General features: G+C 41.0%; 1 protein-coding gene across 7 annotated transcripts; it reads right to left on the bottom strand.

Moving 5' to 3' along the window:
• Window positions 1–56934: 56934 nt before the first annotated feature.
• ARHGAP12 (Rho GTPase activating protein 12) lies at window positions 56935–132854 on the bottom strand. Of its 7 annotated transcripts, none has more exons than XM_066315213.1 (19): window positions 132772–132854; window positions 125914–126665; window positions 99996–100259; window positions 94841–94981; window positions 93188–93268; window positions 84888–85013; window positions 81567–81641; window positions 78713–78774; window positions 77034–77115; window positions 74837–74959; window positions 70470–70574; window positions 70012–70110; window positions 67344–67446; window positions 66249–66368; window positions 63282–63380; window positions 61161–61238; window positions 60243–60377; window positions 59880–59982; window positions 56935–59456 (listed from the first exon to the last, which is right to left on the bottom strand). In XM_066315213.1, exons 2-19 carry the CDS (start codon window positions 126580–126582, stop codon window positions 59282–59284), a joined length of 2640 nt encoding a protein of 879 aa, XP_066171310.1. In that variant the 5' UTR covers window positions 126583–126665; window positions 132772–132854; the 3' UTR covers window positions 56935–59281. The 7 variants fall into 7 exon arrangements, with proteins under 7 accessions (XP_066171310.1, XP_066171317.1, XP_066171326.1 ...); XM_066315220.1 differs by having other exon boundaries at window positions 66249–66365; XM_066315229.1 differs by lacking the exon at window positions 74837–74959.
• Between the last annotated feature and the right edge of the window lie 4344 nt (window positions 132855–137198).

Raw genomic sequence — 137198 nt, 5'->3', positions numbered from 1 at the left:
AGGGGCAGGCCAACCAGGCAGAGAGTTGAGAGACATGGGCCTCTGCAGCCCAGACCAGGGTTCCTGATGGACATGGTGTCCAGTTTCTCTGATTAACCCTGTGGTGCCTGCACATGGTCATCCTCCAGTTCATGCTGGAAATTGAGACTGTCCACATGCAGGATAGGAAGGGTATCTTCTGCCTTTTGCTTTGTGTTTTTTAATGCAATTAGCTCAATATTTATTTGTTATAAGTACAAATCTTAAATTCCAAATGTTATGAGACAAAACACTATGGAGAATGAGTTCAATATGTATTCCACATGCTTGTTACCACAGTCAGGTGAGAAGGCTTGATGTGCATGTAGACTGCAGACCTAAAAGGCTTTTGTTCTTTGTAACCAACCTTCTCTGAGACAAAATGAGCTAAGGAAAACATTACAGCCAGATAAAACTGGATGCAGTCATACTTGGACATTATTTAAGCCTGTTGTGCAATACTTCACAGTAAAACCACCAGTCATAATGCAGCAAAATTATTTACCTTCATTTCAAGGAAGAAAATCTCCCTTGGAATCAATTTGGTGTTTCACTTTTTTTCTTCTGGTGTTTCCCAGCGAGCTAATGCTGGACAACTTGTTCTCGAGACAGGAAACTCTGTCTGGACATGATGGAGGATGCTTACAACTGTCTCAGCAAAGCGGTGTCAGGCTTTGTGCAGCTGTTTCCTCAGCTTGCTCACCAAGAATTATTTTCACTCCTTTTACTCTTACAGCCTTTTACTTTTTGGTTGTGGTAATCATGATTCCAAACTGAAAACCTTTCCCACTCGTAGTAGTGTGCTCCCAGGAAGAGCTGCCACTAAAACCTGTGTGTTGGGCAGGCAGGTCACAGGATTATCTTGGTGACCTGTGGCAATGCCACCACTCCTCACCTCCAGTGCTGGGTGTTGTTCTATTTATCCAGCAGTGTTTCCCTCACTCTGTTTCCAAGAGGGAGAAAAATACAGCGATAATAAGGATATTTTAGACTGATAACTACAAAGACCCAAATGAGAATAAAGTGTCCAGAATCTTGCACAAGAAATGGAGACAAAGGGTACCTGAAAACCTGGAAGCTGCCCACTTTTGCTTCAGAGATCTCTGCCAGCAGCCTACATCTGTGCACCATATGAGCAAGTGTCTTTGAGAAGGGTGTAATGTTGGTCCTGTGTCAATAATGGACCTAGTCCAAGGTACTGAAGCATCTGCTCTATATTTCAGTATATTATTTCTTACACTTGTAAGGATATTTGAGAAGGTGAGTATCCACACCAAAAAGACTGCCTTTGAAAGGAAAGCTAAGACGTGGTCACCACCAGCCAAAATGTTTGCTATGCTAGGAGGTACTTTGGACTCTCCTTCAGGCTACATGTCAGCATTGGAATCAAATGATCACCATATGTAGGTCTGTAAAGCTCCGAAATTAGCTGTGTGGAGAGCAGCTCTGGGATGGTTACTGCTGGGTGGTTAACTGCCAGTGCAGGAGAATTAAATTATTATTGGCTCCCAGTGTGACTCCTATATGCTGTTAATTCATTACCTGCAGCTCAATTGCCAGCTGAGTAGAGCAAGTCTCTTCCTTGTCTCAGGGAGTATCACCAAAAGAGGTTTGTCAGTGAAGGCCAATCAGAGAGGCCCACAGGCCATCCTAGATGTGAGGGAAGTGCATGTGAGAAGTGGGGTTTGGAAAGCAGCAATTTAATCCATATCCTGTACACTCACAGAAAATATGGACTTCTACCATATGTGACATGGGAAGGGAATGAATCACAGCAACAGTTTTTCCACCCTTTTCTCTTCTGCAGCCTCTCACCGACCCAACAACAGGAATTTTCTTTTTCTACATTTACAACATGATTTGCTGTGCCTTGGGAGGGGTGAGATGCTCTTTTGTGTTGGGGTGTTCTCCCCAGCAGCACGAGCAGAAGGCAATTACGATGCTGGTGATATGCTCTCCTTCCCCGAGGAGTTAATGAATTCCATCCTCCTATTGTTGCAGAGTTTCCCCAGGACCTGCAGCAGGGCAGGATCCTCCACGCTCTGCAAAGGGTTTGCTTCCTGGTAACAGAGCAATCCATTAGCTCTTGAAGCTGTTGTTCTTGAACTGAAAGCTCTGTGCTCTAAAGCCCAGCAGGAAGAGATAATTAGCACTAAATTGTGTATTCTGGGCAAAATCCATCCACTTCTGCCAAGATTTCAAGGCCTCAAATACAGTGGAAATACGTGTGGGGTGGATGCTTTTTGCATAAATGTGGAAGGAAGTGTGCATGATTGCACTCTTGGTCAGCACAGCCCAGAAACAGGATCTGGGGTTGATGCAGGTCTGTGCCAGCTCCACACCCTGGGTGAGCTGCAGGTTTGGTGGGGACAGCTCCAGCAGGGTCAGGCGGCAGTGCCTGCAGGGACAAGTGGCTGCAGTAACATGGGGGGAAAATAGCCCCTATCCCAGCCATTCCCCTTGTTCTGTTTCCTTCCTTGGCTTTCTTTTGTGCACCCTGCTGTCAGCCCTGTGCTTGGTCCTTCAACAAGGTGGCCTTGTGGATGCCTTCAGTTTGGGAGTCTCTGTTGTGTGATAGACAGAAACCCCAGATCCTGCACAGCACTGTCATTGCAGCATGATGTAATTCTTTATCCATGCACTGGGAACCCCTGTATATGTGCTTTAATAAACACTGCTGTTCCAATTCTTCTTCCTCTGCTTCACAGCACGCACAGTTCAGATGCTTGGCCACAGGCTTATGGCAATTTTCCCCTAGGAAGTGCCACCTGAGTCCAGCTGCTGGTCCAGGAAGGTGTAGGTCTTCTGTAGGTCCTGTGTCACTCCCAGCAGCCCTGGCAGGTGCATACTGAAGATGCCTATGTTGGAAATAGCTCCAACACTGTGTGTCCAGGCTGTGTCTCCAAGGGCCACAGTCACTCCTCAGACTGGTGCTGTGACTAAGAACCATTGTGTTCTTAGTGAGCTTGTCTCAGCTTCATTGCAGCATTTCAGGGCTAAACCATGCAATATCCCAGACAACTGGGTATGTTCAAAAGCAATTTGTTGTGTAGAACACTGGCTACAAAACTGAATCCTGAGGCAAGTCTTGCAGGACTTTGATCTGAGGAAGCTCTGGCTCAGACAGATAAAAGGTCTGAAAATGCTCTAACAGGTGGTCTAAATTTGAACAATCCTGCTGTACCAAACCTTACCAAACAAAAGCAGAGAGAGGAAGATATCACACTTCACGTCACCAGTTTATAATGGGTAGAAAAGGGTCAGGTTTCTGCCAGACAGCTAAGTTTTATTCATCTTCCCATTTCCACACAAAAAATGCCCAATTCATCAGCCTTTTGTCTTGGATTGCATCTTCTAAACTTTTGGGCTTTCATATGAGAATCTCTGAACCTTGACCATCCATTTTCTTTAACCCATGATGCTGAGAACTGGACAACAAACTATGCAGAGAGTGCATCAGTGCCAGTTAGAGCACAGTAATTTCTTCCATGTTTTACATGAAACACACTCACAGGTGTGTGTGTCCCAGGATGGCATTGCCTTCCCTTTTGTTCTGGGCAGACAATACCAAACATCCAAACGTTTGCTGGATCTCTAAAGACTGTGGGTATGTTTCTGCATAGTCTGCACTGCCTGGCAGGTCATTCTTCATGAGGGTCACAGGTTGGGCTTCTTCACTGGGGACTTTTGCATTTGACATTTCCCTCTTAAGTGTTTTTTACTGACATCTATTTGATTTCTGGCCATACCTCAGGGGTTTTCAGAATCAATTTGGATTCAAACCTTGTCTTCCTGTGGGAAACGGTATAGATGACTTGTGTTCAAGATGATCATTTATCTTAGTTTGGGTACTAAGAGAGTAGTGAATCTTGGCTACATGGACTTGTGCTTGACAGGCTGGAGAATTAGTTTACTCAAAAGGCTTTAACACTTCAGATCAATTACTATTGGTTTCCCTTCTTTATTAGATGTCATAATGATATGGATATTTAGACTTAAAAATTTGGACATTGTTCACTGCTTTGTGAGCTGCTCCCACCAGTTACTCCAGAACTGCTTTTATTCTGCCCCTGCTGAGGACTGGCTGTGATGTGGCCTGGAAGCTCAGTTCTGTGCTAGGTTTTCCATTCAGGCTGCTGGGGCAGTATGGGAGGTGTGAGCACTGCCAAGACACAGTGGGATCTGTAGGAGCACCCAGCACTGAGAAGTTCGCTTCTCATTGTGCCCAAAATGCTCAAAATGGCAAAGGGGACGTTTGGCCTGGTGGGCAATCTCCTACAGCTCAGCAGATTCTCACACAGCCAGATGGGCACAGCCTGGTTCAACACCACAGCATCGAGGCTGAGTGTCCAGGCCAGGCCTGGGCAGGGTCACTCTGCTGTTTGGATTCTCCATCAGGCCATTGAGCAACCGGCAAAGAACACTCTGGCATCCAGAAGAACACAGAAGAACACAGCTGTCAAAGGTATCATGATTAGATCAAAGTGTGCTGTGAGGTTGCTTGTTTTCTTAGGTGATGCATGATGTTAAATGCTGGCTATGGCTTTCATAATAGCTTTGGACCACTGCCTTTGCCTAGTCTGTGCCAGATCTGTGACAAACCTTGTCTGAATGTTATTTAATCCTCCAGATACAACAATGAAATATTGACCTTTTTTTTAAAAACAGTCTGTTTTCCAACTAGTTTTATATCTTTCTTGGTATTAAATCTAGATTTTTTTTCCACTAGTTTCCATGCAAGTATGTTTTCAGGAAGTGTGTTTTCCTTCTCATTGAGGAAAATGAATTAAATTAAAGAGGATGTACAAACAGGAGTATCCAGCAAATGGTTGATGCTTCTATCCCAGCAGGGCTGTGTGTATAACATTGCTGCAAAGTTAGACATTGAGTTTATTATGGAACTAGGAGGGTTTTTTATTGGGGGTGGGGGGTGGTGGTGGGGTTTTTTTTGGTGGTTTTTTCCCTATTGAAAGCAAAAAAATGAAGTTATAGGAGATTTGCTTTGGAAAAGCAGTAAGAAAGAAGGAAAGAAGCTTGGCAGCAGACGTGTCAGGTGCTGTAAGTCCAGGGAGTGCTATTAGTTCAAAGAACCTGAGTGTTACAAAATAGATGGTCTTCCAGCACGGTAAGAGGCAACACAGATCTTCAGGGCTATTACTGTGGCAATGTTGCCGTTGACTTCAAAGGTAGTGACTGGACTTGCAAAGGGTTATCAAGGCTTTCTGTGCAGCATCAGATATGGGATTACTCTTGAATTTGTAAGGACTAGAAACCTCACATCCCTTTGAACATAAGATGCCAAGTGCATCTCTCATCATTACTAAATAGATCTCTTTCCAGTTACTGATTGCTTACAGTGCTGAGTGGCTCTGGATGCCTCAGAAATGTGCTAAATTTTTACTAAGATTTTTTTATTAATTTCTATACCTATATGCAGCTTCTCTTCCCCCTCCATTTCCTAAAATAATTTCTGTGGGATTAACAGCCCCCATGTGCTGGATTTGCAGCACCTGCTCTCAGCTGGACTGTGAGTGTGTTGCACAACATAAGCAATTCTGCTGCAGAAAGAAAAGACGAGAAAAGTGGCTTAACTGGGTCCTTCATGGCTTCTAAAAACACCTCAGTCTTTGGATAATAATCCACAAATGAAGCAGGTGCTATTGGTATGACAAGTAAGACCTTCTGCTGGTGGCAAGATTTGTCATCATTCAAATGACAAATCCTCATGAATGAATGTATGAATAAGGAGTCTGGCAGGTCACTTTAACACCCCATCAGTGTCCTGATTTCTGTGAGAAAAAGATGCTGCTCTTTGCCTGGATCCCTGGGCTGTGTTGCTGGACAGGCTGAGCTGTCCCCACAAGGGAGCCTGCCCAAGAAGAACAGATTATGATGTAGCTGTGCACAGCAGCAGCTTCAGCATGTCAACAAACCTTCCCTCAAAGCCCACAGTGATCTGCAGAGATCCACACTCACATACACCGCTGGTTATTTGTGCAGTTGAGGTGTGTCTCATTCCTTCCTAGAGCTGAGCTCCCAGGAGCAACTCTGGCTACTGGATTCTGGCTGAAAAACGCCCCCCTCTGCCCCTTCCATCCTCCTCCCTCCATCAGCTTCTTTCCAGCCATGCTGGCGTTTGGAGCTCTTGGAAGGAGTGGTACTTTGTTTTACCTTCATAACCTTTTCTGCCTGAAAATTTAAAAAGAAGGAAAATAATTTAATGTTTTGAGAAAACATGTGAAACTGTTTTGAACCCCAAAGCTAAGCTGTGTCTCAAAATTAATTATATTTCTCTATAAAGAAATGCAGTAGGTCAAAGGACACGGTGAAGTAATACATTACGGGGAAGCTGACAGAAGAACAGTAAGTTTGGACTTAAGTGAAAAATTTTTTGCTTTGCTGGCTCTTGGTATGGAGCCAATAACAACAGAGCAGAAGCTGTCTTGAAATGACCATGGAGAGCAGGTGTCCTGCAGACAGTGTTGGAACTACTGAAAATAATACTCTGAGTTACAGCACTTCTGTTCAATGTCTAATAATAGCAATAATAATGATGATGATGATGATAATAATAATAATAATAATAGCCCTTTGTGGGATGCATGAGCACTAAAATACTGTTTCATTAACAATCACTTTGCCTCCCTGGGAAGAGTCATATGGGACCCCTCCACACCACATTGAAACAAGGAAGTGTCGTTTGTTTTAATGCAAGTTTCGGGGTTTACAATATGCAGTCTGTTGAAGAATCAGGAGCTCAAATCCATCAGAATTAGGAGATTTTCCTCTCTCCAGAGAGCCACATAGGCATCTGCTACCTACCAGCCCTTCTGACAGCAGCCTTTTTTTATCCTCATTTTACACGCTGTTTCACTGCAGCAAGTTGAGAAGTAACACTACATTCCCAGAGCCAGTTGTGTCCTCAATTTCCAGGGGAACAGGTACTGCTGTTACGACCCCCACTCAATGCTGCCAGGAAGCAGGAAATCCAGGAAAATCACGTTATTGGACTCAAAGCCCTTTCACTGTCCTGCCAGTCAGTGAAGATCTTTTCATTAAGTAAAAGCCCTGTGTACAGATCCTGAAGGGAGATGAGCACCTGGAGGCCTCTTGAAGCCAACAGAAGTTGCTTGCAATGGCTGAAGACTTCTGAGGATTTCACTGTGAGGGCTTAACAATCCACCCTCTGACATGCTTTTTATTTCCCCCCAGTGTGTATTATTTTAGACCCTGTATTTTCTGCAGCATGTGTTTCTCCTCCAGAGTCATGGCATACAAAACTGCTTTGATTCCTGATAGAGCTTCAGCTGGCCCCCCACACCACGCTGCTGAAAGATGAACCAGAAATGGTTTCTCTGTGCTGCAGGCATGGCAGAGTGCACCTGGCTCACCCCCAGCCCACTCTGGGCAGGCAAAAGGAGTGGATGAAAGACAGACAGCACCAGAAACTGCAGGGGCAAGGGAAAGCTTTCCGCTCAGATTAGGCTTCAGACACTTTTTGCAACAGTCAGACCAAAAACATTAAGTCCTTGTGCTGCTAACAGTGAGATTTGTACCTGTATGTATGCCAGGGACTGTAACACTACACGAGAGGAAAGCTTTCTCCCTAAGTACATAACCTCACTGCTGGGTAGAAGCAGGAAAAAAATTACCTTATTTCAAGTAAGTGAAGCTTAGACATTCCTCTGAAATGTTGAAAACCGAATATTGCTGGAGAAGAACCCCTGGCCTGGGTTGTTTTTCATGAATGGTGTGGCAAACCATTATTTCTGAAGAAAAAAAGGGCTTACACAAGCAGATGTGCTGCATTTAACTGAGGTTATATAGTATCAGGTGACTGAGGGGAAAAGATGGATTGATATCTTGGTGGTTAGTGTTATGGGGGGTTGGTAAATTTTATTGAATGGCAATTTTTCTCTGAAGACTAGATTATTAAATAAGTATGGTGATAATTGCATGACAGCATTGTATTAGTCATAACAAGATCCTCTGCAACATTTTTAAGTGCTCTTCCAGATGAGATCACAAATATGCAGAGAAAAACACAAAAAGTTATTCAATTTCATGTCACCTCTGTTTTTTTTTTACTGGAAAGGGAAGCACTATAATAGAAACTTATGAAGACACATAATTTTTGCTAAGAAATTAACTAAAATGATCTGCTAATGTGGGGGTAAGGGGGATAGCATGGCAGGAGAGAAATAAAAAGGTAAGAAGGGATCCTACATAGGATAAATAATAAGCCCAGAGAGACATATTGGAAGAATAATTACATCAAAGCCAGCCGAGTCCAAGTGCGTGTCACTGCTGAGGGCAGGGCAGGACGCAGGTGGGGTGCTCGTTTCCCAGGCAATAGATTCATCTGTGACAACATCACTGAAATCTGCCAAGACCAGAGCATTGTTGGAACTAAAAAGTCACAAGCTTCCCCAATTCTTCTAATCTAATATGCCTTTGAGCATAAGATGCAAGAGGGAGGGGAAAAAATGGGAGAAGTTCTTTGAGTGGCAAGTGCAGAGACAGATGGAAAAGCCCAAGCTAGAGAAAGGTTTCTGAAAAGTGGAAAAAAAATTCCTGAGGAAATAAAATCAATTAGGACCAAGAAGAGAGCTGAACTACTGCCTCTCAAGGTAAAGTGAAAAATCAAATCAGGCCATGTTAGCACACAAAATCTGTGATGGAGTGAGGGACAATGGAGGGAAAAGAAAAAAAAAAAAACAACCCTGACACAAGGAAGAGCAGGTGGGGATTGAGGATAAGCTCCTTTCCCTTGTTTCCTGCCACCTTTGTGTGTGTCTGATCTGAGTCAAAGAGCAACAGCAGGATTCAAAATGTGTGTGTCAGGTATGGGGTGATGCTGAGCAGGTGCAGGGGCAGTCAGAGCACAGCACTGAGAGGTGATGGTGCAGGTGATGCTGTTACTGCCAAACCACATACAGCCCATGGAGGATGTCCCAGGGGAAGGAATGGTTGGTGACTGGTCAAGAATATCAGAAGCCAGAGGCAAAGAGGACAGCTGGAGGGAGAGGGAAAGAGAGGCAGTCAGGAAGGAAAGCCTATTCTGCTAGGGCAATTGTCCATGGGGAAGGCAATAGAGGGGTTCTTCACAGGTCAGACTAAGCAGATTCTTTCCATCTGCTCATAGAGGAGGAATATCCAAAGCTCCACTTTGCTTTGGGTCCTCTTGAATCTAATGCTGTTTCCAGGCAGCAGGAGGTTTCTGTGAAGCAAATTCAAATGCAGGGAGGCAGTGGTGGAACTGGACTCAGTTGTGGGAGGTCATCAGGAGACACAAGAGGGAAGACACAGCAAAAGCTGGGCAGAGATAATGGGCAAGGAGCAAATCAGCTCAGAGGCAGAAAGTGCCATTTCCCTGGGGGAACAAAAATTTGGGTAGGAGACAAAGGAAAAGTGGAGAGACTGTGGAAAAGACACCTATGGTAGGCCACAGATAGCAAGAGAGATCTACAGGAGATAGAAAAGAACAAACAGACTGTGAAGGAAAACTGGGGAAAAAAACCAGTCCTGTTCCAGAGCAGGCTGAGGCCAGCAGGGAGAGGGGCTGGGAAGGCCTTTGATCAAGAGCTTTAGGCTGAGGGTTTGGGCTGAAGAAGCTGTGAAATCCAGCAGATGTTGTGCCCTGATGTTCTGCTTGTACTAATGGGTTCACTGGCTGGGCAGGAAAAGGCTGCTTGCAGCCAGCACTGTGCCACAGGCTTTCACTCTTTGTTGCCCTACTAAAGCTTTTACAAAGTACCTGTAGGCATGGAACTGTATCTGCTTCTTGCAGAGCCACTTACTGAACACCAAAGGAGAGTGGCTTTAATTCCACCCCTTTTTGTCATCAGCCATAATATCTGCAATATCAGAATGGCCTTAAATAGGTGTTTTGGTAATATTTGAAATGGCAGATGAGACTTAAATAGGTGGTTTGTGTAGAGCAACCTTTTATCTTAGCAGTTTGTGCAGATTGGTGAGCAAGTTTCATTTCTGCTTTCTGCCACTTGTAAATGTATGAATTCTAGATTTGGGCCTCTGGCAGGCTGTGTAGAAAGAGCACTGCTCTCAGATGTCTGTGGGCAGCTCTTATGAGAATGAAATTATACCCCTTTTGTGTGACACTGCCCCATAATTTAAAATTCCCTGTAACATGTTTTAACTTATCATAGGTTAAAACCCAACAGGAGACATAGTCCTGAATTTTCAATTAAATCTCTTTTCCAATGAAAAATAACCTGAAAAATCCAGGGGCAGATTAAAACTTTTCTGAAGTTGTACACTTCTGCACAGTTCAAAGGTTGCTGAATAAATTCCCCAGGAGCATCCCTCCACCTTCCATCCATCACAGTCACTTGACTGAGTGGTAGGAGGAAGAGCTGGGGAGGACAGGCTGCTGAGAAACATACAGCAAAAGCAATGGGAGAGGAGCCAGAGGGGATGGAGCAGAGCCCTCTTGTGCAGGGCTGAGCATTTCTTTTTGCTGGAGAAGCAGGAAATGCCTCAGCTTCTGCAGTGGGACTGCTGTTCCTTGGAGTATTTCCAGCCCAGTCCCATGGCTGGTTCCTCTTTCATGGCTGATGGTCATCCTCATGGACATGGTTCTTCTGCGCTGCCCAGGGCCCGGCTGCTGGCCCTGGTGGCCGTGGTCACCCTGCACCTCCTCCTCCAAGAGAGGGAGTGGCAGAACCTGGGCCTGGAAACAGAGCCAGAAATAGGGAAGGCGAGTATCTGAATCACAGTGTCCCAGTTTAGCCTCTCGTGGTCACATGCCGTCTGCTCCCTGACAGCCCCGCGCTAATGTTACAGACATCACAGAGCGCTGCTCCAGCGCCGTGCTTCCCAGTCACAAGTGGAGTCATGAGCTGGAAAAAAACCAAATACAAGCTAAAACTGCAACTTCTTGAGGCAAAGATGAAGAAAAAGAAAAAAAAAAAACAAAAAAACAAACAGCCAACACCTGATGGGGATGGCAATAACGCTCTGCATCATCTTACATAAAAGCTCTTTCTCAGCTGTCCCAGTTTGAAAGTGTGAGTGAGGGTTTAGTCATGTTAAAAATGGCATCTCCGAGGCTGCTGTTGTTTGTCACATTGCTAAAATCAGTTTAAGTGATAATGGGAAGGATACTCATAATTATTTGGGTCCAGATAATCAGAGAAAAAGAGAAAATATTGCTGTCAGAAACAGCAGAGGCCCAGGCAACAACTATAACAAATGTATCAAACTGGATGTTTGCATTACAATATATCTTATTGAAGGCAAATATGTTCTGCAGCACCATTTCTTGCTTCTTTCTTTCTAGGGTGTCTGCATTTTGGTCAGCATGCTCTAAGCCCAGTGCTGGTGCCACACATGCCAGGGCACTGACTCTATTCTGGCAGTGAAGCTGAGGCTGGACACCAGAGGTCTGCTACCATCCAGTTCCCGGGCTGGGTCTTACACAGCACCAATGGCAGACTGACCCCACCAAGCTTCCCAGCATCCCAATCCCTTGGGACTCACCCTCCATGTGCCCTGGCCATGGGCCATGCCTCCAGGATTCCCAGAGGGAAGCTCTGGTGCACAGAAAAGGGCAGCCATCACATGCTCGTGGGACCATCGATGACCAGGATGGGACACGTCAGTCAGCTCACAGTGAGTCTTGCGTAAGTCCCTGCTGGCACCAGGGAAGGGGACAAGAGACAGAGAGTGTGTCCCAAGACACAGAGAAGAGCTCAGCGAGGGATGACAGCAACCCACTGCCAGTCTCAAACACCCAAAAAGGAGTGGAGCGCGATGTGTAAGAACTGCACCATAATTACTCTGGGACAGGTCAGGATCAGGCTTCTCTCAGGAATCTGTGCAACAATTTTCCCCCATTTCTACTGTAATCCTGCAATTCCACTGTTCTGCTTGTAATCTCCTCACAAAAGGGATTCCAAGCAAAGCTACGGTGTATGTCCCCAAGGCAAAGTTTTCCATATAGATCTCTTAATCAATCTTTCCTGAAAATTGTATGTTATAATGCAATGAAACATTTAGAAGTGAAGAGGCACCTAAAACATAAAGCATAAAAAAGGTTTTAGGTGTAGTGACCAAATTACTATGATTGCAAGGACATGGGCCTGAGATCTTAAGGCAAACCAACATGCAATATATCTTCTTTTTAAAAAAAAGCAAAGGTAAGAAAGGCAAAGAAAGGGGCCCCTGGAAGGAATACTTTTTGCATTAAGAGATTATAAGTAATAACAACCAGCTGGAGAATGAAAGATCTCAAATTTATGTAGAGATTGTCGAGCTACTCAGACTTAGCATGCCAAGAAGATAAACCTCTCTCTTCCAGGTCAAGTTACTGCCAGGTAAATTATGTCTAAGCTCTATTTGTAAGAAGCAATAGTGACCTCACATGGCTTTCTAAATTATTCCAGCAGATTGTGATCCCAGATCTTGTTATTACCTTGATGAAATAATCTAAATTCAAATCAGGCAGCCGGGTCTGAATGCCAGGGCACTCCTGTTCTCCTGGAAATGAAACTTCATTACATGATGGGAAAGTTGGTGATATGGGGTAGGAGATGGGAAACACTGTTCAGCCCTTTGAAGGATCCTGACAGACAATGGACAGAGACTGATCCAAGTATCTGATACCTATTTTGTATCTAATATTTTCAGTACCAGTTATCTCCTTGAAGCTGACTTAGGGTGGTGAAGGAGGGATACCCCAGCTTTGATGTTTCCCTGCTGACAATTTTTGGACAGCACTTTCAGGCAGCAGTGTCTGTTTGAGAGAAAATTTTTATTTTCACAGCTCTTTTGATATGACAGACATTTGATTTCTCAGACATCAGTAACTGTTCAGTGTAGGCACCAAATACAAGAGTTCATGGACAAACTCCCTCTCTGTTCTCCATGGCCCTATTACAAAGCCCTTACAGGGCCTGGGCCAGGATCCTTACAAATGGAAAACAGCACTGACCCATAGCAAAGTCAGTAGCATTTTTCTGTGGGACATGCAAGGTCAAATTTCCTGCTAATGTCATACAGCAGTACTAGGGCCCTGGGGGCAGAGGCTTGCTGGGCATCCAAGGTCAAGAAGTATCAATGCAGCTTCCCCTGCCTGTGTTCCCAGATTGAGAAAGAAGCATTTTAACAGCTGCAAAGTAGATGGCTCTCCAGTAAAATCAGACCTCACAGAGTGGGTTATTATCACCAACTGCACTGATGGTGACAACGTGGACAGTACTTAAACTTCCAGGCAGGAAGCTCCTGAGCATGGGGTATTTCAGTTCAGTACCAGTGTGATAACAGCCATCCCCTGGTTAGCAATAAACCTTGTTCCAGCTTTGCTTTGGACCAGGAGTTACAGATTCAGGGTGTGTTTGTACATGGGACACTCCCAAATCAGCCCATGTCACATATTTGACATGAGCTCCGGGCAGTCTGCAGCAAAGTGGGGAATAAAATCTCAGGAAGGATTTGTGGATGCTCAGGTCTGTTCACAGCCCTTTGGCAAAGTTGGAACACACACTGGAGCCACAAATCCACTCCGAGCAGGGTGCCTGCCTGAGAAACTGCCTGCCAAATAGCTGGAGCTGCTCACATGGTAGTAAGTGTGCATAGGGTTTAGTTTATAAGGGACCTGTGCATGTCTGCCTGTGGAGGAAGAGGAGAGGGCCTGAGGTCACCCTTTACTCAGAAAGGAAGATGTTGAAGAAAGTCGGTGCTGCATGTGCAGCTTTCCACCACCTCTGAAAAGCATTCCTGAAAGCTGACACTGCCAGTAATTTTTTGTTTTGTTCCAAGGTGCTCATACTTCAGATGGCGACATCTTGACATTCACATCCATTATGTGAACGGATTGCGGAAATAACTCAGCTCTTACTCTCTCTGTGATATTAATCCCCAGCTGCTGGCTGCAGCACAGAGCTGCCTTGGACCTCAGGCACCCCAACAGCCCACCAGCTCCCTAGCCCCTGCTGTGCTTGGCTGCAAGGAAGGCAGAGGAGCATTTCCTAAATCAGCCTTTCTCTGCTTCAAAATCTGAATCCAAGTTGGCACATTAGAGCTTTCCTCCTTGCTGTGCAGCCACAGGTGCTTGGGGTGAAATATAAGGCCTTTAACATGAGCATTGTGATAATATAATTTCCCATCATGGGAACCAGACGGGCTTCATTAAACAACGGCTCAAAATTGTACAAATGAGAAAGGAGCCTGCAAATTAGGATACACAGCTCTTGTTCACATGGCAAAACATCATTAGCTTTGAGGTGGGAGACTCTGTTACCTTTTACACCCTGTTGACTTTTAATGCTGGTGTTTTTAATACACACTCTGCAAGCTGGTTTGGAAAATACAAACTGTGGTAATTGCTCCAAGCTCAGTTCATCATTCCTTGGAACAGATGTCAGTGGGGAAGGAACCTGCTGAAGGAGAAGGAGAGGAGTGATCTAAAGGGCTGAGGAGTAGAAAAGCAGAGTAATTTTGTGTGAGCGAAATGGGTTACCCATCTGGACACAAAGACAGGGCTGGCAGTGCTCAGGGCTCTGCTACGGTGCCTGGTACTTGATTTTACCACTGGGCACTTGCACATTCAACAGTGTTTAGGAGAAATCTCTCAGATGAGAGATACATCAAAGGCTGAAAAACAAATAGTCCCTTTGCTTAAGTGTTGCCTCAGCTTAAACCTTGCCTAGCTCCAAAAAGCAAAGGTGATGCATTTTCTTTCTTTCTGTCTTTCTTTAAAGATGGAAGGAAAAAAGAAGGGAGGAAGGCTTTTAGTGGAAAAACAAAACCAAACAAAAAAAGCCTCCATGGACCTGTATGTGTGAATGCTGCCGAGAGCAAAGACACGCTGACAAAACAAGCCAGGAATGCTGAGGCCCGAGTTCTGAAACACATACGGTTTATGTTGTTCTTACCACAAACCAAAAATATGTTCCCATTTGAAATGGTTGAATCCACAGCTGTTTTAAAATCCCTTGGTACTTCTGAGACAAATGATCCAAGTCAGACTGTGCTAACAGGGTCAGTTTTAGAGCCAGGCAAGAGCTGTGACTGATGCAGAATCACTGCAGCTCCATCCTTTTCCACATCAATCATAGCTCAATGAAAATCCTGTGGGGCTGTCGGGCTCTCTTACAATATTGTTTACATTACAAGATGATGTAAAGCTCCTCCAGCAAAACTGCACTGCTGGATTATGATCTTCACTAACAGCAAAAGAGCTTAAGTTGCAGCTGCAGGACAGCACACAGAGATGCAGGCACATACCCCCGAATTTACATCTCCAAAAGCAGTCATTAATGTTTCATAAAATACACCCATTGATTCATCTCTGCAGGCAAATTCTCTCCCTTTAAACCAATGATTATAAAGCACCTTGGGGCGACTCTACATCCTAGATGCTCTATAAAGTAACCAGCTTGTATTGTCATAAAAGCCGAAATGGCTTTAATCCATTTCCTCACAATAGCCGTTTTAATTCACTCCAAGAGGGCTGGCTGTCAAGAAAATAGTATTTTTCTCAGATTCACACCTGAGGTCAAAACCTTGCCCTCTATGCCAAAGCTAATAAATCACATTTCTTTTTTCCTGTTCCTTTTGAACAGTGAGGACAGTCTTTTGCAGAAAGACAAAAAAAAAAAAAAAAAGGGTCTTTGCAAGAGCGTGTGCAGCATCGTGGGGGAGGGATGTGGAAAAAGTCCCAGCAGCATCCCATAATCATGTAGCAGGGAGGGCAGGCTTGCAGCTGTGCCTGGCCTTGAAAAGAAAGGCTCAGCACCTGTTTACTCTTGACTGAAAGGTCTCAAGTTATGGCTGTAATGCTCTAATACACCCCATTAAATATTTGCATATTAAACATACAGAAAATAAAACCTTTTTGAAGTGACAGTGGGTGAATAGCATTGCAGTCTCTCCCACTCTCCATGGGTCCCTCTAATTGGTCCCTCTCATCCTGACACTTGATTGCTCTGGAGACAGGGTGGGTTTTAAGGCAGAAATTCCCCAGGCATTCCAGTGGTGCACAGCAGTAGCTGCTCACAGACAAAGCCCTGGCAGTTGCCATCACAGGAACTGGGAGCTGGCAGCCTTTCCCTCAGCTGAGGAGACTAGACTGTGTCTCATGCAGCGCCAACAGGAGCAACCACAGCAGGTCATGACCTCTCTTCAGTCCAGCTTTCCCACCATCAACATCCCTTTCCCAAATCAAGGCGAAGTCTGAAATCCAGAAATACTTCTTTCTTACCTGCAGACTCTGCCTGCATCCCCTACGCCCCTGTGAAAGGTCCTCCTAAGTACCACAGCTGCTGCTGTAACTAAAGCCAGATTAAAAACCTTCTTTGGGCTGTTCAACAAAATGCCAAGGTGCCCACAGAGCCAGCTGCCCTCAGCCACCCAACAGCTCAGCATACCACGATGTTTTGGAACCACCCTGCCCACCCACAAATGCCCTGCACTGATGTCAGCAGATGGAATTTGCTCTTGCTGCACTTCCCAGCTCAGTGTTTGAGCACTTGGACAAACTGCCAGGGAGCAGCCATGGGGCTGGGGGGCACTGGCAGCACTGGGAACCCTCATACCAAAATTCCAGAGGCTGGTCCATCCCCTGGCCAGAGCTGTGAGGATGAATGCTCTGCTTCACAGCACTGCAGAGCCTGGGCCTGGGGACAACAGGAAATGTGACCACACCAGCCATTTTGCCATGCACATTCGGCAGACTCAGCTGAAGTCAGACTTGCATGTGGTTTCAGAGGTAGTCAATGTCTGGTTTGATATTCTGTTGACACGGTTTGTTTTCAGTTGTGGTTTTAAGCACCAGCCTCACAAGTGCTCCAGCCTGTACAGAGTTCTTTTCATTTGAGAAAAGTGGCAGCAGGGGCCCCCTCAGCTCACAAGCTGGGTTTGGACCAGCACCAGAAGAACATTTAAGAAATGGCATCTCTGCCTGGGGTATGAACACTTGTTTCGGGCTTTCCAGCTTTCCAGCTTGCATGTGAACCACAACCTCAGCCTTTGTAGGGTGCAGGAGAAGAGATTACTAACTCCTGGTGTCCTGGCCATGTCTGGCATCCTTGCCAAAGGTCCCAGGACAGCCTGGTTGCACTAGAGCAGTGGATACCAGCCACCTCATGCTTTCAGAGACAACTCTGCAGAATCCTCATCTTTGCACCCCCAAGCTCCCTCACAAAGCGGTGAGATGGCCACCCTGGCACAGCTGGCCCATGGCCTGGGGGCATAGGCAGGTGCAGGAGAAAACCCCTTTTGGTGGCCTGTCTCTTTGCAATCAATGCTTCTGTGTCCTCTGCAGCATCAGAGAAAGATGCCTCATGCTGGGAAGGGATGCTTGATGCTGGCCTGTCTCTAGGGGTGTTCCTTCCACTGCCACACACTGGAAATGCTCTGCTCCTGGCACAAAGAGACTTTATTCTTATGGCAGAGACTTTTATTGTGCCAACGGAACTTGTTCAATACAACAGTCCCCTTTGTATGGCTGCTTCACCCATGAGCCATATGCAGTCCCAAGGCAAGGCCTGAATGCTGTGGAAGGCATTACATGATCTCTGTACACAGAGATACATTCAGCTCAAACAGTGTTATTTTTGTCTTACTTCTTGGTGACTGCCAGGGGAGACTGAGATGAAGACAACGGCAGGGAAAGTGTGCATGAGCCCTGCAGACACTTTATGTCTTTTCACTTACAAACATGTAGAGAGAGGAAAAAAAACTCACTGAGTTCCTGATGTGCCTAATTGCCCAGCAGCAGCAGAAAGTGAATTGGCAGTGTCTGCCTCAACCCACACCGGCTGGTTCCTCGCCTCACCATATGTCTGCTCAGACACTCACGACTCCCCTGAACAAACCACATGGCAGCTTGGACACTCCATAAGGGCTGTGCATGCTCTTCTAGAGGAGTAATCAAAAATAATTCCAAATGTTCACTGTTTCTGTCCTTGCCAGAGGCTAGAACTGGGCTGTTATGGTGCCATTCTATTCTGTAGTTCATTATAAGCGTTACAGATGTTGGGAATGTAACCTTGCCCTCTTACCAGTCAATTTTTAAAACAAATTATTTAATTAAATAACCAACTAGGCTAGCATTTCCTATTGCTCTTTACTGACGGGATAATTTTTCAGTCAAAAAACATCTTTAACCACAAGTTAACCTGTAAGAAGTGCCCCCTCTGTCAGGTGCTACTGCTAAATGACCTTAAGCTAGAATGGTCACAGGCTCTCAGAGGTCTGGAAGGTTCAGCTAGTCCTGCTGCTCACCTGCAGGGTGGGTTTCTGGAGCAACACAGCCTTCTTTTCCAGCTGGCTCCTGCCTCCATCACACCAGCAGAAGGCAACACACTGCTGGGTGTTACAGCAATTGCCCCGTCCACCAAACCAACATTTTTCAGAATTACATTCTACCCTACTCTGAGCACCTATCTCATTGCACAGAAGTACCTCCTTACTGGGGTATGCACAAGCAACATGGCAGTCTCAGCTTCTTGTTTCCGGAGGAAGGAGAATGCCTGCAAAATCTTTGTCACTAGCACTGTCATCAGCTCATCAATGTTAGATGCTTCCATGTGATGGAGGGTGTTTTGGGCTAACACACTCCTAGCAGTGGAAGGAGCTAATAAAACTCTTGCTGTGAGGATTGCATGAAGCTCTGTCTCAGCATTTAGCTTCCAGCAGCAAAAAGCAGACAAGTACATTTCTCTAAATCTGCTGCCCTGTTACAGGCTCAATCAGCCAAAAATCTTCATTCCCTTCTTGTGGCAATGAAACAAAAAACTTTACCAACAAATAAGACCACGTATACAAACCGAGGAATTCATTACCCACTGGAGGCTCTACATTTTTCCTTCTCAGCTGGTTTTATACCCCATGGCAGTCAGATATGCGAGCTCCTTTCTTGAATTACCTTCAGTGGGTGAACACTGTGTAGAGGCAGGGAGAGAGCTCTACCAGCTCTAAAGGCACTGGGAAGAGCTTGGATCTGGCCATGAAGTCACGCAGCCTGGGGCATGCCCGAGGGAGACGGGGCGTGCGGAGCAGTGTCACACTCCCGGGCCGTGCTCCTCTCCTCCAGCAGCTGTGTGCAGAAACGCAGATGGAAATGTTTTCCAAGCAGGCACTTTGCAAACCCTCACCCAGGGGGCAGGCAGCACAAATCCTCAAACAAACAGCTACCAGCTGAGGAAAAGTGAGCAGCGTGGCTGTTGTCATAGCTTTGGGCCCACCACTACCGCTGTGCCTGGCACCTTGGCCTCCCTTCCACCTCTAATCCCTCGCCGCTATCTGCCTCAGTGCAAGGCTGGCCTTGGCTGGGCCCCGGGTTTTTTTTTTTTTAATCTTTTCAGGCTGCCAAAACCCAAGCTGTCAAATACAAGTTAACAGACCGAAAACACAGATGTCCGCTCTTGACTGAGTTTCCCATGCAGACTGGACGTGCTCAGAGCAGCTCTTAGGGCCAAGCCCCAGTCCCTTTCCCCAGGCCCGGCTCCCGGCACCCAGCCCCTCACTCCCACACGCGCATCTCTGTGGGCCCCAGCTTTGACAAAGCCTGGCCGCATACGTGGCTACAATTTATTAGCGACAAAAGCAAGGACTTCATGACCCACACACACTTTGTGTGATAGAGTGCGCTGGGGATCAAAGATTTCTCAGTTGCAGCTCCTGAGAGTGGCCTGAGGCAGGGGGATTCGAAGTGTGCGGGAAGTCTGTCTAAATGCCCTTCTTACTCACCTGGGAACAGGGATGCTCTGCTTGCTCACAGGCCTGAAGAGGCTTGACCTGCACAAAGATATGGCATATATGTATTGTTTGGGTGCTGCACATAAAGAACACAGCACTGGAGACCTCTAGGGTTTGCCAAGAGCCTCTATTTGGCACCCAAGGCTGGGTACTCAGCACCTTCTTCATCAGGAGGCCTCGGATCTTCTCAAGAAGGCTGGGCTGCGATCATCGCTCAGCTTCCATTTCTGCCACTGAAACCTGTTTTGCTCCTGACACCTCCAATAAAACCACATACTCAATGAGCAGACCAGATCTGTCATTGTACCAGTGTGGGAGAATCCTGTTAATTTTCTCCTGATGAGTGTAGAAGTCTGCCCTCCACCTTCCGTGCTAGCTTACCTATTCCATGCACTTGCCACAGATCCTGTTTAGGACAGTAAAGCTTTTGAAAGCAGCGAGTGTCAAAACTGAGACAGGCTTGTGCATGGGCCACCACAGTGGGTCCTGGACTGGGTAACCTGATGAAGCCTTAACACAGAGCAAAGTACAATAATAAAAGAAGAACCTAGTTGTTGGAATCAAACAATTCTTGCCGACGCCACCCAAGCTGGTGACTTCAGGGGCTTTTGAGCTGTAAGTGAAAGGCAGTTTTTGTGTGTCAAACTGCCAGAGTGAAATCTGATTTCTGAGACACTCACCCACAAAATTATCCCCAAGAAGCCACAGCTCATTTTCAGCAGTGTCAGGGATACTCAGAACTGCATAAATATTAAAATAAGATCTCTCCTAAAGAAATTATCAATAAAATGAAGAAAAATAAAATGAATACAATCATTCCCTGCAATACTGTATTAAGGTATTTTGTTCTCTGTTACTCTAGTCCCAGCTACTTTGAGATGCGGTAGTAAGTATGAGTTAAGTATTTGGGATGCATTTCCAGACAGGTGCATTGTTTTTTAAATTGTTTTTTTTCTTTTGTCTGAAGCATAAAGAATGGGCCACTGCCAGAGGCAGGGTACCAGGCTTGACAGACCAGTGGTCTGATCAAGTCTGGCATATCCTTTGTTCTTCTGTTCCAATTTAATGCCTGCTGGGAGTGAATTCCAGTCATGTGGGGATGTTTTTGCCAATGAATATTTACCAACATCTTGACTACCCGGGAAGTACAGTTAAAAACTAACTGCCAGGGAAGTGAACACGTACTAGAATAAACACTTAAAGATAAGCCATGAGCTTTTTTTCTGTAACACTGAAGGGAACAACATTTGGTTAAATTCCCGTATACATTTAAAACTAAACAAACACAAAGGCACATACTCGATGTGTCATTGTTACTACACCTGGATTTTTAGGCCATTTATAAGCATGTGGATCATGTTTAAAGAATATATTATTTTAGCAACCCACTGCATCCTTACAGTCCAGGAGATAAATAGGGTAGTGGTTATGTAATTTCATTAACTTCAGAGAAAGTAACTTGTTAAAGACAGAGGGTTTGTGCAGATAGCCCCAAAAATTCTAATCCCTGACTAGTACCAGGAACTCCTCCATCGTGTTGAGTCTGTGGATATCTCTGTACTTCTCATCTTTATCAACTGCTGTCCCAGTTATGCTTTGAGGATCAGTTGGTACTTCTCCATGAGAACTGGTTGATGATGCAATGTTTGTTCTACCTTCTTTCTAATGGCTAAGCTCCATTAAAACAGGCAAGAAATCAATTATACTCTTCCCTGGTGTCACATGGAAGAGCAGGAAATTGCAGCAGCTATGGGAATGGCATGCCAGTAGTTGAAGAAGATGACGTGGGTTCTGTGACTATATGAAGTGATGGAGAATGTTGCCACTGGATGATCTCTGCTTCAAAAGTTGATGAATTTCAGCCATTTCAACCACCAACCATTTTTTTCATCTCTTGAAAAAGCATCAAAGGTAGGTAAATGTGAACTCTTCCTGGCCCCAAACACCTCAAGTCAAGCCCGTGAGAACATGCATCGAACGTCTTCTTCCTTGCATGAAGTTCACAAGAAACACACCTGGAGAGGATCTTTGTAGCACAGCTCTGCTAACACAGTGGCTGGAGAGAACTCCAGAGGTACAGAGCTGCCCTGGCTTGTGTAGTGTTCAACAGAGTAGTGTTGGCAGCCTCAACATTCAGCCTGTCTGCCTGCTTAAAATTACAAGATTTTACAGTAGCCCCCAACAAAGATAAGAAACCTTTGAATTTTAAGTCTGTTACATGGCATTTGCTCATCTTTCCTGGCATTTCTCTGTAAGAAGGGGTAGAAAGTTGCTAGGGATTTTTGTATATATTTTAGTTTGTTTTATGCTAAAAACATCCTGTAAACCCTTGTTGCAGAGCCTATGGCTTCAAGAAAAAAGAAATCAAAGCCTCCCCATGAAAGCTATGGTGCTGGCAGCACAAATGCTCTGTTCTGCTCTGTGATGTTGACCTGGTGTCGTGCACACAAATCCCCAGTCTCCAGAGGGGAGAGGGTTTCACCTTCCTGCTTTCATGTGCAAAATGATGACAGGGTCAGGATTTTCTCAGATGGAAGCTGTTTTGGGCAGAGAGGGATCTAGTGTTGCCAGTTTCACCTTGACCCATAGCACTTTGGAGCTCTAATAAAACCCAGGCTCTTGGAAGAGCGTGCCGGTTCCCATGTGTGCCTTTGCTGGCACTGACCTCCTCCCTGCCCACGCAAGGCCTCACCACAGGTATGGAAAAAGGAGCAGCTCTGAGGACCTTCTTCTTCTTCCTCGTGCCTTATTTGGGCCTCACATGCTCCACTAGTGAATATCTGCATCTCATCAGTGAGAGCAAATGGGCAGCAAAAGGGAGTTGTTAGAGAGCAGCCTGACATGGGAATGCACATTTGTACCTCCTCTGGTCCTGGATAATTTGGGGTGATGAGGAACTGATTGCACTGGAAGGAGTGAGGCAGAACTCCAATATTTATACAGGTCACTATATAAGAACAAGAAAAGTAGGACAGATAATTTTGCATTAACCTGTAATGTTAAGTACTTAATCAACAACTTAAATATTCTTCAAAGTCCCAGCTTGACTGACGGCATCTGAATAGCTTTCTGCAAATTAAGTGGGCTTAAATTTAAGCACATTAGTGCTCTCTAGTTAGTATTGACAGTCATAACCAGGGCTTCAGCTATGCATATTTATGCTACAACACAGATAGGGTGTTCAGTCTAGATTTGGAGGATTTAGGAATTTTTAGAGTTCCAAAAATAAATGTAATGAAACAAAGTATCAGAAATATGACATCTGCTCTAGTGCATGATTTGCAAGATACTGTAGGTCTGTTCCTTTGAGAGCATTATCATTGCCAGAAAATACTAAGTCCTAAAAAAGTGTCAACTATAATTTGCAAATACTAAGCCACATTCCTCAGTCATTCCTTTCCAGGGCAGCCTGTCTACTCTGTATCCGTTCAGGATGCTTCTCTCCTGCTAGTGCCAGAGAGTCTCTGAGTATTAAATGTACATATCTTCGTCATCCTTGCAGGGCAGCAAAGTGCTGTCACCAGCCTTTAAAAGATGGGGAACATGAGCCTTTGGCTTGCTCACAGTCTCTGAGGTAAAGCAAGGAACAGAAAGACTGTTTTCAAATTCTGGTTTCCCTTTCATCTTTCCTACTGGGTGGCTCGGCTGTTTAGGCAGCAGCTTTTAATGTGTAGGTCTGCTGGTGAGAAGTGCAATGAAAGCAGTGGTTCCCCTTCAGCCACAGCAGTCTGGTTTTGTGCAACTGGCTAAAAAACCAAAGTCCTTAGGCTTGTCAACCTCTCTATTTTTTCACAGTGCTCAGCAAATAATAGGCAATTTGCGAACAATTAATATTTTATACCACTTTTTCCAAACTTTGCCTGTCATTTCCTCAGGTGCCCTGAGTGTAACTGCTATTTTATCATTTTCAAAGTGATGAAATCAGAAGTCCTGTTTACATGGATACAGCTTTTTGGCACGTCTTCCATGCCTTTAAGAACAAGTCTCATAACTACCAGCAGAAAGGAGCTGCACAAGGGCTTTATAGAGCTTGTGAAGGCTGATTTTAGTGCCTCTTATTCAGTTCCAACTTGCCAGGAGATACAGTTCTGACTTAAAAACTTACATGATTAAATGCTGCCTCCACAGTGATTTTGAAAGTTTATTTTTTTAGCATGGATTAAACAGAACCTTGATTATAAGCAGTTGCTTAATCTTTCTGTCTTCCCCCTACCCCAAAATTGCATAAATATTTGATATTTACTATATCTCAGAGCCTAAACCTTGCCATATGGGACATGTAGACCGAGAGATTCTGAAAAGACATGTATGAATAATGATTTTTTTTTTATCTGGCAGCCAAAACTGTTACAAAAGAATGAACTCACAAATACTTTCCTCAGGTCAGAGATAAAGGTGGGAGGTTTTTGGTTCTTTTCTGAATTATCTGCCCTTCCCATTATGATTAGCATAATTCAAGGTTAAATAAAAATCAGAAGCATTGACTTCAAAAATACATAAATGAATAATCTAGAAGTTTCAAAGTTTCCTTCCTGTTTTAGGGCAGCCTGTTAGGGTCCAGCCCAGGTGGTTCACGGTTCACACTTCCTAACAGATTTGATTGTCCTGCAAATTTCTGGACCATGCAGCTTGGCAAAGGCAGCTGCTGCAGCCTGGGCTGAACAACACTGCTCAGATAAAGGCTCTGCTTATTGAACCACCTGCATGGCAGTAGCTGTTTTCTCCTGCAGCAGTTCCTTGGAAGTCTAGCAGGGCAAGTTGCCTTTTAGGCCAAAGTTACGTGCTAAAAAAAGCAACATATTTTATTATTGTATTTAATTAATACATTTATTAAACACATTTATGATTATATGGAAACAAATATAAAGCAATCCTTAAACATAAAGTCATGTAATCAATCTCTGTATTCAGTATGTCACTGAGAAAATGTAAGACTTAAGGTACAGACCTATTAGGCACTTTGAATAAATACGATTTTGTGTTTTCAGAAGCGCCCAGTAACACACTCTGTCAGCATCTCTGAAAATTCAAATGGTGTCTTTTTTTGTCTTTTTATATATATATATATTTAAAATTAAAAGAGCACATCCCTTATCCCAATCATGCTTGCTCAGAGCAAAGAGTTCTGCAAGATCTGCCTTGGAGGGGACAGTTTTGGTAGAGAAAAAGGACAATTACTAATGTAGCTGTTAGCTGCCATTAGCAGGAAACCAGGTGTAGACTGTGTGAATATTTTAAGTCTAATTTAATTTGGTGCTGGGATTAGGTGCATGCTATTTATAAGCAAGCAATGCCAAGTGGTTCCTCAGGTCTTGCAGCAGGTGGGAGCCTATTTAGTGTGAGGTCAGGGAGCACTGTGCACACTGCAGGGTGAAGCTGGAGGTCTCTGTGGCTGGCACTGCCAAAACCCAGCACACAGAGAGGAGATTTACGTTTTCTAACCAGCGGAGTGGTGATTAACAGGCAGAGCATGTGTGTCCCCTCGGCTTTGTAATCGCATCCCTGAGAAACTGCGCAACCTTTTGTGCTGAATAATAACATTTGCATGAGGTGAGGACAAGTGGTTTGTTCTTGCTTTATGGCTCTCCCTGGTACAGGAGAGGTTTGGTGTCTTCCTCTGGACACAAAGAGCCATTCCCAGCCACCCTGGCAGAAGGCTATGGCCCTGAGCTGTGCAGCACCAGCAGTGCTGGTGAGTGGAGGTCAGGCTCGGTGTGTTCTGCACACAGTTTGCTTCACTATCTAGATACTGAATTTTATTGGAAACACGGCCCTAAAAAAGTTTCCAGAGCAGTAAAACATTGTCAGAGATAGGAACAGGACATTTAACCTATCAGATCTGGACCAGCTGCAACTTTTTCAGTGGGGCCGCAGTTGGTCCCAGCAAAACCCCTCAAAATCCAGATTAAAAGAGCTATAGGGAATGGCTGGAATCAGGGGGAACAGTCAGCTCAGTTAGTGATTCTTGTTTCCCATGTCACTTTATTGGGGCATGGAAAAAATTTCATAGTGCAGTCTGATGGCAAAGAAATTGATAAAAAATATATAATGTCATTTTGTCTCCTGCTTACTGTACTAATATTACATTATTGCAAAAATAAATCCTTCAGATGGAGCAGACACATTCCCTAGACATTCAGTCAAGGCAGCCTTACACTTCTGTCTGTCTGAAACATGACAGGCACCCAGAAAGGCCGTCTGCTAGTGGCAGGAAGTTTGTCCTGGCTGTCCCAGCACTGCCAGGTGCTGTGACCATACCCACTGCTGACTCACAGGAGGTCTGTGCATGGCTGCTGCTATGTTGTTGTGGAGAGAAGACCTCAAACATGGTTTGTCTGGGGTTTGGATGCACACTGTCCCACTAACTCCTTTCTTATTCTGTTTTCCATTGTTTGCAGGGGGTACTGAAATGGGGAGAAATGGATAATTTATGTGCTGGAGGGCAGAGCTGCTGCACTTCAGGGCTTAACTGAACAACCTGGAGAATAAACTGAGAAGAATCTCATGAAACTCAAAAAAGACAAACACAGAGTCCTGTACGTAGGATAAAACAACCCCACATGGCAGGATGGGGTGGGGATGAAGCAAACAGACAATGGTTTGGCAGAAAAGGATCTGGGAATCCTTGTGGACCAAATATGGGACATGAAGCAGCAGTGTGCCCTTGCAGCAAAGGCAGCCAGCTCCATGCTGAGCTGTGGGAGCATGAAGCAGAGCAGCAGGCTGAGAGATATGAGAGTGTATCTGGAGCACTCTGTCCACTTTTGGACTCCACAGTACATCAACAAACAGGATTGAGTCCAGAGGAGGCCACAGAGATGGTGAGGGGGTTGGAGCAGCTGATGTATGGGGAGAGGTTGAGAACTGGGTTTATTCAGCATGAAGAAGGGAAAGCCTCAGGAAGAGCAGAACAAAAGGGCAGATGGAGTCAGACTCCTCAGTGGTACACAGTGATGGGCAATAGACACCAGCTGGAACATGGGAAATCCAAATTAGGCAGTGGGAAAACCTGATTTATCAGCAGGGCAGAGGAAGGTTCTGACCCTGCAACAACTTTCCCAGGGAGGTTGTAGAGTCTCCATCCTTGTAGATGTTCAAAACCCAGCTTGTCAAAACCCAGAGCAAAGTGCTGAAGTTGACCCTCTTCTAAGCAGCCAGGTGACAAGATAATCTTCAGAGATCCCTTCCAACCTAAATTAGTCTGTGGTTCTAAGGCACTATCCAGGCTAGCTGGTGAATTGGTCTCTTCAAGCATGTGCTCCAGAGCACAGCTACAGGTTAGGTTCTTTGAACTGACCTCTAAGAAGCTTTTTTACTCTTTATTGAGACCTTAGAGAGATCACATGGGTAAATAAATGTGCAATATTGGATTGTGGGAATATGCTCCTTAATTATCTGTAAACCTGATGGCATAAATAGGGGTGTGAATGCCTAATTCTACTGAAATTGCTAGGTCCTTCTTTTTCTGGAAATCACAACCTGATTTCTGAATCTTTTTATTTCTTAAAAAATTATTATATCCTTATTTTTTCAGCCTTCCAAGAACCTCAGATAAATTCTATTAGTACTGCAAAACATTTAAACACATGCCCAGCTTAATGATTACAGACATTATTGGTGAGATCGAAGCACTTGTATCACATCCCCTCTTCAGATAGAAGTCAGAAGTTTGATATACTATATTTTTCACTGGGATTTTCTGTTCACTGCTTGTTTTCACTGTCCCAGTTGTTTGCTGTTTGCAGAACTACATGATGAGATGTGCTGGTTTCAAAACTGCAGAAAAAAAACACCAAATTCTGGCATGACGAGCAGTTTAGGATTTCCTAGCATTCTTTTATCTTTTAACTATCTTTTAACTTATCTTTTAGCTTATTCTTTTAACTATCTCAGTATCTTCTCCTAGGTATTTTTAGTCACTTGCCACGAAACTACTAATGCATCAGTGCATAAGCTATCTGCAGGCCAGTCCACCCTGCTAATTTAGATGGATATTAGGCCAGGAGCTTTCTTATCCTGTGTTAATTTATATTTCAGCCCCTAGAACTGGGTTATAGAGTGACCTCCCACTATGATCTAGAGCTTTCTCTAGCCCCAGAGTTACTGGCCTGTGAACTTCTTAAAAAAGATTGAATTTTTCCCTTAAGAGCCATTTAATTGAGAGTAGTTTTCCTTCCTGTTGAAGAGATGAGTCAAAGTTTAGAAGTTTCAAGTACCTGAAGCTACTAGGAGCTTAAAAAAACTTCTGACAAGTTCCTGTGACTCCTTGTATATGATTTTATGGTGTGGAGCTGTAAAACAAATACATTTTACAGTCTTATCCTTGCACTGCCCTGCATGAGAATATCTCAGTCAGTCATGACAGTGTCTTGAGAACTCTGCTTTTCAGTACATACCTGCAAGCTCAGGCCACAAAGCCATACAAATCCCTTTTCTGCACACATTCAGCTTGGTCTGAAATTAATAGAGGTTATCAGATTGTACCCAAAAATGGGAATCCAGCCTCCTTCTGGGTTATTGGTATATGCAGACATTCATAGCTGTAGTGAGATTATGAAACTGAAAGAAGGTTTCATCTCCAAAAGCAACCTGTGTACCTGGTTATGTCCTAGCTCTGATTGTCTTGAAAAGCAGAAAATTACCTCCCTTTTCCACTCTCTTTCAAACAGCAAGGATTGCTTTTGAGTATTGAGGCACCTTACACGCTAAGGAGGTTCTTAGTGCTTTCATTAGGCCAGAATTAAATTAGAAAATTATGGACCAGAAAGATCTGTTAGATCTTTCTACCATTTCCCAGCAATAAAAGTTACAGAATGAAGTAAAATAACAGCAGCACATTTCACCTCTTTGTTTTAGATAGGATTGATGGTAGCACAGAAAGTTTCTGCTCAAGGTTATTGAACAGGAAAATGCTGGCTGTACAGGAAGTGGAAGGACTTGTCAACTCTTCAGAGGCACCTTCTTTGTAAAGGTGAACTCTTTACCAGAGTATTTGACACACGCAGAGAAGAAGGTGTTAATCTGTTCACATCCAAGGCACAGTCTGCAGGCTGCTGGTAATTGCTGCCCCATAAATGTGCCTGTCATGCCTCTTTAGTCTTTAAATATCCAAACTCAAAATAGATGTCTGTTCAACATGTTGATCCCAGCACTATTGTTTTGTGAGGCAGTATTATTCATTTAGCTTCAGCCAGCTGCTCTCTATATTCAGCCTGAAGGAACAGACTGGAATTTGTAACCAGACAGGCAGGCTGGGAAGCTATAACTTATTCCCTGGGCTGATAAACCAGTGCATCGAAAGTACAGTAAACAAACGCCCACTGGAAACCCATTCCAGTGCTCTGTCCCCTCCTTTCCCCCACCACAAATAGCAGTGATCACAAGGGAACCTGCCTTCATAAACAAATACCCTAGACCTTAATTCTAGTATCAGCTGCATGACATAGTGTTGCTGGTATGTTAAACACGGCACATAACAGCAGGATACACTATTAGGTCACACATGGCAACATAAAACACTAGGTAAGGTCTATGCCTTCTGCTGGGTGGGGACCTGGAGCAGGTCGGTTGTTTGTAACCACATTGCCCTCTACTGACAGATGCCCAAAGAGGTTGACACCCTAATTCTGCTGAACTTCACTCCAGGAGAGGCTGGCCTGCCATGCGTGGTGAGGCAAAAGCAAGAGGTGGTGTCATGGCTCAGCTTGGCAGGAGATACCAGCATTCATCTCCTTCGGCAGAGATGCCATGTATTCTAGTCCCAAAGATGGGTACTTGGCTGTACCCATGTTGATGCTCTCCACTAAGAGAGTCTCCTTCTTTTCCTTTTTTGAAAACAAATAAACAATTGTCTGAGCTGTTTTCTCTGCATTCTTCAACCTTTTGTGGACACTGGAAGCAACCATGTGCCTAATCCAGCTGCAGGCAAACCACTGTTGTGAGTGGGAGTGCCTCCAGCCCTTCTGCAGGACCCTGCAGCTGTGTGGAGCCTCAGCATAAGCACATCCTCTGGCAGCTGTTACTGCTGCTTGAGGAACAGGAATCTTCCTTCACAGGGATAAACTGGGAGGTCTGTCTCCGTATGTTCCTACAAGAAATAATAAAGCAATGGGTGACTTCTCCTCGGCCAACAGCTCTCAGTCGATGGCTGTGACTCTGTGCTTGCTTGTGGGAGTTGCCAAGGCTGTCAGAGCACTGGGCTGAGCAGGCACAGCCTTGACTTCATCTGTGCATCACAGGCTCTCAGTTGGATTGTGTCTGGCCTTCAGCAGAAGCTGTGCTGTCTGCTGCTTGTAACAGGCTCTCACTCCCCATATGTCTTTGAACCGCCTCCAGCAGCATGTGGGCTGCAGAGGAGATGGCACTCATCTGTGAGGCCGCAGTTTGAAAGGCTGAGAGCTGGCACACCAGATTAAAAGCCCATGAACTCCTGTTCTGGGGCAATGGTGTGTTTTACTGAGGTACTTCACTTTCTCGGGCCTTTATTTACTTGAGGTGGCAGCAAAGTTTTAAAGAAGGCAAATGCAATTCTACAGGTATGATAGCATTGTACCTTCTCAATTAAGCAATTCATACAATCATGACTCATTTATATATGTTCCTTAACGTAGGGAGAAATCTTAGATGCCATGTATTTTCCCAAGGGAAATTTCCACTACTGCTTTTGCCATAAAAATTCAAATAGTACAAACTTCTTTTTGGTGCTGTGCAATTTTTCCTGTCTCTGAAGACACTGTTTCATGCCAAGAGAAACCAGTGGAAGAAATATATTATCTTAATGAGAAAACATGTATACATGCACATGTCTGAAAAGAGTGTGTAAAGTATATGCATGTGTGTGTCCCCCTCTCTATAGCAGGATTCATATTATTAAAATCAGCACACTTACTTCAGGAATGAATTATTTTCATTCAGTCACTGGCGGATTTGAAATGTTTTCAAAGATCCCATGAAAACAAGTGGGAACATCTGTGAAACCAACGGACTGTGGTGTTTGTGGGACCGGGTGAGTTCAGAGGAAGGAAACCAGCCATTGATCAGCTCACCATCAGGTGTCATCTCCATGGCTGGAAATGCTGGCAAGGAGGGAAGCTGGACACGGGAAGGAACTGAGCAGCAAACAAGCCGTGCATGAAGCCCTGGAATAAAAAGTGCAAAAACAATGAAGCTTAGGTAATGGGAGAACTCCTGCCATGTAGGAAGAGGAACAGGCTGCAAGTCATTCCAGCCCAATCACTCCAGGACAAGCATGTAAATCATCCGAGGGTGCACACAGGATGCTATTTATAGCTGTTAGTTGAAGTGCATCTTATTTATTGTTGTGTTTATGCAGAAGGAAACCCACGAGTACAGGAAAGATGCTTCTCCAAGTCTCCAGTGTTTCCTGTAAATTTTATATATATGCTTTAGCCCAGCTTTATTTATCTTCATGTTCTTTATTTTGAAAAGCATATGGATTAATGGTGCAGTGCTGATAAATGTTTATTGATGCCAGTGTGGTCCCCTCGCAGGGATCCTTCCAAAGGTGGTGTGGGGGACCCCTGGGCTGATGAGTGTGTGCATCTCCTGCCAGGCCTTCCATTATCTCCTCCCTCAAGGGCACAAAAGGCTGAAACATGAAACGCCCCAGGCTCATCTTTCCAAGATAAATAAATAAGCAGCAGGCAGAGGGCTCGGTGGGCTCCGGGCTGCTGGAGGAGGAGGTGGCAGGTGAGCAAGAGGGCATGGTGAAGGTCACCCCGGCTTTCCTCTGGGGACTTTGTACAGCTCAGTTGTTCTCCACTAAATGCTCCAGGGTGGCAAAACGCTTCAGTCCAGAAGTGCCAGGGGCCTGCCTGAGGAGAGCAGCCCTGCAGCATGCTTCCCCCAGGGCTGCTTCCCCTCTGCCACCACTGCCTTGCTGGGAGCACTGGTGTGGGGGGAAAGCAGGAACCCCAGGCAGCACCCCTCTGGCCCAGGAAAACGCCTCAGGCATGCCTGTGTCCTGTCCCCAGGGGCTGGGAAGGCTAACGATGCATCCCTGAATTGCCAGCACTAAAATGCTGGCAGGTCTGCTGAGCTCCCAGACATTTTTCTTCTGCCCTTTCTGTCAGTGGGAACCACCCAGCTGATAATGACCATGCAGAAAGAGGAGTGTTTGTGGGGCAGATCCATTTACACTATCGCTTCTCATGGAATGAGACATGAGACTGGGTGGTGGTTCCCACTTCTCCTGTGCCAGCTGGCTCCCCAGGGGCTCATTTCTGTCCTGCCTGTCTGGTGCAGCTTTCAGGGCCTTTATCTGGTGGGCTGGAGATCTCCTGTCCGGCAAGGAGCTGGCGTATTTTGGGTAACATTGTCTTGATTTGGTAAGACGGAAGCAGAGGCAGTGAGATAGTGCCCAGCTGTAGGAATTGTCCTCCCTATTTGCATGCCTGTGTAATCCCATTTCACTGCTAGTCCTATTGTAGCCATCCAGCTCTCCTTTACTGAGGATCTCTGTTTAACCCTTTCCTGAAACGTCAGCTTCACTTCTGTCCTTCCAGAAAGCAATTCACAGATCTGTTATTGACTGAAGGTGTCAGAAGTCCCCACTAGCATCAATGAGGAAATACCATTCGGTTCCTTGCTAAACAAACATCTAATACACTTAAAAAAAACCCCACAGTAAGTACTATTTAAAATACCAGTGCTTTAGTTTTAGACAAAACCCACTGAAGCAGTAAATCCATTTACTTTTCTCATACAAAATTTCCCCTTTGTTACCACTACACATACTTGTAGTGAAAGGTCACCTCACAGTATTTGCACTTCTGTACTTCAGTATGCACATAGAAACACAGTCCTCTCCAAAAGTCTTTCAGAGGTAATTTTCCCATCTTCATAGGATAACTACGATTTGCAGTCAAGACCTGAATTTCTTAGAACTGGAAAAGAAGAGTGTCATCTTACTTGTTACCCAAACACTTCAAAACCCCTTCAGCAAGCAATCTGGGTATCTTCACAGCCAGCAATATTTTCCTGTTATGATTTGACCAGCCTCTTCAGCTGCAGTGATACTCCTCTGGAGTTCTGCTTTTGCACCTACACTAATACAAACTCATTTAGCCAATTAGTGCACACACCTAAATTAAATTTCTAAATTTATAACGTCCCTCCAGGCAGACACCTGTCTGTCTCAGCAGAGTCATAGTCAATGAAGAGCAGACACATTCACCTGGTAAGTTTTTTTGAGTTGGGTGAACTTTTTTAGAAGTTAGAAATTGAAGACTTTTTCATTATGCCCTTCTGGAAGAATTGTCCTGGACACCATACAGTAAAATAAAAAATGCATCATTGTTTTCATATGATTCCTTTCCCTTGCTTTTGCATTTCCCATCACAACTGAAGTGTGAAGAAGGTGGATTGTTCCTCCAGTTTTAGCATTGCTGAATGATGTAATTTGGAAGTAACCTTGGGAGATCTCACCCAAACTCCATTCAAAGCAGAAAACATTCAACTTAGTAGCTAAGTGGAATTTTCCAGGTTCCAGATTGTGTTCATTGCCTTTTGTTGTGCACCTCCTAAAAGTGACTGGCTCCCTCTTTCTTATTCCCTACCCTCCAGTAGCTGTAGACAGCAGCAAGAGCCCTGACAGCCATCCATCTCCAGGCTGGGCAGGCCCCTTCAACCTCTCCTCATCCACATGCACCAGCCTCTAACCATCTTGGTGGCCTCCCTGAGCATAGCTCAGTGTATCAAGGTCTGTCTTGTTCTGGGCAGTCCAAAAGTGGACATGGTACTCCCAGTGTACATAATTCTGAATAAAGGGTAATCATGGCTTTCCTCAAAACATGAAAATTTGCCTCAAATATTGGGAGTCATTGCTGTGCTTCTGGGAACGGGGTCATCATAAATAAGAATTTTCCAATCAAAGCAATCTCTTCTCTTCCTGTCTTCAGCTGAGGCTTTAAGCTGAGCATCTGGGAGCTTCTCTTCAGTAGGAGAAATCTGCTTGGAAGCCACCTTTTCATGCCCAATGTTTCCTTTAAACATTTCAGAATAGGATTCATTACAAAGGGCAGAGGAAATCAGCAGCTCTTAACTTTCATTTGTATACTTTATTTGTCCACAAAACCCAAAGCAAGACTCTTTTTTAGTGTTTTGGCAGCAAGGAAGAGGAAACATTTAGCCCAGACGCTGTATTCTGTGTACATTATTTTATATCACTTGCATTAATAATGTCATTATAATAAAGTGCAAAGAAGAAATTTGATCTGCTTTGCTCTCCCCTGAAGGGAATGCATTTCTTTCTCTGCTGAATGAACCTCCCAGCTTCTCACAAACATATGGTCTCTTAGGTGTAAGTGATGCTCACCTGCTTTATTGTCTTTAGCAGGAAGGAACTAAATACATAACAGATGCTCAAGTGCCTTAAAATGAATGTATTGTGCAAACAGAACTGTCATCACAGCCCTTGCAGTCACATTTTTCACCTGTTGTATGCTTGTTTATCTGCAGTTTGTTTTGACAATGTGTAAAATGTTTTTGTAAAAGCTTGGAAAACCACCAGTTTCAGAGATGGGCTAGTGTCTTATGTCTTCGTGGGTGGCACCTTTGTATCTAGACTATTTAATATCTGTTTAAAACTCAAGTAAATGTATTTCACTCCCCCTGCCTCTCCTTTTTTTAAAAAATATATTTTTTTAATTGTGCTAAATTCCTGCTTGGTAATAGGCAGTTTGGCAGAAAAAAAGGTGTTCAATCTTTTGACAGCAGAAGAATTTTATTTTTTTTATTTTTTTTCCTTCCCCTTGGAATGGATCCATATATGGAATCTGGACCTGAATTTGAATTCCTTGCAGTTCAGAGGTTTTCAGATCAGACTTCAGATTTAGACCATCACAAAACACAAACCAAAATATACATTTTGGCTCCTGACTCAGTTTTTTCTTTATTTTCTCCCCATCACTTTTACCAAGCAGAGTTTGGATGAGGATTTTTCCTGCCCCCATGTTCCTCTTCACTGAACTAGATCTGTGTCATGTCAGCAAGTGAGCCAGGTCCTCAGCCCAGGGCCTTCAACAGATCTTGCATGTAATCAATTTTCCTGGTTTAATTAAATTTTATTAAATGTCTAATCTTTATAACCGAGAAAGAGGAAGGTTTGCCCTGGCCTTTAGGGCCATGGCTTTTACACTTCTGTCTTTAGGTGATTTGTACTACAACTGTTTTTGCACTGAAAAGCAAGAAATTGGTGCTTGCATCCTCCTGAGCTCCTCTTCCCAAGGTCTCCACCACTGCTGGTATTTCAGTGTGAGAACAGCACCCATCCTCTCCTCTCCCCCTTTGTTTCTCAGTTGCCTCATGTTCATGGCTGTCAGTCATGCTGCACACAATGTATGACATGTACTACAGAGTTTACCTGCCCCAGAGCTTTTCTTGTGGAATCCAAGAGAAAGGAGGTTTGTTTTCTCTCCATATTTATAAAGATGTGATGGAAATTGTGGGTTGGTGGACACTCTGCTTGGTTTGAGGGTTGTGCTTGTTGCACTGTTGAATTTGAGCACAAGGATGCAAACAGGCACATAGCAAAACTGTGGCTGCGTGATGAACTCCTGCTAAGCATCCTGGGAATGTGGCTGGTGGGCTGTTGGGCTGCTCCACAGCTCACATGTAGGGCAAGATCTCTGTCCAGATGCCCAGTGTAAACTGAGTGAAGGCAGAAAAGATTTGCTGATATTCAAGCAGTTTTAGCCTTTATTGTCTCCATAGAATGTTTGAAAGCCTCTCTCCCAACTGCAGCCAAATCAGAAGGACCATTTGAGGCACCTTATTGTCATGATTAAATGGATAGAAGAGAGGAGCTCAGTGCAATCTGCCACAGAGCTGCTGTACCTGACTTGCTGAGTGAGTTTTCTGTCTCTGATCCACTCAGGCTCCAGTTCTCCAGCCTTGTCCTGTATTGTGAGGCTAAAGAAATGGCTTCTGCTGCGGGAGCTGGAAGAGCCATCCTGCCCTCAGCTCAGACCCTTGCTACAAGAGCACCTGGGGCTGGCAGGGGCATTCCTGAAGCTACCACATTCAGAGAGAGCTGTACCTCTGCCTCCTACCTCATCAGGCAATGTGCCATTGCAGGATTTATAAAAGGCTGCAGACAGCTCTGCCTGAGGGATATGGGCTCTGTTGCTCCAAGGGTGTCAAACTCAGATGAAAATAAGCCACTGCTCTTCCTGCAGGACTTCTATGTTTTCTAGGTACATGGGCCAGTGCAGAAGACAGATCTGAGTCTTTCCTAATTGCTGTGCAGGGTGATTCTTTACCCTGCAGCTTGGTTTTCATCACTCCTTTTTCAGAGGTGCTTGACTCCCGGCAGTCATACAGTGTGCTTTAGGGACATAACTCAGGGCCATGACTCCTACTTGGCAAATAAGGTCTTAAAGTACTTCATGTAGAACATATCTAAGAAAAATTCACCTTAACAAAACTGTTATGATATACCACTGTTGTGGGTAGTTAAGCTTCAGCCTAACTAAGACCTTAAGCTTCAGCCTTTTTTGGGCATCTTGCCTTGAGAGATGCACACCAGGTGTGTGGTGTTAGCAGAGGGTCACTCCTCATGCTCACACACCCCTGACCCATAGCTGGCTGGCACTCTGCACCAACACAAGCTGGGCTCATTTTTAAGCTCTACAGCAATATTTTGAGAGTTGTTCAAAGGCTTCAGTCTGACTCTGGGACGTGACTCCTAGGCAGCTGTGTTAGCTGACTTGCCTCCTCTTGTATGCTGTGGTTGGGGCACTTAGTCCTTAGCAGAAAAGGAGGTGCCCTAGCCCCTTCCTGTCCAGCTCACAGGGGAAATGGCACCTCACCTCCTTCTCCAGGCACCCACCAGCTCCACCAGCTCCGGAAATGCTACAAAAGCAGCTCTGCACCTGCAGGAGCACTGAAGCAGCACTCAGAGTGGCTGGGTTGGAAGGGGGGAAAGGCTTTCTAACATTAGCACACTCACAGTCCAACGTCCTTCTCTTTAGCTGCTCCAGTATCTGCTCTGCTTCAGTAGGACTACCTGGAAAGCCGAAGTGAGCAGAGCCTGGCTTTTGAGAGTCAAAACAGAGTGTAGGTTTTTTCAGCCCAGGCTTTCCTCTTCTTTGCTGTGCTCGTCTGTATGTCACCTAATTCCTGGTACCAAACTATGGCAATCTCATTTTAGAAGCAGCAGCTTCCAGGATCAGTCCCTGTTGCCCCTCTCATGAGTGATGAGGTGTATGGAAGGCTCAGAGGTGCAGGTCCTCAGACTGCACAAGCAGAGTTTTCAGGGATAAAGTGGAAATTGTGTCCCTGAAGGCCCCTGATACATGGGTCCCTGTGGTCAGGCAGGCCTGGGTGTCTGGTGAGGTCCTCTAAAAAGTGGGCAAAGAGCCTAAATTTTAATTTGATATGAGACAAACAAATCACAACTTAGATACTGGATGTTTCTCTGTTTAAACAAAAAAGAGTCTGTCTTATTAATTTATTTATTCTTTTTTCACAGTTTAATAATACCTAGAAGCAACATGATGGCTGTCCAAATCCTCATGCCTTGAAATACTTTTAGGATGAGATACTACAGAGAGTCTTGTACTGGTAATAGAATATTTTAGAAGCCAGAAAGTCTTTGGAAGGTAAATGAGAATATTCTGTGTGTTTGTTTACTTCATGTAGAACATATCTAAGAAAAAATTCACCTTAACAAAACTGTTATGATATACCACTGTTGTGGGTAGTTAAGCTTCAGCCTATTTTTTTCAATTCTGCAACTTCCAGGCATGCACTAGGGATCAGAAATTCCCACCTGTCTTGGCACCTGTAGTTCAGCTATTACAAGTGGCATCTCTCATGGATTTTTTGTTTACAGCTTCATTAAAGGTAAGGCACTCTGAACCTCGCTTGATTTTGAAGAACATGTGACATCTTGCTGCAGTGACGTCTCCAGCATTGGAGATGTTCGCTTGCTCGCTCTAAGATCAAAACTGTAGAAAATTGGAAATATTTGCAAACCACATTAGGCTCTGGCTGAATACAATTTCAGTGTGTATTCATAAATTCAAGTATCAATAACCTAAGTTAATTTGACCCTCATTCTCATCTACAATATCCTGCATTTTTCCAAATGTAGGTTTTTGTGGCTATTGTTTAAACTAAGGCCAACACTGGTCAACAAAGGTTTGAATACCAGCCGAAATATCACTAACTACAGCTCTCTGCTAATTCTGAGCAGCTACACCTTGCAGGTTCTTTACGAAGGTGGCCTGCTGTGATCTCCTGGCCTGAGAACAATTCCATGAACAAGGAGTGAGTCTGCTGTTAGCACCAGGGAGGGTTTGGTAGCGGAGCTTGGCCACTGCAGTGTGCAGCACCCTCTCGTGGGAGCTGGGCCTGCTCCTCTGCTCCCTTCATTCTGATGCAATCATCCTTTTCATTGCAAACCTGGAGGCTGATTCTTCAACGATAGCGTGTCTAATTTCCAAAATCCATTATGGTGCACCTGCAGATGTCAGTATAGCCTAAAAAATATATACTTTAATAGAGGGCTTCTAATTAGTGAAGGCTAAGCCATTCACACAAAGCTCATGACCTTACTCAAGACTTGGGGCTTCTGTAAGGGAAAAGGCTCCTCAGTAAATGTCCATATGCTTCAGTACATAAAATCAAGATAACTGAAAGGAGACAAAAGGAGCAGAGGCTGGAGAAAGTGGCTTGCACTGCACAGGTAGGAATGGGTTGGGTTTTCTAATTTGTGCAGCAGAGGGTGTGGCTCTGGGAAAGCATATGCTTGACTTTGCTTGGAGGTGAAGCAGTTGTCCCTCAGTGCACCTAGAATTTATCTTTAGGCCATACTTCTAAAAGGAACACATGCTGAAATAGTGTTTCAGGACACATTGCTTGCTTTTAGAACCTATGCCCATCTCTTTCAGCCTGGGCTGTTAGCCCAATATAACATTTGCAGACAAAATATGGGCATTTTGCATCATCTTTGTGTATTTGCAGGAGGTTAAAAGCGTGCCTTGGGGTCAGAGGCTGGAGCCTTTTTATTACATGTGATTTCTGCCTTGGAGAAAAAGGTAATTACAGAGGTCAGATTTCCTGCTACGTTCTGAATTTTTTAGACTAATAATGATGATGGGATGGTTATTCTTCAATTGTCACTCAGGAAGTTAATCCTCTATGCTCAAGGACACTGCCTGCCTTGTGAGCTGATGTCTGTGTATAAATTCAATCCCAGTAGAGGTATTTGCTTGAAGGTTGAACTTGGTGGTCCCCTCTAATTCAAAATATTCTGTGATTCTGTGAACACAGTAGTCAGTCTTTCTGCTGCCTGGGAGGACAGAGCACTTTGCAGGAGGGTTGTGGAGGCACTTGCTGCCTTTCTCCTGCAGGCTCTGAGGTGGGTGGAGCTGAGTTAGCTCAGTAATGTAAAGCTGTAGGTATTTGCATCATGATTTTGCAGCCTATTTGAGGTAACCTTCCTTGGAACTGAGCAGCAGATGAATGCCAAATAGCTTTCCTATAAGGGACTTCACGCTAAGCCTTTTAAGAGCCTGGCTTATGGCAAATACCATGAGGATGTAACACAGCAGCAAACAGCCTGTGCAAAGAGCTGGCACTACTCAAGCATGGTGTCTCTGGAGATTACTCAGAGGAAAAGCAGTGTATCTGGCTGAGCCCATGCCTGAGCAAGAAGTTGCCTATATGTGCATAGGTCACTTTTTCTCTTTCCCCCAAAACCAAGGGGGATTTTTTTATTGGGTTTTTTTGGGTTTTTTGTTGTTTAAAGGTTGGAGGGTTACAAAATGCAGTGTCAGCTAGTGCCTCAATGCTGCCAGCAGTCTGCACACCAGAACATGGCCTTTGTGCCCATGGAAATAAGTGCAGGGGTGTCTGCTAAAGGTTTGCCTCCTGCATTAATTCCATCCTGTGCCAATCATCTGGTTTTGGCTAAATAGGACCATAAAAACGTGTGACTAACCAATGCCTGCATGTCCTATATAGAGGGCTTTGTTTCATGGGCCCTGGACTGAGCTCGCCTGAGGCTTTTTCCAGGACAGAGACTGCAAGTACTTGGTCAGGGTCTAAAATCATGCCAGGAGATCTCTAGGCAGGTGCAGACACAGAACAAATGGACCCACACAGGCCTAGAAGAAGAGTTCAGGAGCAGAGAATATGGGTGTGATTTCTCAGCCAGGTGTGTGCTGTGGTGTTGCCCGTGGTGTGATGCCCTGACAGAGGCATGCCCAGGGAGGAGTGTTGCTCCCAGGCTGTGGATGCTCTGCTGGCAGCTTGCACAGCACCACCATCTGCCCCAGCCTAGTGGAGCTCCATGCCTGTTTGTTGATTACTTTATCCCCTCAATCTGTATGTTTTAATCCAATAAACCAATGAATGCAGCAGCCAAGTACAGCAGAGGAATGAACCAAAAGCTGTTTATTCTACCCAAAACAGTCACCCCAAGCAGTTTAAAGCTGACAGCACAACAGTAAAACCAGTTTCTTTGGCTCTGAGAGTTTGCCCTAAGCCAAACAGAGTTAACAGAAGTCTTCCAAGACTGCAGTTGTTTTCTGCTTTGGTCATCACTTATTCACACGATAGAGAGAAAAACTTTGCTCTTTGCTGTTCCTCCTGCTAATGTGGGAGGAGGAACCTCTCTCCTCTAATGTGGGAGGATACCAGCCCTTGCTACCCTCAGACTGAGTTGAAAAAATAAGAAATTACTGGAGAAATGAAAATCTGAATGAGTATGACTTGTCTTGCTTGTCTTGTCTTGATCTAATTCAGATCTTCTGGATTTGTATATAAATAATCTTGAGGAATACACCAGACTCAGGATATAGTTCAAGCCTTAGGTTTAAACAGAAAAGCACCCCCCCTCCTTTTTTTTTTTCTTTCCCCTAGGACCCATTTCATCACTAACTGCCCTTGTCAAGAGTTACTGAGGTTGTGACAAACTGGAGACCCACAGGATCTTTGTGCCTGGGACTGGGGCAGCAGAGGATGTTGGGGCAGGCAGAAACACCAGCTGCATGATGCTCCAGAAGTGTCATTTTCCTTCTCCGAGCCCCAGTGAAGCATCCAAGGCTGCACCTGCAACAGAAGCAACAGCTTTTCAGGAGCTATCTCAAATTTATCCCTTAGGATAAGCTGTGTCTGAGTTGCCCAGTGACCTGTGGGTGGTGGCCAGTAGTACATGCTGAGAGGAATGTGTTGGATCTGTCTATACTGTAAATGTTTCTGATTAATTTCTACCTGTTTTTCTCTGTATTTGGAATCTTCCTTGATGACCTCAGTGACAGACCCTGAAATAACCTTTTTTCCTGCCAAACAACATAATTGAATAGCAGTGGTGCTTAAATGTCAGGTTTTACCACAAATGCAACAAATTAAAGGCAAAACGGTGCTAAGTTGTGTGGCCTTGTGTTCCTAGGAAGGCTGTGTAATGCTGAGCTGCCTCACTCCCTCTGCTCTCTGGTGGCTCAGCTCCTGTCTGAACCTCTGGCAGTTTTAGATTCTACAGCTCTTGAAGGTAAAACCTTCAACCACCAGTGTTGTAGGCAGGCAAGAGTGAGAGTCCCAGCGGAGCACTTCCCAGCATGGGAAAGACCCACCAAAGAGAAAGTTCTTACTGCAGTGCTTCCCTCCTATTAGGTTTTCAAATAACAGATGTTTCACTCTGACATTTCACAAAAACTTCTCTGTGAGGTTTTCACTGCTTTCCAGACACTTTCCAGTTTAAAGAAACTTATAAAATTGCCTACTGTTTAACACCTGTTTAATATCAAGACGAGTGGAAACTCACGAAGCCTGTGCTAGCACTAAAGGGCCACTCTCTAAACGTGTCACTTCCAGTTTCAGCTCCTGCCGTGCTGAGAACCAGGACATGGTGGTATCTTTGATCTCAGAGGGATGTGGGGAGCATAGGGATGTGTGCAAATATGGAGCCTTGCAGGAGCACGAGTTTGCTGTAGTGAGTATTCCAGCTGTGCCCTTATGCACCTGTACCAACAGTAAGTCAGAAGTTTTGGAGAAATTTCATAGCAGGTAACTATGGAATAACTTTACCAAGTCTTGTCACTCAAAACATGTTTATGTCTTGAATATATCAATTTAAGTACCATAAATGAAGCGGCCTCTTACCTCTTTAATGATATAAATACACAGCATGTTGACTTGAAGGTTTTTGGCACAGCAAGCCTGCAAGTTTGTGGGTTATGCTGCAGGGAACAGAAAAGCACCATGTTTTTAACAAAGTACAGTACTGGCATAAGAGCAGAATGATGCTGTAGTTGCTGTAGTCTGCTTTGTGCTCCATTCATGCTTATTGACCTTTCCCAGCTCCCTTTGGCTTCTATCTTTTCCCTTCTTTGTAACCAGCTCTTGCCCATCGTGATCTCCTTCTATTGCTGCATCATAAGTACTATTTGCTAAAGCAAAACATCTCAAAGCCTTTCTTTAAAAACCTGTGCCTGAAGAGAATTCTTTTGCACCAAGATAGTTTCAAAAAGCACCAGAATGCAGGAGGAGATTAAACTGTTCTTTAAACACCCCTTTTCTCTGGACCCGTTCATTTTCTTTTTAAGTTGTTAAATCCATAGCCCTATTACACACATTCTCGCTCTTGCCCAATTCAATATTCCTTCCCAAGTGTGGGTTTTCTGTATGCTTAGTAGGCAGTTTGTGGTGTCAAACCATAGTCAATGCAGATTTTCGTATTTTTGTCTTGCCCTTACGCTGACTCTTAACTGTCTTTCTTTTATAAATTGTCTAACAAGTGGTAGGATGCTCTGTGGGGGTCTCTTTAGTGAGCCATTCTCTTTCAAAACTCCTGGAAGGAGCAGCAAGACAGTAACAAAAGTCCCATGGCTCTCTGTATAAAACCTGTAGTGCTGGGGATTTTGCAAATTCACCCCATGCCTAAATACATCGGGAGAAACACAGGCTTAGAGTCCAACCAGGCTTTGCTGAGGTTCCCAGTGAACTCCAGTCTGCAAGCACTAGTGACATCTTGCCCAGCTGGGAGCTGAAAAACTTGATCTGCTGCATGCTCCCAAGGCTCTTGGAGAGTTCTCTGACAACCTGCCATATCTAAACACCGTAACGGGAGCTAAGGACAGCTAAGGGTAAACTTCCATTTCTCTCTTCCCTTATTTGGACTTACAGCACAGTCTTGACTTTGTAAATGGATTTCTTTGTCTTGGCAGATTGCTGTGAAATGCACCATGCCAGGATGATATTTTAATATTATTCTCAGTGAAAGACCAATTTAGGGCTTCATGTGTTTTCTGAGATGTTCCTGACATCTGTTAACAATTTGGGCATGAATTTTCATTTTTACTTTGTCTATGGGTGGAGCCACTATTCCAATAGTCAGTAAAATAGTGATAGGAAGGGAAGCGGCTGGAGACTAATTGCCTGCCAGCCACCAAAGAAGCCGTGGCAGAGTGGGTTTTATCCCCTTCTGCTCCTGCTTCTTCACAAGAACCTAAAGCCTAAGTGTTCCAAATATTTTAGGAAGTGCAAGGCTTCCTCTGAAAATGAGAAAACACTTTTTCACTGTGAAGGTGACCAAGCAGTGGCACAGGAATGTGGTGGAGTCTCCATCACTGGAGCTATTTAAAAGCCATTTGGACATGGTGCTAGGTGGCCTCCTCTAGGCATCCCTGGCTGACCTCCAGAAGCTCCCTCCAACCTTATCTCTACAGTGATTCTGTTTCCATCAGAGCAAAGTTCCAGAGAGCCTATAGCCGTGGATGACGGGAGTGACTTCCCACAAGGCTCCTGTAGTTCTTCTGTGGCTCTTCAGCAACCTGCTGCTGGAGTTATAGCTCTGGCAGGAAAACCTGTGATGGCCACTGACAAGGCTGGCATTTCCAGAGCAGCTCGAGTTACATGTGCCAGACCAGGGTCAGGCGCAGGGCGGATGCTCAGGAATGTCCTTCTTGGTGCAGCCTGTAATTTTTGTTTCTTTCTAATTTTTGTAACATGAAGAAGCAAACACGGAAAATCTTGTTTCAATGCCCAGTTTGTTGTAAAAGATCAGGAATGTCAAGGCTGTGTGGCTGCAGTTGTTTGGAGAGCTGTTAACAGCCTGGAGAAATCTATGCAGGGTTAAAGTTTGCTTGCCTCCTTTTTAAAGCTTTTTCCTTCTGCTCACAGCTGGAATTAAATAAAGAAAAATAGGACAGGAGCTTTATTAACAAGAAACTCTACAGGGTATTTTTTCCTTTGTAGACTTTCTATAAGCAACTTTATGTCAGTTGTATGACATTTCTTCCTGTGGCTCACGGGCATTCCTTCGCCTGGCCCGGATGTCTCCCTCTGGCACCTGGAGACTGCGGCTCCACCACCCGTCTTCTGCTGGCTCCACTCAGTGTGCACATGCCTGACAATTCAGAGTGGCTTTGGCAGAGTGTTGTATCTTCTGACCCCTTGGTGCATGCCAGTTTCTGCAGCAGCCATGCTCTCAGTGAGCTCTAAGAACAACACAGCGTCCTCCCCCACAGGGGTGAGCTGTGGCTGCACTGACAGTCCATGCAATCCTCCATCCTCCCATCACCAGTGCGTGAGTTGCAGGATGGAGAGTCTAGGGATTTTTTACCAAGTTCTCTTATCTGCAGAAAAATTCCCTGACTTGCTCTTTCATCCTGCCTTGGAGATGCATTTGTTTCTTGGTGTGGGTTTTTTGTCTTAATTTTTTTATTGCCCTGTTATTTTTGCTCCTTGCTTCACTTTTACTTTTGCTGAGCTTGGTTTCCTGACAGCTTGAGGGTAGAAACTCTTGCAGATGCTGTCTCTGACCCTTCTCAGCATTCCCCACCCCAAGCTTTAGCCTGATGGGCTTATCTCCTTTCTACCCTGTGTCCTGGCAATGTAATATTACAGACAATCCATGACAGAGCCCAGCCAAGATGAGCTTATGCCAGTTACACAAGCCTTTTCTGTAAAGAAATAATTTTGCTCTTTCAAGCAACTGTGTTATTTGAGCTAGTGTGTAAATCTTGGCAATGCAGTGTGCAGTAAAAAATAATTAAACAATTCTTTTGACCGACAATAGAGACATACCTTTGACATTTTTGGTTCTATGAACATGTTTCTTGTAAAATCTTTATTTTGCATACTTAAAATACAGAAAATATTAATTTCTCCAATGGCTCTGTTACAGTGGAAGTCTTCATCTTGGAGTCATTGAACCAAGTAATTAATTAAAGGGACCTCTAAAATTAAGGTTTCTGAAATAACTTTAATTTGGCCCTTTGCCCCCCAGTGTTTGTGCCCCACAAGGGGAGGTTTGGAAAGCTCATCTGGCATCTCATGGCCCCTCAGTGGGAGCATGTACAGCACAAAGATATTTTAGCTGGCAAACTCCAGGCTGGAATTTATTGCCCATGTGCAGTCTGTTTTCACAGACTCAAAAATTGGCCAAATTTGGTCAAGCTGCATGGAAGTTACAGAATCCCATCACTAACATGAGACCTCTCAGCAAGTTCCTAAATTTCTGCCTTGAACAGTAGATGTGCTAATGCTTCTCACTAAAGGTCTATCACCTCAGAGTCTTCCTCTGAGCTCCCTCTGAGGTTTCTCTGAGCAGGTTTTGTGACCGTGCCTCTCAAACACTACAAACCAAAGTGGAAATCCCACGCAGCAACCCTTGTCAAACTCTTCTGCTTTTAATGGGTTTATAATCCACTGGAAAATGCTCTTATATTAAAGAACTTTGGACTGCCTACAGTGTTCATAATTATAAATGCTGAAATGCCTTGGGAAGGGGTGGAGGGAGGTGAGTGATTCATGCTGAATGATAGGAAACATAAAATGTAAGGTGAAGAAAAAGAAATGGAAGAAGATAGAGAAAAGAGAGAATTATTAAAAGGATCCAGAGGTAAAGGCAATTGCAACCTTTACAAAGGAGGAGAAAACCCCAGAAGAGTCCCAATGAGCTGGGATGAGACACACCTAAGCACCTTGCTGATCATGTCCTGCTCCAAGGTCATGGAAACTCACAGTTGGTGCCAGGTACTGTGACCTTAAAGCAGCATTTACTTCCTCTGGAGCAAAGTCTTTTTTTAAGCCTTGTGTGTAAGCAGAAGCTGCTTTCAAACACCTTCTAACCAGAGAGCTGCTCTTTGGTCCAAGCTGGATTCTTCCTCTGTGATGCTGAGCTGGGTTGCAGAAAAGATTCCCTGTGGGTAAGACTTGAACCCACTTCATAAGCATGGTCTGTGCCTCCTTTACACTACTTTTTCTTCCTTGCTCACTTGGCTTATCATTTTCAACAGCACATAGGTCTCATTTCCTCTTCTTCCACTCCCTGCAAACTGCTATATTTTTGGTATGTCATCAAATACAAATGTGAGGACTGGTGGAAGATGGTGGTGCAGTGCTGACTGGAACAGAAGGAGCTACACAAAAAAAGTATTTTCTGCCTGAAAAAGTCTGACCAGCACTAGTGAAGCGAGTGCTTGTCCCTGTCCCACACAGAAAATTCCTCTGCTTGGCTCTGTGCAGGGTCTGGGTGTCACCAGAGACCTCTGTTAAGGATTAAGAGGACCAGGAGCTCATGGCAGCTGCAGGGAGAGGCAGTGTGAGCCTCAAGTGATCCTTTTGGGATGTGATGCAGCATCTAACTGAGATGCTCTCCTGTGTGAACCACTTCGTAGTGCTGATCTGTGCTGACTCACAGAGCTGAGACTGTACCTTATTTCAAACTGCTCTGCTCTCTTAGGCTGTCTTTCAAATATCTTTCCTGCAAAGATGAAAGATGCTAAGAAGTAAGTCCTATAGCTGCCTCTCAGACTCCTCTCTCTCTTATATATTAATCCAATAACATGTAAAATGTTCGTTTTAAAACAAACAAAACCAGTCCCGTTTTCAAAATAAAACTCTTATAAGTCACAGCACCTCTGTCCCCAGTACCAGAAGGCCTAACTTTGGGGGAGGTTTAAGACCAAATAGTGTTTAAAACCGGAGGTTAGAGGGGCACAATGTAGATCCAGACTGCATGGCCACCTGGGCCCAGGGTCCAGGCTTGGGAGGGATGGAAATCTCAGAAACAGGCAGCTGCACAGATTTCATGAGCATGAAGATGCTTATTTTCTGACTTTTGAGGTCTGTAAAGTATACAAGGATTTTTAAATAGTGCTTTGGAGTCAACACACCATTTTATTAGCTAACCAACTGGGATGAGCAGCAGTTGTTTACGACCTTAATGAATCTGTATCTCAAGACAGGAGGACTGCATGTGAAGTTTAAGATTTGCAGAGTACTTTCTGCTCCCACTCACCCCCAAGCTGCTGGTACAACATTGGAGGGAGGTTGAGGCCTCACTGCTGAGCACAGATGGTGGAGGTGCAGAGGGCAGCACTCATCTGGGAGCAGCATCAGCAGCAAAAACCCACTCAAAATCAACCCTTTGGGGCTGTAAATGTGTTAACATCAGCACCAAAGCTGTGGACAAGGTAGCCAGTCAAACATAAACCTTTTGGCACCAGCCAAAGGCAACTTCTGAAAAAGACAGTATTGTCTGCACACTATTTTATGCACTCACACATGTTCCATCATCATGTTCCAAAAGGAGAAAGGGGAGAATTTTTAAAACATTCTTTACTTTCTGTGTTTGCTCTGGGAATAGATAAATATTTCACATTAACTATGTTCGTCTGCCAATTTTTGTCGTGAGAGCACTATCTCCGAATTGTAGAGCCTGTGAATTATAGTGGTAAACGCTGTATTGCTTTGACCTTTTGAAATGTCTCCAGCATGACTGGCTGCCTGTCCTCCCCTTCCCCCAGAGGTCAGGCAGGTTGTAAATATAGGCGAAATGGAATAGCCAGATAATCAAATTGAACCCATTTCACTGCAGTGCGGTGCAATCACAGCACAGCGAAATTCCATCAGCGTCGGAGGCTGCATTCGAGTGCCACGGAAATCGCTTTGTAACTGTCCACGCAGCCCAAGGAGCAGGGCTTGTCATCTGCCACACTGTGGGCTCTGCATTTTTAAGCCTTCTTTAGCAATGAAAAAAAGAAATCCCAAAGCCGCACAAAAAAAGGGTAAGGAATAGGCTGACATTTAAAAAACCACATCATCTGAAAAAAATTACCTTGACTTATAGGATGATTGATAAGTTATATTTGCCTTGTTGGTTGGTTGCTTTTTTTTTCTTTTCTTTTAAAGACTCTAAAATGATTCCTCTGCTCCAGAGCAGATAACAGAATTGCTTGCTGCATCACCTGAGTATGCCTTCTTCAAAGAATAAGTACTTTAGTCATTATATTAGCAACAGCATTGAAGTACAGCGCATAAGCAGTGATACAAAGAGCACTATAACTCTCGTTATTCATGAGTATGGAATTTAGGAGCAATGTGCTTTGACCAAGCAAGACAAAAACCTGGAAGTTGAAATCCATATAGATTTTTTTTTAGTAGTCAGAGCCAAGCACAGCACTGTGATTCTGTTTCTTGTGAGCCCAGAGATGTTAGCAGTGGGGTACCAGGGCATAATTGATGTTTACTTACAATCAGCATCTTTCTGTGCCAGCAATCATGGCAGACTGAAACTAAGCAGGGGAACCAGAAACCCTGCTGCTTTCAGCTGTCTGGAACAATAATTACACAGTGCCATGGCACCTCTGGGAGTCTGGCACCATTTATCCTCCCGACTCTCGGCGTTGGTTACCTGCCACAGAGCAATCCCCAAAGCAACCAATCCTCAACATCATCTTCATACAAAAGGTGGAGAGAATGATAATGGCTATGCTATTACTCTGCCTTCAGAAACCCGGGCTGATGGCTTAATTGAGGTTAAAATAAGCTCCAATCAGAGAGGTAAAAACTTAACAGGGCTACTTAATCTTATATAAATACAAGAGAGATACAAGTGCATGAGGAGAGAATAATAACTGACTCTGGTGAGGTTTCTATGGAGAATAATCATTAGCCAAGCAGTGAACAGATTGGACTGGGAACAGGCTATTTAGCATTCATGCCCTGGTGGTAAAGGCTTTGAGCTGGAGGCCAATTTGAATTTTAGGGTTGGGAAAGGAAAGGAAAGGAAAGGAAAGGAAGGAAAGGAAAGGAAAGGAAAGGAAAGGAAAGGAAAGGAAAGGAAAGGAAAGGAAAGGAAAGGAAAGGAAAGGAAGGAAAGGAAAGGAAAGGAAAAGGAAAGGAAAGGAAAGGAAAGGAAAGGAAAGGAAAGGAAAGGAAAGGAAAGGAAAGGAAAGGAAAGGAAAGGAAAGGAAAGGAAAGGAAAGGAAAGGAAAGGAAAGGAAAGGAAAGGAAAGGAAAGGAAAGGAAAGGAAAGGAAAGGAAAGGAAAGGAAAGGAAAGGAAAGGAAAGGAAAGGAAAGGAAAGGAAAGGAAAGGAAAGGAAAGGAAAGGAAAAGGAAAGGAAAGGAAAGGAAAGGAAAGGAAAGGAAAGGAAAGGAAAGGAAAGGAAAGGAAAGGAAAGGAAAGGAAAGGAAAGGAAAGGAAAGGAAAGGAGAAAAAAAGACCGAAGTCTGGAGCAAACATCAATCTAATTTTTGTCCTAAACTATGACAAAAAAATTCGACTGACTTTTACTATGTCACTTAAGTGCAGATTGTCTAACACAAGAGAGAAGTAATTGCAGGGCACAAAGTCATTCAGTTGTCTCAAGAGCAGGGATTTGCCCTGCCCAGGGCAGTGTCCTCAGCCCTGTTTGGATCTCCTCCCTCTCCCCACACTCTGTGTAAGGCTGAGCAGGCAGCCCAGCCTGCCTGCCCTTCAGCAGCAGCAATGGGAATGCTACCAGGAAAATAAATGAAAAGAGAGTTTGTTTTTTGCTGTACACTTTCATTCTCAGAAATAGTTCCCTTTTCAGAGCATGAAATTAAAGTACTTATGCTTTTGCAAATCACTGGAAAGGTTAGGCAAAACTCAGTTTTTATTTATTTTTCAGGCTTGCAGATTGTTGCTTATCTGTTCTGTTAAGTTAAATTAGATGTTAGATTTCAGAAGTATTTGAAAACACTTCTTCCATGTAATAGCCCTTCAAATAGGAGCTATAATTTGAATCCTTTTCTGCTCTGGTGTTTTTGGCCTTTTTTTTTTTTTTTTTTTTTTTTTTTTTTTTTTTTTTTTTAACCAGCTGCTTGCAAGAATGCTTTCTGTTACTTTCTTTTAAACAAACTATGTGAAAAAATGCAATAACTAGCTGAATATGTGCAGATCCTGCCAAAGTACAGTTTCTGGGCTCTGTTTTCCTTAGTATGTATCCCAGAGATGAAGTGATGTCTTTCCCAACCAGCAGCTCAGCTGACACAGTCCCATACCAGTTGCAGCTGAATCTGTCCTCTAGAGCTGTAGCTGGAGTCAGAAAAAGTTAGAAGAAAGTATGCTACTGCTGATTCTATTTGAGTTTATTTATTTTAATGTTACTTGAGATCCAGTCTCTCCGTAACTTTTAACTTAGTATTTAGTAGAGCATATCTTGTTATCATACAATTTCAAAATCATGTTGCATGCACTGTGATAGAATCTGGGGTTTGCTAGGGGCTTCTTTCATGTACTTACTAGCTTTGCTTATACATCCTCATTTTCCTGATCTTAGCTGGAAGTCCTTCAGCTTATGCCCATCAAGAGACAAAAATAAACTGTAGGCTGCAGCTCAGTGTAGCTGGATGTTCCATTACTGTTGCAAAGTACAGGAGTCCTCAGGAAAGCAATGAAAAATTACCCCTCTCCAGACAGTGAAAAATGTCAGAAGCCTCATGGTCTCTGAGGCCTGAGCAGAGAATAATTATGCTGTGAACAGATTTCTCCATGCCAGAGACCTCGCTGCGCTCTCAAAGGGAAGACTATGAGATTCCTTTAAAAGGGAGATCAGAGCCCTCTCATGGCACTTTTTGGGAGAAAGCAGGCAACAGTAAAAACACCATATTCCCAGAACAGCTGCCTTCATTGAGGTGAGTGGCCCTGTGCCTTCCAGGACTACTCACAACCAGGAAAATAAAGGATAAATATGATCCAACAGATAATTGGGTGAGGTTTTTTAGCAAACTGAGCTGTGACCTTCATTCTGCTGGCAGCCAACCACTGGACAGTAAAACAAACAGAAATGGAGTGTGAGGTCTCAGGCAAGGAGAGAACTTGGCCTGGAAATTTTCATGGAATACCCACTTGCCCCTGTGCCTGTAAGCATTGCCTGTCCTCTCCAGGGCACTCTTCAGTCAGAGGATCCAGCCCACCTGGCCCGGGCTGTGCCTCCTGCTCATGCCCAGCATGGTAAGGGCCAGCCCAGAACTTTGCCCTGGTTGTTGTGCCTGGATCTGGGGGCTCCTTCCCACGGGGAATTACATCCAGTGTCCAACTCAAGGAGCAGGATGAGGAGAGGGGATTTTTTTCAGCCTGGTAGCATTCACAAGTGTGCTCTGCAGAGGAGACGTAATGAGGATGATGACCAGGACCGAGGATGACCGACGTGATCAGGTCAAGGCAATTCTGAAGTAATTTGTGCTTGATGGTAACAGGGGCCAGAAATTGTTAGATATTTCACCTTCCTAGGAAAGGGTCTGTCAGAGCCAAGTTCATTATCCTTGGGGAAAGGTGACAGTGATGTTCTGCCAGATTGAACAGGAGCAGGGTTAGGGTTGCGAAAAGAGTTCTAGAGTCCTCCTAATTGTGTCTTCCCTCTATTTTCAGTGCTTTAATTATAAAATGTGTTTGTTCAAGACTGTGAGATGCTGCTGGGCAGCTTGGTGGGGAGCAGAGCTTTGGGGGTGGGCAACAACTTTGCCCAGGGTTTGTTTGCAGGGCAGGTGGGAGGGAGCCCATATGGTGGGATCAAAGGAGCAGTAACTCGCTCACTTTGACTTGTGCCATCTGCTCTGCCCTGGGTTATAATTTCCAGCTCTTTCAACTTCACCCGGGATTTTGTGACTTGTTTGGGGACCACTTTATGTGAAATAAAAGGGAAATGAAGGCTTTGCTTCACAGACCTTGAATTTCTGTCAGGAAAGGGATTTGCTATATCTTCCACATAGCAATATACTGTGGGGAAATCATTACTAGACCCCAAACTACCACTGAATGGCTTTACAGGGTTTAAATTAAAGGCTTTTCATGGGTTCCAGTAAATGACAGGAAGTTCAGCTTTGCCATGCTCTTCCTGGCGTTGCACATGTAGTGCTGATCACCAGCTTGTGTAAAATAGTAATAAATAGCACCTCTGCTTGTTCTTTTAATTTGTCAGCCAAATCTGTTAGACTAAGCCAAATGTGCTAGTACCTTATTTTTATTTTTATCTTGGTTCTGAATGTTCAGAGCCTTCATTTTTTGTACGTAATTGTAAGATGCTGAGATCCATTACAAAGTTAAAGAGTTCATTGCCACAACAAGATTTGTCTTCAGAATAACAATCAAGCTAAAAATGTTTGGTGTTTCTGTGTCCAAAACTTCTTCCAGCTGCCAAGGTACAAGGTAGCTAACAGCACGGTCCTTCAGTGTTGACTTTCATGCCATGAGCAGAAAGGTAATTTCAACTTTTCCTTGTCTGTCCAGTGCACAGCTGGTGGGGCAGCTCTTGCCCAGATGACCTACAGGAAGCCTCATGGGAGCTACAGGGCAGGGCAACGTGGGAGCTGTCATGGTACTGACAGGAGGGAGGAAGGGGAACCACAGGATCTTCCCCATTCTGTGGCCCTGTCCCAGTCCAGGGTGCTCTAGGGAGACAACAGCAGGTTGTGCCAGGGCTGCTGCTTTGGGGACAGCTCCTGAGGGTGATTCTTCTTCTTCTTCCCTCTATAGGAAGTCTGTTTTTGGGGGTCAGTGCAGTCCCTTTGTAGTGCTCTGGCAGGCAGTTTGCAGTGCTGCTTCAGGCTCCCTCACCCTTGCACACAGCCCAGCCCATGGAGCAGCACTTTCTACCAGTGCCCTGGTCCCTGGCGCTTAGAAAAGCTTTTGTTCACAAGGATAACAAGAGTTGCAGTTACCTACCTGAGTGTTGACCTCACCTTAACTTGTTGTTCTGGAAAGGAGTCAGAATAAACAGCTCCTCTGCCCAGAATCAGTGCAGCTGCCATGGTTTTCACTTTCCTCCCTCATAATTAATGCCAGTTCTCCTTGCCAACACTTCTAAGTAGATGCGTAAATTTTGGAGCACTTTGATATATCAGCTGTTAATGTGAGCTTTTGCTCCTCCCAAGGACATGTCCCTACCGATGTCAAGCAGAGTGATTTGCACACCAGCAGGGCTGTGAGTGCTGCCATGGGTGATGAGGCTTAACTGAGCAGTGTTTCTTTAGGACAAAAATGGGAAGGAAGCCTTTAGCCAGAAGAAGTTCTTTCATTTGATACAGACCACGAAGGAACAAGGAAAGCGATGGCTAAACGGCAGGCTACTGCCAATTCCATTCATAGATTCTCTAAAACCTGGGAGGACTGCTACAATGATGATGTCTGGCCTACAACATGCCATGAGCCTTAGATCACAACCCAGCAAATGAGAAAGGCAGCAGGAGGGAAAGGCTCTAGTCCTCAGCCTCTGCCTTGTACAACGTGGGCAGCACTTCTGCTATCTGAGACTGATGCTGGCAGAGTGGAATTTGCTGTGCCACCAATAGCAGCACTCAACGTTTCATTGTGTTGCACCCCACCCTCACATGCTCAGGCTTTTTTTTTTTTTCATCTCAGGGATGCAAAGAAAGCCCAGAACACATTAGGACAACCACCTGGGGAGTTAGTTATGATTTTTTAAAGCTAATGATGCCGCCCACTGTTCAATGTTTATAATAAACTGTCTTCTCCCCCTCTTAACTAAATTGTGTATATACCGGGTAAGAAGCTGTACCCAAGGGCCCTGAGCACTTGGCTTGCTGCACAGAGCTGCTGTACTCCATAAATAGGAAAGGTGGACAGAAAGTTATTAATTTTCATGCATTTGAATGGGACAGGCTGGGGAGCTCAGGAAAAAAAGCAACAAGCAGGATCCTGGGCTACAGCTGCAGCGTTTTAATGCAGACCTGAAGATTCTGCTGTCCTCTTTGCAGCTGGCTCACAGCTCAGCCTACACAAGTGATGCAGACAGGGATTCAAAGGCTGCATGGAAACACATTGCTTTCCTTCAGCCCTGTGCCAAGTGTAATACCCAATTGCTCAGCTTACGTACATCTCTGCAATACTGGAGAAGAACAGGCACTCTGCGACACGGAGCAGTACACAGCCTGCTTTAACTATTACCTGGAAAGGAACATTTTTCTAATTCTCTAGCCCATGCTTTTATGCTGATGACAGCTTTGTGATGAAGTGTTCTATGGCTCAGTGGCCTGTGCCTCAGCCTCTGCCAGGGAAGCAGTGCTCTGGGCAGAGCACAGCACATTCCAGCCCCCAGGCTCCAGACTCTTGTACAAATAAGGAAGCAAAAGGTCCGAGCTGGATTAGAGCAGGACTAGTATATCTGTGAGAACAGTACTTCAGCTCTGAAGCAGCTTTTTCATAGCAGGAAATACGATTGCATCCTTCAACCTGCCAGAGCAGAGGCATTACCTTTTGCACAACCATGTCTCAGTTTTTCTTCACAGAAGAAAGCTGTGAAGTTGAGCGGGTCACACGTGGGTGCTGGCAGAGGCCTTGGCATGGCCAGCACCCACAGAAGATGCACTCTGTCCCTCAGTGCTGCGGGAGAACATCCCTGCAGCAGGCAGATGAACTTGGTGACAGCACTGTGCAGGTCAAGGGCCTCCAGCCCAAGCACCGCCCAGCCCAGACTGCAGGACAGCTTTTCTTGTAAAGAGGTGATTTTTCGGTTCTGTTTCTAGGTTAGTAATCTTCTTTACTGTAACAACTACCTAGTTAGGACACTTGCATGCAGGAAGCCACCAAGCCACCACCAGCTCAGCATCAACCTCTTTGTAAAAGCAGAGAGCACTGGCACATCAGTGGCCAAGAAACACTGCCAGTGGTTTGATTCTAGTTATTTGGCCACGGTACTTGATGAACTAGACAGGCTGACCAATGTTTAACATGTATGTTCCAACGCCTGATATAAGAAATTACCGGTTTTAATTACTGTAATTAATTTTTTAGAGGACAGCTGTTTCTTTCACACTATGAATTAATAAGCTGTTCTGAAAAGATTTGTACTGCGCATGCAGATCTAAACTAGTTGTGAAGAGAGTTTAGCTTGGAGATTTATTTTTTTGGCATACTCCCACTTTTGAGCTTCATGTATTGGTTTCTTCTGGTGTGCTGAGGTTGTAACAGACAGAAACACCTGTGCTTCTCAGGATCTGGTGCCACAAGGGTTGGATCTTGGATGGGGCCCTCGGTGCCACCAGAACAACACTGCCAAATTGAGAACAAGTTTATTTTTTTGTATTACACAGATGCTAGTTGAAGGGAGGTAGTTCTTGACTCCCATTAGGACTCAGGTATTTGTGTCCAGGGAAGCCAGACACAAGTGCATCCCAGAGGAGCAGACACATAGGGGCCACTCCAGAAAAGATGGAGAAAGGCAGGTAGTGCTGCTTTGCAATGTTACTTAACTCCACCTATTTGCAGAGCAAATTACCCTTAAAAAACATAACCTGGCCTTCATCCTTGCTGCAAGACGTGCAAAGGAAGAAAAAGAGAAAATAAAAAGTGACTCCAGCCCACACTCTTGGCAGCCTGGCTCTCTCCCAGTTATCTGGCCTGAATTCCTGCAGTTCTGAGTGAATGTTTCTTTGCCATCTTGCTTGTCCATCACACCTGCTTTGTCTGCTGCCTTCAGTGTTCTGCATTTACTTATTCCCACACTCAGGATCTCTCTCCCCTTCCTCAGCCCACTATATATTTTAGCGTTATAACAGCTGTAAGATGAGATTCTATGAGAAATAAAACCAAAGCTACACCTGCTTGTTCCACTTTGCAGTCGTGAGTTTGCTGAACCCAATACAGATTCTTTTTATTTTTTTTAAAGTAGCAGCTGAGTACCTTAAACTAGAATCTGTTTGGGGAAGTTGTAGGAAACTAATATTAGAGCTGCCATTTAATTCTCAGGGCAATAAAAAGGACTGAGAGGCCAAGTCGCCTATGAATGTCTTTCATGTTGGTTTGTTACACAGTGTGAGCTTGTTTTACAAGTGCTCTGTTTACAAGAATGCTGGGGGAGCTGGAGAGGGGGGCAATGTTCATTTAAGTCCCACATTCACATAGGGCTACTTTTGTAAAAGCCTGATCCAGTCCTACCAGCTGCTTGGCCACAAAACTTCACAATTGTGCAGGCTAATTAAGATTCTTCAGAGGAGCCCTCCTCTCCCCAGCGGCTGCAGGCAGCCTCATCAGACATGCTGTCCCTCCCCCTGCGCCCGGCAGAATGCCCTACTGTGCCTGGGTTACGTTATGGCTTATGAATTAACCAATTGATTCTGAAAATATCACTACTTTAGGGCTAAATAAAGCTGTTCCCTTTAAGTGGAAAAAAGTCAGGGTTCGGCCTAGGAATAAACTGATACTGCGTTACCTATAAAATACTTTCTCTCTCACACTGCAAGGTGGGGATTCGCTTGCCAGGATACAATGAGAGTACAAAGGGAATTTATCATGGATTTCTGTGAAGACAGGGAGGCCTTCCTGAGCCTGGACAGTAAGCATGACCTACCCACTTGCAAGTAAATAAAGCTTCCTGCATGCAACTCTGACTTAAAAAATTAGTTTACATTAAATGATTGCACATATTTGCCTTGTCGTTTTTGTGTCCACTTCTCTCTCCAGCTTCAAAGTGAAGAAATTTGTAACCAGCAGAGAACAGAAATTTCAGCTGGCACCAATACATAATGTTGGACCTCCAGTACGCTTTGAGTGGTTATGGCCCCAAAAAATTTACATTCAAGCTTTAAATTTACTTTTAACCAGAACCACATCTGATATAGAGCCTGAACTGAGGAATGTATAAAATTAACTGTGTTTCATCTGATAAACATAGCTTTCCCATGGTGTGTTTGTGCAAATCCCTCATTTTGATTATTTAAAAGAAAGCTAACTGCAGGAACAAGACAAGATCTTTCAAGCAGTGAAGAAACCCAATTTGGTGACATACACAGTTTCATGTTGGTCACAAAAGTACCATCAGATTGGACTTCCTCTACTTCCTGAATGTCTCAAGTGTTTGCCTACACCTCTTTCAATTAAAAAGAATTCTCTCCCCTCCCCCTAACAAAATATTAGAATATTAAGACAACTTCACTGCACAAAACCATACTAGATATTGTAATAACAAAATGCTTTATTTTGGGGGAATACAAGGAAAAGTGTGACATCCTCATTATCAAATTGCTTTAAAAAGGCATTCTTCCTTTTTTAAAAAGTAACACTCGCAACAAAAGGTGACCGGTGAACAAGCCCTCTCATGTAGCAGCAGGAATTCTTTCTTTACAGCCAAAGGCAGGGTTCGAATGATGCACAGCCACAGATTCCAACACTGTCGATATTTTCTAGTAGGTTAGGGCACAGGCTCAGCACTGCTCAGTGTGACAGCCCAGAGGGAGGCACAACACACGGCTGAGACAGGGCTTTCACAGTTCTCACCCAGGTCGCTTTTCTACAAACCACAAGACTTCACCATTACCACAAGAAGACACTGAGAAAGCCACAAGGTTACTAATCTTCTCGCTCATCTCCAAAAACTTTTCATGCAAGCCCTATGCTCATGAAATTCTCGTACCATCAGTCTGGTTACAGCTCAGTGTGTCACCACACATCCCCTCTGCTGCCAGCCAGGGCTGTGTGTGAGAGGGACACAGCAGACAGATTGAAGGCTACTGACACAATCCCTTCCTCAACATAACTGTTTCCTGTACAGCAGGCTCCCAGCTGGGATGTGTTTTAAAGACTGCAAATTTATATCCATAAATTACTTCTGCCCTCTCTGAACCTTATGTTAGAATTCAAGTTGTTAAAGAAGGGGACTGGAAAGTTCCTAAAATTGTCAGGTTATAAAGCAGGCATTCATATTTCAGTCCAGTGTGACAGCTCCATGTCACACGGGGTATCCATCCATGCTAAGGGGTAAGATACAGTGGTCTTGTTTAAAGGGGGTTCATGTTGTCTGAAGTGGGTATGGTAAACTCTAAAAGAACTATTGGTTTTCTTTATTCAGGTTAGACATAACAAATATGTCAGATACAGCAGTTAGTCTAGAAAAATACATTTAAAAAAATCTTCAGCAGACCATGCTCCCTGTAACAAAATCTTCCAAAACCAATTTTACAAATTATTCTACATTAATGTAAAAAGAAAATCTTAAATTTAGCATCGTGGATTCCATCAAACATCTATCAAAACATGACTTTCACTATCTGTAGATGTTAGAATTCATAATACATTTTTCTAATGTATCCTGTACATATTAAATAACCTAAAAGGCTCTTCTTGTAGTGCATTAACAATTTAGCAAGCACACTCAGTATTTCTCCAGTACCATTTGCATTACAGTTATTTGCCCGCAAATGTAATTAACATCTAAAAGTGCACACAGTTAGATCTCCCTCCCTCCCCATAACCTGTTCCCTGTTGAAACCCAGACATCCACTGGAAACATTATGCTACTGTAGCTAATCTACCCATGATTAGAAATGTGTGACTAAAGGGGTCTTAAACTATACAGGAACTGAATTATATACAGGAATCAAAAGGACAGCCTGTATTTACATCAAGAATGAACTTCCACTACCACAGCATTATACCAAGAACTCAATACAGTGTTACAGTCGGTATTTACTTAGGACTTTAGCTTTAGATCAGTATAACACAAAACTTAGCTCAGGACATACCCTGAAAAAATGAACATGTTTATTAAATATTACTTCTATTATGCCCCAAGTAAAATAACCATTGCTGGATATTCTTACAAGTTCAGTGTTTGAAATAGTGTAATAGTGTGCTGCTCTATAAAGCAGCAAAGAACTTCCAGAGAGGCTGCTGGGGGAAAAAAAGAAAGAAAGAAGGAAAAAAACAAAAAACCCCAAAAACCAATGACAGAAAAACAGGAGCAAAAGAAGGCAAGAGGCAGCAGATATCAAGTGAAGAATTAGATTTGAGTAACTAAACCAAACTATTAGCGCAAGTCTGTGACAGTCACTGCATGCAGAAACCCCTTAGAAAAGTGTCTCATAGATCTAAGTAGGTTGTAATAAACAAGCTTATGATGTAACTTCACTGAATTTTTCCATACCAGGAGAAATGGTAGGACTTTTCCCCATCATATGGAAGAATTTTGAGATTAGATTCCAGATTATCCAGTCTGAGATTATTAGTTTTACTCTCCAAGTAATCCAGTGTATGAACCTATAATAAATTTTCCCAATGATACTTAAAAAAGGCAAACAAACTTTTCAATTCACTTTTTATATTGAGCTTTTCAAAGAAATCTGAAGTGTTGTCTTTAATTCATATTAAAGTGGTCAAACATTTCTCCTGCTTCTCCCCTCCCCAAAAGTGCAAAAAACAAGTTACTGCTTGGTCCACAAACATAAAACATATACAGCAAGAGGTTTTCCTTCTGATGGAGTACTGCTGCCAACCCATCTCTTCCAGTTTCTTCTCCAAGAATAATGTCAGCGTCCAAAGATGGAATTCAATTCCAGTAGAATTAACTCTACAATCTGATTCTGGTAAACTGTGTGGACTGCTATGTTACCAGTCTCTTTCTCTGGTTTTAATAAGGTTGGACCAAAAACTATTGCTATACTTTGATAGGTCATTCGGTTCTTTTCTCCATTTTCTACAACTCTGAAAGAGAAAAAAAAATACACAAAAAGAGATTTATCAGTGCTAGGGCAACAGGATGACAGAAAAAGACACATCCCAAAGCAAATGGCTATTCAGAGTATTTATTTAATGAGTAGTTCTGCTATTAGGACACACAGCTGCTGTAATTCCCCTCTCCATGAAAAAAAAGTTTTGTTTTGAAATGTCATTCTTGGTCCTCTTGCAGTCCCTCTAAAGGACTTGGCAGCAAACACCACAACTATGAAACATACTGTCTCAAGTCTGGCGCTCTGCAAGCTCATATCCAAATAGACTGATACACTGCTTTTATCAACTCCAATATAAAAAAATGCAGTAAGAACAGTCACTTGGTACTTTTAATTGGATTCTTTATCTTTAAGAGAGGATCAGCAACACAAAGCCTTTCCTTTATTTGTTACTTACCTTTTCAGGTGTCTAAAGAGTACCTGCATCGTGTCCTGATTTGGTTTTGGCAACTGTTTGATTAAATCTTTAACAGCAGAGACACGCTGCCTTGGTTCTTGCTCTGCAAAAGGATGAGGTTGAGAAACAAAAGTTCAGTATTTTTGTTTAAAACTTCAGCATAAAATTTAAGAGGCTGGGAATGAAAGCCACTGTTTGCAGGGCTAATCCGAAATAGGACACTGCCACCTCCCGGCCAGCCCCGGCATCACGGACAGGCAATCCCGGCAAGTCGACAACTAAAACATCCTTCTTACGTCCAAAATAATTTTAAAATTTGTGCAGGACTTATTTAAACACCATATGCAAGTTCTCCCGACTTACTGATTGCATTGACAAAGTCATTGAAGTGGTTGTAAGTGAACAGTGGCTCTGGCAATTCTCTGAAGAACATTTTTAGAGCTCCTGTAATGACATGTATATCTTCCCATTTACTGTCATTCAAGTCCAGCTTCTCATCTGAGAAACAAAAATAAATAATTAATAATAATACTTCGATTATAAAAATTCTTTTTTTTTTTAATTAACTCAACTATTCTTATATACTTATTTCTTTCAAAATAGTGAAGACTTGCTCCATTCCAGCACATTCCATATCCCATTCTGAGATACTGAGCTGCAGCAGCAGATGGAGATGGCTAAACTCTGCCTACTGCACTACATACAGTTCCTCTACTCCTAGGGCGTTTTCCAGAAGGGAACAGGAGCTGCTAACATAACATAAAATTTACTGTTAGATCCTGTCAATCAGGAAATGAGGGGTCAGATTGTGAATGGCTACACTAGGATACTGCCAGAAAGAAGGGTTTTACATGGAATAAATACACAGAGCACAGTGAAGAGGAGCTAAGCCCTCCCACACTAAAAGACAGTATTAAATCTCAGTTAAAAAAACTATTAACTTACAGTTTTAATGCTAGTGGAAGCTTGCTGTTTTTCCATAAGGTAGAGAGTTATTTTATTTTAAATAATCCCTCTTCCTCAAATTCTGTTACCATCTTTTTTAAGAATTCTGTTCTAGCAATACCTCATGGTCCACACAAGACTAAGCCTCCAGAATATCAGTTTTTTCAAGTGATGTATGTTACACAGTCATTTCTGTAATTCTGAAGTAACTTTACTTTGAAAATGACAGTCATTTCTCATTATATACTATGGTTACAGAGTATTTTTCCTTAGCTTTCTATGAACTTCAACAATCTGAAAATATATGCCATTGTAATATAATTGGAAGGAGCTTACCGTGATTGACGGCAAATCTCAGCTTCTGTATCACTGCAAGATTGCCACTAACTCTGTATAAGCCATCAATATCTAATCCTGAAACAAAGGGATAAATCCATTTTAATACCTTACATATGTATAGGTCTACTCAGCAAAATTAAAAGCAAAGGAAACCCACCTTGTAACAAAGAAATAAAAAGTTAAAACTAGCTTGTTTTGATGGGAAGGACATATAAGAGAGAGGAGGTTTAATTTGCCGACACAAGTTTGGCAGCATGAAGCCCAAAGTAATCTCTAAAACTTCTTATTCAAGTAGTAATGAGGCAACAGCTCCAAGTTTCCCCAATGACATCAGATGTCTGGTTTAAGATGCTCTTGGTGGGTGGGCAGGAAATACATGGGAGTCCAACATGCAGTAACCAGGTATTTTGTGGATACAATGTTCGATTTTTAATGTATGATTAAGAAAAACCCAATCAAGTCATGCATAGAAAGCATCTCAAAGTTGTCAAGTGACCAGGTTTACATGGAGAAGGAATGATGTACATGCACACTCAGAGCTACCCAACAGCCTACAGAACTAAAATGGGCAGCCCTTGCCTTACAGGACTGCACACTCAACCAGAAAAGAAGAAAACTGTGTCTCTTGTGGTTGCTACTGCAGTTACTCAGCAGTGGTTAAGAGGTAAAGAATTTGTCTGAAAAGCCACTTGGATGCAGCAGGTGAGTCAGTGCCTCTGAGAGAGCGTGTTGCCAGAATACCTGCAAGTCCCTGTAGCTCCTCAAGGAGTTGTTTGATGCAACACAGCACAGTTACCAGCACATCTGACATATCCCTTTTCCCCATAATCCACTAGTAAATCCTTTACAGAATGAACTGATTTGAAGTGTATTGGTAGAAGGAAGAAGAGTTGGAGAGGTAGGAAAAAAAAGCTGTTCATTTCTGTCAGCTTCCCCTCAGGTATTTAAAAAAGGAAAACTTCACTATCTTCACTGCAGTCCTGTCTTTAAAATAAAAAAGAAATTAAAAGAAAAAAAAAAAGGAACAAAGCAAAATAACCCTTTTCTCACAATCTTCAGATCACAAATGGAATAAAGCCTGCTGCCATAGGCAAGGTGGCAGTTTGTCAAACTGGAGTAATGCAGTGGAAGCAGTTTTTCTCCCCTCCCAGGCCATAAGAAACAAGCATTGACAAAGAGGACTACAGGCTAAAGGAAGTTCCCATGGAAAATGCCTTAGAATTCACATGTACTCCCCCTGTAACACTTACCCTGATATTCAAGAGAATGTTCTCAGATTAACAGACTGGTAAATATCTGAATGATGATTATGGAGATGCCATAATCCCCTCTCAGTCATCTTTTCCAAAAGATAAGGCAAAGACAACAGCAAGAAACAGGCAAGAAAACCCAAAGAGACTACAGCCAAGTCAGGAATCACAACTGACAAATTTTCAATAAAAATGTGAAGATGTGTTTTACAGCAGATAACCCAGAATATCACATGTAGCTTTCACACAAAGTGTTCTCAGTTATTAGGTAGGAAATACACATTTTCAATGAAAGCAAAAAAAAAAAAACCTGAGTCAATATGTGGACACTGATAATCTCCAGAATTGCGTAAAATTTACAATTTTGTGTAACTGGCTGAAGGGCATCAAATCCACAGACTGGTCTTCTGGCAGTCAGTGCATACACAAAGCAGGAACACAACTTTTAGGGAAAAGTTCATTTCAAGGAAGTTTTAATAGAAGTGATTGTTAGCATGCTTAAACCTTTCAAAAATAAATTGCATTTCAATAGTCTCACTTTAAATCTAAAAAAAGCCTTGATGAGCTGAGCTCTTCTACTACTTCTTATAATCCCTCTTCCCTTGGAGCCTTGCTGCCAGGAGGCTGTCCTGCTTCTCCTCAGCTTGAAACATAGTGAAGCAGATCAGTTTCTCAGATATAAGATTTCCTCCCCTCTTCCCCACTTTGGATCTCACCTGTGTCCTCACTCTTGAAAACCCAACACTAACTCCAGATACAAGTTTCAGATTATTTTCCCCGAATAAACCAACGGCATTTTAAGATTCAAATGTTCAACATTAAGAGTGGTGAGCTAGAGAGATTTATAAACAAAAAAATTCAACCATACCATGTTCCTCAACATGCTCAATGCACAGCTTCACGAACTTTGGCACCGTGCTGTTTTCTCTTTGACACAAGCTGGTGAGATTTGAACCAAAAACTTGATCTGGAACCAAGTAAAGAGACTGATTTACAGTGGAACAGGACTCGAGTGACAGAACTAGTTCAGGTTAAAACAAACCTCTACAAAGGGCAAAGTCTACTGGATACAATTGTCGCAGTATTGGAGAGGAAATAGGAAAGTTTTGAAAAGAGTTCTCAGCAGCTCCCAGCAAGAAAAAGCTCCCAGTAAGAAGAGCGTCAGCAGCTACACAAACGTGAGCCTCCAAGAAAGGAAGTTTTGCTACTTGAAATCATTTTAATCCACCACCTGATACTTTTAAGAGTCATTTCATCAATTATGTTATAGAAATTCAATGAATTCAAATGTGTCCTGTTACACTCCATTCCTGTCCCAAGTTCAACATGCATTTATTGCAATCTTTGTTAAAAATTCGAAGAGATAATGAACTTTAACTGGAGTGAAAGGTTTTGGTATTGCTTGGGGAAAAAAACTTGTAATATGTCATCTTTCACTGCACCCACTGTATAACACAGCATTATGTATTAATTTACTTTAACACGGAGTCTTCTGACATTTTTAAGTTCTGACACAAATTTGTAAATGACAGACTTTTACCTCAGAGCTCTGAACGGATGCAAGTCTGACCATGCACAGGCAACCTGGCTTCAAGGTCAGAACCTAAATACAGATATTTATGGGTAATGGTAAATCTGAGTCTTATTTTCAAAACTACAAAATCCAGGAGGAGTATTTTCCATCATAATGTGGAGCAAAAATGAAAACCAGCTTGAACAGAGAGAAGAATCTTGCAACATTTCAGTGAATGTTAGCAACATGTTAATTCTTCTTGCTCAGATTGTTATCACCAGAATCTTTGAGAGATCCATTTCTTTGGCTTTCATCAAAGATGCTAAAATAATAGATGGCCTCTTCTGTTCAGATGCATAAGGGTGATGGGGTCTCGAAACAGAGAAGCAAAGATCCCACTCTTAAAGGGAAGGGGTGTTTGTTGGTTTGTTTACTCTTAAATTAGGTACTTAAGTGGCCATCTTCCCATAATCTAGTGTATCTTACTTCAGAGCTTCTGCAAAAGAGAGACTGCTCTTGCCTTTGCATCATGCATCACATCTTGCCCATTTTTCATGTTCGATAATTTCAGCAGATTAACAACTCTTGCATCCTGACTAGTGCTTTGGGAAACCCAAACAGCACACCAAACCAATTTTACAGTATGAAAATGGGCATTTAATGGCATTATTAGCTGGGTATGATAAGGCCAGTGGTCCACACCACCTCAGTGCTGTGGCAGCTACTCACGCAGCGAGCTTTATAAGCAGAATCAGTAGCAAAGGATTGAAAAAGCCCACGCAGCAGAAAGCCAGGCTAGCATGCAGCTGTGGCAGGTAAAGCAATGCAGATTAGGTAGCAGAAGAAAATAGTAGCATGTAACAAAGTAATTTGCTACAATTGCCTTCAAATTTAATAATTTCAACATATACACAAGAAGTATTTTTTCTTCATATCTTAAAAGTAACTTCTGTACTTTTGATTTTCCATGTAACAAAACTTTAACACAGTTCCTTTCCCACTTAGTGCATGCTGTTTCAAGTGGATTTTTTCTTCCAAAACTTTTCACTAGTTTTTCTGCTCACACTTGATTTGCCAAGCTTTCCATTTACTAAGCTTGTTCTGCAGCAGCCACAAAAATACACTGGGCTTTTAAATGAAGACTTCTGTTTTCTTCATTCATACAATAAATGTAAAGCTGTACAGTGCACATCCAACTTTTAAAACTTACATCATGCTTTTAAATAAAAACCAAACTCTTCATTCCTTAATGCCTTTATTAAAAATCCAATCATTAGCACACACATGTACAAATTAAACTTGGCTTAGTGTTCACTGTTGCCAATGTCAGAAGTTACGTCACTGAGCCATGACATGAATACTGAGTTGTAAAGAGCAAAACTTCAAAGTCTCAGAATAATACTTCCTTATTCCAAACAAAATTTCCATCATTTACAAGTAAATTATATTTGCAGATACACAAATATATCAAATGCCACATGCAACAGAAGCACACCTGTTAAAGTATGCGGTGAGGCAAATCACAGTAGGATTTGGTCTGGTATTTGCCTACCCATATGCTATTTTGACCCTAGTAGAGCACCACCTACAAGTCCTGCTAAAGCATACAAATAAATAAATAAATGAAGTTTTACAATGAGTACCAAGTCAATAATTTACACAAACACATTAACTTAAACCTGTGCAAATACTGTTCTCTCAAATTTCTACAAGTGTGACAAAAAGAAATCTTTCATAATTTTGATTCAAGAGTATCTGTAACACTCTTCGTAAAACAATTAAAACAATGTATACATTCAAAAAAGGTTATGGGAAAAAGATGTTTAAGTTAAGACTCCTGTAACCTCATCCTGGTTTTCCTAAGTATTTCATTTCTTATGATATGGCACATGATTGTCTGGGACTAAAACACCCTTGTGAAACGGGTGAGAACACACACACAGCTTTGTACCCAAAGGGCTGTTTTTCCCCCTGTTTGCACAAATGAGGTCAGATATCTGGATTTCCAGCTCAGAAGGGTGGAATGAAGTGCCTCTTAGCTGGAGTCCAAGACCAAATGGGCTCCTGGGCCCCCAGTTTTCACTGCAGTTTGGCCAGCAACGAGCTGAAGGAGAGGGCTTCCTCCGAGCAGTTTAATGGCTAGTAACAGCACTCAGAAGTACAGCAATCACCAGTTCCACTATACATCCAAGACTTTTGTTAAACCAACGATACACAAGTATGTATTTTACTCTGAAACTAGACCATTTTAACCCCATTTTACACATGAACTACTAAATTCAGCTTTTCAAATTACGTTCTCCGTTAAAAAGGTTCATTTACCCTTAATGTAGCCTTTTTCACGGACAGCTTGTAATGTAGGGCGCCGAGTAAGAAACTTCTTGAGCTTTGTTTTGGTCTTCTTCTGATCTGTGGAGTCTATATTGCTGGGTGCTTTCACTGCTAAAAAGAGAAGCACATTGAGCATTACTACTACTGCTGCAACAGAACCAACACTACATTTATCAGCCAAGGAACCAACTTCAAAAGAAAAAAACAATTATGCTCCAAAACAGACAAAAAATCTATTCAAATTTGTAGCACATCCCTTTCTGGAGCTCCTTGTAAATAGCATCCATTTTTCAAACTACCAAGAGACAACCCTGTCACTAAAAACTTGCAAAACCAACTAAATGGTAGCTTACATATGGAATTGATGTGGAAATTTAAAAATGCAGCTATGTTTCGAAACCAGTCCTGCCTTTCATTAGGTTAACTATTTTGAAAGAAATAAATACATTTTTTGAAAATTACTTACAGGGCCTGGAAGGAAATCACAAAAAACAGTCTTCCTGGTTAATGTATTTCTGTGCATAAAAAGTGAATTCCTGTGTCTAAAAGACATTTAGCTCCAAAATCCTGAAGGTGTAATTAAAAATGTTTTGTTTCTCTAAACAGCCAAAATATCAGCAGCAACTTAGCAAAACTGCAGCCCAAGTTAACTGTGCAAATATTTACAGATGCTGTGCCACAAATAAAACACAATTCCAATCAGAAAAATGATAGAAGAATTCTTATTCAAAACTATTTATAGAAGTCACATACTATTTCTGTGCATTTGACAACACCTTGGAAATAATTCATTTCACCACTGCTTATTTTCCCCTGTTTTAAATGTGTCACACAACAGGAGCTAAAGACATTTCACACTTCTTTTCTTCTTCTTCCTTTTTTAAAGTGTGATTAATAAAACATGGAAGAAAATTCACCAAGTGGCATCAAGATGTAGAATGAACTATATTAAGATTTTTTCCAAACTTCAATAGTTGCATTTTTAGCTGTCCTTTCAAATTCTTCCCTATTTACACATAATACTGAAGATGCAGAAAATGAAAACTGGCATTGCTGGAATCAATTAATGAAAAATTTTCAACTCACAACGAAGTTTCTTAGAGTCTTTATTTTCTTTCTCTTTGTCTTGTTTTTCCACTCCAGGGGAATCTGGTACCTCATCGTCTAATGGTTCATCAGACTCTATTACCTGTTGGATTTAAAAAAATATGCAGTGCTCAGTTTGCCAGTTCAGAAAATACAGCATTGACACACACATTTCCTGCAGGCAGTTCTACAATACACAATTTCCCCCCCTATAATTATATTCAGTTTATCCTTTCCTGAGCTCTAGATGTTAAACATCTTCAGAGACAACACCACTCTCATTGGCAGAGTGAGTAACTTTGAGACATTATTTCATCCAAAGACTCAATAAAGAAAACGTTCTTGGACACTGAACAAAGAACAACCACCCTTTCATGATAACACTTCATTACATCAACCAATAAATAACAGAAGTGATTTTTGGTTGGACTTATTTTCCAAACCCAACAGACAAACATCAGCTATTTAATGGTGTGCCACAGAAATACCTGACTGAGAAGAGTCGAAAAAAAATTTCTAGAGCACTTACCCGATTTGTTTTCTCTATAAGTAAAATTTTCTTAATAGAAAAAAGAACTATCAGTTGGAAAATCTCACTACTGTGAAAACATACACTGAATTCACTCTGAAAATCAGGTGTACCAGTGCCTAAAATTCTTGCCCTGTCTTCCCACTATCTCAGCATATTCTCATTAAACACTGTCAAGTGAAAACATAGATCATGTTGAAGTGTGGAGGCAGAAACCAGACTCTGCTGATCTTACCTGCAGCCCATGCTACGTGCATGACTGCAGACATACCAGGAAATGTGGAAAGAAACTTCCTCAGTTTCAGTACAACATATTCCCTTCCCAAACTGTCTGTCTCTTACTTCACTTCAGCTGAAGTGAACTGGACTGCTAGGCAATTGCCAAAATCTGACTGCAGACTGCCGTCTTTAACAAGGAAGGAAACTAAAAATGAGGCAGGGCTGTGCACTCCAGAGCACTGAGTGAGCAGCAGCATGATTTCATTGACTAAGCTGCACTTTAGCCTGTAGGGCAGTGTTACCTTTAAACTCCTTCATTCTTGTTCCTTTTCAAAAGCTTTGCATAGCATTCCTACACATCAAAGATCAATACATTCAACTGCCCAAATAATGTCCCCATTAAGGATCCTCTGCCACTCTTCCAAGAAGCCTCAAAGCTTTTTAGCATTGGCGTAATTTAAAACTATTAAATGCTTTGGAAAAAAGCCACCTGGGATCTAGTTTGTACTACGCAACAAGTCTAAAGTAGTAACTTGAAAAATTCTGCATTTAAAAACGAGCAGCCACATTCTTTGCAGGTAGCTGTTCCTCTTGTACAGAACATTGCCACAACAGCACCTGAGGGAGTAAAGAGAACAGAATCTGATCTGCCCTTTCTTTTGAGGAAGATCTTGTCATGCTAGCAGCAGTGCCTTGGCCATGGGAAAGAGATCACAGCTACTAGTACCATAAACTTTCCAAAATTACAAGTTGGCTTTAGATCTGATGGGTTTTTGTACCCAAAGCTTCAGTGCTTCAAATTATCAGGTAGTCTAACGCACTTTCTTGACTTATGCCTTGTAGTCTTAGGTCTCTTGGCTACCAGCTCCCAGCAGTATATATCATCATTTCCTCCAGAGTACTGATAAACTCTCCTTATTCCACCATTCACTTCCTCAACCTAACACGTAATACTTCGCTCACATCTCAGCATATCTCAGCCTTTCCATCTTCACTCAGTTTTAAGCAGGGAAGAAGTGGCCTCATTTGTGTTACACAGGGCAGACAGGAGAAGGATGTCACTGGGTGTCACTGGGTGACACTGCCTTGCCTGGTTATTAAGAGCCATGACATTTCCATACTGGGAGAGAGCAGAAGATTCAGAACCTAAACCATGAGTACTCAGAAACTGAACCATTCATATTAGCCTGCTGTGTTTTGGTGGAAAGCACCCATATGTGAAAAGCACTATCAGAGCTAAGACAAATGAAAGCCACTGATGCATTGAAAGCAACAAAACTGGAGCTTATGGACAGCAGCCAAGCCTGGAACTATTAAAAAGTAAGAAAACACACAAAGTAAGCCTGATATGAGAGCAGCATTTTCTCCAAGATCTCCTCCAACTTCTGAATTAAAAAGGTTAATCTTCTATGGAAATATCAAGAGCAAATGCTTGAGCACTTTTCTGATAATTAAATACTTGGCATTATGCTGTCATATAAGAAGAGATAATACAGTATTTTGCCAGGACTTTCAATTTGCACTTCAGTGCAGCCACAGTAAGTGAAGAACAGTATCAAAGGCTAACAAGTGTATGTCATGAAGTTATCCCTTGGCCATCCTCCCCCTTTCATTCCCTCTCTATCAGAACCTTTCAGGTCACTGAGACAGAACAAGTATTTGGGCACAGAAGTTCATTTCTGGGATGGATGCCAGTCCACACCTCCTGGATCTTAAGCCAGTGGACCATCTTTCTCCCTTTGCCACTATTAATTAGATTTTACTCACCACTACCTGGAACTACCATATTCCCAAACTCCTGCCTGCTCTCAAGAAAATCAGTAAATGAAGATGCACATGAAGCATTAGAAGTTGTTATATCAATTAGTTTACTAAATAATATTACTGTGAAAATAGAACATTTATGATTTAAATACATACCTGATTATTGATGGTGTAGTTAAGAACCTTATACCATTCATTAATAAAGCTGTCATTATCTGATTGAATTAAGAGCTCAGTACCTTGGCGAGTTTTTAGCTTTAAAGAGAAAAAACCAGATATGATCAGAATTGATAAACACACTACAGTTCAAAAGTAAAATTACCTAAATCAAATTAAACTTCTTGCTAACAAAATTGTTAGCTAATAAACAGCCACTCAAGAACATCCACCAGTAAGAACAGCCATTAACAGTCTGCTTAAAATTGAAAAGTATATCCCATACAGACATCCTAAAAATGGACATTTCTTGCAGGTACTAAGATAACAGCTACATTAAGAAGGTAGAAGTGGATAAAACTCAGTTTTATGGGGTTTTGATTCTAAGTTTAAAGAAATTGTCTTACATCAGTAATTGAGGTGCATATAATCCTGCATTTAAAGAAAAAAAAATCTACCTCAATAACATTCTTTTTGCTGGATTTGTCCTTTGAGGCCCAGTCAATCAGTGCCCCTTTGAGATCCACTGTAAATTCTGGCTTAGACTGATTGACGCCAAACTTCTGGAAAAAATAGGAACAATGATGATAAAATTAAACCTGAAGAAATTCTTTACAGTCTTGCAATCTTTTAAATATAGCATATATTACTTCCAGTCCTTCGCCACCAATCAACAGCCATGACACCAGGAAAACAAAAAACCTTCCCCAGAACAACCTATCAGTATGTCTATTACCAGCTACTCAGCTTAAAGCCCTCAAAATTCTGTAATTTTTATGCCAATCAGATTCCAGCAGAGCTTTTTTTCCTATCACAAGCAGTAGAAATCCATACAACATTTGACTGTAACTTGATTTTAGTCAAAACAGTCCCAAGCTTTAAACAAAACCAGCTAATAAGTAACTGAACAAAAAATCCCCAAACATTCTCCAACTTAATCAGTGGTTGTATATAAAACCAAAAATCAAACCAGATACAGTAGGTTTGCTGGACAGGAATCACATCCCTCCACACTGAAAGAGCACTCTCAGTTTGTACATTTATCTATTTATAATTTTTTTAAAACATTTACCCCTGCAATGCTTTTATACTTTTCTGTAGTGCTTCCATTGCAATACTGGAGCATGTCCTACCAAGTAAACAGAACTCACTGCCTGTCTACTGAACAAACAGCAACTAAATAAAATGATGAGTAAAAAAAAACCCTAAACATTTAACCCAGAAGTAAGCCTTCAAACAATTTAGAGGAAAACATGAGAGGGCTATTTTTATCTCCTACTTTCACATTCATACTAAGCATCAGAATTTTTTTAAAAGAAAGTACTTTTACTATGATTTCAACATACACTACATAGCTTTGAAATGTAATTCCTCAAGGAAACCAATTCAGTGGCCCACACAAACACAAAGCTCTAATTGCAAGCGACATGAGTAAAATATGGAACAGGGAAAGCTGGAAGTCACTCAGTTATAGCACAGAAATTTCATGCCGTAGTTCCAGGAAAGCTTGTAGCATCTGCTCCCCTCCTCTTTTCTTATTTCTTCACAAAGTCTTTGATGTGTGAATGCTGCTCCTGTGACAGCTCTGGGGGACCTAAGCCCCAGGACAAGCTCCTTGCTGCAAACACAAGTTCCCAGCCTGTACAAGAACAGCCATATCCAAAGGGAGAAAAATGGTTCAGAAAACAGGATTAATCTGCTGCTTCTGATTAAACTCCCAGCATGGATGTTAATTAATGCTAATTGTGTTTCAGAAAGGCTGTTTACCACTGGAAGATCTCCACGCCTAGAGCCCTAAGGGCAATGAAGTGTCAAATGGAAAGTAGCATCTTCTTTTATTTTACCCATGAAATATCAGAATAGGGCCATACTTCTAATTTACCCTATGCCAATTAGCAATTTTTGGGAAAAAAATCCCCACCATCTTTCAAGCTTTCTAACTTAATTCTCAGATACATCATCCAAGAATATTTCTTATTAATTATAATAGAGCTTTTGAGAGAAGCCCAGCTCAGCAGCAGAGTCCACAGGAACACTCTCTGGGCCATTTTGGCTCTTGCAGCAGATGTCCATTCAAGAGAAAGTCACATAACTGCTGCACACACATCCAAAGTGTCCCAGACACGTACTTCCTGGCAGTCTAGATCAATCTTACTGCGTGTTGGAAAAAAAATTAAATCAATTTATAGAGTCTGGCACTGGAGAGAACAGAAACTAGTGCCAAAATCCTCTACAGGACTGGGGGCAGGGGAGTGATTAGTTAAAACCATGGCCCAAATGATGCTGAGAATCACAGGACAGGACTTGCTATAGGTGACATCAACACGTAACAAGAAAAAAATGTTACCTGTCACCGCTGTTTTGACCAAAAGAAAAGCCCTCCACTACATTAGCTTGCTGAATCCACATCTGACAGATTACAGCACTACCTCCTACACTCTACACATCTTTTTGGCCTGACTCCCCTCAGCATTTCAGAAAAGCACAGAAGAAAGCAAAAACTAAAGCCAAAAGGGAAAAAACAAGAAGTCATTTACCACTCCTTCACTCAGATGGTGGCCAAACTGCTGCGTGAGATCCAAGGATGGGGAAACCCAGCCAAATAATCCAGCTACCCTGCAAAGCTCTTCTTAAATACCAATGCATTTCATACCCATCACAATCTTTTTATTCAAGGACATTTAAAGTTTACCATGCAGGCTCTCCTTTGAGCTTTCCTGTCAAGATTCTTTTCTGCTCCTGAGTCTATGAAAATGAGATGCCAGCAGCCACTTCTCCCCTTAAAGCTTTCAGGAGCAAGTGCTGCACAGGGCTACTCACACAGCCTACACACAAAGGTGCTGAAGGGAACTGAGCCCTCCTGAAGCCTGCAGGTTCTGCTGACAGAGGGCAAAAAAAAGCCTTTCGTTTTGCATCTGCTGCCACACAGACATTAAGTCTGCTTCCTCAAAACAGAGTGCTACCTAGTCAGCACCAGTCAGGAGAAACCCAGCTCTTACTGAGCAGACATCTTACTCTTACTGGATTTCTCTCTTGAGCTTGGGGAATTTTGGAAAGGGCAGCAGTGTGTGACAGAAAGAGGAAGTGGTGCTGCCAGCTGTCCTAGATATGAAGCTGTCCTATAGTCACTTCTGACGGATTTTTTTTAGACAAAAACCATAGTCATGGGATGTACTTATGCTGGTTGTATGGGAGAGGTAACTTTTTGGAAAGAACAGAGTGTTTTCTTTGCTTTAGATGATTTTGCTTTAGTAGATGCTGTGCAGCTTAAGGACAGCCTTGAAGATGTGTACTGACGTCAATAAATAGAAGGCCTTTTTAATCTTTTTAGGATTTTCTCCAAGTCCTGGAAGCCTGCACAGGGACAAACCACACAGTTTGTACTGTGACACATTCTAGCATTCTTTGGAAACGGAACTGGAAGTTATTTATGGGAAGACTTTGGATGTACAAGTGACACCTGGCATTCTGTTTCTAATTAAGAGTTGGGTAGGATGTTTTAAGTACTCCTCACCCATGGATGGACTTTGGAAAAAAGCTGTGGAGACAGATGCACCTTTTTGGCTGGCAGGGAAATTCCAAAACTACAGCTTAAAGCACAAAAAAAAAAAAAAAAAAAAAAGGGGGGGAAAAAATTCTTTATCGTCACAGCAAAATGATGGACTGTTTTTAAACCAGACTGATAGGAGTGTTTGCATTCCAAAAAGTTTCCACAAAAGCATCTGAGCTCCTGAATAATCAGCAGTGCAATAGTGATGAACTGTAGTAATGTACACATAACATCCTTGGCTAAAATCACAGTTGTGTAATATAAACAAGAGTTTGCTCAGATGAATCCTGAAGAGCATCTATTTCCTTGATGTTTGGGAAGTTTACAGGCTTGGTTTACCACTGCTGTACTTGTCACTGAGGACATGTGCCTATTACAGAAAGCTGACAGATTAATCCTTCTTAGCAGTTACCATTTTCTTTGCTTTATGAAGCCCTGACACTTTGACAATAGCTAATACATCTCATTCATACCAAAAACTGAGTCAAAAAACCTAAAAAAACCCAAACAACAAAAAGATCCAGATCTCTTTATAAAAAGTAGCCTTTTACACAGTTACCAAACTGTTCACAAATTATCTGTTCCAGGCTTCCACATACAGAGCAATTCATTTCACAAACAAGAAAAAGACAGTTGCATCATTTTTAACACAAAGTTAATTTATGAATTTTTGATAGGTAGCTCTTCTGTGCTTGGGCATCTTCAAAACATAACTGCAGATGCTTAAATTATATATAAAAATCCTACAAATTTACAGCAGCTTTCTGTATGTGGAATAGAGCCAGAACATCCTTGTGCTCTTTTTCCTTTCACCTCCCCATGCATAATATTTACATTTTTGGATAATCCAATTACAGCTAGAATTATCAAACAACATGTACATCATTGTATCAAACGTATCACAGGCACTATTCAAAGATTCTAAATTAGTTGTGTTAGAAAGAATCAGATAAAATATTTGTTAAAAAATTCAGCATATCATGCTGGTTATTAGTCAAGGCACTAGTGGTTGAAATAGTAGGCAAATTTGGGATTATAATTTTAGCACCAATGAACCAGATACGCTTTCTACTTTGTTCCAGTGGAACAATTACAGGATTACTACAATAAACTTGTGTTAATTTGCACCTTGGATGACTTTCAAAAACAGCAAACAAGATATGTGAGCAGTTATGTGAAGCATCAAAACTAAATCTTGGAAAAATTCAAGTTTACTTTCAGGATTAGTGGGAAACAGCCTTACAGTGACAAGAGGCATGCAACAAGAAAACATACAGTGATAGCTGAAACTTGGGCAGAGTTTACATAGGTGACAGCAGGTCGATGACTGAGAGCATTTTTCCAAGAAGAAAGCAGCGAGAGCAAGAGCTCAGGAATTGAGCCCCCTGGGCAAAATGACTTGATGAGAAAAAGGAAGAAAAGTGATGGAGTCAAAAAACAATGCACAAAAAAAAAGAAGATATGATTATATCAATCACTAGATGAATGCCAAATATTCTTCTTGTACGATGAAGAGGAAATGTTATTCTTATCATATGTCAAACTGCTAGGCTTGACTTAACCTTATTAAAATGTGGACATAGAACAAAGTCTGAGAGGTGAGGTGGAATTCTGAATACCTAACAAAAATAAATTTCCTACAGAGACCAAGAAGAGTGTCTGCTGAACACTCAATTATGTATCTACAAAGTCAGCTATGATTATGCAGGTGTAAAAAACATTAAGTCCTAGAAAGGGATTCTCACTTAATATTTCCAGCTGCATTTTATTCTGTTTGTACTGTTGAGATTTATTTTGCTGATCCTACTCTAGTGTTGGACAGTACACACAATTGATAGTGTCTCACAGAAATATTCTGACTATGGGACTTTGGCTCCACTTAAATTATCAAAAGAATTTACACACTTTTATTTTAAAATTTATTTGTTAAGATTTTTATTTCTTTTTAAATTATTCTATCTGGCATAACACAACTTACACTAGTGCCCATAAATCATGCAACTCTGCTTATTGCTTATCTTTTATGGCTAATTAATTTGGGTACACATCATTTATAACATTATCATATATTCATTAAGTGTTTAGCATTGTGTGTTTTAATGATATCAACATTATCAACAACAGCTGAAAAAGACAGTTCTTTTGATTTACAGCCACACCTGAATTAAGAGTATTAATAGCTGTAATTGAGATTTTGGAACTTGTCTAGTTACCTAGGCAAAACTTTTACTTTGCAAACATGCATATTAATATCTGTAAAACTAAAATACTTTTTGGATCCTTGGTGGCAAAAGTCAACCACAGAAGTCACCAAATCCACTTCCTGCCATACAGTGGAATTTACCTTCTCTCACACCTTTCATCTTTATTGGTTTTCCTTTCTTTCTTTTCCCTCTGCTTGACCATCTTGCCCAACTTTTCCTTTTTCATTCTCTTCTACTCCAAACTTTATTTATTTATCTTCATCTACTTTTTTCCAACCATCCCTTCCACAGAAGGGGGAAAAATATATTTACAGGTCTGAAAAAAACTTAATACTATAGAAAGGAATTGTCAATTTCAATTCACTATCCATAATGAAGCCCAGCAGGAGAAAGTGAGCAAAGTTGAAAGATCAGTCAAGCACAGCAAGATAGCACAGATCTGTAAGAGGCAATTTTACTAGAATTTGCATGACAATACATGGAAATAACAAACACTGGCTCTGGCCTGTCTTTAGTTATTACAGGAGATCCACACAGTTTCATGCCATACCTTCAAAAGAGGCTATGTAAGCCATAGATAAAGAGCTCTTTTTGTTCCTATTAATGCAGGAATGCAGCTGGACAAATATAGCAAATTTAATGATAGTGCTACTAGAGGTAATAAAAAATTGAATAATCATCATCTCCATTGTGATGTTTCTCTTTTGGTCTTCATCAGACTACAAAATAAGTACAAGTGCTTGTCATGCACTATGAAGATCTAAAACAAAATATGGAGTCCAGCAAGACAAGGACTAAATAATAGGAGAACAACACTGCATTGCTCAAATAGGCCAATGCAAGAAGCTGTGTGTCAAGACTGGTTTGTGTTTTTTTTTTTATTTACATGTATCACATTCAAAATTACCTAGAGTTAAGAAAAATATCCAGGAATGGTAAAACACAAACTTTTTAGATAAACACATCAGTAAAGAACACAAAAGTATTTGGCCTAGAGAAATAACTTCAAGCCTAAGGAGCACCTGAATGTTATCAGTTTCTTGCTTGTCAAACATACATACATACATACATACATAAAACTGGTTTTCTTCTGATGCTACATTGTAATTGTTACATTAAACTATTTTCTTGCCAACTTATACATAGATATTTTTCTCTATATTAGGTATATATACAAGTATTTAGGCCCTGCAAATAAGAGGGCTTTAGTTTATTGTGCTCTACATGACTAACACTTCAATGAGCTTGGGGGTTGTTCCTGTGCTTACCCAGCCAGTTCCACTTCCTTGGGTTTTAGTGAACAGCAATGATGACCCTTGTAGCACTGCCCACGATGACGTCCAATTCTTTCTGTAAATAATTGTAAACAAACATAAAATAAATTGACTCTGAAAGCAGATATTTAAACCGTCGATCATTGTTGCTCAGCTGACCTGTATGTTAATATAGTTAAGCACATGTATAGTCATTAGTGGCATCAGAAAGTCTTAATTGCTATCATATTTGTAGAAGGGAACATATGTTAACAATTCCAGCCTGACCATCAAAGTCTAAATCAAACAAAGCTAATTAGCAGTAGAAGCAGTTCACCAAGAGAAAAACCATGCAATTATAATTTCAAAGGGGCTAATCTGGAATGCTCAGCTCACTGTGTACTTAACAGATTATGCCAAACTACTGCATAATTCTGAAATTCATAGATCTGAGATGCAACTGTCCCATGTTTATATAATAAGCACATTTATACTGGCAATAAAGTATTTCCCACGCATCTAAAAAATTAAGAGAAAGAACGAGTCGCTTCAGTTGTCTATTTGATTTTATGCCAGCAGGCCTGTCCTCCTGAGGTTACTAAAAAAAAAAAAATCTTGACAAGCCCTCAATATCTATTCCCATCGCCCAACATGAATTATTACTAAACAGCTCTCAAAGTGACAGGATGGCCATGTTTCTGTTCAGCAGTGCAACAATCCAGATCAATGACTCCAGCGGATGCAACATAAACGATGACAGGACATTGTACCAGCAGCAGCTTACACAAGCTACTGTCTACCCAGCGCTACCAAACTCTTAGAAGCAGCTCTGAGGAACCAAACTGGAGGTCAGATGCAGCTGCACTGGACTAAGTCAGGGTGGGTCTATATAACAGCTAGGTGTGGCTATTTATTCCTCAGGACAAGTATGCTTCATGTATCACAAGTCTGGGAAACATTGAACTAGATACAATACACTATCAGATCTAAAAGATTAAATTAACAAAAAAACAAAAAAAAGGGGGGAAAAGGCAAGAAGCAAGTCTAAATTAACTCCGAGGATATGTCACACCTCTGAAGTATTTGCCATTGCATTTTGGCAAAACACCAGAAATGTAGTTAGACAGCATCACCTGATTACACATTATGATTTATAGTGCAAATTGCTGCCTGGCACACAGAGAAAAGTTAGAAATGAGGTCACTCATCACCTACAGGAGACTAATGTTGGGCAATACACTGCTCCAAACCCTTTAGAGGCACACGGAAGGAAAAAATGGGGAGTACATGGATGTACACTCCTTGGAAGTTAAAAGACAGCAAGTGAAAGTCTGAAAGCTCCTCTTACATCGATTTTATCCAAGGAACAAGACACACTATATAACCTATACAGATTTGCTCTTAAGTAAATCAATCAATCCCATTTTAAAAAGCTGTCTCTCATCAATACACCTTCATGAAATGGCTGTCAGAGTGAAGCCTTGACACACGAGCCTCTGGCTCTCTGCAGTCCATTATCTTTAGCTCACTGTGACAAATAATGGTTTAACACAAGGTTAAGCTGTGTCATACAGGAAAACTTCTAAGGCAAATTTAGACAAAAAGTAAGAAGTTGCAAAGCCCAGTATGCTGTCCTAATACAAAAGACCTCACATAAACCCTAAGCACATGCACTTTTCAAGACCAAGACTTACCGAACTTTCTTCCCATTTTCTGTAATTTTTGTCACATTTAATAACCCATACTTTTCTTGACCCTGTAAGATAAGAGTAAAACATAAGAAATATAAAAGAAAGTCTGCTTCTATTAACATTGTATCACAGAATTCAGTCCCCCAAATAATCCATTTCTGGCAATGAGCCATCTTTGCTCATGTTATAACTTCAAGAAACTGTCTTTAAGCATATTTAAATATTCAGAGATCAGCAAAATCTAAATTCCTCTGAGAAAGTACTTATTACCATTCAGAGGATAAAAAGCTTTCTTTCATTAAGACCAAGGTTCTTTGGACAAGCCAAATTAAATAATTTGTGATAGTAGACAGTGAAAATTATGAATGTAAATTTATAATGATTTGTATAATAGCACAGTAGTCCTTTACTAAAAAAGGAGGTGGCTGACAAAAAGCCAGCCTAAGTTTCCACACAAATTGCTCTTACTAATTTTAATATTTTTCATATTTTAAATAAAACATGGTTGAAATTCAGAAAAAATTAACATATTCATGTTAAAAACAGAAGAGTGAGGCATTTCTTTGATGCCTTCTTTTTTTCCCATCCCTATGGAAAATAGTAGAATTTTAAACTACTTAGTTATGTCTTGTTGATGAAAACCATCTATACAAGCAGGCCTTCAAAAAAATCTGAAGACCAGTCAGTGATTGGTGGGAAAAGAACACTGCTGAACAAGAAGGCTGTTTGCAAGTTTCAAATATTTGAAGTGAATATTTCTGCTTTCTGTGTAAAAATTAATAAAATTAAAGAACGTTTGAAAAAGCATTCTAGGATAAAAAAGGTTCACTTAAACCATCATCTTAAGATGAGGTATCAAAATCTACCATTTTCTTCTGACACCCAAGCCTTGTCCTACCAGCCAGTGGTGCTAAAAAAATGCTAGATTATTTTTTTTATCAAATCCTTTTCAGTAATAGCTTCTAACAGTTCCTAATTTATGAAATGAGCTATTAGTTGAAACAATCAACTAGGGAGTGGATTCAAATTAGTTTTATCATTTAAAAAATGACCTCAATTCTAAATCCAATGAAAATGGAAGGTAAATACTCTTCAGAATTTTTCTCTAAATCTGAAATTTAAATGGACCATAACTGCACAATACAATTTTGAAGAAAATATTTTTTGCTGGGATACCATGGACAACACTCTTGTCAGATAGACATATCTGCTTTTCACAGACCTTAAAAATTCTATGTACGTGTTTCAAGCCCAGCACATAAAATACAGAAAAGACACATTATCAAGGACAAAGGTGTTTAGCCGGTGGATCAGATGTTACTTCAGTCCAGTAGTAACTGCTGCTTTTACTCAGTTTAATACCTTCACTGGGCTGAAATGCTTTTCCAAGCCAGTGACAGTTGCATTATTCTCCAAAATTGGTATTTTCAAAAGAAGAAGTGAGTCCCTCCCCTCATCCACTCTCCAAATGGCTAAACAAATGAATTATCCCATTCTTCAGACTACTCTATTTGTGATCCATGTGGACCATGGACCACCAGTCCCATGCATTGCATCCTTTTAAGCAATCTTTGGCTTTTAACAAGCAGGACAGCCCGTCGCCTACTTTCACAGTGACTGAGAAACCTGTGCTCACTTCACAAAATAAATCATGGTTTTAATCAATTACTCACGCTGGAATCAGTGGGGATGTTCTAGAGAATTATTCAGAGAAAGTCTCATACTGCCCTACTTAGCAGCAACGCTAGGGGGTACTAACGGGAAAATTAATGGAATCAGGAAAAAGACAAGGAAAGCAGGTTAAGGATCAAAATTCTCAAAAATTTACCCAGCTTTCTTTGGAATATTTAAATCCCAGGGAACAGCTAAAGAAAATGGAGATGTTTTTTCTATTGTCTGAATCAAGAGTGAGCTCTTCCACAAAATGCAATTTCAAAAATTCAAGATCTGAGTCATATTTAAAGAAATTAGATCACATGCAGCAATAATTGCTTTTGTGTAAATCTAACAGCTATGCTTGCTTAATAAACAAAGTTTATTTTATTGTGAAAAACTGCTTGAAGCGTTGTAAGAATGGATTATCATGACTAAGCCAGAGAACTATTCCCCTGCATGCAGAGTAAGAAAGAAACAGAAGTTGTGCCTTTTAATAATGCCCTGAGGTCCCCACTAAGGCTGGTAAAATTGACCAAGTTACTTATTTCAATGCTACTGCAGTACAGTCCCAAAATTAAAAAAAGAAAATTTAAAAATGAAGCTTTTAATACATTTCTCACTGTTTAAAAAGGAATGGTTACATTTAAAATATAAACTGGGAAAAAAAAAAAAAAAAAAAAAAAAAAGTTGTTTAGCAGGCTTAAGTTTTTCTCCCAGAAATTATTCTACTAAATCAAAATTACATAGTAGTTTATTTATGCCAGGTCCCCTATGTCTCTTTAAGAAGACTGAAACACAAACCAAAATTAGAAATATCAAATGCTACTATTACTGACTACTAACAGCGAGGGATTCTGTGAAGAGGGGGAATTTGTTTCTTTTTACTTTTCAAGATGCTACGTAAGAAGATGTGACTGTTGGAAAAAACAAACTGAGTTCTACATAAATTGGCACAATTCGGCCACAGTGAATTTTTGACTAAATCTACTATCACTAAGTTGCATTTAAACAAAAGACATTCACATTTTTTTCCTGAAAGCAGAGTTGGATGTAATGCATTCCTTTTAAAATGCAAAGCCTTCAAACAGTTTTATCCCATTATTTTCTCCAAGAACAAGAAGGCTTACCCTCAATTCTCTAATCATGAATAGCTCAGTTTCTACAACATCTACTTATCTATTTAAACACTTTGCATACTGACTGTGGCTTGATGCTTTGGTGAAGAAGGAGATGATTCATTTTCAGGAAAACTGGCCTTAGATGCAGTTGATGATTCCTATAGAATTCAAATAGTCAATGTCAATGTCAACAGATATTGTTATTTCATACAATTATTTTTCTTACCTGAAAATGCTTTCTGTCTCTCTTTTTACACACTCATAGATTAGAAAAGTAATTCTACTAAGCATTCATAATATTCTCAGAAGTTACATTCTAAACTTGCTCACTAAACAGTGTTCTTACAGACAACACTCAAACTGGGTTAATTAGTACATAATCATTTGAAAAAAAGATGTTAATACATGTTGCATCAGCTTCAAGCAAAACCTTCATTATTATAAAGGGGTAGATTTTTTGTACGACATTGCTATCAAATTTTGATGTATATTTAAAATAATGGCTTAAGATAATACTAAGATTTTAAAGAATACAATGTGTTTCTGTGTGGTTAGTCAATACAAGATTAACATAAAAGATTATATATGCAGAAAACCACATACCAACTGTATTACTTTTTGTGAGTCATAATCATTAATTTCTTTATAATCAAACATTAGAAATCTCTAGAGATTTGGGGGTTTGTTTTGAACTGTTAACTACAGACCAAAATAAAATACTAAATCTCTGAAAACTAGAAAAATTGTCCATCTGGAGAAAAAGAAAAGAAAAAAAAAAGAAAGGAAAAAAAAAAAGGAAAAAGAGAAAAAAAAGGCATGTGGTTTTCCTCCGAAGTAATGATTGCCTTGCACAAACACACTGCTTGAAAATCTGGTAAAGAATTTCACATGGAAGAAAAACATCATTTGTTCTCTGTTACTGTTAACACAATTCTCCCCCTCTTTCTTTTTAAATCCCTTGATAGCTCTCCTAAACCTAGTTTGCTTTTGCAGCATTACATAGCACTCTGCAGACTCGTGCTTTAAAATTCATTTGCAAATCTACCTAGAGAAGTGGCCCACTAGTTCTTTTGGTAGGATAATAACAGAGAACTTTAGTGCTCCTATGTAGAACAGCCTAAATGTTCCATATTTTCAGATTTCTGCAAAGAAAAAGAAAGTTGTTCAAATTAAGAAAATCAATTGTCCCTCCCAGGGAGGTATTTTTTCCTATGTTTATCAAATTTTTAAGCTGATGGCTATATGCAGATATGTGCCACAGACAATAAACTGTTAACCAGCATCTTTGGTATCATCAAATTCTCATGAGCCATGGCAACCCATACTTTCATTCTGACACATTTCAAGTACTCTTTTGACTGCCCTATTTTCATACAATTGAGTTCCGTTGTTTTTCCAAGAAAAAAACAAGTAAGGAAAATAAACAGAAAACGGCCTCCCTAGGAGACAGCTATAAAGCAAGCTTGGGGTTCATGTGCCCATCCAGACAAATACCAGTTCTTTCCTTTCTATTTAATTCTGAATTTGAGATAGCTTTCATACAGCAAAAGTAACTCTGGAACAAGAAATCCAGAATTTGTGGTAATGAAACATTCCCTTTCCACATACTAATTTAAAGCAGAATATATTAACAGTGTGCCTGCTAGTAGTAATGAAACAGCTGCATTAATGCACTAAAAAAGATTTGTCTTTGCATAAAACATTTATTTATTGCTCCACTACACATTTTAAATTTTCTCAAAGAATTAATGTTGTGCTTCATATAAACTCTTTTCTCCTTACCAATAAAAAACACATGCTGCCTACGTGTTTGCAAACTGTTAAAGGAACTTTAGGCTGCTGACTTAAGACTTCACAAATGCAGCTCAAATAAGGGTTTCTTTTGGTTATTACCCGTAACACTTGTGCATTTTCACGTTTGCTTCACTGGGTTTAAGCTCTCGATATGTGAACACTGAGCCTTGAAGAAATGTAAACAACTTCACTTATTCAATGTTTTACAAAAGCTTCTTGACTCAATGCAGCACTACATAAACGTTTTTCCAAAAGAGCAGCACATCTTACGCTAAAAAATAAAAAGCTACGTCTTCCTTTAAAAGCGAAGCCAGAACTTCAAGCTATCGCCAACAAAACTGTTCATACCTGTGAAACACAAGCTGCTCATGTGGCTAGAAGTGTCCACTCAGCTTTGACTTATCAGGGCTCCATCTAGGCTGTGTCTCATGGAGTGCCCCAACACACCGAGTACAAAAGGATGCATGAGGCAGAGGAAGAGGAGGAGGGAGGAGAAAGGAGCAGCAGCAGGATCTCAGAGTTGCTCAAGCTGAATTAATGCCGAGAGGGGCAAAGTCTCCAGCCAAGCATGGCCCACTGCCTCCTCAACACCACACATGATATATCCCAAACTGACAACTCAAAAGCTCAAGATCAAATCCAATACATCCTGTTCTGAAGATCTAAGTCAACTCATGGAAAGCATCATTAAAATGGAAACAACAGATCGGGCAAGTAACATTCTGGGCAGTAGATCCATTGTCATTATAACTACTGTGTTTTGTCCATTCAAGTTTGGTTTTGACATCTCTGATTACACTCATAGCCTTTTCCTTACATTTTCAAATCTGCATTAATTTAATTCTTTTCTCACAATTTTAGGAAAAGGGAGCTTACAATGCCATTTCTTAGTAATTCATTCTGAGAAGCTTGTGCTAAGATTTCAGCACTACCAAGTTATTTCATTTTCCAGGAATCTTGGGATGGACTGCAGCAAAGTTACAGAAGTCAGCATGTCACCACCAGACAGCACCTGTTTCAGTTCCTCCCTGCTCAGCTCACATCAGCTCTCCTCACCCACAGGCAGAATAGCCCAGCACAAGCAGAAATGGCTCGGAAAAAGGTCAAAGCAGAGGGGGAGCAAGGGAGAGGCGCTGTCTCCTTGCTGGCCTAAACCACATCTGTTACTGTACAGCCCAAAAAGACTATCAAGAACATGCCCTAAAAATGGGCAGATAACAGCTTTTGTTGTTACTGACTCACAGCATTTTTTAGATTAAACACCAGCTCAGCTCTGGAGAGGATCAAAGCCAAGTGTTTTCAGCACTTTCGGTACTGTCCTCTGCCCTTCAAAAACAATCTTACAACCCTGTCGTAACCATGCACAGCTTTTCCCCTGAACTAACACTAGTTAAAATACCTCAAGGACAAGAAGAGAGCTACTATTCACAAAGTAACAGTAGTGAAGTCATTGAACAGTCCTTGGTTTTGCTGCATGTTACACACAATGATACAAGAGACCGTAAGAAAAATGAAATTTCAAAAATTCAGGCATAGTCATTTCTGGTACATTAAATATGTCACACATCACAAACAAGTGGCATTTCAGCATGCTGAAAACTTGCTCCTACCTTGTCGTTGGTGTCCAGCACAATTGTGCTGTGCCTCCATTTTGTTAAAACTATTGGTTCCTGTAGCCTCCTGTCCAGACTCCTACTCTTTATTATATCTCTCTGCTGCTGTGGTGAAGCATTATACTAAAGAAAAGAAAAATAAAACTGTAAGTAGAATCTAATTCATGCAAACAAAACTGGACATAGCACTCATTTGCCTTTTGCATAGTGCAAACTTTCAGACTCCTGACGTCACCACCCAAGGGTGTGAAAACAGCCTTGGTTTTATTTTGCATTTAGTCCAGAATTGTCCTTCTTCCTGTGGTCCTCTCTGAAGAAATAACTAAGATTGGCATATCAATTGGCAGAGAGACATTTTATTTCTTCTGCAGCAGATGCTGCTGATTTTGCAACCCAATAGGGTATTGAGAACCACCAAGGAATTACAGGAAATACAAGATTTCAACATTCACTCTTCATATTGCATTGACAATACTACAGCACCTGACCAGCTCTTGTGTAAGAAAACCGATTATCCTGCAGTAAGATATTTAGATTGTTATGACTGCCTGGTATCTTTGACCCAAAGATTTGGGATGCCTAGGAGAGGAGACACAAGGTTGAGGACTTGCTTTTTCAAAATAAACACATCAAATTGCTTATAAAATAATTTGCTAGTGTGGAATGTACATACCACATAAAAATGTACACATTCCATAAGTCTGGAAGATAAATATTCAACAGGAAGTAATTTTAAGACTTAGCAGATCTGTAACAACCAAAGAGAGACCATATTTATCATAATGTATAGGTTTTCTAGTAACTCAAGAGCATGCAAACTTGCTGAAAAAATGTGAGGGTCATGAGAAGGATATAGCATTTAACTAGAATTGAAGCACATTTTTCATTAATAGTGTTGCCATTTTACCTCATCACAATCAACATGCTACAAAAAATTCCAAAAATATTTCAGACAAAGTGTTATACTGAAAACACAAATAAGGAAAGACAACATCAATGTACAGCAGTTTTAAGTAATTTATTAAAATTTCATTCTTTTTAGTCAGAACCAAAACACTAAAATCTGCACATAGAAAGGAGCATTTGTGGAGTCATGTAAAGCATTAGAATCCACTAGGTAGGAAATAACAAAGAAAAGTGAAGTGCCCCTTTCACCTGAGAAGGGTAAAGCAATAATCTTCACAAGGACACCAAGTTCTACAGTTTTGCTACTGATTCCTGCTATAAGCTCAGAACCTCAGGTGTTCAAAGACAGAATAACCTATACATGCACATACCAACAAAGCATGGCAGGTTTAAGCTAAACAACATGAACACTGTATCTAACCAAAGCTGCATAATACAGTTATATTTATTGCCCAAATAAAGAACCACTATTGCTACCGCTATAGCACTCATGATGCTTGAGTTAGCTTTCTATTTTACCATGAACAGAGCTAATGCTCTAATAAGCCAACAGACGCTTAAAAGCTAAATAACTTTAGTATTTTGTTACATTATTTTAATATGCACAAGAGTAGTAAAACACTCCCAAGTGAACGGATGTTGCAGTACTGAGAACAAAACTGGGTAGTTCATGTACAGACAGAAATGTATCAGCTGTCACTGCAGAAATTCACTTCTGAGCCTGCCTTTGTACTGGCTTCAGCACATTTCCACTCACATGACAACTGCTCCCTTACAATGGTGAGGTTTAAGCAACTCTCAGTTTGTCTCCTTGTTAAATCAAAAGCTGGGCCATGATGCATGCTGAAAGGACCCTAGTACTGGCTTGCTTTCTTGTTAAGGAAATACCTGCTCTGCCGCTGCTCCTGCAACCCAAACCATGGCAGCACACTGAGCAGCAAAAAGTCTGCCAGCATTAAAACTAAAATCTAAACAATTTCCAGTGAAACTATGTCTAAATCATAAAGGCTGCAACAGCATTCCTTGCAGCAGCTCTAACCCATTTAGGTGGGAAATTCCAACACACTTCTTGCTATGAAACAGAATTGCTTATTTCAGAAATAGATTTACACACTACTGACACTGGTTTACATTCTTTAAGGAAGTCTTCCATGCACTTTCCCTTTGAGTAACTCAAGGAATTGAATAAACAAATATGTATTTTGAAGTAACTGATCTCGAATTTAAGTACATTTTAAAAGTTAGGATATGGGCACAGGTGATCTATATTTAAATGGTGCATTTGATACTATCATAAGGCATCAGGAGTAAACTTCTCTAACAGACAACCCCACCTTGAAGGAGAAAGGAACTGTAACATGAAATTCCAGTTTTACTAAACATATTTAACAAGAAATATATGGAGGTCATTAACAAAGCACTGCTAACAGCTCAGGAACACTGAGATCTATGCATCTTAGCAGCTTAAATAATTTGCATTGGTTCTGCAAACAGTGTTAGTAAACTGGCAAGTCTTTAAAAGGGAACATTTGACATTTCTGCCCCATTTTCTCACAATAGAAACTTCAACTAAATCTTTTTTTCTCTGATGTCTATGAGGTTTTTTGTTTGTTTTATTCATTATAAATAGTAAAACACACTGAGGGGGAAGAGTGATGTGGAAATAAAAATTTTGTGTTTCTGGGCTCAAGACATGTCTCTGCTTTTAAAATGTATGAACTGGTCAGTGATCTCCAAAAAGAATCAGAGGGAGACAGAGACACCACTTCCTACTCCACATTGTCCAGCAGAACTCACCATCCTCTAGAGCAGGCCAAGTTCACTGGCCAGGGAGAGGTGGCCAGAGCTGGAAGGCTTGGCTGATACCACCCTGCTACCTTAGCTCTGCCCCCACCCAACCTCAGTTCAAAAGAGCCTTTCAAACAGCTTCAGGTCTGCTTCCCTTTCTGGTGCTCTAGAGGACTCCTACCTGCAGAGGAGCTGCTCTCTCTCCTCCGGTAAATACTGCAGTATTTACCATTGTTTACCAGAAACTAGGTTGGGCTTGCCTTCCTTCAAACAGAATCTTATTTTTACATAACCATAAACAGGCTTTCTATGCCTAAGATTTGGTGTGATCTTGAAGATAGAGATCAGGCAAGGGCTGTTCTCTGCAATAAAATTGACCCGTTCAGGACCACACATTGCCTGGGACAACCTCTGCTGCACCACGTGCCTTAACAGCATTTTCTTAGGGTGCAATGTTATTTTCCTAACTCTAAAGCTTTTTAAAATTAGAACACAACTCCAAATTTACACACTACTGCTCCTTGGAAATCCTCCACAAACTCAAATTTTCCCATACACCTCTCTGGTACATCACCCCAGCTTGTTCCTCATTTCATTGAGAGCATCTCCTGTCACACAGGGGGCACATGAGCAAATTGTTCATTCTTTGACTGCAAACACTAAGCTAAACAGGGAATGTTTTTGTAATAGTTCTTGCTGTAGTTCAAGGACACCAGTGGTGCAAATTTAGATCACGCAGTATTCTTTTCATTGCTGAATTTGTTCAACACCTTCCCAGCTACTTAAAGGCTTTCTTCGCCTCAGCATAAAATTTTCTATCCTTCTGAACTGGCTGAGTGATTTCTATTTAACTTTAAGCTGATACATGCCATGGCTCAAGGCTCTGTCCTAGCCTAATTGTGGCTGAAACAAATGTAACACCTCCAAGTTATTTGTAGCAGTTGTCCCCATTCTTACAGAGACAGCACAGATCTGTCAGCTTTAAAAAACAGAAAAAAGATTATTCTTGGTTTGAGTTAGCAACATCTTCAGGCAGACGAAGGAACTGGGTGGGCTAAGGCAGAAAAGACTGGGAGGCAACCAATACTGACAGCTGATAAAAACCTGAAGTGAAGCATTTTACCCTACCTTACTGCAGTCAAAGATCAGAACAGCAGCATTCAAAAACATTGTGCTATCCTAGTACCCTTTAGCACCTTATATATGTTATTTGCAGTCGTCCCAATAGACTGCCTGAAATAGAAGAACCTTCTTTAAAAAAATTAAAGCCGCCTCAGAACGAAACGACTTTCTAAAGGTCTTACTGTCCTTGGCTTTGAATAAACTTTGCTGTTGTTGTGATAGATGTAACACCTATGTTACAGCTTTTGCTTGACTTATCAACTAAAGCAGTAACACATTTTTCTTAAACCTCCATAAATAATAAGGATTGTTTTTGTCCCTTTAAGGGATTTAATTCCCTTCCTTTCTCTACGGAATGAAGATTCCTCATTCTCGGCCACACAATGACAGGGTGGCAGCATTTGGACACCTCAGTCACAGAAGGAACAGAACACAGGCAGAATGAGACCATTGGGACAAGCAGCTGTAGCTCAAATGTACCACTGACTGAAAAACACCTCTGGATAACCTACTTTGTTCACTTTGCTGTCTTGGACATCCATTGATTCCCCTTTTAATCGTCAGGGTCACCAGGACTGCTCATCTTTAATGAGTAGCCCCAAGTCCTTGGTGATTGCTACAGGCGGCACTGAGTGCCCAAGCCAAAGCTGCGGGGAGGCAGGAGCCACTAAACCCCAGGACAAATGAGGAAGATCAGACCAGGTTTTGTGAGCAGAAATACATATATTAAAGAGAAAGTTGACTGCCTTCTCATACGGGTTCATTTTTTTACCAACTGGATCCTCATACCAACTGAGGCTGTCCCACCTTTCACCAGCCAATCCCAAATTTTAGGACAAGAATGTCACTACTGCTCATGAAACTGCCTAGTGCATTGACTTGCAGTGGACTCAGATACCAGCACACAAGGTAACCTCAAATACAGCAGCACAGCTCAGACCAAGAAAGACTTACCATATGACAACCAAGCTTTATTTACATGTTCTCATATTTATTTTCTTTCATCATTTGATTGCATGTTATGTTCCTGACATTACTTGCACCTTGTTTTACTGTAATTTTTTCAGCTACTATGCGCTGACAGTTTTCAGGTCTCCATCAGGAAAACCACTCCCAAGTATCAGAATTGAGGCCCCTGAGCTCACCCCCCACACTGGCAGTGCACAGAGTGAATGAACAGACTGCTGGTCCATCAACACTGCCAAAAACGAAGATTCTCCAGCTACTGCTTCCTCAGTGGATATGGCAAGGAGAGCTTATGCTGCAGGAACTTGTGGGAAGAACACATGCAATTGCAATATCACAGTCTGTAAATATTAACACTAAAACTGAGTTCACTCCTTACAGTACACCCATTTTCTTCCAAAGGCTACTCTTGGATCAGTGAACTTGCTCAGAGGAAAGCCAAGCATCCTGCTGTTATGCCAGGTGTTGACCTGGGAATGTATTTTGAAAATCTGAGACTTTTAATCTCTACTTTTTATTAGGTTGTCCCCTCTAACTCTCATTTGAGCTACTTATTTCAATATTTATTAGATAGATTCCTAGATTCCCCATTTTTTTTTTTTGGTCATTTTGATAGGTTAACTTTTTATGAAACTTCAGAAATTAGGGAGTTCTTATTCCTGAGATGAGTTTAATTCCCCTCACCGCTACTAGAGATTTCTCATCTGCTCAAGTCATACAACTCCTATTAGAAAACTAGGTTTCTGGAATAGGATTGTAGCCTTTCTTAACCTGAATTTAGACAGCTGGAAATAAACATATTTTATTATAGCAATCTAACTTTTAATTGCTTGTTTGTTGGGATTTTTTGTTGCTTGGGTGTTTTGGTTGTTTTTTTTTTTTTAATAATTGGCAAGAACCAAAAACTGAATACAGCAGAATGTTGCAGATCTGAAATCTCAGCCTTCTGCAAGATCTAGTAGAAACTATGATTAAAATATTATTATCCATTTTAAAGATTAATTCAGTATGTTCTTCTCCTCCACTGCAGAAAGCTGGGTCACACTCATCATGAGCCTTAATAGACTTTTCAGCAGTTGTCAAAGCTACTCCATCTGAAACATCATTTTTAGCCAGAGGCATCCAGCTATTCCTAGATGTTATTTAAATTCACATGACTGGAGGGCTTTCTGTGAGACTGTCTAAAGTAATTTGTTTTGTAACTGTCCTCCCTTCCCAACGTATACCCTCACAATTTTAAACACATGTACAAGAACAGTGTGTTATTCCCAAGCATGTGCACATTTATAGTTAATTCTATTACTCTGAAGATTTTTAATGTCACAGTATTAGCACAGCTAGTGTGCTATTTCCAGAAATCTCTGTACCATTTTTAGTTCTAATGAAATCCAAATTATTAAGAACCATCTAACAAAAAGATTATATTCTTTTTCTGGTTTAACAGCATTACATGACCAGGCTATTATATCACTTTATTTCACAAGATTTGGAAGGCAGTATTTGAGCTAAATACACTGGGGAAAAAAAACCCCAAAACTGAGCAACAGTAGGATTTTTCCTAGTAACTTACTTTTCATTTGAGCAAGTGTTACAATGCTGAGATCTTTCTATGGTTTTTCTCTTACTACTAAAGAGATTTTTCAACATACATTATTTGTCTTCAAAGCAGTTTTGTGGCCTGAGTGGTCTTTCTAATTCATTTGTTTTAAGTGCTTTAAAACCAGTTTCAGCAAGATCTTTGAGAGACTAATCTTCAGTCATGCTTAATTACTCACAAGCATAACATCTTTAAATATATAGTTACATAAACTACCTAAATCTTTTGTTGGAATATTTAATCTGTTCCATAGAATTTAAAGTTAAAAGCCAAGGACTTCTGTAAATACAGACTCTTGGATCATGAATCTAAGAGACAATTGCTCATTTCCTTCTGTTAATCTTATATTTGCTGCCAATCAAGATTTACTCATTTCAAGAAGGAAGGAAAAAGTACATTCTGCCCAAATGGATCATGAGAAATAATTTTCGAGGAAAAATTTTAACAGCAATATGTGATCACTTTCAGATCACAAATTACAAACCAAAGGCTATGTTTCATTTTGGAAGTGACTACTAATACAACAGAACTCAGACTTCGTTGAGAGTCACTAGAAGAAGATGTAATATTAAACAAATACTAGAATCCAGTCCTTTATGCCTCCTAATGTACCTCAGGTAATGGTTCTGGATTATCTTTGTGACTTATTCTAATTGGATTAAAGGCAATTTGCTATTTAATTCAAATCCAAACTCAATCTATTTTTGTGAAACAATTTGTTCCAAGTCAAAACCTTCTGCACAGCAGAAGTCATAGAATCAAGTACTCATGACATTATTCCCCCAAATTATTTCAATTATACATATTGAATTAATAATTGCCTCTGGTAAAATCTATCAGAAGTCTATCAGATTTTCAGACTTCTAATAAATCCAATAACTAATCTAAAGCTAAACAGCTTTTAAGACCAATAGGTACAGATTATATTGTTACACTGAGGCATGTTACAAAATTCAATTATCTAACATATCAGACTAACATGGGAGAATTCTCAAAGCTAAGCACTCAACTCTTCAGTGAATCAGATGCACATTCTTCTACTGACATAACAAAACAGCTAAGAATATAATAATTTCATTCATAATTTTCAATGTAAATATTTTCTCACAAGTATTATGAAAGCACTTATTATTAAGGTTGCTCCTTTCTAAGTGGAAGTGACTCAAGACACTGATTTTGGTACTGATAAAACAATAATGGAGAAACATGCTTTTTCATATATTTATGCACACACTTTTGTGTGAAACAAAATTTTTAATGGTCACACCATTAAAATACTACATAACGTAGTATTGAACAACAGCAGGGAAGACATACATAACGTCCATATGACAAATGCCCTAGTTTTTTTGAAGTGAATATGGAAATTAAACAGTATTAGATACATCTTGAGATGACCAGGTGTCCCTAGATCTGTCACTTCCCTATAAATTTCTATTTTCACAACAAAATTAATAAACAACAGAACACACTTCCAGTGAAACTGCATCATCCTCAAAGATATCACAAAACTCTGCTGAAATTTTTGTCTTTCAACACTTGTTTAAGCACTTTGAAGGGTACTAAAAATAGACTACAGTTTCTCAGTGAAGATTTCTCTTTTTCCCATACAGGTTTTCTTTATCACAGCAAAATCACAGATACTGTTCTGCAGCCCTGCATAAAACCTTTCCTCAGTTCAGCAAAGACACCAGATCACCTTTGACATCTCAATAGCTACATACACCCATTTTTCATGTCCTGGAGTATATTTTTTTTCCTCTTCATAATCAGAAATTCCACAAAATGCAATAAATAACAAAGGGCAATATCAGAGTCCTCTGGTGATTAATGTCTCACATAAAAAGCCTGCTAGAACACATACTCAGGAAGAGGGGAAAGCCCCAAATTGTTGAAGTTTCTTTTTTAGGTCACTCACCTTAGGTAACTCCCACTCTGATCTGGAACCATCAGCACTGTAGTAGTATGGTCTACCTTGTTCATCTGCATGTTTTATCCACTGCAGAAAAAAATGTGATGATAGAAAACGTAATCAGAGTGACAGTCACAACAGTAATTCTCTGAGACCTGAGATTTAAATTTAATTTTTAATTAAGTGCCATCCACTTCAGCCGTGTCTAATGCACAACCTCCATTAACTAACCAAGGTAATATTGCAATGAGAGCAACAGTTTTCAGCATCCTGATTTTTTTTTCTTCTGTAACTCCAGAAAAAAACTCCTGCAATATGACACAAGATAAACAGATTTTTTTTTAAGATGCCATATATCATTCTTATCAACATTATGTTGTTAGTTTAGGGAGGCACAATTTTTCCATCAGATCTTCAACAGGATCTTATACATAAAATTACAAAAAAGCAGCTCAACCAGCAACTGCTGATAATTTGAGAGATAAATGCATTTGTTGACCAACTTTTTTAAAACATCAATGGAAACCTGAGATGCAGTCCCTAGAGAAATCATGAAAACAATACAATTTCTTTAACTTCTACAAGCAACTCCCACAATCAAAGAACTAAACCCATTACAACTGGGACTGGTCATGCAGAAAAAAAAGAATTGTAATGAGCAAAAATCAACAAGATGATGGCAGAAAAACACAGAAACACTCATAGCAAGGCTCTTGGCTCAAGCAGGTTTCAGAGATTGCCTTTCTATAACTGTTTGTGATAGGAATGGCTGATTTTTATCAATCCCAGTGCAATTAAAAAAGAAGGCAGCATATTTGCTAAAACATAGGAATGTGCTTTATAGATGTTTGTCAGAAACAGTCAGATTAAAGAGAAAAAACTGACAAAAATCCAACTATTAAGAAAATTCTTGCAAATAAAACTTGCCTAATTCAACTCGAGAACAGGTGGTGCTATAATATGATAAACAGAGTACTGTTTCAGTGAACACTTTAGAAGTTCACTTCTAAAGCCTCAAAATGTAGCTTTAGTGAACAACTAGAAAAATGGACTGCTTTGCAAACATAAACAAATACTGCAATTTATCCTAAGTGGGAGAAAATTTTATGGCATGCCCAGAATCACAGTCAGTTGTCAACAGCAATTAGATAGTAAGAATAGGGCATAAATCTGCTGATACGGCCATAGTTTAATTAAGAAGTTTGTTTACATCTGAAAGCAGTAGTGAAAATCTCTAATAAAGGAAATTATGAAAGTGATAAAACAGCATTACATTCAGTTTAAAAACATCTTGATGAGAAGGTCTGTGTGGACAAGAGAAGCTCTTAAGAGACAGTAAGAAAAACTTATTGGTATGATGTTCATTCCTGAAGTATAACCATGAGGAAGGCAGAGGGCAGGAACTAAAAAGATAATACATGGTATGTTCATTTAATATAATCTGATACACAACTGGAAATAAAACTTCCTCTAAACAACAAAAATGTACAGAAGGAAAAAGTCAGTTCACTTGCTGAAGCTTCATGCATATTTAAAAAACAAAACCAAATGGAGATACTGCTGAGGTATGCTCTTCACTTTTGGAAATGCAGGTTTCATTTCTAGAAGTGAATCAGTAGAAAAGATTTAGAACACAGGAAGAGAAGAAGGAAAAAGTACCTTTTCATTAGTATAGTCATTGGTATATAAGGTTTGACCATGTTCATCCAACTCTTCTGACCAACCCTTTGGAGGAGAACCATACTGACTATCTGACTGGCTGTAACAAGAACTGTGGTCGTTTTCTTCTGATGAAAGGTGCTACAAGTAGTCAGAAACATACAAGGCAGTTTTGAGAATGAAAGCGCTTTAAAATCTGAAAGATCAAAAATTATTTGACTAGAAAGAGAATAGTAATGAAATCAGGGAGTTCACATTTTTGTATCTTATATGAGAGAATGAGATGCAGTTTTACAGTGCAGACAATCCAAAGCATTTTCAGAACAACTAGCTTTTACTGATACTTTTTGATTTTAATTTCCACTACACCAGATTTCACTACTCAAATTTAAACTCCTAGGGTTTTGCCTATCTAAATTTTATTCCTACAAATTCACATTACTGATGAAGAGAGTTAGCTTTAGTAATCAGCATTCCCTTAAAAAAACCTGGGAGACCTCCTACCTCAGTTTTCTACCACCATCCCAAATTTCACACCTAAATCCTTCTCCTTTCCTCAAACACATCTGGAAACACAGGAGTGATTAAGGACAACTTGAAACTCCAGTTCCTCCTTCTTAGATGCCAGCATTTTACAATATTTGTCCAATGCATCTTTAAATACTACGAATTTCCACTCTCCTCCGTCCAACTCTGATGTACATGACAAAGAGCACTGCAAAAGCAAGGCTTTCCACCAGGCACAGCTAGCTGAGGTGAAAAATTGTTTCCTGAAGGCAGAAGTAAATGATTATGCTAGGAACAAGTTTGATGTGTAACACAGAGAAAAGATTTTTACACACACATCAAACAATTTCTGTTCCCTCATAAACCTTGTTCAGCCCTTTGCTAACACACTGTAGTCTTACTCTAAGCATCCACTCCACACATCAAAAAAAAACCTCCCTTATTTCTTCTCTCACAACATCTCTGTGATATGGTCTCCTGAGAAATTCTAAGCAGATTTCCTTTCACAGTGTCTTGGATCCTCAGCTAGCAGGAGGCATAACATTCAAGACACCCTGCTACTCAGAAACTACAGGAGTAAAATACTATGGTTCAATAACATTGGCATAAGGATTTTGAGAAAATACGTAAGGCAGGAGAGAGACACAATTTCAATTTTAAACAGGAAAAAACCTCTCCCCCAAAAAATTCAATATAAAATTAATTATAAAAAATACTCGATTATCAGCAACTCCTCAGTTTTCAAAAGTCAGTGGGTTTAAAGACTATGTTTAGTGACATACCCAAATGATTTCTACGTAGGTTTTTGGTGCTACTTTTCTAAGTACCTTACCACTTGTGTGACATGAACTCCCTCAACTGACATGACCCAGTTTACCAAGCACAGGAAAACACACAAGATATTTTTAGGCCATTAATTAAGAAATATGAAAAAAATGCAAATGTCCTCTACAGCTTACAGAATGTGAGCATGTAAACTATGGATTAACCAATCCTACCTCTCTTGCACAGGGGCAATGTGAAATTCTCATGAGCCAATTCCTAACCAGTTGTGGAGAGGGGAGGAGAGCAGAGGGAGCAGGGTGGGGGGAGTTTTCAGTTCCATTTTTACACCTGTATTATTAAAACTGAAGAGTTGCCAAGGGTGCTATTGGCCCCGTTTGAACTACTGTTTCAGAGGATAACTATATCGTATACACGTATTTAAGTTTACATGGGTTTAATAGTTAAATATTAATGGCATTGACATATGGCCAATCAATGTAGAAGACTTTGGACATTTTTATTATTACTATCCACAGAGATTATGACATAATATAATACACTGGTATTTGCCTCTTCCAAGCAACTCCTGACACTGAATAAATACTCTCCACATGTAAAACTAAACAGAGGACTTAAACCTGAAAATTCTCCTAGAAAAACTGTATAGTAGAAATACTGTAATAGTAGAACACTGTTGTATAGTAGGAATGACTGTTAATGAGTCTACCTGCATGACATCCATATAATAATAGTTTAGATGCTGTAAGGTTTAACTCATATCCTGTACATTTGCAGACCTAAACTTAAACAAAATTCCTGAGTTGTTACAGATTTTACCAAGACAAGGCATTCCTTGTCCCTCAGTTGTCAAGAACAGCTGCTAAAGCTGCATCAATAGAGTTTAGAGAACACTGGCCAAACTGCGTTCCACAGCTTTCAATTTCACTTTCAACACTTTTTCAGCTTTAACTGCCTGTATGTTTTTTCATATTGTCCATGTTTTCTCTCAGGTCTCATCCCCAGTTATACTACCCCACACTTAAATAAAGCCATCTTAAACAGAGAGCTGCCCAACCTTACACCTTATAAGAATTTTGCTGTGACATTAAAGAGAATTACAGAAAAGGTCCCCCACATCATTGCTTCTATTGTAATTCTTGGGTTTTTTCTATTTACATAGAAAGTTCTTAGGGGCAGAGACCAGTTCATCACCGTGCATTTAATAGGAACAGCTGTCTCCCTTCTATCACTTAACTTTTCCAGCTTTTAATATTACTACTACTCGTGAAAATGAAAATAATCAGGAAGAATATTAATTAAGGAAGTAACATCCCTTTATTACCATGTATATTGAATTTATGAATAGCATTTATATTTATATTGTTTATATTGAAACAAAAAACATGGCATGAAACTGTATTCTAGATAGGATTTAAATCTAGTTTTGATATTTAATTAAAACCCATTGCTTTTCTACAGCTATTAGGCAGTTTGTGGATGTCTACTTCACATTATGACCTCCTACCTAGGTATTAAGGGTTGTCTTCTCTGATACTGTGACATCTCATTCCTTTTACAGTTCAACTTAATTAAAACACTTCCCTTGACAAATTTTTCCTAGTTACTGTTAAGCACTCCTTCCTCAGATACATTAACGAGTCATTGCCTTTAATATATTTTACCTGTAATTCCAAAATCTAATACACTTTCTTAAAGGCCCTGTCCATAGGACTTCACTGCTTCCCTCATCCCATCCATGTAATATATCCATTTAACTGCCTTGACCTACAACTGGTTTTTTTTGTGCCAAGTCTGTGACCAGCTACTTTGGCAAATAGGGCACAACTCTGCCCCTTTTTAATTATCCAATGAAATTCTATTTCCTAATCACAAAGTTCAAAGACCAGCTATAAATTATGTCATGTTTCATATATTACTTATATGTTAGAATATGTGATCTCTCAGTTCTCATTTTTACACCACCTTCCATTTTGCTACATAATACAACACAAGCTCCTCTGAGGACAAATCAGTAGAAGCTAGCGTTTAATCCTTCTGCACGTACTCTTTTTATTAAAAGAACATAGCTCAGACTAGCATAATAATTATTAAGATATGTTAACTCTAACTTTTCCTAATCAGACAAAATTTGAGATGCCCTACATTTTACTGTAGCTTAGGCTTGGATCTCAATCTTTACTTTATATTGGATTAAGGACCCAGAGGTTCCAAAAAAGGAACATGAACAATGGAGTATGAAGCACTTTCCCAAATGCAGAACAGAAAAGGAAAGAAAGAGGGGTGGGGGGGGGGAAGGCAACTTCAGCACATGACTGCTGGTAAGTGGATTGACACGACCATGCAACGTGTATCTCTCCCTAGACTCATATTTTGATAACCCAGTCCAGACACAAATTCGCTAAGGAGCTTATGCTACTGGAAATACAGACTTAGTGTCTAGTTAAAAGTCAAAACATGTATCACCCACTGGTCTCACAAAGACTGAAAACTTGATAGACATAATTGTCTGATGGCCAACTTGTGATACCTGAAGCATCACAAATAAACAGAAGAACTGAGATGAAAGAAGTTATGGGCAATAAATAAAATTAAAAAAACCAACCAAGCATTCCAAAGATGCAACCATGTGGTGAAATGATGGTACAGATGTATGAGTCAGAGGGACTGCTCACAGATGGAGAGAGAAGGAGAAAGAATTCTTGCAAGTCCTTCTATGAAAAGAAGGAAGAACTACAACAATGATAAAACCATTACTATGACAAGGAGAATCACTACTCCAAAAAGCAATCAGCTTATCCAGACTAAAACCAGTCTTATCCAGCAAAAGGACAGTTGGTGATAAAATAAGAGACCATCAACAGAGATACCAAAGGGACAGGCATGAACATTCCATCTGTTTGCCTGTTGTTGCCATTCACCTGAGGCAAGAAAATTTGGCTATTTAAATGCTTGTGGATGGCATGGTTGCTGTTAAGGTAGGAAATTAAAGGTTTTCATTTCCCTTTCTGTTCCTGTTACCACCTTTCCAGAGTAAGATTTCTGGCATCCAGCAATCAAAAAAATTTGAGCAGTCCACAATTCAATTTTAAATCTAAACTCTGGTTTTATAGCTTATATATATATAGGATATATAGAGACACTATATATAGTTGGCACAGGAGAAAATCACCAAAATTATTTTTAAGGGTATATAGAAGTGAAATATGTAGAAGATTTCTTGATAAATATTTGCTTTTTCTTTCCATCAGGAAACTGGTCAATCTCAGTACTGTTTGGACACAAGACATTTTAAGCACACCTAAATAGTAATATCCATCTCCCAACTATTTCTTTGCTTTGTCTGAACCACTGCAGTTCAGATAAATACACCCCAAAATCAGACTTTCCCTAGCAACTGGCTGCACAGAAAAAATTGGCACCTCAAATATTAGTCCAAATCATCTTCTAAAATAATTAACTTCACATTAAGCTTCAAATGTCTCAAGCAAGGTCAGTAGCAAAGCTTTACCAAAAGGCTTTGCAAAAGCAAAACCTTTACAGAATTAAAAGATCCATTGATATACCTAAAGAATATGTTTATGGCCTGAATGTAATCTAGTCAAAAGTAGCAATATCTGCTATGGGGCTGTTTTTACAGGCATTTTCACAGGTTGCTTCTCCTCCACACAGTTCATGTACACATTCCTGTACACAAAAGCAACTCAAGAGTGAAACTGTTGCCTACTTCATACCAGGACACATAACCAAAAAGACAAAGGAAGACACTCCTTGACACCTTGAAACTAAGAGATACCAAATACCACAGCAAAAGACCATTCATATGCATTACAATCTCATTGCTTTTGATCTCAGAAGGAACTACCTCATGATCTGCATGGCTCTGGGAATCCCCTTTATTAATGCTTGCATCTCGGGCCCACCGCGGAGGTTTCCAGGTTCGTTCCTGTGATCCTCTGTTGTAGTAATAACAGCGTCCTGTCGTATCTTTATGGGTTTCCCATTCCCCATTTATTTGGACTGGAGCACTTGTAGGTAGTGGTGGAAGTGCAGACTGAGATATTTTCAGTTCTTGCAAATTAGCATAAACTGGTGAATCAGGCCTCCCTTGGCTTGGTGGAGTAGTTGGCTATTGAGAGAAGAAATGCACTGTTAACGAGCAAATGAATTTTCGGATGCTGCCTTACAAATCAGAATACAGTAGTGAAACAAACCAACAAACTCCTTCCTTTTTTTGTTAAGTACAAAAGCACAAAGGACAGCCATAAAACGCTGCAGTGTAAGAACATTAGATTCAAAATTCTAAGGTAGATATCACAACCTATATTTATTTAATACTGAACCAATTTTTGAGCATTTCTCCAGATGACAGCTGATAATTATGCCTTACAGTGGATTTGAAATACACTGGAATCATCATCAAAAAATTATATGCTTGCCATGCCTTGCTGAAAAACTTCAGTTTTACAGTTCAAGTATTGCTCAGAAACTGTAAGTAATGTGATCTTGTTCAAGACAATAAGTAGCATTTCTGAGATGCCACTTGTTAGGCTAAGATTGTTCCCCAACCTTTCCACCTCACTGTTGATACAGTGGTGGTGAATATAAAGCAGCACTTTTGCATTCTCAGCAAGGCCTAAACATAGGCAGCTCAGCTGGAAAGATGAGCACAATGTTGTGACTAAGAAATTCTGAAAAAGACTTGGAGTGTTTACCTGGATGCCTTTACAAACATGCTTAACTGAAAATATTTTAGGTAACAACACCAAGTATTTCAATTACCCCTCTCATCTTGTAGAAATTAAACGGATATTCCAATCCACCTGATTTTGTTCACACATATGCACAAAAGTAGAACAACAAATACCTACAAGAAAACAAAACACTAATGACAATTGCTTATTAATAGTTTGCTAATGTGACAGACAGCAGAAATTATGGATAGAAGACCACAGAACTTACTGAAACCTCAAGTACTTCCAAATGAGGTCCTACAGTGTTTAGGAGAGAAATAAAGCTTTGGATGTTCAATTATTAAAGTCTAATACAAACATGCCATGCAGAGTGTAAGAGCATGTGTTTTCATGAGAGCTGTAATTATGAAATTGTAAGAGCAGCTAGCTATTAAACCAAATTAAAGAGTTTCCTGGTAAGGCACTGCCATTTCTGTATTTTGGGGCACAATATTTAGGTACTCGAAAAGAAAAACTACACAATTTATACATCCCCTTGGTTTTAATTGAGCAGCTTTGCTGTAGGCAAGTCCTTGTGCCTCCTGTTGCTACTGCATTGCATAAAAGATCTTTTATAATGCACTTTTAAACATTAAAATCATAAGATGCTAATCTAGGCCACATCTAATCATAAATTATCAGGGTTTGCTCAGGCAAGACAGCATATCATACCACACAATCAGACATAAACCGATTGCACCATAGGTAGAACCAAATATGGGCAATATCCACAACCAAAGGGGGAAACAGCTAGAGAGGAACTTAATGAGATTATAACGGGCATGGACTTGTTTTGCGTGCCTTTAAAAGAGACAACACAGCTTACCACATACAGCAAGTACAGTACAACTCAGGCAAACTACAAGTGCTGAAAACAAAACAAAAAAAACCAACCACAAAAAAAAAGCAGCAGCGCTTGGCAAAGTCTGAAAGCCAAAACCAATCAATATCTTCCTATACCTGATTCAAAGAAAAAACTGTTACAAAACTTGATGAACAGTAAAAGGATATTTTTCTACTATCCAAGTCAAACCCAAGTCACATGTGCTGCCTTTTTTTCGTTTGTTTGTTTTTTGGGTTTTTTTGGTTTTTTTGTGAGGAGGACAGATCAGCTGCCTTTGCTAGAGTTGATCTTGAGAGCCCTGAGAGCCTAAACAACACTACTGTGAATGAAGACCATCCTACTGTCTTCAGGGATGAACCAATTCCATGCGATGTTGGGGCAGTAATCTTGATGCCTCCTCTTCCAACAGCACCGTTTCTGCCTTCGTGTCCTAAGAGCCTGCAGAGCTGCACCTCCCAGATAAACCACCCTGTCATTAAACCATGGGGTTTGCCATTGAAACGACACCACAGAACACAAAAACCTACAGCTTTTTCCTCTCTTTTACGGAAGTGGCAAACAAGGCACCACCAAGCGCCCTGTCTGCTGCCACGGAGGGGCTGGTGGCTTGCACAACCCTCACCTCCTCCTGAAATTCCTCTTCTACACAAAGCAATAAGGCAGCTTTGCTATCTGGCCTGCATTTAACAGCTACTTTTTTGTTTTAATTAAGACAGTTAAGTGCCATCGTTAAAATAACAGCACTCTGTATTAATAAAAGTGTTTTCAAAATAGAAAGTCTGCAACAAAGAATGCTTGGTATATTTTTGCTTTGGAATATTTTCTCAAGCAACACATATGAATGTGGCACACAGGGTTCACACAGAGGTTTTAAACAATTTCAGCATTATAACCAGCACAACTCCAGATGAAACTGCAGGACACAGATGAGCTCAGCCAATACTGGGAGTTCACAGCCAAAGCACTGTCACCTAACTCAGGCCACATGATATGGAAGTGTATGAGGGGTTTTCTTCTGAATGCTTTTTGCTTCCAAACTCAATGCACCAATTTCTGGTTTTCACGAAGACAGACCTTTTCTCCTGAGCAACAAGCAAGACAACTAGCTGTTCTGCCAAGCCAGCCCTCCAGCTGCTTTCATTCCCTGTTGTTTTCTCTTCTGACAGATTTTTCAGGGAGAACTGCAAGATTTTTGAAAGACATCTGGAAATTACTGCTTTCAGTGAAGCATTAAGAAAATGCAAAGCCACCAATCTGACTGTAACACACAGCTTAGCTCATAAGTAGGTCTTTGAGGGATATGACTTCCTTATCAGGAACTATTTTTAATAACCTTGTAGCACACAAGGAAACTTCCTCACTCCCTGAGCCATGCAATGAGGTATGTTGTTTTGTCTAAGATTTTGCTCAGTTCAACAGCACTCACCAAGGCTAGTTTTGTCAAGAGTATCTTATTTATTGAATAAAAAGAATAGCTTTTAGAAAGTTCCAAGTTTCCTGAAATTAAGGTTAGTGTATGTTCTATGCCAGCGTTGGCAGGAACAGCCCCCTTGGGCTGGGAAGGGGAATCCCACACAGTGGATGTCCCTGGAGAGCTCCCGGGCACTGCACCACCTCCCCCTTTCCTTTCAGATGACTATTTTGTGAGTTCACAACAGAGTTCTGCAAAAAAACTTTAATCATTTCAAGTCGAAAAAAGATTAATTTAACTTTCATTTTTCAAAATCATTACTCATTGACAATGTATTAATATGAATAGACAAAGCATTACCTAGACCAAAACAGTTCCTGATCACTTCCATGGGAGTATGCCCAAAACCAGACATACACAGTTAAGGGAGATTTAAATATATGCTAAACACCAAACAGGACTTCCAGTGAGAACTTCCCTCCCTGAGGCCTTTTCTTTTTTTTTTTTTTTTCACTATCAAACCCTGAATGCTCATAAACATGGAATTAAATCTTCCCAAAAGACTCCTTGTCTTCTCACTATCAGCACTGCAAGAACACATCCTTCAACATGCCCATGCATGCACATACTAAACGCCTTATACTCCAAACATTTCAACATTCATTTGCTATTTGATATGGATTTCAGACTTCTTCATGTTGCTTTCTCCTGCTAAGAACTCTCCTGCTAAGAGTGAAGGACTCTTGCTGGAAAAGTGATGTAGGAAAATTAGAAAGCAGAAATACTTCTATGGCACTACAACATGAATGAAAACTGTACACCCCATAGGCACTCTGGCAATTTCAAGAACATAAGAACCTCTCCCAGAGCTGAGTAATTCTGTCTCTCTAATACTGTAGGAATCTGCCACATTTAACCTCCGTCTCTCAGAAAAGTCTGCTTGCACTAGATCCTTGCTAATTGATAAGAGAGTTTCATGCAGGCAGGACCAAGTTTCCAGGATCAACACACAACATTCTTCAAACACAGACTGCACACACAGCATTTTCAGAGCACAGTTTTTATACTGGCACAGTAGGAAGCAGATATGGGCTTTAAAAAAAACAACCTGTTAATCATTCATGAATGAACAGTCAACATTTTTAACAAAGGCCACAGATATGCTATCAGGCCTCTGGAAACCTGAACTCAGTGCAGTGGAAAGCAAATGTACACATTTTGGTAATGAAAAGAACCTTGCGAAGTAGCATAGTATGCCAGCAACAAAAAGCCAGAAAACAAAGTTTGCTTGTAACTGGTAATTACCTTTTTCCTTATATAGAACTTAAATTCAAGACAAAAACTTCTAGAATATAACAATTGTTTAAAGAATGACTGCAATGCTACTCTGTAAAACATGACCTACCACACACCAAATTGCTTTCACTGTGGTGCCTCTTTTTACAGCTTCTCTTAATGTTTTGAACCTGAATAAAAAAGCTTTCATTTCAGCAGCAGCATTCAGACCGCTGTAAGTAGCTGCTAAAAATGAAAAACTTAAAAAAAAAAAAAAAAAAAAAAAAAAAAGGAAAGGAAAGGCAAATCTCAGTATTCCTTATGAAGTTACAAACAATTGACTGTCCATATTCATGAAAAGAGGAGAGCATTATATTGAAGGAAAGCAAGGGAATACTGTCTCTGCAGCAGCAAGCTGAAGAAAGGAGAACAGGCAAATCCCACAGCATCCTGAGACTGGGAATGAAGCATCCCAGTTCCCTCAACAACTCAGCCTCTTGCCAAGGAATCCTCACTGTCCTTTTAGGAAGGCCTGGGACTTCAATACCAGCTTTATTCAACAGGAATGATACAAAAGAAATCTCAAAACCTCTACAGTTTCGTTTTCATAAAGTGACAGCCTCAACTGGAATAATTAGCTCATCGTTTCCTTCCTTTTCTGATTTTGGTTTATATTTTTACAGACATGTTCTGCACTCTGTTTTCTTTCTAACAGACACAGGCATATTTACAATTTATATCCAAAAATTTTAATGGGGGAAGATTTTTTAGTGACTCCTCTACTACCTCAGAGGTGAACAGAACAAGCTAATTTAACAAGCCAAATTTAAATGTGAACTGAAACAATTTTTTATGCTCTAACCTTCTCCAACATAGGCTAGATAATTCATACAGTAAGTCTAAGGAACTAATAAACAACGACAGTAAACACTATAAGCCTGTTAACAGCTGATTATAAATTTCAGACAAGTTCCCTTCTGTTTTAGCTCTCTTATAACGCAAAAAAAATTCCTACAGTTGATGAAAATATAAATCTCCATCTAGTGCTACTGTAATCTACCAATATCTAGGTGCATAGAAAAAAGTCCCTTGAGCTAAATACATTCCCTTCCCTTTGTAGCCCAAAAAAATGACTTAAATTATTTTCATATTCATCAAGAAAATTATTAATTGTGTTGCAAAATTCTGCAGCACAGAAAGCTAAAGGTGGCTGCTTCTGCCACATTCACGAGCACTTAGGAACAGGAATGAAAACTGGCTGCAGCAGCAGGGGACAGCCTGGGACAGGAGGGAGCACTTGGCTGGGTCTTGGAGTGCCAGAGACCACTCCCAGATCATCCATCATAAGTGACTGATCAAAGAAAATTGATGGGAAACCATTCTTTCCCCTTCATACTCTGCAAATTGCCCATTCACATTCCTGAAGTTGCTCACTGCATGAGCAAACTATTACATATGAACATAGGAAGTTTATAGCAATAAAAGAAAGTATACTGAAGGACCGCAACAGTGATGTCAAATATTTTAAAAAACGGAAATAAGATCTTACAATGGGATTCTTTGTCAAACATGCACAAAGATGATAGTGTTTACCACACTAGTACTTTGCCACTTGCACAATCTAGCTTCTCCCTTCCATAAAAAAGCTTTTGTCCAAGGATACAGACAATGCTGCTTTTCCTATAGCAGAAAATTTCAATACCATATGAAACACTTTACATCATACATGCAAGCTTACCCAGTTAGGAAAGGGAGGCCAAATTTGACAATGTTTGAAAGTCAGACAGTAAATCTTCTTCACTCTTTTTCCTCCTGTTCACCAGATCAAATGCTAGTACTCTCAACAAACATAATAAAGTTATCTGTAACCTAATTCAGAAATTTAGTCCACATCTTGAACAACCTGGATATGACATCCAGAAGGAAATTTACACTTTATTTTCCCTCTACTTTTAGGGAAGATAATTTCAAGTTGTTTCTGCATTTCAGCTCAACTGCTGTCAATTCTTGAGCTCTGTGAAGCCCCCAGTACATGTCTGAATGCAGATTTGTGACTAATAAAGCTGTTGGGAATAATTTGTGATGTCACTCAAGGATGTATTCTATAAAAACTAAAATAGTACACCAAGAAAACACAAAAGAAGCCTAGCTTGCCTTCTCCAGTGGAAAATTATCCTGTAATAGGCCAATAGGTACTGCTTTTCAGATGGCAAGTATCACAAGAGCACAAGCAGCCATTCAGTTGTTTTACAACTGTTACAGCAGAATAATCTCCTGAAATTTCAGTTTCCTCAGTTATCAAAGCATTTACTGTTTTAGCTGGTTTAATGTATAGCTGTACATCTCATTTGCCTCAGAGAGGTGAAAGTATTCTTAAAGGCAGATTATCAAGATCTTCACGGAACACTTCTATGTTGCATCCATCACAGAAACACAGCAGGTCTAAGAAATCAGCTCCTATGAAACATTATTGCGCAAATAGTGTAGAATGGTAATATTTGAACTCACAATGGCCTAAAGGTCATGGAAAAGTTTCCATTACAGTCACTTCAAACTGAATAGCAATTTTTTCTACACCTTACATTTTCAAAAGTACAGATTCCATAGCCTTTAAGAGTACTTTTGAGGCTCCATTGCTTACACAAAGCAGTGTAAAGCTAGGAACCCATGAAAATTGCAGATGAGAAAGCAAACATTACCTCTGATAAAATTCCCAAACTACTGGAGTTGTAGTACTGAGCAAGCTCAAAAACCTAAAAGATATCTTGAGAACCACTTGAATAAACAGAATGAAGTTTAAATACTACCACACAAGTTACCAAAACCCCATCATTCAGTAGACAAAAACTGTAATATTCTCCTATTTGAAAAACTCAGAAAAATTAAGAACTTTTTTAACTCTAAACGTGTTTTATAATGGTTCACTTTCAGAACACATAGCTGGGGAATTCTTAAAAAAAAAATAGAGAAGATAACAATTTGCAAGAGATAGTTCTAAAACAGATCAGTCATCACGTATGTGTTCTGTTAGAAAGGGTATTTCATTCCAAACACTTGACAAGAAAATGCAGAACTCCCACTCAGTTTACAGCTGCTGTCCTTTTACTCTGCTTGCAAAAGCAGATTTCACTTGTGTGAAACTCTGCTTCTTCAAATGCCGCTCATGGCAGCAAATCCACTATGCCTTTTTTATGGTAGTATTTCTTTGTTAGGTGTTAGAATAATTTCAAAATATCTTCTGGAGCTTATGAACTACACACTCAGAAGTTTTTTAATAACATATGCAGCTGCAGAGCATCACCAGTGTTCAAACAGTACAAGTAAAGTAGACGTCTGAGCACACTTAATGGAAACATCTTATGGGATTAATTAAGGTGGCAAAACCCAGTGAAGAACAGAATTAACTGGTGTAGAAAGCAAAGTATCAAATAAAATACTAGAATGGCATCTGTTGGTTTGCCTTACTAATATATTAACAGTAATACATTCTAATTAATCAGTAATACATTCTGTTGTGTAACTGGTAGGCTCCAGTCACTTTTAGCCCTGTTTACCCTCCACATCTGCCTCTCCAAGCATTCCCTGAGTTTATTACCTGCAATTACCATTCACAAGCTACTACACCTCTCATGTGCCCCAGAGCTCCAGAGGGCAATTTCCTTGATTAAACTGCCCACTTGGGAATCAACTTCAGCTGATATAGCTGTAGGTATTCACATGGACTTCCATAAACATTGTATTACAATCTTGAAAAACAAATTTCAAAAATGCTCAATGTATAAACAGGAATACCTGAAAAAGCATGTTCTAGGGAATCATGACTGGCTAAACAACTTCAAAATATATGATTTGAAGAACCACGTTTTAGATAGTGTCATGCTAACTCTATATCTTTACAAAACAGAAATTATACACCCAAAGTCTAGAAAAAATATGGTAAATTCTGTTCATCAAGTAATGTATTCATACTCTAATATAAAACAAACTTGGATTAGGGAATTAAGAATCTCAGAATGTCCTTAAGCCTGTACACACAAAGTCCATGTTTCTACCTTCAGGCAAACTTTTTAAGAGCTATCCTTTCTAATACATCAGAATGTCTACTACATAAAAAAACCAAAGCCACTTTTTTTCACTTTTTCCTGTTGAAAAAAAGTGGTTTGCTAATCTTAGGAGAAAGTGAAGCCAAGAGAAAAGCAACTTGACAAAGTAACTTTAAATAAGTTAGTTACCCTAACTACCCATGCACAAAAGAAAAGGATTTCCTTCATGCAGAAACGCAGAAGTCACACTGACACTTCTGCTTATACAGAAATTCAGCAAATGCTTTTACTAATTCAATTCATGTAACCAAATCAATAAAGCACATAGTTCAATGGACTCAGGCAACAACTCAAAGCTTAGAAAAAACACGAATTTATTTGTTTCAGAAAATCAAAGATTAATGATACATTTTTAAGACCTAGCTATGCTGGTCTACTGGCCACCAGCTACCAAAAGGAACAACCCCATCTCCCTTGCCATCTGCACCCTGATACTGATGTGTCCCTGCAGCAAAGAGATGGACTAAACCAGAATGGCAATAAAGTAACCCTGTTGCAACTTCAAAAACAAAACAAACAAAAACCTCACAAACAAAAAGCCCTCCCATATTTAGACTCCTTTGGTGTTTGCAGGTCACGGCAAGGTCAGCCAGAGACACCTCTGAAGTGTCTAAGGTGACAGGAGAGCAGGACCTTCCCTTTCAGAACCTCTCTGTTAGTTCTTAAGGAGGTTTAGTCGCCTAATTAAATTCCAAAGGTAGGTGAGAGAAGGAATTATCATCAAGTATCTAAAACAGAATCGGTTACAGAAACAACAATAAGTAAAGAACTGTCTATTTCTTCCAGGGACAGGTAAAAAAAAATGGCTGGATTGAAGGAGGGAAAAAAGTTACTTACGTATGGAGCAAAAAAGGAATTAAACTTGGCAACAGCCTGATCAGGAAAATAGGGAACTTTCTTTGACAGTTTAAGTGCAGTTTAGTCCACAACCTTCAACAGCACTTTCGATATTCTTGCTTCTGTCCCTATGCAGTGTGAAAGAACCACAATGGGGTTGTTCTCTATTTTCCTTCCTCTCACAAGACTTTGTAAACAAGGCTAAACTACAAACCTGTAACCCTCGTCCTGAAAAGCAGCACATTCACATCTGAAGTTTGAAACAAATGAAGAAGCTATAAAAGCATACAGTAAGAAGCTGATTTACTGTACAAGTATGGACAACTGAAATGCTGGGTTTAAGTCCTTGTTTTTTCTTAAGAAAAATCAGCAGCCTATAAGAAAGAGCAACAGATTACCGTGGTGATCAGAGCATTAAAAACTGCAGCGGAAGAGACTTCATGCCATCGAAGAAGGAAGTACCCCAAGTAGCTCAGGCAAAGAATAACAAATATTTTTAAGATGACTAAGGACAGTTCTTCCTCTCACCTCAGAGTACAGAACACAGTCGGATGAAAGACAGGAGTGAAATGAGAAAGGTATTTTGTTTACTAGCTTAAGTCCCACACTTGGAATCAAAAAACTGAATTCTGAAGAGCATGTTTTTGTTAGCATTTTGAGAAAAACTGTTTTAACATTAAATCTACCATGTGCAGTACTTTACATATGGAGTATAAAATAAGACATTTTCCTCCCAACATCTTGAAAAATTAAACAATATTACTAATATTAATTTTTAGTAGAAAAACCTAGGTCAGGAATGTTGGGAATATCTTAAATCAATTTAAGCAACGAAAGATGCTATATTCTCCTCTCCTCTGCAAATCACCAGGGTATCTCAATACTCAAAGTAATTTAAAACCCAAAAGTGTTATAAAAGCATACCACTAAGGAAAGAGGAAATTTTCTCTCCCCTCCCCTTGGGCATTTTCCCAAAAAAGAAAAAATTAAGGAGAATTTTCTTTAGCCTGTAGCAAAACTGGCAAGGATAAAACAAGAGGCTGCCACTGGGTCTAGTCATCCTTTCAATTTCAGGCATTCCCACAAATCTGAGGGATGAGTTATGGACAATCAAGCTTTTCAGATTTCAGGAAAAAAATAGGGACATACGCCTAGTTTCAGTTCATTGAGGTGGTTAACCCCAAAAAATTAGTAAGATGCAAAACAAACCAGGCAAGAAAATATACACAGTGCTGTACTTTGTGGTGTTAATACATATTTTTTTCAGAACAAGGAAGTTCAACAATGGACAAACCTACTTTTGTGTCCAGAGATTATCAAAAAGGTAGCAAAATCATCTCTACAATAAAAAGCCTTCCAGCACAGAATTTAAGTCACCCAAGGCAATATTCTAAAATGTGCCAACAAGTGGGAATACTTGTGCTTCAATTGCACTTCTCCCCTGACTGTGAATTATCAATTTCACCATCTTCAGAACTGCAGCCAATATTAGTCAATTCCCGGGTACAATCTGCAAAAACAACCTCAAAGTGCTATGAGCTGGAAACCCACACATGTTGAATTAAGATCAGATTTACAGGGACCTGTGACCATTTCCCCTGGTTCAGTTTCACAGCTGCAGCACTGACAGAAAACCTAGTCATTTTTCTTCCCTGAGAAGTTGCAAATAAGTAAATGATGAAATAAGCTGCATTTTGTAATACAAAACAGAAGCCCTGCAAACTAAATTAACTGGGTTTTGGGGCTTTTGCTTAACTTCTTTACGCTTCTGAGTAAAAGCAGCGCAATCTAAAATCCAGTGTTTATCTATTCAGAAGCAGGTAATTGTAATTTTCACAGTACAAATATAACTTCTACAAGGCCATGAGGATAAAAAAAAAAACCTGTTGATTGTACGCTACAGAAACCAAGAAAGAACCACAAAATAGAATCAATGCATAGTGCCTACAGCATGTCTATTCTATCTTACATAAAACAATTGGTGAAGGGCCTAAGGCAGTGTGTCACACGGTCTAGAAATTTACTTTAAAAAGGAGAGAAAGCGTGTACGCCACAATATTCAACAAATAATAATGAATGGACACATCAACCATTTTCCCAGGTGCTCAGCACAGCTATCCACCCTCCAAAGCCAAAACTAAATCTAAGTATCTCTCCTCTTGCAACAATTGTCCTTAAACATAACCCAGTCACACATTTCACACAGAAAATGATTGCATGATGTCCTCTGGTATGTGTTGCAAAACAGGTGTCAGAACATGTTCCAATGACCCCTAATGTTCTACATGGACTGGTGAGCAATTAAAAGGCTTGCTACTATCTCTTCAACATAAAATGCTGTGTTTGCTGTAGATGCCAACTGTGTAACAGCACACACACACAGAAAGTCTTGCTCTAGTTTTCTGTGTGGATTCCATTCACTCAGACAAGTATGAACATCGACTGTAATTAAATGTTTAATCCCTCTGCTTGTTTGCAGGTCCTTCTCAAAGAAAGTTTGAGGATGAAAGACCTCTTATGAAGAGCTGAAACAAAGAGGTACGGCCTGCCAGAAAGGAGGAGGAGGTGTGTATGGGAAGGGGGTCAAGTATTTTGATATCTGAAGAAGACTCCATCTCCTGCTCTCACAGTTATACCAATCCAGAGAGGGTCTGCTAAAGATGCACTGATCATAAAGACTGCATCTGGTCATCACAGGGATGGCGCTGCATTCCAAGTACAGCCATTCTGACTATGAGCAGCACTGCTGGATTAAGACCATAAAAACCTTTTCTGAATTCTGGGCTCAAAGAATGAGATAAGACTCTCAGAAGTAAGAGAAATGACTGACAGCAGCTGTAAGTGAACCAGACCCCACAATAAAAATAGGAAGCAGAGTTCTTTGTCACATCCCTGCCCATTACGCCGACAGCCTGGGCTAACTGTCTGGTACCACACCAGGGAGTGGGAAAAACACAGTGACCCTTCTCTCTCCTCCCATGATTGTAAGACAAATTCACAGCTTACTAAAAGTAAAATAAACTGACATAACTGAATTCCTTCTGCTGTGCAACACCATTTTTCATGACGGACAAGAAAAACTGAAAATTATCCCATGCCCTAGATAACAGAGATTCATTCCAATCTATCAGTAAAATGAAGGACTTACTAAACCTAAAAAAAAAAATAGTGCCCCTAAACAACAGACAGGGAGGGAAAGAGAAACAGTCAGATTCAGATATCTGGCACTAACCCTCTCTGAAACGTCCTCCTGATGATCCAAGTGAAAGAAGCAACACTAGCACACACACTCCCCCGTGCATTGTGTGCTCCGGATTGCAAAGCATGCTTCAAAATACTGGGGGGGTAAACTAATTTTTAAAACCCCAAATAATTTCTGTGAGTTTTTTTTCACTGAAGTAGGATTTACAAAGTCTTCTGACAACTGCAAAACCGTGACTAAATTTAGAGAGTATCTTTAAATAGATTAATAATACACAGCTGGTTTTGTTGCCAGGAATCTATTTTGTAAAATAACATAATTTTAAATTCTAATGTAAAAGCTTTCATGTAAGAAGAGTTGCATTAGAAAAGACACAAATAAATTACCAGCATGTAGTACACAGGAATATGTAATGGGACACTTGTTATACAGTGCGAGGGAGTTCTGAAAATGCTGTCAAACTTCATTAAGAGGAACGTTATGCTTACTCAAAATTACTAAAACATTCCAGGCTTTTTTGACTGTCCTATGCAATAAAGCAAACCTACTAGCAGTACATTATGGCTGAGATGGCAAGAATTTGCTAACAGTTTCATGCTGATTAAGCAACAGGCAGTAAGCGGTGCCCTGCGCCCGCCACAGCGAGCAGAGCCCTCCCCCGTGCTGCTGAATTATAATTCCATGCTCAGCACTCAGCGGATCAGCTGGAGCCACCAGCCTTCAGAGAACATTCTCATTCAAACTACAACTATAATAAAGTATGGCAGCATTATCTGCCAAGCTGTCGGGCGACAAAATGCTTTAAAGCACAGGTATGTGTGTTTGAGTATATAGTAATGCTCAGAGCATATAGTAATGCTCAACACATGAAGCTGTTCTTGAAAGCTGATGGAAAGCTGCTGTTTATCTGCAGAAGACACAGAAGGAATGGAAGCTGGACTTCCTGGAAGTCTCCAAGAGAAAAATTAATTAAAAATTAATGTACTTAGAACTACTGGATACTCTTATACTTTCCCACTGATTTCGATGTTGTTTTCCAGCGAGATTTCCATTGAGCTCATATAAAAAGGTGAATTATGCAACTGCAGGCATTGCAGGAGCTCTGGGTTCCAGGTTCCACGATGGTCTGTAGAGTAACAGTGCTGAAAGCTGATGAGTCCACTGCCAAGAGAGCCTTCTGCAACACTGCTGGCAGTGTCACAGCTTATTCTGATTGATGACTGTTAAGATTTTGCTGTTCAGCCACATCTAGTACAACAGCTATTTAAAAGATATAAAGCTTATTGGGAAAATTTAAGTGCCTGAACAGGCTTTAGGCTGACATTACTCCAAATGCTTTTGTCTTCACAAGAGCAGTAATTGAGTATGGAGGGTGATTAGCTGTATCTCCTAAATAACACTTAGTGGAAGCGTTAGAGCTGTGCATTTTAGATTGACATTGAAATGAGGGATTAGAGGACCAGCAAACAATCTGGCACAGCAACAGTACAGCAATCATAACAAAACCTCCAGTGAAGCCTCAAGCTTCAAGATGAGCCTTGCAGCCATAAATCCCCTCAGAGGAATGTAGTTAAACTGCTAAACTCTGCTAAGAACACATACTTTCCATTTTGGCATATAGATTCATCTATTTTGAGCAGAAAATGAAGTTTTATGCCCCCTTTTGCTATGGCAGTACAGAACTTTGGGCCCTACTGCCTGGCACTCCATGACAAAATGCACCTAAGTAGCTGCAAGTAGTTAGAAGCATCAATTTTTTTAAAAAGTCATGCCATAAATCATGCCTTTATTGATATTCTCAGCACAATGCATTAATATGAGAACATCTTTCAACATGAAGAAGATTCAGACCAAGCAGTTGTTTGATATGGCTTTAATGGCTTTTGATAGGCTTTTTTCTCCACATAAAACTTCCTTCAATAAAGACTGTAGCTTAGAGATTATACAAAAGCAATTTTCCCCACATTATTCAAAATGTTTAACATATTTAAGCAATTTCAGCTAACAAGTAATTTTAATTTAACCATTTAAAGGATTAAGGCATCATGCTCCAACTTACTCATTTATCTTATTATTAAAAGAGATAATCTAAAATTTTATTATTTTAAAAATCAAAATTCATTTTCACCTGGCAGACTTCAAACAATGGGCAACACATTAGACCTTCCTTTCTTTATAAACCCACTAGTCCCTGTATTAGACTATCCTTTATTAAATTTGTATTCAGATCCAGTATCCTCTCACATGTTTACTGTATAGCACTGAATATAATTAGTGGGTTCTATGACAGACAGCAAGACTTTTTTACAAGGTGCAAGACAAAGTCACTGCATAAGGACTTACAGAAGAGATTACAATTCCATTTTCAAAGGAGTCTCTGGTATTTTAGGACACTGCATTTCTTTGGAACCCTCCCTGTCTCCCAGTATTGAAATGGGACATTCACCAGTCTGAAGCAAACAAACCTTAAGGATGGGAAAAATACTTAACATTAAAATTAATTTATTTTTCCAGTACTTCACATGTGTTTTGTGTTTAAAACTCCTCTGACCAGGAAAAATATCTCTGATTTTGGCACTTATGGAAATGAAGTTCACAGCTCCACTAGAGAAGTATTTTAAAACTGAATTCCCACTGTAAGTTGGGCTCTTAACAGGCTGTTTATATGTTGTCACCTCCAGTATACGTAAGTATTCAGCTGTTTAGCTTGCATGTTGAAGTTTCTAACTAAACCATAAAAATCCCACATATATTGGCATCTGTCACTTATACTGGAGCGGAGAGAGACATAAAGAATTAAGACAAAATGTCACAAGGCCACCTAAATTCCCAGGACACTGCCTCTATTCTCAAGACAATGTACGTGCTACAGCACACAAGCAAAACTGAAGTTTTGTTAGGGCTGCTTGAACCCCCTCAACCTCATGTATTTTAATGACTTAGGACAAAGAACATCACGTATAACATTCTTTCTCCTATTACATCATGTATAACATTTCTTTCTGGTAATGAAGGATAAAGTAGAAAGCCAAGTCTCATGCCAGAGAAGACATACAGAGAACATTAGGTCAAGACTTCAGTCGAAAATTTTTCCTTGAAAGATATAATAGGATGAGCAAAGTGTTATCAGTCAGCACATTTATATGAGGTCTTTCAAATATTGAGCAAAGCAGGAATATTTCCCTCAGTAGCTCTTTAGGGCCACACAAAAAGAAGCCTGTACATAATTATGCCATGGTGCTTCTAAGATATTTTTAATTTTCAACTTTTAACTGAGCTAGAACAGGCTATGATCACTCCAGTTTTAACACTGGGATTCTGTTTTGCAAAAGTATACTGAATAGCCGGAGGAACATTTTTAGAAATATATCCAACTGTGTCTAGCTTAAAGAAGTTAGAGATTTTTTAAGATGACTTCTGAGAGCTTTTTAAAATGCTAAAGCCAAGTACACAACCGTACCGACTTTTCTCAAAATCCCAGAAATACGCAGCAATAGACTGTATGTACTGCTTACAGCAGAATTAAGCAAAGCAATAAGATTCTCATGGGAATCTCAACCAGGTTGCATCTTTTTTCTTCTCTCTGCAACTACTGAAAATAGACGTATTTGTTCTTTGACTGTATTTCTTAGTCTGTTTCTCTCTACTTGCAGACAGTTTGTTGGCACCCAGTGTAAGGACAGAATGCATGAAACACTCAGCCATGCATTTCTGCAGTTTTTCTTCCCCTTTATTTTCCTTACACTAGCAAGAATCTTTCATTTTCAGTAACAGCTATTTCTGCAAATCAGTATCTAGAAAGAAGTATACCTTTGTCATTGAATTTCATGTTTCAACATGAAAATGTTAAAGTAAATCTGCAGCTTCAACGTTACTTCAATCAATATTAAACCAGTGATCTTTTTCAGATGGCAGTCAAGAAGATAAAAAAAGACTCAGTGTTTGCAGAATTTTATTTACTTTATAATTCTGAGCCCGCACTCAAGCAATCCAACCATACCAAGGACAACACAGAAGGCTGGCTCAGGGCTCAAATCACTATTTAACATAATACTTTGAGAAGCAAAGCAGCAGTTTATGGACACACAGTAATGATGAGAGAGCAGGATAAGCACACAGAATTCCTGAAACCATCTATGGGCACAGAATTTAAATATAGCCCTTCAAGCTACTTTCCCCAGAAAATTGATTGCAAAGAAAGAATTTGCCAGTGTAGTACCATCTCAGCACAATGTTCACTTCAATTGTTTTAATAAACAGCACACCAAAGACACGCAGCAGCTGGAAAGAGCTGTTTTACAGGCCCCACAAATGCTGTACAGGGAATCATCACACCGTAAGTTTGGACTCAATCTGCTGAGGCTTTAAAGATTTACAAAACCAGAAAAGAAGAATAAGAGAGTTTAGAGCTAGATTTTTAGCACAACACTTGGGATTTGGATTTTTCTAGTTTTCCATAAAAGAAAAAAACAAACCACAAGCCCAAGTACATATCCAAGTTTTGCTCAATTGAGAGTTACAGTAGAAATTTATGAACTAGCAAAAAGCAAAAATGGATGCAATAGTGTTTTTACATACATAATCAACTGAAAAGTAAACAAAACTTAAAAGTAAAATTTACACCTTGGTGGATCACAACCCACAGCCTTGTGAAACACCAAGACAGGTCTCTCCTTGAGACCGAAGCATGGAAGAATAAAAAGAAAAATCACCTCAAGTTTATCTTCCCTCACACTGTGTGCCTCCTCGGGCAGTCACATAGGCATGACTCTTCAGGATGGCAAAGGCAAGAAGAATGAAAGCCAGCGCAGCTGAAGGCTGTAGCTTTTACTGAGGAGGCTGCAGTGGGTGACTGATGAGGAGCTGCCAGGGGCACAGAGGAGCAGAGGAGCTCAGGAGCGGAGGGCAGATGAGCAGAGGGTCAGAGGGACAGCGCTGTGTGACCACCGGGGCCCTGCCAGGGCCACGCTGCCCCTTCCCAAGCTCCTGCTCCCTGCCTAAGGCAAGGCAGCCACAGAGCCCGGCTGGGAAAGGCTCTCCTGGGAGGAAGCACTGCAGTCCTCTGGCATAGCTCCTGGGGAACACATACTACAGCAGGAAAAGCACAGAGCCTCAGGGAAGCATAAAAATGCCATTATAAGTTGGAGTGCAGCACCTGGGAGGGATGAACACAACAAAGTCACAGCCAGGACAAATGGACTTATCTGGCTGACAGAAAAAGGACAGTATTGATGAGTACATCTCATGAAGTTGTGAGGAAGTGTAAAGTTAGTTGTCACACGGTATGAGGCAGAAGTCAAGATCAAAGTGCTATCAAGAAACAGAACAGCTGCCCCTGTTATATCTCATCTATACAGAGAACATAGGTATATACATATATACCCACACACATACATAGTCCCCTGTGCCTAAAGCACAGTGCAGATATGCATGACAGGCTTCTAGTAGCTTTTCCAACTAGATCCAGCGCCAAGCATGTTGATAAATCTTCCATGGTGGGGGCTGGGGAGAGGAGGAAGCACCTTTATTCAATTTCAACAGGAAAAGCAGTCAAATCAAAGTCACTCAAAAACCTCATTTACTGTTACAACTCTTTACTGCAGGATAAAGCTTCTTCTAAATACTTGAAAGTCTTAATAGTTATGTGCAACACTAACGTTTTGGTTGTATCATGAATCATTTCCAAACAATATCCTGGTAATCTTTCAAGCTCTCTAGAAAATAAATGTGCATGCAATATTACTAGACATGTTGAACAAGCAGTTGAGTACAGAAAGTTTGTTAACTGTATTTTTGGTCTTATCAGACATTTTATTACAGTACTGCATAAGCACTCTTGTTGCCCGAGTCCCATCACATCAGTGACAGTAAAAAAGTAAGCATGTCCTCAGTCCTTCAGATCTGCTGACTTTGCAGTAGACTGTGACTATTCAGGCTGCCATAAAGGAGTTACTTACAGGCTATTGACACACTCATCACAACACTGCCTAGGCCAGCACCACTGGAAATAAATATTTGTAGAGCCAGGTGGTGATAGAGAAGCAAAGTGATTCAGTTGAACAACAACCCACAAAAGCAAAAGATGGCAACTGTGTACACTACACACCAGCAGAAAGCAGACATAAAACTCTGCTCTCCAGCACTACATTTAAACAAAATACAGGGAAGTTACTTAATATAACTAGATGATCTGAAGATCATCCAGAAGCCTTAGGTAAACCATTTTAAAAGGGAATAATTAAAACTATGTTATTTAAATTCAAAATGTAATACGTAATTTTAGATTTAAAATAGGACTCCCAGTTTCTAATCATGATTTTGATTATAAGCAGAAGGTGAAGCCAGATAATTTAGCATCAAAACTCAACATAAGCAATAACCTAAATTCATTCAGACAGCTCCTCAACTTCTAGCTTTCATTTAGAAAACTTATCAGATGGAAAACTAGAATGAATTAAAATACAGATTCCAAACACCTATATGAGTCTTCTCAGCATCACTGTACACAAGCTCCAAATCTCTGTCCAAAGAGTTTACAAAGACAAGACAAACTATCAAAAGATGGGGGGGAAATATACCAAAATTAAGGTTGCTTTTTACTTTTCAACAATCCCTCAAACATTTCAGCAACAAACAGACTAGAAATAAGGAGTCCTCTGCATGCAATACTAAATGTGCACCCACTCTCATGTAAGATTTTTGCAAAGCCTTCACGGAACTGTTCCATGTTTCTGCTTGTGTTTTTCACCTCTTCTACACTGTTTTCAGCACTATTACCTCCTTTTCAAGATAAGAGAGGGTGGCAACTCCATGTTATTTAGACTACAGAAACACCATGAAATCTGCATTCTGCATTTTTGGTTTGTACCATTTCCTACTACTGACATGTGTACTGACTACGTTTGTTTGAATGCCTCTCCGCACTCACCTACCACATCACCTTTATATCTACCAGAACAGAACTATAATCTACTAAAAATCTGTCTTTCCTAAGAACTAGGTCAGAAGTCCTTTCAAGATGGAATACTGGTATCAATTTTGAATTTAGCCTAACAGTATGTTGGTCCAGTTACTCACGATCACAGAAGTCATTTGAAAATCCTCAGTTCTCACTATCCTGAAAGACTGTTTTGTCCAAAAGTATTGTCCTTAGCTTTAGAACAAACTCCACATAAAGGAAAACCCATTTGTCTCGATCATTTTTAAATCAAACATACCTGGCACGGCATGTCAGAGACATATCAGCTGTTTAGGTACTAGATATGCACAGATTTTGCTTTCTTTTTTTTAAGCACAAATGTCTACTATTCCAGAGAGCTGCCTAAAAAAAGGAAAAAAGTGTTTTGCATTTTATTCTACAGAGTCATACGTTCCCTGATGTTTTGTCACACTGCTGTGAAACAAATGATACTTTCTTTAGGATTCTACAGAATAACAGCACCTTTGTTCTATAGGCAAGCACTGCAACATTAAACAACTGCCTAGATCGTAACCAGGTAAAGACACAGCAAAAGCAATTGTTTGTACCCAGAGTTATGGGAGAGAACAAGATATGATCAAATATTCTCAAAACAGTCTCAAGCAGAGTCTTACCTATTACAGTCTTTTCTGTGTCTGATGGTTCACTACTTCAAATGACAGAAGCACTGCCAGCAAGAAAAAGCAAGTCCCCAGTATCTCCAGCTGCTTTCAACTTAGGCAGCAGTGAGACAGAACACCCATTCCTTTTCCTAGGGCTGCTTTTCTGTTTAAGCATTTACTCCACCATCCCTAAAGATTCTGTCATCACCCTGCTGAGGTGATGTACCTACTTGGTACAAATTCAAATGAAAAGGCAGGTGGGACAGCATGCACCAAAACTCACACACTGCACACTAGAAACTAAAATTTTCTAGATAAAAACAGAAAAATCAATTCCATATTATGACTGCTATTCCTTAAGCAGTGCAGCTTGAGCTTCACTTAAGCTAGGAAGTAATTCTACCAGGATAAAAGGCACAGGCTTATTAATCAAAATCAGTGCATTCAAAGTTCCATTTCATCATTTTCTGCATGAAATTAGGGTAAACAGGGGTGCAAGAGTCAAAAGACTGTACTGGCACTTTCAGAATTTTAACAGTGCACTAGATGTTTGTTTCACTTCTGAAAGCACAACACAAACCTGCATGAACCAAGTAGATCTGTAGCTTATCAGCTGAGCATTCCAGCACCAGTATTAGAACAAGCCAGTCAACTAAAACCAACCTGTCTCACACGTCATGATTTTCTGACAACTGCCTCACATAGATAACACTCGTGTTTGCTGTTTATTTTTTTAAGGAAGGTCAATCTGATTTGCAGCAGGGATGTTCAGAGGAGCAGATCAGAAACGGCCTGTCAGCAGCATTAGTGGCACACAAGGGCTGCTCATTTTAGGGCACCTAAATCCAAAATTACTCACCTGGACCGAGAGAGAGAACTATCTGCAACCTGACTTACATATTAAAACTACAGAGACCAAGCTGATCACAAACAGCACTACTGTAAACTGAAACTATCCAGACCTGTTGACACAGTGTAGGGAAAAAAAAACCACATACACAACACCATGTACACAAAACCAGCCAGGAAATTCCCTAATATTATCTGTCCAGAACCTTTGAGTTATTAATGTAATTTAGCAAACATTTCAAGCTGTTTACAAAGTTCTAGCATAGCTACTGAAATTACAGAAAAAATATATGTTTTATAAAACTCCTTAAATTAAAAAGCTTCAAGTTCCTTGTCATTGGAAGTTATTCTTCACCTCATTATAATGTGCATATTTCAGCATGTAACATCATTAGAGTAACAAATGTTGTTTTTAAGAAGTTAAGAGATTAAAGGATGGTACCTAAAACAATTTCAAACTATTACATTATACATATCACCATGAATCTGCAAACATGTTCAGTTTTATTTAGAAGAAATTCTTGCATACTTCCTTCATACTATCAAAACTTTCATCTCTTGGACAAATGAATGAAATAAAAAAAACAGCAAGAAATTTCTTTTGGAGAAGCAAACAGATTCTGTACCCAACAAAACAGTGATAGCTATTTATTTCAGAGGTTTAATGTTTGACCAGCATGGCAGTCAAACACTAATGATTTGCCACCAGTCTTTCAACTAAGTGACAAAGTCAAGAATGCCAAGATCTCCAGAAGATACACTCTGACAGCCACAGAAACACAAAATATTTTGTTTCCCTGACTAAAAAGTTACTGCAATCCCAGAGAAACTGCAAAGGCAAGACAGAAAGAGCTCTTTAAGATCTTTACTACTCAGAATTAATCAAAGCAAAACAGCCATCCTAGTGGTAATCCCCTTTAGTGCTTCACAGTTTATGCAATAGTCAATTACTAAAGAGGATGAAAGACAGAACAATCTTTGCAAATAGGTCACTGTCTATATTTATAATGATTAAACCCAACCTGCTGCTAAAAGTAACTTTTAATAAGCATAAAAAGTAACATTAAGACAGTGCCATGTATTTACTCTTAAATACATCCTATGCCTCCTATGACAAAAGAGGAGGTAACATGCATCAGAAACAAAGTTATTTCCCATGGGTCATGCATTAGCATTGCCAAAAGCAGATTTTAATTTCTGTCTGTAACGACTTTATTCCAAAGTATCATCCTCAAAGATAACACCTAAACATTCTTGACATGATCTCTAAACTTGCCCAACTCTCTCCCTATCTGCACACCTCCTCTCTCAAAACTTGGTAGGAGAGCAAGCATTGCCCAGGGTGCTTTCTAAAGACCACTTTGAATGTCTTCTTCTGCTTCAGCTTTTCCTGCCTGTTTAGGCATGCCTGAACATGTAAGTAATTTTTTTCTTTTTTTTCCTTTTTTTTTTTTTTTTTTTTAACTTTAGAACAATTCCTCAGGTCTCTGCTTCTACTGCATACTGCTCAGACATCCTATCTGCTTCTTTCAGATACTGTCCATATCTGCTAAAGAATCACTCTTTCAGAACTTTCCTTCTTCCCCACATCCCTGGCCTCCCTGAGGAGTATTTCTGCCCTTTCCTTGGGATCAGGGAGAAGAAATGACACCATTTTCCTAAAATTTTATTGAACTTCATTGATTCTCACAGCTTTGAGTGCCACCATTGTCTCAGTGATTCTTACACCCAGCCGTGCATTCACTCAAACCATTTCATTCAGTTCCAATTCGACCTGCAGTTAGTCAACACCAGATTTTAAATCTGGTTAAATTGAAGCTTGTTTCCTCTCAAGCCTTACTTCCTCTAATTACCTCCAGCCTTCCTACAGTTCAAGTCCATAAGCTAACATATGGTTCTTACAATGCCCTATCCACCAGAGTGGCAACCAACAATTGTAATTTCTTTGCATAAAATGTCAAGAATGTTCATTAACCAGTCTTGATATTTCTCCTGACCAGACCCTTTGCTTACATCTTCATTAGCAAATACTTCTGCTGACACTGCGACCTCTCTGTCCTTCACTTCACCGTATTTTGTCTGCTAAAAAATCCTTCCTTTATGCACTACTTTGGAGACTCTGGATCTTCCAGTATTTCCACAGCCAGCAAGCCTATGACTTCAAGACTGTACAGTTGCAGAACTTGCACTTCATTACTGGAAAGGAGGAGGAGGATAATCTTCAGGGAATAATGTAACCACTTCTTAGAAAGATCTCACAAGAGAAGCATTCCTCTGTATCTCATGTATTTGTACTCAAGGACAGTGAAAACACACTGAAGGTCAGGCTAAAGCTAAATACTATCACCTCAACACCACTAAAAAAAATTCTTACATGAAGGTATTAAGGTAATTCTAGCTTCTAACCTTACAAAATTAAGAGAAAACACCTGTAGCTTAGAGTTTATTATAATGCAGGCTGCATAAAACTGAACTCCACAGCAGGCAGGGGAGGGAGAAGCAGTCAGTCTTGTGAAGTGAAATCCTGTTTGTGCGTGAAAGCCAGGAACTTGATGTTCTCACTACAGACTAAGAGCAATAAAAACAGCTTTCTGAGCCATTAATTTCTGCACAGCTGATTTCTACTAAACAATGCTCATTATTGAAAGAATTCTAAAAAAACTGCCAAGCTGTTCCAGTGAGAAAGCTGGCACTCTGAACATCTAGACTGAGCTAACGGTGACATCAGTTCTACCACTGCTTTAATCCCCATGGCTACTAAATGTCAAACATTTTCATTACATTTAAAGAGCTTGTGATTACACACGATGAGATTAAGTTACAAAATAAGGCAAACTGCAAGGCACAGTGAGCACCTGCACTCTTGTTGCCCAAGATTCTGACAATGGCAAGTTCTTCAGTAACATCAGACAAACTGCCAGGCCTTTCCCACAGCCAGAATGAGGTATTTTTAGCATTTTTAATTCTTAAGCACTGTGAAAACTGCCCCACTTCAGACTTCCCATAACAGTGTCTACAAAACATGCATTGCTGCCCCGCTCAAATACAAATTTATAAATGAGTTGTAGCATTGAATAAAGTATAGTGGGGAGTGGGGAGAGAACAGTGAAAAGATTAAGTGTCACTGCATCAAGAGGCAAAAAGTCTAGTGGAAACTGAGCTGAAGGCCATATATTTATTATTGACAAAAGACACCCATGTAATATTAATTCCATCTGCTTTAGAGAAGGAAATGCATCAAATTATAGTCAACACAGAAGAGGGAACTGTCCTACCATGTAATATAAAATTTAATGTGATAAGCTATTTAAAGTAGGATATACTTTCTAAACATTCCTCAGTATTTTCATAATTTGTTTGGCAATTGATTAATATGGCAGCAACATGCCAACACAAGCTTCTAAAATAAATATCTAGGAATCACTTTATCGTGCCAAGTTCTAAGTGGTTCATATCAACAACGCTAAGCTAGGACAGTGCTGTGAAGAATGTGCAAGGAAGCTCACAGATTCTCACATTGAGTAAGAAAGACATCAATGAAGAAAGAAATTAAATTTGGTAATCCTATTCATTCCATATTATTTGGGGGAGTGGTGATGAAGTTAAAACTAACATAAAATATACAACTATTAGAGACATGATGCCCCATAACTGTAGAAATTCTGAGTATCAAGAATGAGGCCAAGAATATAGTAAGATATTGAAAAGCTACTGATTAAGTATTTCAATAAATACATATATATACAGTTTAAGACTCTGTAATTCTCTAAATCAATCTAGTATCTTTAAGATCTTCCCATGCTGACTCCTTCCGAAGCAGCTTTGTCTTCATTGTTTCTTACTAGCAAAGTACTGATTCACAGCTCTCAACAGTAAAACCTTTCATGTCTAAAGTTAACATCAAGTTTGATTTGAGATCCTCTGGTACTCTGAACACATGCTGGCAAGTGGGATTTACTGTAACAATCAGTTTTTATCCAAGCAAAAACAATTTCACACTACACATTAAGTTCATGAGTAGAGGAAGCTTCTAACAGAATTTAAAATAATTTAACATATCCCTACAGAAAGAAGGGAGGGGCAAATGTGAGGTGAGGGAATTATCTACATACACACAGCCACATGAATATATAACTATGTGTATGCACACATACATCATTGGTTTAAGAGCAAACCTGGATTACAATAGACTAATTAACTTGGTTACTCGTACCAGAAGTGACCTGATTAAGTCAGAGTTCTAATCTTTTGATGAGGGTGGGGCCGTTAAAAAAAAAAAAAATGAGAAAAACTGCTTTACTAAGGAAAAAGGCCATCAATGCTCAGTTTTAGCCTGAAGTAGGAGTACATCATTCCTGAGATTCTTCCATACTAATTAACAAACTCACGTGTTTTGAGTTTTAATCCAGAGTAAAGTTGTGAGAAGCAGAATTGTCAGGCTGACTCATTAAAACAGTCTACAAATAAAATTTTCAAGCCACAAATTAAACTCCAAGTAAATCTTAAATGTAATTAAATCCACTAAGACATTAATTTACAGCTCTTATATAATCTATACACACTTGGAGAAAACTGATAGTAACTAGCACTATTATTTCACACAAGTCAAGTAATGAGGAGTTACAGCAGTAAGGTCCCTTCCTCTAAAAGAAAATATAACCCAAATTCATTGTCATATTGAACCAATCTTAATACAGAAACACTACTGTTCTTTCTTTAATGTTAAATCACAGAATAATGTAAATGGAATCAATTCCCATAGCACAGTAATTCTGCAAGAACTAATCAAAATCCACTGTTTTGATTTTTGTAATGGTTTCATGCTGAGAGAAGACGTTTTTATTTAAACAATTGCAATTTTTTGGGAATAAGTCTCAAAACAGCAGCAGACAATCATGGCAATAACAAAGGAAAACAAACCAGACATGGGGGCCATTTTTTAGCCTACCTGCACTTGTTCTGTGGAACTACTACTGAGTTCATCTCCAGACTCCGAATCTTGGTGAATTTTTTCTGAGCCTTCTCCTGCTGAATCACAAGACTGTTCATGCAAAAAGCTGGTCTTCTCTATTTCCAAGAACTCTGGGCATGGGAAATGACCCATGGAAATGGTTCTAAACTGATTGGAAACCTTGGGAGATTGCAACTCATTGTTAAGTTTTCCATTGTTCTGGGTAAGGTCCAGACTCAAACCAAAAGTTTGAGAGGTGCTATTGTTCGGTCCCAGATTCTGATTGGCATCTCGAACTAAGCAAGACACTTGAACTGGAGAAGATTTTCCAAAACTAGAAAGCTCTGGTGACTTATTCACATTTTCTGTTGATCTCTGTAATCCATGGGTCAACTTCAAGGTGTTATTTGGCAGCAGGCTTGCCTGCTTCACAGGTGGCATCAGTGCTTTCCGGGGTATTTCCTTCACATACTGTGCTGGCACATAAAAGGGTTTGGAATTTTCATCTCTTTTGACTTGCCACCAATCATCATTAGTCTTTTTCACTAAGATGTATTTCTCCCCGTGCTTGATTACAATTTTCTTGTCCTTGGCCTCATACTCATAGTCGTACTCCACTTCAATGTAAAATTGTCCTGGAAGCATCTTCCCACCCTTATCAGCCATTTCTATCTGAAAAGATTTCACCTTTTCAGACAAAAGGTAAGCGACATTCTGTTTCAGTGTTATTTTCCTGTTAATGTTCAGAGCTGTAAGAAAAAAAAAATATAAATAATCAAGTGGCTGTTTAAGAGCATTTTGGAGAAAAAAATTTTTTAAAAATCTTGCCTATTCAATTCATGTCAACCTTAGACTAACTGATGAGAAAATACAGTATTTTCAGATAACTTTCTCAGTGTTCAAATAGAAAATCAGTAGAACAATTTAGATCATCAATTTAACTGTCGTAGTCACACAAGCCTCCTGCTATCAAGTGGCTCATTAGCTTCATTAATTAATTAGTTATTGTTTCTATTACTGAATAACATTGATTGGTCATTGGGGATTTGGTGGGGAGGCTGATCTGAGTCAATCTCTTGCTTACATATAGACTTAATTTGTTTAGATAGAGTTAATATCTATATTAATATAGAGTTAATTTGTGAAACTGTTACTACACTAGTTTTAATCAAAATATTCCAAAGAAGTCTTATTTACCTCACAGAAAACATGATCTAACCAAATGCTTAAGGGCTAGATCTTAAAAGGCAAACAAAAACCTCAACAGTGACAAAACAGGACTATGAACCAAAACGGGTAATGAAATAATACTTGAAAATTCTGAAAAGTACTTTTCAGCATCTTCATGATCCAGACAACTGCCACTACATCCACACCCATGAACAAATTCTCTCCATCTAATCATGTAGCATCAATGCCCTAATTCATGGGTGGGTAGGCATTAGTCTTGCCAACTTGCACTGAACACAATATAGTAAATTAACATGAAAGGCAGGATTTTTAATCTTGAAAATCAAAGCATCCATCTCCAGCATTCACACGGAACTTAGGAGAATTCAAGGAAAATGCTGCCATATTTAATCTTGTAAAGATTAACAAACACATATTTTTATTTTTAAATGGACGTTTCACGAATGAGAAAAGTTATGTAGAAACTTGCAGCTCTGCAAGTTAAGACTTTGTGATGAGATTTGTAGCCTTTACCCTGCCACAGAGTGGAACTAATGCAATTCCATGCAGGCACACACACGCAGAGTGAACTCAGCTGCTAAATGGGACTAAGGACAGAAATAACAACAGAAAAGAACTTCTGGGGAGATCTAAAACAGAAACCACTATGGATTGTTCAATTTTCTTTTGCCATTTCTGTTATTTGATCTAAGCCTTGGAAAAAATACATTTGCCACATAACTCGGAGACAAAGTAGAAGGTAAAAAGCTAAAATATTACACCAAGACAGAGTGCTCATCTTTAATCTGTGTCTCTCTCCCACATGTTCTTTTACTTCCAAGAAGCATTTCTTACAGGTAACTAAGAGGCCACCACCGTTTTCAAGGCTCCAAACAGAACCACAATGTCAGATTTACAATTTTATCAAAGACTTGACAGAAGGAATGATGGTACCACATCCAAAGTTGACAACAGGAACACAAAGCAGTAGAAAAGAATGTCAGGATTCTGGTGTTTACTCTCTACCATAAAATTGTAACATTGACATTCAAAGTCTATTTACAGCCTCAGTACAAAACAACTTGCTTACCTGCTATTCTACATAAATAGGTGTTTTTAAGTGAAGCTCTACAGTTGTTTAGCAACAGCAGCAGAAAACATGAACAAATTGCAGCCATTCCCACTCTCTTTCTAGTTTTGGAAGCTCTGCCATGCAAATGCTATTTTTTTCTTCTCAGCAAACCTGACTCCTTCCAACACTTCTTCAAAGCTGCTACCAACCCCTTTCATGGCTTCCAGGTCAGACACCAGAAAAATGCAAGTCTTACCAAGCTGCAGTCTACCTCAAAGCTCTGTTACCTCAAAAAGCTGAACCATCGGACAAGGATTCATTCAGAGGCTCTTTCTCCCACACAGAAACCAAAGAGAGAACATAAGCCTCTGGTTTCCCACAGGGCTAACAAGTGTTTAAAAGCTTGGATTTTTCATTCCTCTTCTGTCAGTTCCATATGACTATTTATTGAGAATGCACGCTTAACGTTTTTTCAAGACAGAAAGGTTCAACAGGTTGAATGTTATGTTTAAAAAAAACCCAAAATTTTGAATAATACAAGTTAAATAAAACAGAACTGCTACAAAAACAGCTCTACCCACTTCTGAAGTTAGTTTAGCAGCCTAATCCCTTTCCAAAAAATAACAACAACAACAACAAAAACCCAACAAAAATAAGCAGCCCAATTTTGGTCTTTCATCCAAGCTGCAAAATTATCAACTCAATAGCAAACATTTGGTAATGTTGAACATATGATTAAAGAGAGACAGGCTGTGTTCAGCCAGAACACTAAAACAGTTTTACAAACAGATCACATCATCAGGATCGAGCAAGGCTCTAATTTTCCTCCTCAATCCAAAAAAGCAAGAAATATGTATGGTATAAGGTGGGAAATGAACCTGTAGATCAACAAACAACTACCACAGTCTTAATTTCACAGATTCAAATGTATTCATTTTTGTTTTGCTTTAATTTTTTAATGCAGCTCTTGTGTCACAAAAGGTAGATTTGCCTGTACTCTCTGTGCAACCCAGGGACAGCTAATTGTAATGCCCTTTCATGAAGCTGTCTCATGGAACACAGTTTAAAGAGCCATGGGAGCCGTGGTCAAACCTCTGCTGTAAGGGGTTCACACCAATGCGGGTGTAAATGCACAATATTGACACTTGGAACACTGACTTCATTGTGCTACTAGTCAACAACTGAAGGGATAAGGCTGGTCCCAGTCCTTGTAACCTCACAGTATTTTTTATTCCTTACCATTTACCTGTCATGCTGGATGGCACCCAACGTTGGTAAAGAAGGTTGAATTACTCTAATTAGAAAAGATGATAGGTATGAAATATCATTTACTTACACAGAGAACATCTGTAAGCTTTCCCACCTTAAATAAAGTCCCAGTATCTGATTGAGAGATTAATAACAAATGGCCCCACTAAGAAAACCTATTCATCAACACCAAAATACAGACTCAGACCTCGCTTTTCTCCTGGTGAAGAAAACCCCGATCGCTACTGGCAAGTGATCTAAGGTGTGTCACGGTCCCCCGGGACACACAAACCACCATTTCACGGAGCGTTCCCGCTGTCCCGCGGGAGCAGAGCCTGGCGATGACAGGCACCGGGCGCGGCAGCCGGGGCGAGAGAGGCGAGCAGGGCTTTCGCTCGACACCGGGGCAGAGAGATCCCTTCGGACTCCGGCTGCCGATGGAACCGTTCCCATCTCTTACTCAGCTAAGGCTGAGTAAGGCTGGCAACCCTGGCTGTTCGCAGAGGTCAGCTCCTCCCTCCCCCCACCCCTCCGCCCGGGGCGCGCCCCTGCCCTGGCCGGTACTGCCCCATCGGCTCCTCCCGGCACCGGTACTGCCCGATCGGCTCCTCCCGGCACCGCCACCGGCACCGGCACCGGCACTGCCCCATCGGACCCTCCCGGCACCGGCACTGCCCCATCGGACCCTCCCGGCACCGGTACCGTCCCATCGGACCCTCCCGGCACCGGCACCGGCACCGGCACTGCCCCATCGGCTCCTCCCGGCACCGGTACCGTCCCATCGGACCCTCCCGGCACCGCCACCGGCACCGGCACTGCCCCATCGGCTCCTCCCGGCACCGGCACCGGCACCGGCACCGGTACTGCCCCATCGGCTCCTCCCGGCACCGGCACTGCCCCATCGGACCCTCCCGGCACCGGCACCGGTACCGCCCCATCGGCTCCTCCCGGCACCGGTACCGCCCCATCGGACCCTCCCGGCACCGGCACTGCCCCATCGGCTCCTCCCGGCACCGGCACTGCCCCATCGGACCCTCCCGGCACCGGCACCGGCACCGGCACTGCCCCATCGGACCCTCCCGGCACCGGTACTGCCAGATCGACTCCTCCCGGCACCGGCACTGCCCCATCGGACCCTCCCGGCACCGCCACCGGCACTGCCCGATCGGCTCCTCCCGGCACCGGCACTGCCCGATCGGCTCCTCCCGGCACCGGCACTGCCCGATCGGCTCCTCCCGGCACCGGCACTGCCCCATCGGACCCTCCCGGCACCGGCACTGCCCCATCGGACCCTCCAGGCACCGGGCCGGCCCTGCCTGCACTCAGGGCTCTGGGGAGCTGTCCCCACAAGCAGGTGCAGACGCAGCACCAGGGGTTTGGCATGCCAACACTCGCCTCTAGCTAGGTTTTTATGCGTGTCCCCTCAAAACGAGACCGTTTTTATCTAGACCCGATGTGACAGCTCCAATCACCCTCACCATACAGGGTTCGGAGAGCTGTAGGTCGGCTCAGAGCTGAGCCTTTCCTGGAGCAACCTAAAGCCTGCAGCCGCACCCTCACCTCCTCACAGCATCCAGGCTTAACTACAGAATGATGCTCTCTCGACTGACCATGAAGTCCACACAAGTGCTTGAAAGAAGCACAGTCCTTAGACACGGAATCATAAATATGATCATACACATACAGTGCGCTCATGTATCGTATGAGATATGATCACCCCTACCTAGCTTCAGCATTATCCTAGAAATCAAGACTCCCCCACACCCTCTCTTTTGAAGTTATCAAGCACAGAGCATTTACTTCTCACCTTCCAGAACCTGGTAACTGAGTCTTGGGAAATGACCTAAAATACTTTTCACTATTTATTTTATTTTCCTCTAGGGAAAAAAAACCCTTACTGGGGATAGGGAATTGTTACTTACTTTCTAATACAAGCAGATGATAAGTTGTTAAAAACGCCACTGAGTATTAACAGATTGCCTAAAATTTCTTTGTGTGACCTTGTTTGCAGTGTCCTACTAAGCAGCAGCAGTTGACTTGTGTAATCTTTTTCCATTTTCAGCATCAAACTTCACCCACTACTGAAATGAACCCTTCCGCAGCGCTGATACAGAAATAAACTCAATTATGAAGGCTAAATTAAGATCAATTCTTAACAGTTCAGGCCAGATGAGATACCCTGGCTACACCTCAATAGATTCCATGATTCTGCTTCTTCCTGGGCAATTTTCTTAGGGGTTCAGGCTGTATCTGCATGGCCACTGCCTGGGAGACTGGCCCCTCGTCAGACTTCACCCCTGTTCATACCTTTCTTCCCAAGGGACACCACTGCTTATCCTGCACACCTGACTCCTCTGCCAGTATTTTCATGCCCACCAGTCCTCACAGACGCCTGTAAGAGCCCCCCTCTGCAAAGCGTGCATTTAGAGCATGCAAAAGTTGCATACAAATAGAGGCAAATGGAAACAACATATATAACCAAAACACAGACAACTCACAGGCTGTGTGAAAACAAGCTTAGCCCTTTACTCTCTGCTCGAACACAGAAATCGAGCACTACTTGCAAGTAAACTACCTACCCGGAGCTCACACGTCTTTAAACGCTAGAGGCATAATAAGCAACCATTTAATAATTGCCCGTGACTCAGAGCACTGAATAAGCGATGCATTTTAAACAAGTGTCAGGACAACTTTTCAGCGCCGCTGCAGCCCCCTCCCCCCCGCCAGCTCCCTCTCAGCCCCGCTCGCTCCTCGGTGCGGGCTTTTGTTAAGTTGTTGTCTGCGAGATCTGGCTAAAAATAGCGCGGCAGAGGCGGCCCGGCCCGGCCGGCCCGAGTTGCCGCGCTCAAGTTCACGCAAGGGCGGCAGATCCCCCCGGCCCGGCGGGGGCGCCGGGGAAGGGCGGCGGGGCCGGCGCTGCCTGCCTTTGTCTCCCGCAGGTGAGCCGGCGCCGCGCACACACGGCAGCGCGGGCGGCCCGGCCCCGCCGCCCCGGCAGCGCGGCCCGCGGCAGCGCCCAGGTGCGGAGCTGCCTCCCGGCGCCGCCGACTCGGCGCTCCCGGCGCCGCCCGCGGAACGGAGCCGGAGCCGCCGCCGGGGGCAGCGCGGGGCGCCGCCCGGAGCCCCGGCGGGCGCAGGGAGCGCTCGGCGAGGCGCTCCGGGAGCAGGAGCGCGGGAGGGCGGCGCCGGGGGGCTGAGGCCCCGTGAGCCGGCCCGGGCGCGGACGTGCCCCCGCGGGGCCACCCAGCCCTGCCCGACCGCCCCGGCGGCAGCAGCGCCGCGCTCGTCCCCGTCCCCGCCGTCCCCGCCGTCCCCGCCCTGCCCTGCCCTGCCCGGCGGCCGAGGGGCCCGGCGCAGACACCCACCTGCCGCCCGGGCCGCGCTCCGGCTGCGGCGGCTCCCGCTCAGCTCCCGCCGCGGCCCCGGCGAGTGTCGGCTCCGGGGCACGGCGGCGTCACCGCGGGTCACGTGCCGGGGCGGGCCCGGCGGGGGCGGGGCGGGGCGGGGCGGGGCCGCCCGGCCCCCGGTGAGCGCTCGGTGCAGGCACCGGGCCGCCGCCGTGCTGCCCCGCCGCGGGCTGCTCCAGCGCTCCGGGCGGCCGCCGCAGCCGTGCCAGCCGCTCCTCGCTGACGTGACGCTGAGAAACACCCCGGCCCTTCTGCCCCCGCTGGAACGGACAGAGGGAAAACAAAAACCCCGCGCCTTCCTCGCTGCGAACAGGGGTCGGTGTGACTGTTGAATAGACGATACCTGTAGGAACCACATTTTTTAAAAAATAGTTGCCCAAAGAGAAATAATAAGAAGTAGTCCTTGACATGTATTTCGAATTAACTTGCTTGGTATCTCTTACTATACTAAAAAAAAAAAAAAATTCAAGCATTGTTTGAAAATATTTAGGTGGCCTTCATAGCATTTCCCAATTGTCTGTAATCTTATCTTTCTCTTTGAAAAAGCAGTATCTAGTTCTCTTGGTTGCAAAGATAACCTTGAAAGCATGAACTGACTGTAACTGATACAGTGGTATCTGAATGAATCTGCAAACAGCCTGAAACAGTCGCACAGAGATGTAAGCTGTCTGCACTCTATTAATCTAATGAAGGGCAATGCTGGTCTGACTTCCTCTTTGACTATTTTAACACACGGAAGGAGGAAGGAGACAGTAAAACCATCAAAAGGTGGAAAGAACAGGTTTGCTGAGGGAAGGACAAGCAATGGAAAAGACCTGAGAAGTAGCAGCAAGAGAGAGAGAGAGAAAGACTTTAATTGAGGAAAAGATTAAAACATCAAGAGGTTTAATTGTACATGTGGACATATTTTCATACGGAATTGCAATCCGTCTTGAACTTCCAATACTGATATTTCCTTGAAATCTCATATGTGTTATGCAACAAACATGCAAGACAAGTAGAAAACACTGAAGCTACCTTCAAGCTTTTTCTTGTTGACCCTGAATACTTGTGAGAATCTCCCCTTGACACCGAGGATCATTTGACTTTGGGCTGTCTGTTCCCAAAACATAATTATTAAAATTCTGTTGGTGTTGTAAGGTTGACAACACTGTAACATCCACTCAGCAGTTATTCACAGAGTCTGGAAAAAACAGACTAGACACCAGCATTTCTATTGTAAGGGAAACATCTTGTATACAGATGTCCATTATTTGTTATTAAAAGACAAAAGAAATGTGTAAAAGGACAGTTGTTTTTATTTGTACTCACTCTTTGTAAATTACACGTACGTGAAAAAGATATAGAGTATTTCTTGGATGTTTCTGTCTAGCAGGATTCTATCAGATAGATAGATAGATAGATAGATAGATAGATAGATAGATAGATAGATAGATAGAACTGTATGCTCAGTTTTGTGGTAAAAAATAATGTACTTGGGACATTTGGGTACTTCTGAACAAGCTGACTGCATTTTACCTGCTGACATGCCTGAGGTGTATATAAAAGCATCTCAAAAATCAGTCATAGTAACCACATTGTAATTATCCTTCCTTGCTGCCAAGGCTTCACTAGAGTGCTGCAGGATACGGCATTAGTGATTCAGTCTGAGGCACTCTTCCCTCTGAGTCAGGGTTGAACCAATGGTCCCACATAAGATCAACAGGCACAACAGAGCTGAAGGTGCCAGAAGATATGTCATTTTGAGTCCCTGCCCAAGTGCAATCATGGAAGATTCCAGATTACAAATAAACTGTCCAGCTCAAGTTCCAATTTTAGTATCTGTGGTGTATTCTGCCTGTGAAGGATTTCTCTGCCATTTTACTGGAGCAGAAAGAGCTAAAGTTCACAACCTTTACTCACTGTGACTTGTTTTTCCTGAAGGTGGAGGAATGCTGCCATACTCATACCTCACATGGGACTACATGTATTACAATAGTTGGAAACATCCAGTACATGTATTGACCTCACAAATCCCAGATTGAAAGAACTGCCAACTAGAATTGCTTTATGTAGTACATGAGAATTTTGATAGAGAGTACAGGACTCAATTCTTGTATCTATTGTGTTCTGATTGTTCTGTATCATACTTTGCACACAACAACATCAAACTCTCTCTTTGTAAACTGATTCCTTATGAAACACCAGTGTTTGAAGTGTCTGTCTGTTCTATTACACCAAGCCTTCAAAACCTTTGTCCAAATTTAACTGTGTTTGCCAAAAGGGAGTTCCCTTAAAGGGAGTTTAGCTCCCACAAAGTCTGTGGAAGCAGTCAGCCATACAGAGGTGGAGAAAAATCCACATAAGAAAGTGACATTATAAATGCTGCAATTGTGGATAAAAAGATGTTAGTTACTACTTATGGTAAAACATAAACCCATGGAAAACAAGCTTCATGCCTCTGAAAATCCAGTCTTGAAAAAATCCATTTCTGGTGTTTGAATTAGACATAGAAATGTTGCTTTCACTTCTCAGATTCAAAGTTCTTAAGTACTTGTGTTATATGTATAAAAAGCTGAGCATATTCATTTTGAAGGGCAAATTGCCATTTTATTTCTTTTCTATTTTTTTTCTGAGTCTATATCAAATCTCTGCAAGTTCAGCTGTCCATTATTTTATGCCTCAGTCACAGTAATTCTAGATGTGTGTCATTTAATTAATTAGAAATGCGTATCTGAGAGTGGCTGCTGCCATCCTGTTACTCATAGTGCCAGAACTGGTGTTAGGTAACCAGCAGAAATGTGCTCCTGAAAACGTGATTGGTATTAAATCTGGGTTGTTTATTCATTGTTTGCCACCCCTCCTCACCAAACATAATCTCATTATGGACTGTGTTGATTCTTTCTTTCGGAAATGACGAAGAAGGCAAATACAAAAAGCTTTGTCACATTTAACAGGCAGATACTGCAAATATCCACCTTGCTCATTTTGCTGTTTCCTCAAGTTTTCACTCTTTTTTAGAGACCTTTTCTCTTTTGGTCTTATAACCTCAGCAGTGATAAGCTCTAGAGAAACCATTCTGAATTTAGACAAATGCACTTAATTCAACAAATATTTTTTAATATAAAGAGAATATATTTTTATTTTACTTTTAATACTACCTACAAATGTATTTTATACAATGGTTCTACTTGCCTGATATAAAACACATTACCTGGAGCATCTCCTGTGTACTCTGCTCCTACTCTCAGTTTTTTGACAGCTTCCAGCCTCTCACCTCTATCTAAAAATACTCTTACCACCTACACTTAGACATACAATCAATTCCTTCTTTCTGTTCTTTCTCTGTACTACAAAAGCATTTTTTCACAAAGTGCAGATGCTGTGGGCTTTTTGCATGAACTTGTCAATTTACTCCCCATCTCCTGACTCAACTAATAGATGAACCAATTTTATTTATATAACTGTGCATTATGAGGAAAATCAATTGACAAGGGAACAACTAAAGTAAAGAATATAGAAAAAGGAACCCAGATTTCTCAGGAGTTCGGCAAAGAAATTCTTTCACCATGACACTACAAAGGAATATCTGCCTTAAGGAGGAACTTTTATCCAGACTTCAGAGAAGATTATTTGTTTTACTGTGTAAAATCAGCAAGGAATTTGTAAAATTTTTCCATTTTGCCAGCAGATTATTTTTGCAAATCGTATTAGGCAGAGTGGACAGTGGCCAACACACATTTTTTTACTCTGTTCTCTTTGTTAGCCACATCACCATTGTGATCTTCAGTATTCACATCTCTCTCAGAGCATCCAGTGGAAGCTGTAACAAAAATTCAAACATGCTTGTTGTTTGTATTTGCAGTCTCAGTTTGCAAGAAAGGACTTTTTTTCCTGCAACTATCTGATTGACAGCCTTATAAAGAACAAAGTGAGATTTGTTTTGGTCGAACTGATCTTTTGATTCTGCTCTTGCCAAGACCCGGCTCCCTACTTACCTGTGTAGTTAAAACTGTTAATTGCTTTTCTCTTCTCGAGCACAGTATTCCAAACTGTGTCACTTCTGTTGGAGCACCGAAATACACCTCTGAGTCACAGAATTAAGAGTGGAGAAAGGTAATGAATAATTTTCTGACTGAATAGCTAAAGCCTACAGTAGATGAAGGCAGACACTTCTTTGTGCTACTTTAACCTAAGACCTTTGCCTAAACAAAATCTTAGTCATCTCTGCACAGCTAATTGTGTCTTGATCTCAGCATGGTTTGAGCTAACAGGCAATTAATCCTTTAAATAGTAGTATCAATTTTTATAAACCATAATAAAAAGTGTTCGTATTCAAAGGCACAATGCAAGTGTCCATTTATACCCCGGAAAATTAAGGATAGCCCACATAAGTGTCTTTAATT

This window comes from Sylvia atricapilla, chromosome 1 (assembly GCF_009819655.1).
Source record: "Sylvia atricapilla isolate bSylAtr1 chromosome 1, bSylAtr1.pri, whole genome shotgun sequence".
Lineage (NCBI taxonomy): Eukaryota > Metazoa > Chordata > Aves > Passeriformes > Sylviidae > Sylvia > Sylvia atricapilla.
Note: the sequence above shows the minus strand (reverse complement) of the source record. Positions and strands in the feature narration are given on the sequence as shown.

Coding starts and splice junctions, on each gene's coding strand:
- ARHGAP12 (XM_066315213.1), bottom strand. CDS start 126,582: ATGGCTGATAAGGGTGGGAAGATGCTTCCAGGACAATTTTACATTGAA. Junction 94,982..99,995: donor AGAGCCATGCAGATCATGAG/GTAGTTCCTTCT, acceptor GACTACTTGTAG/CACCTTTCATCAGAAGAAAA. Junction 61,239..63,281: donor TGAGCATGTTGAGGAACATG/GTATGGTTGAAT, acceptor CCTTTGTTTCAG/GATTAGATATTGATGGCTTA.